At 40.1% G+C, this 121896-nt stretch overlaps 2 protein-coding genes across 3 annotated transcripts in view; both read left to right on the forward strand.

Moving 5' to 3' along the window:
- Window positions 1-5187, forward strand: part of ENKUR (enkurin, TRPC channel interacting protein) — a 16128-nt gene extending 10941 nt beyond the window's left edge. For both annotated transcript variants that reach the window (XM_015243261.3, XM_006208874.4), the window contains exon 5: window positions 4638-5187. In XM_015243261.3, coding sequence (XP_015098747.2) covers window positions 4638-4811 — 174 coding nt within the window. In that variant the 3' untranslated portion in view covers window positions 4812-5187. The remainder of the gene's footprint in view (window positions 1-4637) is intronic.
- Window positions 5188-36545: 31358 nt separating this feature from the next.
- PRTFDC1 (phosphoribosyl transferase domain containing 1) lies at window positions 36546-119313 on the forward strand. Its single transcript, XM_006208873.3, has 9 exons — window positions 36546-36618; window positions 44819-44925; window positions 50279-50462; window positions 100865-100930; window positions 111530-111547; window positions 113184-113266; window positions 113734-113780; window positions 116722-116798; window positions 118001-119313. The coding sequence occupies exons 1-9, from the start codon at window positions 36571-36573 to the stop codon at window positions 118046-118048; spliced, it is 678 nt and encodes a 225-aa protein (XP_006208935.2). The 5' UTR covers window positions 36546-36570; the 3' UTR covers window positions 118049-119313.
- Window positions 119314-121896: the final 2583 nt, after the last annotated feature.

Here is a 121896-nt window from a genome sequence, read left to right on the forward strand (position 1 = left end):
ACTAAAACTCACATCAACCAACTCCCAGGCCAGTGTTTTCCCACCACGTTATACACACGTGCATAGGAGGTGACAGACGGAAGCTCTGTCTGCCGTGGATCCAGCAAGAAGTGGAAGGCAACCTGGGCTGGGATTCCGAAGAGAATTTATGGAGGAACTATTTTCAGAAGTGAAGCTGGGCTAAGGGAACCAACAAGGAACACTGAGGCACCAGGACCAGGGGCGGTGGAAATCACCACCACCCTAGGCTGAAGGGCAGGGGAACAAACAGCATTACCAGAGCCGGGTGAGAGCTGGAGCCTGGAAGAGGGGCCCTGATAGGCATTGTAGTCACAAACGGAAGAGCTGATCATGTCCAGGTCATGTCAAATGAGGGGGAAAGAAAGGCCCCAAGCTCGCTGTCTCCTCTCCCACTGGTGCCTTCCTTGGCTGAACTCAGGGAGAGGCTGGAGGGCAAAAGCGCTGGGGGAGGAGCAGCCCACAGGAATTAACACCCCATCCCACCCCACCCCAGTCACAGGGCAGGACAAGAAGGTGCAGAATGGATGGGGTGGGGTGGAGACAGAAGGAGCCTGAAACTGAAGGCACTTCTTATTTATTTTATGACTGCTTCTCCCTGTGTGGAACTTTTCCAAAATTAGCAGTATTATTTCGGTGCCAAACTAAAAGAGAGAAAAATTAAGAAATAAAAATATGGGAAAATCTCTTTGCTGCAGTGGATAAAACATTTTTTAAGATGAAATAACCAAAAAAAAAAAACCCTCTTAAAAACAGAAAAGAGGCTATTTCAATATAATATGAAATATTAATCGCATTTAGTTCCCATCCCTAGCTGTTGACTTTGATCCAAATATTACTGTACACACTGGAAGATAAAGCAAAGTATTCTTTAAAAAGAAATACTGCAAAATGTGTAGCTGCTGTGACCACAAGTAATAGGGAAATATCACCCAATGAGCTGTGAGAAACCTTTGATATTTCAAAGTATCTAAATACATAGATTTCCTTTCTGCAATAGGCACTCCTATGGAGCGCTGTGGAAACATATAGCCCATTTCATAATGAAAGGCTATGGAAAAATAGAATTCTTTTGAGGATTTCTTTTTGGAATACTTCTCATACAATATCAAGAACTGTGTTAATTCATTCCCCTCTTTTTAAAATTTGAAAGATACTTTCCCTTCTGTCTTTTCTCCTTTCCCAAATCCTAATCTCACTTAGGAAGAGTTCAACATTTGTGACCTTTTCTCTCAACCAGTTTTCCTATAAAATGTGCCCAATTTTGTCATCTTTTTTTACCTGAGCATGGAAATAAATCACTGAAGCTATCTTGTCCCCAAAAAGTTTCTACGAGACTAAATTTGTACTAGGGCTCATTATGAAGATATTATATAGGACACTTCTAATATGCTCATGAATCTAAATCTGTGGCCATGGTTTTCAAGGAACATATTTTCTTTCTTTCTCTTTTTTTTAATCAGTAGTTTTAAATTATTCCATTCCCATGCTCTGGCTAGGACTTCCAATATTATGTTAATGAAAGTGGTGAGAGTGGACATTTTTGGATGTGATCATAGAGGAAAAGCTTTCGTCTTTTCATTGTTGAGTATGATAGTAGCTGTGGGCCTGTCATATATGTTTGGTCTTTTATTATGTTGGGGTATGTTCCCTCTATATGCACTTTGTTGAGAGTTCTGATTATAAATGGAGGTTGAATTTTGTCATGCTATTTCTGCATCAATTGAGGTGATCATATGGTTTTTATCCTTTATTTTATTAATGTGGTGTATCACGTTGACTGATTTGCAGACACTTGAACCAGCCTTGCATTCCTGGAATAAATCCCTCTCGATTTTGGTGCAGATATACCTTGATTTATTGCACTTCATTTTATTGTGCTTCCAGATATTGAGGTTTTTACATATGGAAGATTTGTGGCAATCCTGCACAACCAGATGATGGTTAACATATTTTAGCAATGAATTATTTTTATTAAGGTGTTTATTTTATTAGACATAATGGTATTATTGCACATTTAATAGACTACAGTATAGGGTAAGTATAACTTATGTAGCAGTGGGAAACTAAGAATTCATGTGACTGACTTTATTAGGATATTCAGTTTATTGCAGTGATCTGGAACCAAACCTGAAATATCTCCAAAGTATGCCTGTGTATGGTCCTTTTAATGTACTGTTGAATTCAGTTTGCTAATAATTTGTTGAGGATTTTTGCATCTATGTTCCAGAGATAATTGGCTTGTGATTTTCTTTTCTTGTGGCATCCTTGTCCAGTTTTGATATAGGATAATGCTGTCCTTGTAAAATGAGTATGAAAGAATTCCATTCTTTTCTGTTTTTGTACGAGTTTAAGAAAGATTGGTAATAATTCTTTGGATGTTTGGTAGAATTCACTATCTGGTCCTGGACTTGGGAGGTTTTTGATTACTGCTTCAATCTCTTAACTCATTATTGGACTGCTTAGGTTTTCTCATTTTTCATGATTGTCTTGGTAGGTTGTATGTTTCTAGGAATTTACTCATTTCTTCTAAGTTGTCCAATGTGTTGGCATATAATTGTTCATAGTGGTCTTCATTATTCTTTGTATTTCTGTGGTATCCATTATAATATCTCCTCTTTCATTTCTGATTTTATTTGAGTCCTCTCTTTTTTTCTTGGTGAATCTAGCTAGAGCTTTATTAATTTTGTTTATCCTTTCAAAGAACCAGCTATTATTTTATTCATCTGTTCTACTGTCTTTTTAGTTTCTATTTCATTTATCTATGCTCTATTGTTTGTTATTTCCTTCTTTCTACTAACTTTTGGCTTTGTTTGTTCTTCTTTTTCTGGTCCTAGAGGTTTAAAGTTAGGTTGTTTGAGATTTTTCTTATTTCTTGAGGTAGGCATTTATCCACTGTGAACTTCCATTTTAGAACTGTTTTTGCTGCATTTCATAAATTTTGGTATGTTATATTTCCATGTTGTTATACTTCCATTTTTGTGAGATTCAAGGTATTTTTTAAATTTCTCTTTTTATTTCTTCTTTGACTCATTGCTTGTTTAGTAGCATATTGTTTAATCTTCACATATTTGTGAATCTTCTAATTTTCTTCAAATAGTTGATTTCTAGTTTCACACTATTGTTGTCAGAAAAGATATTTGATATGATTTCAGTCCTCTATAATGTATTAAGGCTTGAATTGTGACCTTATCTATGATCTGTCCTGTAGAATGTTCCATGTATACTTAAGAAGAATGTGTATTTGTTGCTTTTGAATGGAAAGTTTTGTATAAATCTATGAAGTCCATATGATTTAACCTATCACTTAAAATCAGTGTTTCCTTACTGATTTTCTGACAGTACTATTTATCCATTGATATTAAGTGGGGTATTAAAGGCCCCTGCTATTATTGTATTGCTGTCTATTTCTTCTATAAAATCTGTTAATATTTACTTTGTATATTTAGGTGCTTCTATGTTGGTACATAAATATTTACAAATGTTATATCCTCTTGTTTTATTGACTCCTTTATCATTATGTAATGCCTGTTGTCTCTTATTACAGTCTTTGTTTTAAGGTCAACTTTCTCTTATATAAGCATAGCTACTCCAGCTTTCCTTTGGTTTACATTTGTGTGGGAGCTCTTTTCCATCTGTGTGTCAGGGATCATAATTTCAAGACAATGTTTTAAATTCTACGTTCAGTTTTACTTTTAATTTTTGTGTAAATAAAATGATTTGAGGATCTAGAGTGAATAATAGAAAGCATTACTTTATAAAATTTCATTGCATGAGTTCAATTAGTTTAAGACCATTTTGTCAGTGGGGCCTCTAGTGCCATTGTGATAAGAAATGATAACTATGCAGAGATGGAAATAACCTTTATTGCTCCTAAGAGATCCTAAGTTTGAATTTGTTGGTTTCTGAGAACATAAAACATTAATTACATTATTGAATTAGCATATGTGTTAAATGTAATGACATTTCAATCATTTCTAAAATAAACTAATAGGAAGTACAGATTCCTTAACTATATGGAGGAAGAGTTCTTTCTAAGATAGCAAACACGTAAAAGGTCATCTTTTGTTAAATTGAATTTTGGCATTTTGTGCAACTTCATTTAGGCAGATATAAGAAAAGATGGCCATGTAAGTCAGAATCAAGTGTTGTGATGTGATTTCTCTATTGAAGAATGAAGATTTTTTTTGTCTAAATCTTAAAAAAAAAACTAAAAACTTTTATAAGGAATAATTTGCTGCTCATAAATTTTTGTTTTGGCGTGGGGATATCAATTCTAAGTCGTTTTTACCAAATCATTTCCTACGAGCTTAGTTTCATACTCCTCATAACTCTGTATATGCATATTTGATGGTAAAACCAAGTGCAGTAACATTAAAAACAAAGAAAATAAACACCCACAATGGGAATTGAGCACACAGTCAAGGACAGGATTTGGCCTCTGTGCAGTATGTTTTGTTATTGTGGCCAAGAATTTGATAAACACATATCATTTTTTAGTTATCTTTGTCAGTTTTCTTTACCTGTTTACATTTTTCCTCACCAGCACAGTTTTCTTTGCGATTCACTCTACTCCTGCCCTTTACTTTGGGATGTAACACCTCCTTTACCATTTACAGGGGCTGAAAAAGAAATGGGAAGAGGTGCACAAAGAATTCCAGTCCCTCTCGGTCTTCATCGACTCCATATCAAAGAAGATCCGCAAGCAGAAGCTGGAAGAAGAAATGAAGCAACTGGAACATGACATTGGTGTCTTCGAAAAGCACAAAATCATTTATGTTGCTAATAAGTAATAGTGGATTTTTTAAAAACATAGTCATTTCAACGTAGAAAAAACACAGAAAAAAATGAAACCATAAGTTTTCAAAGCGGAAAATGCTATAGGGAGTATGAAAATAGTTTTACTGAAATGGCTTAGGCAAAGTTTAAAGAATAAATGGATTATTTACTAACAGAGAAAAAAATTTTTTTACCAGTGTCCGGGTTTCCATGTCTAACCCAGTTAAAGTTTGATGTTAGGTATTCCAGCTCTATAGCATAATTAATTCATTGTTATTGTGTACTTATTTCAGATAAACATTAATTTCTAGGCCCTGAAAAAGTCAGTACTCAGAAATTCACATTTTTTTGTACACTGAATAATACAATAAACATAACATTCAAAACTAACATTTTGAATTAGAAATAGTGCTGTAAGCTTTTTTACTACTCTGAAGTGTTTTCTGCATATTGTCTTAGCTACAAATCACATATATTCTCTGGTGGCCTGTGTCATTTTCAGCTATTCACACCTATAAATATTTTCAATATCCATAATGTTATATAGGCTGAGAGGTTTACATTTGGAAGAAGAAAAATTAAGAAGCTAACATAAAGTCAAGGCGACAGCTTAGCAAATGCATTCATTGAGGATAAAGAGAAGAGCCTCTTTCCTGACATCCAGCTTTTAAAAACTTAGCTACTCTCGGTGCCTTATTCCATAATTTATTATATGTATTTCACTAAAATAGGATCTTACTTTTCCTTTTTGGTTTTCTCTATTTTGTGAATTCTCATGTTTCTATTTTTAATGTTACATAATTTCTTAAGCAGTAAGTTTATGCAAGTAGAGCTGTCTTCAACCCAAAATGAACAAACCTGTAAGTATCCAAGAAGGAAAAGATTCTCTTGTGAAATTTTTAGAGAAATTTGGTAAAATACATGGAACTATAAAATATCAGAGCAATACTGTATACAAGAAATTCTCACTTATCCGGAACGGTTGGTTGCTACTGAGGGAAGATGAAGAGCTGTAACAAGAAACCCCAAAATGTCTGTTTACTAAAGCACATTAGAAACTCAGTTCTGGCTCCCATAGCAGGACTGTGCTGTGAAGAGACCCACAGGATCCCTGTTCCACTCAGTCACTCAGGGCCCCAGACTCCAGGGTTGGGTAAGCTCCCTTCTCTGCAGAGTTGAGGGGTGGCATGTCCAGGCCTGGACAGGTGCACATCATTTCCACTTGCATTTTCTAAGTAACACTAGTTGCTTTAACAAACTACCTCCAAATTTTAGTTGCCTGATTAAAAGATAAATTTCCCATCTATATCCCATGCACTGTGAATGAGGGTGGGAGAGTACACTCTTCCATACTGTCACTCAGGGACTTCGTCTCCTTCTATCCAGTGGCTCTGCTGGTACAGCCAGCCTCCTCTGCCACAGTTAAGGATAAATGTTTAATTTAGTGTTTTCTTTCTAAGATAATTCCCACACATACTTAGTTTTAAATAATTCAAAATCAGTAGCAATGCAAAAAATATTCTAATTGCTTCAGCCTTACAGTGGTTATGTTTTGGAGTCATGAATGAGAATTGCCTTAAATGTTAAAATGATAACTTTGTGTTTTTAACAGATGGTTTTTCTCTTGCTTTCTGTAAATGTCTACTAAAGAGTATAGACTTTTCTTCATGGCCCACAATGCTGTGGTAGGTAGACTTACTGTCTTTCTCACTCACAGGCTTCCTGGGGAAACTTTCCATCCATTCTTCCTGGGAAGGTTCTCCCTACCCTGGGATCCCAACCTTGAAAACCTCCAGTGCAGCGTACCCCCCATACACACACACACACACACACCCAGGATCATCCTACCAGTAAAAGGAGGCACAGACACTTGACGCAGGTGACTGATCAGATGTTCTGTCTTGACAGGATGAATTAAAAGACACAGAGATTTTTAAGTGTATAGTTCAGTGGTATTAAATACATTTATAATGTTGAATAACCATCACCATCATCCATCTCCATAACTATTTTCATCTTGTAAAACTGAAACTCTATACCCATTTTACAACTCCCCATTTTCCCCTCCACCCAGCCCCTGGGAACCACTATTCTACTTTGTTTCTAAGGTTTTGACTACTATAAATACCACATATAAGTGGAATCATGCAGTATGTATCTTTTTTGACTGGCTTATGTCACTTAGCATCATGTCCTTAAGGTTTATTCATGTTGTAGCACTTCGCAGAATTTCCTTCCTTTTTAAGGCTGAGTAATACTCCATTGTATGTATATACCACATTTTGCTCATCCATTCTTCTGTTCATGGTCACTTGGATTGCTTCCATGTCTTAGCTGCCATGAATAATGCTACTATAAATATAGGTGGTACAAATATCTCTGCAAGACCCTGCTTCTGATTCTTTTGGGTTTTAGGCAAAAGTAGATTTGCTAGGCCATGTGGTAATTCTATTTTTAAGGTGTTGAGGAAATATCATTCTCTCTAACACAGCAGCTATCTCATTTTACATCCCCACCAATGATGTAGAAAAAGCCCAATTTCTCCACACCCTTGTCAACACTTGTTTCTGTTTTTTGATAGTAGCATATAATAATAGGTGTAAGGTGATACCTCGTTTCAGTTTTGATTTGCATTTCCCTACTGAGTAGTGATGTTAAGTATCTTTTCTTGTGCTTATTAGTCATTTGTGTATCTTCTGTGGAGAAATGTCTAGTCAAGTCCTTTGTCAATTTTTTAATTGTGTTGTTTGGTTTTGTTGTTGCGTTTTAGGAGTTTTCTATATATTCTTTATATTAATCCCTTATCAGATATAGGATTTGCAAATATTTTACTCTATGAGTTGCCTTTTTATTTACTGATATTGTCTTTCAATGTACAAAACTTTTCAATTTTCATGAAGTTCAGTGTGTCTAGTTTTCCTTTTGTTATCTGTGCCATTGGTGTCATATCCAAAAGAATCAATGCCAAGTCCAATGTTGTAAAGGTTTTGTCCTATGTTTTTTCCTAAGAGTTTTATTGTTTCATGTCTTACATTTAGGTCTTTGATCCATTTTGATGTTTCTATGTGACGTTAGGTAGGAGTCCAACTTCATTCTTTGTATGCGGATCTCCAGTTTTCCCAGCACCATTTGTTAAAAAGACTGTCCTCTCCCCATTGAGTGGTCTCGGAATTCTTGCCTAAAATAATTTGACCATACATGTGAGGGCTTATTTCTGGGCTGTCTATTCTATTCCATTGGTTGGCATGTCTGTTTGATGCCAGTACCACACTGTTTTTATTACTTTCACTTGGTAGTAAGTTTTAAAATCAGAACGTGTTGAATCCTCCAATTTTGTTCTTCTTTGTCAAGATCATTTTGGCTATTCAGAGTCCCTTGAGATTCCACATGAATTTAGCATGGGTTCTTCTGTTTCTGCAGAAAAGGTCATTGGGATTTTGATAGTGATTGCATTGAATCTGTAGATTGGTTTAAGTGATACTGACATTTTGACTATGTTAAGTCTTCCAATTCATGAATGTGGGCTGTGTTTCCATCTATTTTTGTCTTCTTTCATTTCTTTCAGCAATGTTTTGTAATTTTCACTATACAAGTCTTTAACTTCTTTGGTTAAGTTTATTTTTAAGTATATTTGATGCTATTGTAAAGGGAATTGTTTTTGTAATTTCCTTTTTAGATTGTTCATAGCTTATAGAAATACAACTGATTTTTGTGTGTTGACCTTATATCTCTGTTACTTTGCTGAGTTCATTTATTAATTCTTAACAGATTTTTGTGTATGAAATCTTTAGAGTTTTCTACATGGGATAGCAAATAATCTGCAGATATTTTTACTTTTTCATTTCTGATTTGGATGCCTTTATGTCTTTTTCTTGCCTAATTGCTCTGACTAGAACTTGTAGAACTGTGTTGAATAGAACTGGTAAAAGCAAGCACCCCTGCCTCTTTCCTGATCTTAGGGGAAAAGCTTTTGATCTTTCACCATGATTTTCACTGTAGGTTTTTGGTATATAGCTGTTATTATGTTAAGTTCCTTCTATTCCTAGTTTTGGTTTGTGTGTGTGTGTGTGTTTCTATCATGAAAAGGTGTTGTGAACATTACTTATTAAACTAAGAGATATCTCTCAAATGATCAGTGCATTCTCTCCTAGATATCAAGCTATGTGGGAAGAAAAATGGTAATCAAAAGAATATCTTGGCTAGAAAAGAGCAAAACAAAAATAATTTAGATTATAAAAATCTCTTCAGCAAATATAGCTCATTCATTGTCATTCTGCAAATTCTAACTGTCCACCACATGCCAGAAACTGTTCTGGTTGCTGGGCAGAAGAGAGAACAAAGTAACTATGTTGGAAAACAAATAATCACACAAATGCATTTTTAACTAGAAATTGAAATCAGTGATTTGAAAGAAAAAGGGGGGGTACTATTTTATAGTTAAGAGGATACATTTCTGAGGATCTGACATTTAAAAGTAGACTAAAGAATGAGTGACGGGGAAGAGAAATATTGTGGAGGGAAAAGAATCCAACCAGAGAGAATAAAATGTGTAAAGGATCTGGGGCAGGAAACCCTCAGCCCATAAGAGGAAGGCAGCCTCTGGGGCTGGAGTGTACTTAGAGAAGGGAGGAAGTGCAAGGTGAAGATGTGGAGGGAAGCAGGGGCCACTGATGTGCTTTAAGCAGAGAGGTGGCACAATGCGAAAATGTTTTTAAATGATCACTTCCTACATGGATTGAGGTGGAAGAATGAGACAATGCGGGGAGACCATTTAGGAGACTACCATAGTCGTCCAGGTAAAGATAGTGGCATAGACCAAGACTGTGGTAGTGAAGACAAAGAGGAACTGTTGGCTTCCAGAGATATTTAAGAAGTAAAAATGTAACTTGGTGGTGGGTTGAAAGGGGAATAAGAGAGAGATTTCAAGGACGAAAACACATTTCTGATTTGAGTAGCTGGGCAGTGGAGTTGCCATTTTCTGAGCTGGAAAAATCTGAAGGAGGAGCAGATTGGAGGAGGTTATGATGAAGAGATGAAGAATATAATTTTTAACATGTATATATGATAATCTTGGGACATCTAGTTGGAAATTCAGATAGATATTTTGAGTCAGAAAAGTGATCTGAGGTAGAGTGATGAATCTCGAAATTCAACAGTGTGAATGAGATCACCTTGGGACAAAGTATTGAGTGAAAAGACAATGAATGAGCTCTCAGCAACTTCTGCATTTACAAGTCAGATGGGAGAGTCGGAAACAGCAAGATGAGAGACCGAGTGGTCCAAGAGGTCAGAAGAAAACAAGGAAGCCAAGAAAATTCAAGAAAGGAGCACCTATTCCCTGAGATAGAACTTTCACAATTGAAATGAATTTCTCAACACCCTGGCCAAGCCTTCCTCTCCCCTGCTCTGAGCAGGATACAGGTCAACTCCAACATTAGCTCCCCTGCCCCTGTTTTATATTTGCAGTCCAAAGTCTTCAAGTTGAAATCTTTTCATCTCTCTAGATATGTTAATCTCATTGGTCGAGATCACAAAATTAGCATGTGACTTAATGTGCCCATTAATACAGCCCATGTGAACACAATTTGACATACAAAGTGAAGGAAACTTTTCAACAGCTCAAGGCCATGTTTCAGCAGTTAAGGAAGCCAGTGCTGGTTAATATTATAATTCACTCTTAAGAGGGCAATCTAATTTCACAGAAGGTGATTTATTCATAAACACTGGTTGCTCCAAGTTGGAGGCTAACACATATAAAGGACTAAAAGAGCAAGGTAATTTTTCTGGAGGGCTGGTTTCTTCCTACTAAAATGTGCTGTGGTGAAAAAACCAGCCGGTCTGACTGTGACAGTTATGTGACCTTTGGGAAATCATTTATTGTCCCTCAACTGTAGTTCCATCAGCAAAACAGACTGAACTGGATTCTGTCCCACCCTCCTTCCAGTTTGAATGGTCCCTCACCATGAAACTGTATGACTATTTTCAACTTAGTTTAAGCAAAAGTTTGGTCTCTAGGCTGAGCAGAATGCAGAACGCTGTCAGAGGATCCAGAGCCAATGCTGCATCAGCTCTCATCAGCCCAACCCACCACCTGACATACTGGAAAAAGATTAAGTAAAGCAAAAACCATCACTCATTTTCAGATCTTTTTAGATGAGAAGAGATGTACATGGGGGTGGGGAGGATGATTACAGTAAAGGGTAAAGTAAAGGTAGATACACACTCTGTAGACAGAGTGCAGGTCTTCTTGGAAGGCAAGAGAGAGCGCGACCACGAGGTGCAGTGTTGCTAGTTTTTATATGCTAACGAGTGAGAGGATTATTCCAACTACTTTTGGGATCCCCAGGAATTGGGCCACCACCCTTTCTTTGACCTTTCATGCTTAACTTCAGAACTGTCATGGCATATGTGGGTGTCATTCACCATGCTAGTACTTTACAATGTGTATAATGTAGCTCATGGTCCACTGGAGGTCAGCTCTCCCACCATCTTGGGCCTCAGGGTCTATTGGAAATTGGCTCTTCACCATCTTGGTGCTGATCGCTGTGTCATTTTTTTAATGGCTATGTCCTGCAAACTTTCTTAATAATAGTCATGTGAGGTTTTCAATCACAGGGGGTTCCTCACTCTAAGGATTTTAAGTAGAAGTTCTCTCTAGAAAACTAGGGCTGAAAGGAAGAAGGAAGGACTGGAGAACAGGAGGGAGGGAAAGAGGGATGGCAGGAGGGAGGGGAGGAGAAGAGTGTAGGAAGGAAGTCTATCCTTATAGCTAGAAAGAGTGGTTCCAAGTACAGAAGAATATTCTCTCTGACCATGCCAAAGCCACTATGCTTTCAGACAATACCTGTGACCCCCACAAAAAAAAATTCATAATAAAAAAATACTAAGTGAGGTCATTTTTTCTTCGCACATGATGTACTTGATGATAAAGAACTGAAATTAGCAACAGACTCAGTTAATACTACTTATTCCTGAAGACTTAAAATATTGTTTCACAGGATTGGTGTAAAAGGCCATGCATTTATTAATTTTTTTAAAACTGCACATGTAGGTCTGGCCTTTAGATACAGACTTTTTATTTGAAAAGATGCTGCCTCTTTAGGAAATGCGACTGGATGGGATACACACACACACACACACACACACACACACATATATGCACTTTGTTTTACACCTGCCTTATGCATTCAGATGAATGTTATCTATGAAGCAAGGATATACACTCATCTAAATGATGCTGTTGATGTGGAAAATATTTGCAGAATTCTTTTGGAATAAGAAGTATTCAAACCAGCCCTGAACCTCTACCACCAAGTTCTCCTTTCGTGAGGCATCCAATGTTATCAATTATTATGTACTTTTTCAGAAATATTTTATAAAAGCAAAGGAATATATGCATGTATATACATGTATATATATAAGAATGGAAATATACATATATATGGATATGCATATATATGGATGAGCTATATATATTACACAAAATACACCTAATTGTATATATTACATATACATATATATTTCTCTCTTTTAAAACTCAAAATAAGAGCACACAGTAACACTTGCCTTTTTCCGTTAGTAATATCTAGAGCTTATTTTTTATCAATACGTAATGTTCTTCATTCCTTTTTGTGGAAGTCTGGTATTAAATTTTATAGATGTATATAATATATTTTACTCTGTTGATGGACATTTAAGCTATTTCATGTAAGTCTTTTTCAATATTTGCTATTAAAAGCAATGCTACAGTAACTGACCTTGAACATACATCATTTCACACATTGGTTATATTTGCAGAAACTCATTCCCAGGAGTGAAATAACTAGGTCAGAAGGTATGCGTGCTTGTAAATTTGTTAGAAACTACTTTTAATTTTGCTCTTTGTGTGTGTGTGTGTGTGTGTGTGTGTGTGTGTGTGAATAGGTGATGTATATACATGGTCCAAAATTCAAAATTCATAACTACCCCTAGGTGAGAAAGGAGAAGTCAGTCTCCCTCACACCCGTTTCCTACAGCCACTGAACCCCCTTTCCCAGAAGCAAGCCTTGGACCAGCCTCTAGAGTACCTTCCAAATCATGCTCTATGCATATGTGTATTTATGAGATAAAAGTAATGATCCAGGGGGAGGGTATAGCTCAAGGTGTAGAGCGAATGCTTAGCATGCACAAGGTCCTGGGTTCAGCCCCAGTACTGCCATTAAAAATAAATAAAACTAATTACTTCCCCTAGCCAAGAAAACAAGGTTTTTTAAAGAAATATTTTGTTTTAAAGATACATGTATCTATAGGAGAATTGCTCCAATTTGACAGATACATGTTTTTTTCTGTCAAGTTGATGGGGATCAGAAGACTTTGCCAAGAGAGGGCCGTACAGTCAGTGTGAGCACTCAGGTAAAAACAGCTTTATTGTCCCACTTTCCATTACCAGCCACACACCATCAGTGCTGTGGGTTCCATCAAGAAAGAAGTGCTTTTACTGACTTTTGCTACACCTGCATGTACATTCTAGATGGACAAGGGCCGTGGACATGGGACCTTGCCCCGTCCTCGGCCATCCCGTGTTGAATTCAGGATTCACTGCAGCCATCTGAGATCTGTTTTCATCTTCCTAGTGGTGGGGCCTGCGTTCAGTCTACTGATTCCTTTGTTTTCCTGTGTTTCTTGAGAAACACAGGAAACCTGCACATTGATTCACTTTAGATTGCAGGCCACATTCACAGAACCTCCCATAACACAACCCTAGCCACTCCCATCTTTCTGTGCAAGCTGTTCGCCACGGTCTGAGTTCTTCTCTTTCACAGGACTTTGTTAAAAGCAGCAAGGAGCAGTCAAACCACAACAATAGTCTAAATTTTTACAAACAGTCTGCCTTGAGAGCATGGCCAAGTCGTATGATTTCTCTTCTGTGACAGTACAAGAGAAGTTTTACCAAATATTAGGATCCTGTTCCAGCGATGTGGCTCTTGTATCATCTAAGTGGATATAGTAACCAGAGTTTGCCTTTATGTGCTCAGGGTCTTCTGCTCCCCAGTAGGGTCCAAAGTTTCTTTTTTCAGTAAGAAAAACAACAAAACAGAAGGACCCAGCAGCTGTCTACTTTCTCTCTCCTGGCCCTTCTGAGGCCAACACAGAGGACGAACCTTAATCTTGTGCAATTCCCACACATATGAGCTGGGCTGTCTTGGAGTCACAGGGGTTTCTTTTATCTTTATTGGCTTTGAGGAGACAGATTTTCCTCTGGATAAGCTCCCTGGCTCTCCGCAGCCAGCAGGCGAGGCTTCAGGCCCAGAGCACCCTGGAGGCCACATGTGGTTTCATCTGGACAAACACTTTAAAACAAATTCCCTGGCATTTCTTCAGAATTATTGAGATGACAGGCAGCTGCCACCCACGTAGTAAGATGGTGTCAGCTCTAACACGAAGGCCTTTTAGGGTAGGCTTGGTATGAACAGTGAGCCTGGCGTGTCAGGCTTCAAATTATAACATTATCTTCGAATTTGGACCACCATCTTGCTGTATCACTAAAGTGCTGTAGTTCTTATGTAATGCGTCCAAAATTCCTTCGAAAATCACTTTGACACACCCCTTGGGGATTTAAAATACAGTAGTAAAGCTTAAAAGACTCTGTTTCTTCTAAGAGTGTTTTATAACATAAAAAATAAAAGAATGTGCCACGATGCCAAGTTTTCAAAATTTCTAGTCATTTCAGTATTAGCCAAACAAGTTGATGACAATTGTCCCTTAAAAATTAAATAAACGGAAATTTTTCAGAAAGCAAAAACATAAGCGAAGGGCCTTGCAGAGACTATCCTTTTTGCAAAAAAATGCTTTATTCTAGCATAATTTAGTTGTATGTTTCTAGTGTTATCTCATAAGTTTAAGTATGTTTTAATTATCTGGCATTAGTTTGTCATATGGCTCTTTGGGTATTTTTTAGGACTCATACTTTTCATGTAAGTGGAATTTAATTATAGTGAGTGTTCAGATTAAAATTTTATTATTACAAATCCCTTTTAATATACACATTGAGGCTGGTTGTCTTAAAATAGATTTTTAAAAACTATTTTAGATTGTTAGATTCTTTTAAGTCATATCAGAATTCACATGTTGTAGATAGTTTATTCAAATTCAAGAGAAAGCTAATTCTAAAATTATTATATTTGCTAACCAGTATTTTTCTGGGAGTTTTATTCACCCCCTCTTCCACCTTATATATTGAACTTTTCTATTGCACGTTCTTAAGATCGTATTTTGCTTATTCATTCTTCTCCCATACCTATATCTCATTAAATCTCAGATGTCATCGTAGTGAGATGTATCTCTAAGAAAGAGAAAAACCCCAACGATTAAACTGTCACAATGCTTTCTTATCACTCAGGAGTTTTATTTTCTACTTGCTGAAAGAGCTCTTCTCAACTTAAGATGCAGATTTTTTTTCTGCAATGTATTTGTATGTGACATAAGAAGATTAAGGTTAGGGTAATCCTAAAATGTGTTTACACTCAGAACTGGACTCATCTTTATCTCTTCTATGCGGAATTGTCAGTGTTCATCTTTACCATTTTCTGCGCAGTCAGGAGTGTTGACAACACATTTCATACAAGAGGACTCCAATATTGTCTCTGAGATTTTATTCCTGGCTATGAAGTTCTGATGATATTGATCTTTCCTCTAATGACAACTCCATCCTTCAACTAATATCAATCTTTGCCACTTTGCTCTGTTCCCATGCCTTTCTGTGTACACAAAAGTAGTATCACCATTTGTAAATGTCACTTAAACTCAACATGTGTAGAACCATCAATGGGAAAAATTCAGCTGAAGTGACAATGACCAAATTTGCTCAGATGTGTATAATGAAAGATCACCACTGTCACTTGGTTGATAGTAACCATGAGATACCATGAACTCTAAAGCAGCCTCATTTCAGAGATGCTCAAATGTGAAAAATACATGTCTTAAAACAGATGAAATATATTAGTAGCCCTTCTATTAAAACATCCCACCACTTCCTTGATGTTACCCTTCTTTTAAAACCTGGCTCAAATCCAGCTCACGGTGGAAGCGTCTGTGATCATCACACCACTTAACACATCACATTGCTCACAGAACCCTGCGTATCCACTTACGCAGTGGTGTTTCATATTTGCTCTCTTTTTCGGAATAAATTCTTAGGAACCAGGCTGTAAGAATCCTCTTTGATATTGTTCAGCATGGCTTTCTACTGAGAGCTGGGGTGATGCCCTCCTGGGAAATTACAGCAGAATTTTAAAAAAGCAATGGGTATCAAAGCACCCCCTTTGATGGTCAGTTTAGCAAACTTACAGTTTGATCATCAGATGTGCAGACATTTTCCCTTATATTATAGCTCTTCTCCCCCTGTAACACCTGCCTACTAAATCCACAATCTGTTGGATTTGCCTGCCTCCCAACCAATGCTTGATTTGCGTAGCTTAGATATTTGTGTGGAAATTTACTTCCATGATTATTCTTCCATCTAATGGGGAAAAAGTTTTGTTCCTATGGTAACTGTTGTAGAGCAGGGCATACTTACTATACTTCTAAAATATGCAGCTCATCCTTAGGGGAATACACATCATCTTGAAAGGATTTTTTCCCCCTTCAATAAACATTGATTTCTTTTCCCCGCTTTCACCTGACTTCAGAATAAAAATAAAACTTTGTTTGTAAGAATTGCTAAGGAAGAGCTTGAGGAAATGAGAAGCGTGGATGGGTCTGGCCCCTGCAGCTGTCATGGGAAAACAACACAGCTCTCAGTGGTTTCTGGGAACACATGCTCTATCTCTGTATGGCTGTATTTCTCCCAGACTATTTCTGTTTTCCATGCATCATCATGTTTGCTGTGTTTGGGATGTTGCTATGCAAAATGATATAAAAGAGTCTTTTTTTTTTCCTAAGGCAATCAAGCTTAGAAAATGCAAGTTTAGGATGAGGTAAAAGTTTCTCAAAAAATTTTAGAATTCCTTAGGGAAGGATCCAAGAAAGCTCATGATAAGAAAGGGTAAACGTTGATAATGGCCTAAACTGTCATTCCACATGATGAAATTAATCAGTTCCAGGGTTTTTGTAACTACTACTATCACTTAAGCCACAGTTTTGAAAGAGTTCTTCTTTGTATTTTGCAAACAACAGACTTTCCATCTTTTTCTTCAAATTCTTTAGCTTCTATGATTTTTTCCCTTTAAAAATTATATGCTACAATCTCATTAAAGCAAAGAGACAAATACATCAGAACTATAATTTTTTGTATTCATTAGAAAAGCCTGCATTATGGTCTCCTTTTCATTTTTAGCTTTCTTCTTGTGTGTGTGTGAAGTTTTCTCCAGAGCTTACTTACAGAAAGAGATCTATGGATATGGTAGTCCTGTGATGGGTGAATGTTCATAATACCTTAAACACATAGCCCCCATCCTCAGCAAACGTGACTTATGGACTCTGCCATGATGAAGGTAGCAGTCCCTACGTGCAGGTCAACCCTGAGTAAGACACAAGATTCCTAGGTGATGTTATGGGCTTCCAAACATCCTGCCTGCTCTCGTCACATGTGACAGTGTCTGCAGTTTCACTATCATGTCTTATCGAGCACTTCTAAATTAGATTAGCCAAATGGTAGAAAGACCCCCAACTGAAGGAGTCAGAAGGCACGTGAGGGAGCAGGGCAGCACAGGGAACTGAAAAAGCCGTGGATGTGCAGTTCTACCATTCAAGGTAGGTCCAAGTAAGGCATCTCAGGGGTAACTGGGACAGCAAAGGATATTATGAAGGATATTAGCTGCTTGATGAGCAAGGGGTTGTCAGCATCTACTGTGTAAGGAGGTTGGTGGAGGACGGAGAAGGCTTTGCTGCTTTCTAAGTTTGCCGTGTTGGCTCTGCAAGACATCAGCTTTGCACGGCCTCAGACCTCACGGGCAGGTTCAGCTTAGGCTCTGTTTCCCTTGTTCATCAGCCCTGGATCAGGATGACTGTTGTCAGAGAGAAAGGAAACAGAGTTCTTCCTCCTGGGCCTGGGAGGACCCTGCTCCCTGTATCCAGATTAGAAGCAGAAGGAATGGGAGCCCAAGATCTTAGTAGCATATGGGTTTAAAAAATCTACCAGGTAGCAATATTTTCCACCAATATTTTCCACTCTTTGGGTGTCCCAGTGATGGTGTAGCTGATGGCCAGAAATTACCAGAAGCTTGGTCTCTGGTTAAAGTCTTTTTTAAAAATTATGTGTTACTTGACTGCATTTTCTTATATCTTTAGGCTACAACTGATTTCTTCTAGGCTCTTGAGTGTGAAGCCATTATTTAGTCAGCTGATACATACAGATAGATATAATTATATCATATTTAATTACACATATAACACATGGGTGCATATATAGATATAGCTATTTTGCACACATGTATACAAATAGGTGTCATTACTTTCCAAATAAGGGCATAAAAGAGGGTCAGGATCACAGTGAGACAGCTGAAAAGCGTCTCATAAATTTTTTGTTCAAAAATCTAAATGGCGAATTAAGCAAAGAGTGAGAGAAAATGAGAAATACTTGGGCTTAACTAAAAGAAGGAAAAGACATAGAACTCGTGATCTTTCATGCCCTACCTCCCCAGTGAGTATTCAGCCCATTTGGAAGTTATTCTCATTTGTAAGAGCCAAAGCCTTTCATCATTTCTGGGCACGCCATCCCTCAAAGGCAGACCAGGTGGTACCAGCTGCACATGATGAAAGAAATCACACGGTTTCATTGTGTAGAGTAATGACAGAGGAATGGGCAGTCCAGACCAGCTGGATCCATCTCTACCACTTTCGCAAGTATGTGTGTGTGCACATGCGTATGTGCGCACACACAGCAGAAAAAGAAGACAGAAGCTCCAAGTTTGTGGAGGAAGAGATTGAGCCTGGTACTCACAGAATCTAAAATCTTCTGGGTCTGTTATGGGGAGCAAAGCAGCGAGTCTTGTTCATAGTAGAGAGCACATCTGTTTATTAAATTAGGCCAAAAAAGCTAAATTATTGCATGACTTTTAAAAGCCACACATAGCCAATAGATTGAGAAACAGAGATATTGCCACATTTTCTTCTCCAAAATAGTAATAATGGCAAACATATAGCTGTTACCAGGGTCTCTATCGTTCTAAGTGCTTAACTCAGATAAATCCACTTAATGCTCATAATAACCTTGTGATTGTGGTTAAGTATGATTTTCCTCCTCTTCTAGCCATAGGGAAACTGAGGCACAGAGAGGTTTAGGTAATTGTCCAACATCTCACCGTTACTGATTGGCAGTGGAAGTGTTGATAGAGGAGAGTATGGATGCCCACAAACAGAGGCATGCACTCGGGCACCTGAACAGTAAATGACGTGCAGCTCACAAAGACTTCACTTAATCTCCAAGCATCTTTCTGGTCCCATAGTCCATCCAGGTTAATGCCTATGTAAGGTGGGCTGGCACGTTCTACAGAGGGAAATTACATAATGGAAACGGTACCCAGGAACTAGGCTGGCAGCAGGGGCTGCTCAGTCGATGCCGCAAAGTCTCAGAAGAAGGTGTCCAGAAAAAGTCCCAAGGCACTGGGAGAAAAGGAAGAAGGAAAAAGGGTAGGGGGACAGTTACCCTCTAAGAGAAAGTTGGCACCACCTTCAAAGTTAATGAGAAAGTTGCGCATACCACACGCAGCAGGGTCTCTCCTTTATTAGTCACTTAAGCGTTAAGGATTTTGCACATGTTTCCTTTTTCTTCTCTAATTACCAAGGTGGCATAGGTGCCAATATGCAAATTGCCTAAGAGTCACGTTCAAATTTCTTATGCCATTTTCTGGACGTACAGTGGAGGTTCCAATGGATACTTCCCATGGAGTGTGTTTGACACTTAGTGTTCTGGAGGAAGGCTGTGAATCTGAATGTATTCTGGACAAAGTATTACAGGCATCCTCTGTAAAGTCAGTATCTGAATACCATTGCCAATACCATTCAAAAACAAATGTTACTCACTTTCTCTGACAGTGAGCTCTCTTATTCTGAAGTTTTGATGTCCAGACTCATTGTAAACATTTTATGTGAAGGTTCAGATCCCTGGGAGTTCTGTAGTTTTCCAAGTTGCACAACCCCCACTCAGTACAAGAAGTGAGGCTAGGTTTCAGGTGGTTGTGCACCTGTAGAATTACTTTCATGACTCTGTTTTTCATAAATTCACATATCAAGTCTTTAAATGTAGCAAATCTGTAGACCTGTGACTTGACAACAGCTGTGTAGCTCATTAGTGAATGAGGAAGGAGATGCAACCCCTGTTGTTCCAGAAGAAAACCCAAAAGATACTGGTAAGGCAGAATCAGAGCTTTCCGGTAATTAGAACTTCTCAAAAATGAGATGGGGTGCCTGCAAAGGGCAGAGTAACCATCAGTAAAAGCACGGTGACTAGGAGGTCGAGAGTCCTCACTGGACCAGACGACCTCTAGTATTCCTCCTGCCCCAGTGCTAAGACTTTAGTGATTATTTTTATGGAGAACCTGATTTTTTATACTCATAGACATCTAAGCATTTGGCAATTTTACAAAACAATTTTAAGTAGTAAGAAATTGAAAGTGCTCTTGGTTAATTTTATGAAGCACGCAGTCTCAGTTTTCTAAAAAACCTGGATATATGTTGGCAAGCCCTCTGCACTGCTGGGACTCTGAATTTGGGGCTGAGCAAGTATGTAAGGGCTGTGGCCTCTGAGGGCCTGGGTGTGTGTGAGGAATAGATACAGCAGAGAGGAAGGAAGGGGAGTGAGGGGAAGTAGAATAATGCAAGTAGCATATATCCCAATATGAATATAATCATCACAACAATCACTCCAGAGAATCATGGCCGTTCTCATTTTTCACATGGAGGAAATGAATCTCAAGGTCGTGAGTCCCAAGGTCACGTGGTAAGTGGTAGAGGCAGGGCACAGACTGCAGTGCTGTGACTTCGCATGGGTGGCTCTGTATTAAAGACAGGTCTAAGAAGAGAAGCTCACTTCCGAATCCTGCCATATGCCTCATGAATTTAAAATACCATACGTTGGGCAGTCTTCAGTATGTCACTCAGCCTCCCCTTACACTCACCTTTTTTTTTTAATATGAGTTGGAAATAATATTAATGAAAGCTAGAAGTCTATTAATATTAGAAACTCAAATTCCTATTTTGAAGGACTAAGAGAAAATGAAAAATGATTGAGTCCATAACAAAAAAAAGTGTAGAAACCAAGTTTTGGTTTTGCTTTTTGACCTGAACTTTGATATGTGTTTCTCTGTGTTTGAAACATAAACAATGTTTTCTTTATTTTGGTTACGTTTCTCTATTCTAGAAAGCATGAAAGAAAGAACACTCTCCCATAAACTTTTCTCACATTACTCCACAGAGAGAGAGCTATAGACTAACTGGCTATTGACCTGTTGGCTATCAGCCAAACCTTTTCCTTTATCTCTTCAGAATACAGTAGAAACAGTTGAGGCCAGCATCAGAGCTATTATTCTAGGACAGTAATTCCTAACTGGAAATGATTTTTGTCCCTTCCTCCCCTCCAAGGGGACATTTGACACTTTCTAGAGATGTTTTTATTACCACAGTTGGGAGTGGTACTGGCTTCTAGTAGGTAAAAGTCAAGGATGCTGCTAAACATTCAAAATGTACAGAACAGCCCAAACAACAAAAGACTTATTTGGCCTGAAACGTCAGTACTTCTTAGGTTGAGAAGCCTCAGGCTAAAATCAAGTAGAATGTACAGAATTTGTATACCTGGGCACCTCTACTGGCACAGCCTTCAAAACCTTGGGAGTCTCAGCACAGTGTTGTCTAGAGCTTTAGACAGGTGGAAAGGGAACATCTACCCTGAATTCTCCATTAATTTTCACAAGTTCATAGACTGGGATTAGGTAATTATTTCCACTGTCTTCTTTCTCTATTTTTCTCATTATGCAAAGGGAAACTGGATTTTGAGAATTTTTGCTTGTCTACTATTTTACATCATTTTTCATGGTTTGATTTTTAAGGCCAGAGTTTCCCTTTTTATTTTATTTTTTTATAAGAAGAAAATGTGGAAGATTTGAGGGGGAAAAACTTAAAATTTCTCTCTTTCTAAGAATAAGAAGAATGATTGGAAACTTATGTTTCAGGTTTTCCAAATTAACACAAAATGGTTTCTGAACAGCTACCTAAATGACAACTACAACATCCATTCTCAGTATTTATCATTTTTAAAAGTCTGCTGTTTTAAAAAATTCAATCCTGTTTATTAGACAACTGGACTGAATCTAAGAAGTATGCCAAAAGCAAGAACTCAGAAACACAAACTAGTTTTAAGACTTAAAAAAAGAAATGTAGAGAAAAAATGAAGAAAGGCCACAGGTACCAAAAAATCATAGTATAAAAAGTAATAGGACTTACAAATGTATGTATGTGTACGCATGACTGGGACATTGTGCTGAACATCAGATATTGACACATTGTAATTGACTGTACCTCAATTTAAAAAAAAGTAATAGGACTTGACTATGAAGGTGAAAAGGTAATGACGACAAGGTCCAGGTGTGACACTTATGATTTTTGAGACAATGTGTCTGTAAAACTTAAGCTTTGGCAAAATCCACAGACCCACAGAGACGCCTGAGTCATCTCTCATTCCTTTATTTTCTGTAAAAGGTAACCTGGGTCTATAGTCTGTGACTTATTGTGCTGAACATGCTGAAAAATCTGAGAATAAAAAGCCAATGACATCAATCCTAGAGTGAGAAAAATTATTTCTTGGTTACACATTTGGCCTTACCATCCCAACTAGATTTTTCTGGTCTCCTATTCCTTTAAATGATCTTAAAGATGTGCTGAAAATTTCTCACGTGTGCGACTTTTAGGGTTGTAGGCTATGTGGGTTTAGTATGAACCAAAGAGAATCTAAAGGTTATTTCTCAAGCCAAGAGACAAGTTTCAATAATGACAAAGTTGGCCTGGGCTTCAAGATCAAATGGATCATGATAGCTTTGCTGAGCTAGGAAATAGTGTAGAATATGAGATAAAGTGACTGCTAAAGCAAAGAAACCACAGACTTCAGTAACAAAATATCATCTAAAATGGCCTGTAGAAATAGAACATGGCTTCACCCAAATACTAACGCAGTGCCCACTTCTGCCCTAAGGGACAACTTTTCACTAAAAGACTTTCCCCAGTCGCTCCTTACAGAGACACTTAGAAAAATATTGTGGTTTTTAAAATTTGATCCATTTATACTTGTTCCTCAGGTGTAAGTTATAAATATTGAGATTATAAATGTATTTATGTTTGATGGAATCTTATTTGAAGTGTTTTCATTAATTTTGAAGTTAGCTTTTATTGTTATCCTTCAGATTCCAAACATGGAGAGCATTAAATCAGCCTCATTTTTTTTTCTAACGTACAATAAAAAAATCATAAAGCAATAAGTAAAAACTAGACCTCTTAAGTAATTCAGAATCCATCACTATTTTTACTGATTATACAGAGGCTTTTCTTTTGTTTTACATACATGACATATACATAAAGTTTATATGTATATAAATGTAAAGTTGGTAACACAGCAAATATAATTTGATGGAAAATGTTAGCTTATTTACATGAAGAAACTTTTGGAGATTGTAGGCTTATTTAAAATTTTTCAACTGATCTGTTTATTAATGCAGAAATTCTAATTGACTAGGAATTCCATTTAAAAAATTTTTTTAATAATAGATAAATTGTACTGTGTATTGCTTAAGTGCTTGGTACTCTGAACACATTATTTTATTTAAGTCTCAGGGTAACCCTAAGAAGTAGGAACTAATATATCTTCATTGAACAGATGCAGAAAATAAGGCAGAAATGTTAAAAAAAAAAAACAAAAACTTGCCCAAGGTCAGGTGGTGGGTGGTGGAGTCTGATTTTAAAGCTGAGTCTGCCTGACTTGGAGCCAAGAAGCCTAAGACAGAGTACCATAAACTTTTCATTAGTCTAGGTATTACTTTATGGGCTAAAAACAATAAAAGCACATTGTTTTAAAGGAGTCTATAGTTAAAAATTAATCACAAATTCAAACTGACTTTTCTTATTAGTTCCAGTTACTAAGCTTTTAACATATGTTGGCTAATTCTCTTCACTCAAACCTCAAAGTGTTTATGCAATAAAACTGTGTTCATGTTCAGTTAAAAAGCCCATGAAATTTACCATCATTTTCCATTGAAGAAATATATTAATATTGCAAGCTAAATTTAGAACTATGTTTCAAGAGCCTTAAAATATTTACACCCTATAATTTAGAAATTCCATTTCTAGAGAATTTATCCTCCAGAAATAGTTAAAATGCATATAAATATTTTATTACAAACATAGTTATTTATATATTTTTATAAAATAAAAATTTGGAAGTAATGAAAATATATTGGGGAATGATAAAATAAATGATGGCATTGCCATTTCAAGTGCTATTTATAAAGAGTTTGTTATATCATGGAAAAACACGTGTGTTATATGTTTATTTTACTCAGAGTATGAAGCAGAGAAACATGGCATCGCAGAGTAAGTATTTAGTCACAACCATGTAAGATAAACTTGACAGAATCACAAAACTGGAAGACACCAAACATGTTTAAAATGCCTTTATATTGTATTTCTATTTCTCCATATTTTCCAATATAAAATAACTTATACATACTAAATTTAAAGTGAAAAAAATACATTTAAATTTTAAAATACATTTAAAAAGTTATAGGTCAGCAAGATGGCAGAATGAGAGGAGCTGAAGGATTCCATCACCACGAGACCCACCTTATAAGAAATGTTAGAAGGTGCTCTTCAAGCTGAAACAAATGGGCACTAACTAACAACATGAAAACATACGAAAGTTTAAAAACTCACTGGTAAAGGTAAATATATAGTCAGATTCAAACTACTCTAATACAGTAATGATGGTGTGTAAGTCACTTAATATATATGGATGTTAAAAGACAAAGTATTAAAAATAAGTATAGCTACAACAATGTGCTCGTGGACACACAGTATAAAAGATGAAAAGTGGGAGGGTTTTGCATGCAATTGAAGTTAAATTCTTATCAACTTAAAATAGACTGTTGTAACTTTAAGATAGTCTATGTAAGCCTCATGGTAACCACAAAGGAAAAAACCTCTAATAGATATACAAAAGATAAAGAAAGAGGAATCAGTAGTAACCTATAATGGAAAAGAATATGAAAACAAATATATGTAAGTATATGTTTGACTGAAACATTATGCTGTACACCAGAAATTGACACATGGTAACTGACTATACTCCAATTAAAAAAAGGAAAGAGAAATCAAAGCATACCATAAGTAATCAACAAATCACAAAGGAAGACAGCAAGTGAGGAAGAAAAGAACAAAGGAGCTACAACACAGTGAGAAAACAATTAATAAAATAGAAATTGTAAGTCTTTACCTATCAGTAATTACTTTAAATGTATGTGGATTAAATTTCCAATCAAAAGATGCAAAGTGGCTGAACAGATTTAAAAAGACAAACAAGACTCAACAATATACTGCCTACAAATGACTCACTTTACTTTTAAGGACACATACAGGCTGAAGGTGGAGGAATCAAAAAAGATATTCCATGCAAATGGTAACCAAAGAGAGCAGAGGTGTATATACTTATATTGACAAAATAGACATGCATGAAAATGTGTCACAAGAGACAAAGAAGGTCATTATAGGAAGCTGACACAATGTTGTAAACTGACTATACTTCAATTGAAAAAAGAAGGTCATTATATAATAATAAATGGGTCAATTCATTAAGCAAATTACAGATTCAGTGCAATCCTGATTAAAATTCCAGCGGTATTTTTCAAAGAAATAGAAAAAAAGTTGTAAATATATATGCATCCAACATTGGGGCACTGAAGTATATAAAATGAGTATTAAACAGAACTGAAGGGAGAAATAAACAATACAGTAGTAGGTGACTTCAATTCCCTGCTTTCAATAATGGGTAGATCATTCAGACAGAAAACAAAGAAACAGTGGATTTCAGTAACCCTGTAGATCAAATGAACCTAACAGACATATACAGAACACTTCATCCAACAGAAGCAAAACACACATTCTTAAGCCCACATGGAACATTCTCCGGGGTAGGTCTCATGTTCGGCCACAAAACAAATCTTAACAAATTTTAAAAGATTAAAATTATATCAGATATCTTTTCTGATTATAATGGTATGAAACTAGAAATCAGTAACTGGAGGAATGCTGAAAAATTCACAACTCCATGGAAACTAAACACACTCCTGAACAACCAATAGAAGAAATCAAAAAGTATCTTGAGATAAATGAAAATGGAAACAGAACATACCAAAGCTTATGAGATGCAGCAAAAGCAATTCTAAGAGGGAAATTTTCAGTAATAAATGCCTACAATAAGAAAAAAGAAAGATCTCAAATAAACAGTCTAACTTTACACGTATGGGAACTGGAAAAAATTAACTAAGCCTTAAGTTAGAATAAGGACAGAAATAGCAAGGAAGAGCACAGATAGATAAATAAAATAAAGACCAGAAAAACAATACAACAGAGCTATAAAACTGAGAGTTGGTTTTTTGAAAAGATGAACAAAATTGACAAATCTTTAGCTAAACTAACCAAGACAAAAGAATAAATAAATAAATAAATAATATCAATAAAATAATAAATTTATAGTAATATAATTGTAAATAAAATTATAAGTGAAAAAAGAGACATTATAACTGATATCACAGAAATAGAAAATATCAGAGACTACTATGAATATGACAACAAATTAGATAACATAGAGAAAGTGGATAAATTCCTAGAAATATACACCTATCAAGACTGAATCATGAAGACATAAAAAATCTGAGCAGTCCAAGAATAAGTAAAGAGATTGAAGCAGTAATCCAACATCTCCCAACAAAGAAAAGCCCATGACCAAATGATTTCACTAGTGAATTCTACCAAACTTTTACTGAAGAATTAATACCAGTCCTTTTCAAACTCTTCTAAAAAAGTAAAGAGATGGAAACACTTCCAAACTCTTGTTATGAGGCCAGCATTACCCACCTACCAAAGCTAGGTAAGGACAGTGAATGAAAAGAAAATTACAAACCAATGAACCTAATGATTATAAATGCAAAAATCCTCAACAAAATACTGGCAAACCAAATTCAACAACACATTAAAAGTACCATATACCATGATCAAGTGAGTTTTATGCCTGAGATGCAAGGATGGTTCAACATACACAAATTAATAAACATGATATACCTCATTAACAGGATAAAGGATAAAAATCATATGTTCATCTCAATAGATGGAGAAAAAGCATTTAACAAAATTCGACATCCTTTCTTGATAAAAGCTCTCAACAAATTAAGTACAGAAGGAATGTACTTCACTACAATAAAAGCTGTATCTGACAAGCCCACAGCTAACATCATTCTCAGTAGCGAAGAACTGAAAGCTTTTCCTCCAGGATCAGGAACAAGAAAAAGGTCTCCACTCTCACTTCTATTCAGCATAGTACTGGACATCTTAGCCAGGGTAAGCAAGAAAAAGAAATAACAGGCATCTAACTCAGAAATAAAGAAGTAAAGCTCTCTCTCTTTGCCAATGACATGATCTTATATTTAGGAAACCCTAAAGACTCCACCAAGAGAGCTAATAAAAAAATTCAATACAGTTGCAGGATACAAAATCAACATACAAAAATCAGGTGTGTTTCTATGCACTAGCAACAGACTATCTGAAAAAGAAGTTAAGAAAGCAATCCCATGTACAATAATACCAAAAAGAATAAAATATTTAGGAATAAATTTAACTAAGGAGGGGAAAAAAATATGTGAACACTGAAAACTATAAGATGTTGATGAAAGAAATTGAAAAGGACACAAATAAATGGAAAGATATCCCTTGTCCATGGATCAGAAGAATTAATATGGTTAAAATGTCCATACTACCCAAAGCAAACCACAGATTCAATGCAATCTTTCTCAAAATTCCAATGGTATTTTTCACAGAAATAGAAAAAAAAATTTCTAAAATTCATATGGACCCACAAAAAAACCTCAAATAGTCAAACAATCTTGATGGAAAAGGACAAAACTGGAGGAAGCCCACTTCCTGATTTCAAACTATATTACAAGGCTATTATAATCAAAACAGTATGGTACTGGCATAAAATCAGGCATGTAGACTAATGGAACAGAATATAGGGCCCAGAATAAATCCATGCATATATAACAAATGAATTTATGACAAGGACATTAAGAATATACAATGGAGAAAGGATAATCTCTTTAATAAATAGTTTTGGGAAAACTGGATATATACATGCCAAAGAATGAAATTGGACCCTTATCCTACAACATAAACAAAAATTAACTCAAAATGGATTAAAGACTTAAATGTAAAACCAGAAACCATAAAACTCTTTGAAAAAAACGTAGGAGGAAAACTCCTTGACATTGGTCTTGATTTTTTTTTGGATAAAACATCAAAAGCAGGCAATAAAAGCAAAAATAAACAAGTGGAACTACATCAAATTTAAAAACTTCTGTACAGCAAAGGAAACAATCAATGAAATAAAAGGCAACCTACAGAATTGGAGAAAATATTTGCAAATCATCTATCTGATAAGGGGCCAATCTCTAAAATACATAAGGAACTCATACAACTCATAATAGCCACAAAAAAAAAATTACCCAGTTAAAAAATGGGCAAAGGACTCAAACAAACATTTTTCCAAAGAAGACATACAAATGGTTAACAGGTGTATGAAAAGGTGCTCAACATCACTAATCATCAGGGAAAACAAATCAAAACCACAATGAGATGTCACCTCACACCTCTTAAAGTGGCTATTATCAAACAGATAAGAGATAAATGTTGGCAAGGAGGTGGACAAAAGGGAATCCCCGTAACCTTTGGTGGGAATGTAAATTGTTACAGTCAATTTGTGGAAAACAGTATGGAGTTTCCTCAAAACATTAAAAATAGAATTACCACATAATCCAGCAATCCTGCTTCTGGGTATACATCTGAAGGAAACAAAATTTGTATCTCAAAGAGATATCTGCTCTACCATGTTCACTGCAGCATTATTCATAAAGTCCAAAATACTGAAACAACTGAAGTGTCCATCAGTAGATGAATGGATAAAGAAAATGTGAAATACCTGTATCTATATCTAATGGAATATAATATATAAGGTAATTTTTATATTATCCATTATATTTATATTATGTATTCCATTATATATTCCATACAATGTATTATATCCTTTTTATATATAAATTATATTTTCTTTCATATATATAGTGAAACATTATTCAGCCATAAAAAAGGAAATCCTCCCTTTTTATGACAACATGGATGCAGCCAGAGGACAGTGTGCTAATTGAAACAAGACAGACACAAAAAGACAAAAACTGTATACTCTCACTTACATATAAAGCCTGAAAAAGTAAACTCCCAGAGCAGACAATAAAGTAGTAGTTTCTAAGGATGGGGAGTGTGGGAGTGGAAGTTGGGAGACGTTGATCAAAAAGTACCAACTTTCAGGTATAAAATAAATAAGTTCTGGCCATCTCATGTACCCCATAGTGACTACAGTTAATAATACTGTCTTGTACACTGGACATTTGCTAGAAGAATAGACTTTTAAGTGTTTTCACCACGCACACACACATACACACACAAAGAAATCTATGTGATAACTATGTCAATATGTTAATTAGCATGATTGTGGTAATCATTTCACAATGTATGGGTATATCTCAAGTTACCACATTTTACACCTTAAATACATACAATTTTTTATTTGTCAATTATACCTCAATAAAGCTGGAACAAAAACAAAAAATTAAGAGTTAGGAACAGAATTGCTAAAACTTAGCAAATCTGACCCTCTGTGAGTCACGTTTGACTTCCTCTGAATCCTACTGGTGTAACTGAGATAGTGAGTGTAGTTAGAAAACACAAAGAACTCAGCTCCATCAAGGGCAAACCTCGGACTATTAAACGTGAACATTGCAATGGATTCCCATTGTCCTGCACGTGGCAGAGAAGCAGCCCGGAGCCCCTTCGGCCCATGCCCTTATATGACTTGCTACATCACATCCCAGCTCTGCCTCTTGGTTTACCTGCATATTCTATATGCTGGCAGTGTCTAAAAACAATGGCCTTTGGATGCCACCACACTATCATTGGGAGAGACTAAAGGGAATTGACACGATGAGGTAGCTCTCATGTCTCTTGCTACTCTGAAGGCTGATTATGTTCATAACTAGAGAATGTTGGGGGTCAGTGTGGAAGTTCCTTGTCTTCTAGGACAATACAAAGTTTCATGTCAAGTTAAAGGATGGCACAAACTGAAAAGCCATGTCTTTCAGAGGTTGAGGAAGGACTTCGCCATGTCCATTTATATTCCTAGTGCATATTTTTAAAAAGGAAAAAAAAAGTGCCAATGCATAGTTGGAAAACAATATTATATTTTAAATATTTAGTCATTTCAAATATATGTTAGGCCATATAAGATTTCTTACTTCATGATAACAAGTATAAATTTAAGTATTTTGTAATAAGGCAATTTTTTAAAAACTTTTATAAAACATCCTCTAAAAAGGTTTGCATTGTCAAAAAAAAAAGTTGGGAAACACGGCATTTTGCTTCTGTCTTTTTGAATATTAACAGTGCATGTTGACATATTAAAGGCTCCCAGAAATTCCACAAGTGGAAGTGTTTAACTTTGCTTATCTCATTGTTCCTCAAACCTAAGGAATCACATCATCTTTTTTCAAAGATAAAGAAAAGTGACACAAAACACACTTTGGGAGGTATTACTCTAGGTAGGTCAGTGTCCAAGTCTTTATCTTTCTCAGTGTCTTTTCCCATGTGAGACAACTTCAGGCCTCAGACCACTTCTGCCCAACCTCTTTTCCAAGCTCTCCACACCTCAACTCTGAAACATAACCCAGACCCTGGCATCTGTTCCTGGGATATTGATTGCCAATGGGCGTTGTACATCACCTCTGATCTGAATCCATGTTCAGCCAAAATAATAAACAGCTCTGTTCCCATTCTAGTTGATCCTTATCAGCAAAAGTTTTCATCCTTGGGGTGTGTGTGTGTGTGTTTGAAGAGGACATCTTTCCATTAGAAACTCAGCACTGGCTGAAGCACCAATTAATTTTGCATAAGCTGCCGCAGCACCGTTAGATACTAATTCATTCATTCACAACCACAAGGTATTGTGTTAGGGTCATGTACATGACTTGTGCCTCAAGCCCTGTGGATTTATTTAGTCCTTAGCCTCTAGTTCCTGCAGCTGTGTCCTTTCAATGACTGCTTTATGGTGGCCAAGAGAGTTGAGGTCGGCTGCCAGGACTCTGAGATCTGGAGGAACACATGGACACATTATTCCTTCACTCTGAAGCTCTCCAACTCCTGTTCCGGTCAGATGTGGAGATAGTGGGAGGATATCTCTGAGGCAGCCCAGCACTTTCTGTTGATGCGATTACTCATGCCTGACATTATTTGCAAAAGAACAGACTTAAATTTACCCTCTGTGCGTTCTTCAGTGGAAGGTTAATTGCCAATGAAAGTATAATAAAGCAAAACATAATTATGAATATAGCTCCTGGGTTTCTTTGTAAGAACAGCTATCGAGCCTTTTTTTTTTCTCTCTCTCTCTCTTTTTTTTACCTCTAAGATTACACATTGAATCCCTTCTGCTTCAAACAAGAGGCCAGGAAACAGGGCTCACTATGCTAATTGAATACTAATTAGGCTTTTTGCTTAAGTTGTTCTTGTGTTAGAATTTTTTGCAACTCTATTTTTTTCTGTATTTATGTAGAGGGGATAAAAATACCTCAAAGGTTGCAAGATTCTTACTTAGCCTGAATATCTGGAAGAAAGTATCTTTTTTCTTTTTTTTTTTGTACTTGTAACATTTGTGAAGGGTTTTTGTTCAGCACTAAGAAAAAGCAAAATATCATCATCATTATTACTGGCCTTTGTTCACAATGGATTTCATCCAGACTCCAACCAGTGACTCTGTGACTAACACTCTGAGTCACTAAGTTTCACATGTTTATGTATTTCAACACAATTCTCGGCCTGAGCATTTTTTGTTTATTTTCATGTTTCAGGACTGAGAGAAAATGAAATGCCTTTCCGGATTTCGAATCTGGTGTCACTGAGTGACTGGTTCTGAACAACTGAGTACACAGATTGAATCACTCCTTCAATAACAGATTAATATTGGCAAAAGTTAACGAACTACCAGACTGTCAAATGGTCAGAATATACTTTCAGGACAAAAGTCTTTAACCTGGTGGAGAATTCAGGTAAGCATAAATACCTGGGTTTTCATCATGGTAGTGACACTAGATAATCTTGGAATTTAAAATGCAAGAAACTCCAACTAAAAGGGGATCAAGAGAATGACAGAAAAATGCAAGCATATTTGCTGGTTATTAACTTTGTAAAGATGTGTATCTTTATCCTTACAGCTGCTTCAAAGGGATATCCGAAAATGGACAATCTGAGTTAAAATGTTCTTTTTTAATGGAAAATTCCATTACTTTAATAATTTTCTCTTTTTCCTGTATCCATTCTCATACCAGTCCCATCTTGTCCCTAGATTCTGACTGTCCCTGATTGGTCATCCTACGTCCATCTTAAAGAGGAAACTGCCCGGTCATTTTCCCACCAAATAACTTTACAAACATTTGGTCATACATTTTCACCACATCTCGGTAACACCTTCCAGTTTTATAGCATTTTTCAGAGGATTCTCTTGCATGTTATCTTGTGGTAATCTTGTCTTCATATGCAGTAGAGCAGTAATATATTGCCCCCTCTCACCAATGAGAAAATTGAGGCATACTTGTGGATATAATTGGCTTAGTCTCATTGGCTAAAGTCATATGGAGTATTACCAGAAAAATCAGAATCCTAGTCTAAAGCCATTGAGCTAAACGCATAATAGAAATTTGATATTTAAAAAGAATTTTTGCTTCTAAATCCTCATATGCAAGATTAAGAATAAAGCCTGGGCAGATGAGGTGTTGTTATTCCTGGGTAACAGTTCTTGCAAATACTATCTGTGATATCAGAGATATATATTGTATTACATTAATACTGTCCAAAGTATAGAGGTATAATCAGATCATACAAAATGTTATCAAAATATAGAAAGAAAATGTTTCAATTTTAAAATTTTAAGAAGTTTCGATTTTTAATTAATTAATTTATTTATTTATTTATTACTTTTTTATTGAAGTATGGTCAGTTTACAATCAATTTCTTGTGTACAGCACAATGCTTAGTCATATATGAATATTCATACATTCATTTTCATATTCTTTTTCACCATAAGCTACTACAAGACATCAAATATAGTTCCCTGTGCTATACAGTATAAACTTGTTTATCTATTTTATATATACCAGTCAGAATTTGCAAATCTTGAACTCCCAAATTATCCCTTCCCAACCCCTTCCCCTCTGGTAACTATAAGTTTGTTTTCTATGTCTGTGAGTCTGTTTCTGTTTTATAAATGAGTTCATTTGTCTTTTTTTTTTTTAGATTCCACATATGAATGATATCATATGGCATTTTTCTTTCTCTTCCTGGCTTACTTCACTTAGAATGACATTCTCAAGGGCCATCATATTGCTGCAAATGGCATTATGTTATTATTTTTTATGGCTGAGTAGTATTTCATTGTATAAATATACTACAACTTCTTTATCCATTTATCTGTCCATGGACATTTAGGTTGTTTCCATGTCTTGGCTATTGTAAATAGTGCTGCTCTGAACATTGGGGTGCAGGTATCTTTCTGAATTAATGTTCCCTCTGGATATGTGCCCAGGAGTGGGATTACTGGATCATATAGTAAGTCTTTTGAGGAATCTCCATACTGTTTACCACAATGGCTGCACCAAACTGCATTCTCACCAATAGTGTAGGAGGGTTCCCTTTTCTCCACACCTTCTCTAGCCTTTATCATTTGTGGACTTAATAAGTTTCAGTTTTTAAAAAACTGCATCATTCTGTATTCTTCATAGGATGTCCTATATGAGTTTCTATATGATGTTCTTTTTTTTAAATTGAAGTATAGTTGATTTACAATATTATCTTAGTTTCAAATGTACAGCATATGATTCAGTATTTTTACAGATTGTATTTCATTAAAATTTATTATAAGATAGTGGCTATAATCCCCTAGCTCTACAATATATCCTTGTTGCTGATCTATTTTAAACATAATACTTTGTATCTCTTAATCCAGTAACTCCAGTACCCCTAACTTGCCCCCTCGTTTTTCCTTTCCACACTGGTAACCACTAGTTTGTTTTCTATATCTGTGAATTTGTTTCTGTTTTGCTATATACATTCATTTTGTATTATTTTTTAGAGTCTATATGTAAGTAATATCATGTATTTGTCTTTCTCTAACTTACTTCACTAAGCATAATATTCCCTAGGTCCATCCATGATGATGCAAATAGCAACATTTTATACTTTTTATGGCTGAGTAATATTCCATTGTATATTGGCTATGGTAAATAATGAAGCTATGAACATTGGGGTTCATATATCTTTTAGAATTAGTGCTTTCATTTTTTTTTGGATATATACCCACAAGTGGAATTGCTGGATCACATGGTAATTCTATTTTTAGTTTTTTAAGGAACTTCCATACTGTTTTCCATAATGGCTGTACCAATTTACATTCCTACCAACAATGTACGAGGTTCCCTTTTCTCCACATGATAGAACGTTCTTGAGTATGCATTCATAAGATTCCTATTGCCACTCAAGTAAGTCACATTTTTTTTCCATTGGGAACCTGTTGGGTTTTACATTTACATCAATGGCCTTTCTAAGGAAATAAGATTTATCAACATTTCCCTTACATCTTCCACAGTGCCTGGCTGGGCACATGGTGGTAGCTTTTTGATTTCTACATCTAGATGTAGAGCAGCTACATCTGTAACTTTTTTTGAAGTTACTTGTCCCTAAGACCCATGTACTCACACTGAACCTCTTATGGGTAAATCTGACTTTGCAGCCGTAGACAGTGGTATCCCTTAAGGCATGGTTGGCAAACCATTGTATCACACTCATCTGAGTGTCTTAGCAGTGCAGGTTTCTGAGTCTGAACACAGGGCTTCTCCACCATGACCTGCTGTTGGGGGCGGGGGAGTGGCTGGCTCCCCAAGAGAGTCTTCTGCGCCCTAAAGTTTGATTATCACTTTTCAGTTCCTGAACCTTTTAGTTACACTGGTTGTGAGGATGCTTCTTGGTCTTTGACAATAAAAATAGAAGATGGTCCTTAACCTTTGAGAAAAGAAGTGTGTCAGACTATAAAAATGGCCCCAAACAAGGCCCCAAACAGTTACTGAGAGAAAATGTTTACCCATGTGAGAAACACCATCACTCAGTTTATGGGAGCCAGCCGGCCAGCACAGCGCCAAATCTCAGCCATCCGCGGAACTGCCGGCCTTCCCCTGTGCCGGCCAACGACAAACAGGCCTGAGCACAGCCACGTCTGAATGACTAATGTTTTTCCAACCCAGAGTGACATTAGCCGATTGATAACTATTTTCCCCTCAAACCAAGCAAAATCAGCACTCCTCTCCCTGCCGTGTGCCAGAACCCGAAGATGAAAAAAATAGGCTTTCGGAGAGGCCTGAGTCAGAGAACTGCGCTCAGCTCTGGGCTTCAAACCAGAGCAGGACTGCAAAGGATGAGGCGAAATTGCAGAGACCCGGGCAGGGAATACAGATGAAGGGAGAGCAGGGCCCCTGAAGAATGGACAAAGAACCAGGACCGCCGTTGGGGGAAGGCTGGGATCAGGGGGTGAATTAATAAGAGTCGTAAAAGAAGGCTTTTTAATCAGAGAAGAGCTACTGCTTTAAGATGCAACCTGAAACAGTTAAAATCTGACCATGAGTTCTTAAAAAAGTGGTAAAGTAGATAACCTCTAAACGTTTCTCTGTTTACCCTGAAAGGGGTGAAGGAAAGGCCCTGTTTCCAAGTCCAGATCCTGTAACCGCGGGCACCGTTCAGAGAAGCACCGCACAGCTCTTTCAAACTCTCAGCCGGGCAGTTTGAAGCTTTGAAAAAGCACATCATAGTTTTGTCCACAGCTGTACTTCGAGCACATCCTATACCACTGGCTCTTCCACGGATTTACTGGGGTTAAAGTGCCTAAAAGTCAGCAGGAAGGATTCAACGACCTTGTTAGCCTGAAAGCTGGGACGACAGACTTGAGGAGGCGGGGGACCTGGGCACACTTTCTGTTCCTGTAAAAACCGAGCCGCGGGCCGCCTGGGTCTCCCGAGTCCCCACGGGGCGCGGGGCAGGCGGCGGGGCGCGGGGATCGCAGATGGGCGGTGGCCGCAGGGGACGCGCGCGGGCGCCCGGGGCCGGCGCTCAGGTGGGGCTGGCGCTGCTCGGCAGCTGCGCCCCGCGCCTCCGCTCTGCGCTCGGGGCCCCGCATCCCCACCCCGGCGGCGCGCTCCGGGCCCCGCATCCCCGCCAGAGGACCGGCCGGGGGTGGGGGCGCCGGCCTAGGCGCTGGACCCGTGCCAGGCCTGGGGTCTTCGGCGCGCCGCCGCTTTCCAGTCCGCCGGCCCGGGCAGGGCAGCCCCATCCCCACCCGCTCCCGGCCCGTCACCCTCCCGGATCCTTCCCGTTCCCTTCTTTGCTTCCCGCTTTCCCCGGAGAAACATGGCCGGGAGCAGTGAGGAGGCGCCAGACTACGGGCGAGGCGTCGTGGTAAATGCAGACTCCGATTTCGGGGCCGAGTCGCGCGCTCCCCGCGCTCTTCCCTCCCCTCCCTTCTTGGCAACCCCCTTCTTTTAGATTAAACGGCCGAAGGGCTTTCGGGTGACGGCCGGCCACAGCTTTTGTTCTTCCCTCCCGGCCGGATCGCTTCCACCCTCCCCCTCGCCCCGGCGCCCAACCCGACCCCACACTTAACATCCCTTCACCCCGTGTTCTCTGTGTTCCCTCCGCACCCCTCTCTCCTCCCCCCGGCCCCGCCAGGAATCCTATACTCCAGCGTTAAGCCTGTCCAGTGCCGGGTCCCCACTCCTGCTGGCCACCAGGAGTCACCGTCACCTCTGGGCGCGGGGCGGGCCTGCGAAGACCCCAGCAGGCCTCCTCACTGGAGGATTCTCCAGGACAGCTAGGAAATAAAGTGGCTGTAGCAGACGGAGTTTGGGCTTTGGAACCTGGGCTAGGACTTTCTGTGGGGCCCCTGCACGAGCTCGGGACACCCTGGCGCCGCTCGAGCGGCCGTCAGTTTCTGCAAAAGGGAAACACGGCAGGCTGGGCCCGTTAAGCCAGCTGGAGAAGATGTATATATCTAGTAGTGTGTCCGGATGAGAGGATGTGGGATGATGGGGTCCTAGACCTCAGCCTGTTTATCCCTGGGAATCCTCTCAAAGTCAACCATCATTCAGTGGGTACCCTTCCCTCCGTGTCCTGGAATCAAACCTGGTCTTGCCCTGTGGCCGCTGGCACCTGCTGGGTAGAGAACAGTTTCTGTGGAAGGCGGTGGTTTTAATGTGGCAGGTTTAAAGTGAAACGGGATACGGGTGGTGGGTGGGGCGAACTTGCTACATTAAGATTCTTGGTTCAGAGATCAGCCTGTAAAGCACAGATAATCTGTCTGTGAGGGTGAAGGGACCACGGGAGTAGGAGGGTCCCGTTGGGAAGCACCTCACACTCTAACCCAACTGTCTGTTCAGGTTGAACTGTGTTGCCCAACACTCAGTTCACAGCCAGGCCTTTCCTTTCTAAAGGAGAAGTTCATTTATGTTTTTATTCCAATCATATTGACTGTCCTGCTGGGTTCCAGGTGGTGTTCTAGATTCTGGGGAAACAAGAAAACACCCAGTCTTCATGGAACTCACATTCTAGAGGGGAACAGAGACAAGCAGTGTGAAAGCAAATAAACAAAGAAGATATGTTCCTAGTGATACGCACAATGAAAAGAGAAGAGAGCAAGGAGATAGTGATTGGTGGAGGGCTGGGGATGCTGCTTTAGCTCAGAAGGTCAGGGCGGCCTCTCGGCGGTAACATGTGAGCCAAGAGCTGAAAGCTAAGCAGGAGGTAGCTGTGTGAAGACTCTGGAGGAGGGTACGCCAAGTCAGCACAGAGTCGCTAGACTTTCTGAGAAGAAATCATGACATCCAGCTTCTGCTTTAAAAAAAAAAAAAAAGATCGCTCCAGTTGTCATGGAGATGATGGTCAGTCCTAGGAGTTGGGTGAGTTGAAGGAGAATGAAAATGTAAAATGGGAAATCATTAAGTTCCGTTCTGGACGAGCTGACTCTATCGTGCCTGTGAAGCTTACAGGCTTACAGTCAGGATGCTTGGGAGGCAATTTGAAATTCGTATTTGGAATGCAGGAGGGTGATTATATAGCTTTGGGAATCGTCAGCAAATAGAAAAATATCTGATGCTTGCAGCGGATAGGGATGCACAGTGAACATAGGGGGGCGAAATGTAAAACTGTTGTTAAGGGTAGAAATCTAGGAACTCCCAAATGTAAGAGGCAATGTCTGGGAGAAGCCAGATAAGGAGACCAAGAATGGATACAAAGCAGCAGAGAGCAGACAGAGTGGCAGGTGCCTAGGAAAGAGTTCTGTGGAGGTGAGGGGGCTAGGAGGTCATCAGGAGGGTCAGATGCTGCAGAAAGAGTAAGTAGGATCAAGATGCAAAAGACAATTGCAAAGCCATTAGTAATGAGAATCTTCTGAACAATTATTCCATCAGTGGAATGGTTAAAATATAGTACTATTATTTAATAATGGATTCTCTTAAAAAGGAATGAGGTAAATTGATATGACTAATAGGAACAGTAGATCATTAAAGTCTCAGAAGCAAATGATGGAAAAGTAAATAGCTCAGTCTCTTGGTGTTAAAGGAAGCCCTTTCGAAAGCAAGGTAATCTGATGAAAGATGCAGGGGGGTAGGGAGAAGGTCCACTGATGTTGGAAGTAATCAAGGTATATTGGAGATCGTCCCTGCATTCGTGTCATTTCCTCCAGTAGAACTTGGGATAATTAGATTAACTTCAAGTTGGATATGGGCAGGCAAGGCAAATTCAGGATGAATTCAAGGTGCTGGTGGGAGCCAACAGCATCTAGGGTTGAAAGAGGGATAGGATAGCTCAGGGGGGTGTGTACACTGGGAAAACAGAGAGCCCCCAAGGATGGGTGGGAAAAAGATCAAAGGGAAGTTTTAGTACCGGTGAAAAAAAGGGGCAGGTAATAATAGCAAGCATTTATTGAGCACCTAGTGTCTGGCTTTCCTGTATGATTCATGTAATCCTCACAAATCTGTGAGGTAGGGCTACTACAATCCCCATTCTACAGGGGAGGAAACTGAGGCACTGATAAGTAATCGCCCGGGTCACATGATTAGCAAATGGCGGAAGCAGGAACTGAAGCCAGCTTTCCATCACTGGCTGCTTAGGAAGCTGTGATTCTGGGGAAGAATCTCAGAGGTGGGGCTGCTGTGGTGGACTGGATGTGGCAGAGGTGGAATAGAGATGAAATCCTTTGAGTCAAGGTAGATGAAGTTGCTATAAGTTGGAGATGCTAGAATGATCGTCCAGGTTGGTACTGGAGTGTCTGGAAATGAGGTAGAGAAAACCATTCTGAGTTGGTAGAAACTTAGCAATAAGGATGACAAGGGGCATAGAGCCAGATGACTTAAGCATAAACCAGGAAGTACAGTTTGTGTAAGAGAAACGAATGTTAAGAGACTGGAGGTGGCTCTTGTCTACAGATGGCTTTCAGCTGAATTGGGGAGGTAGGACATTGGTAGATGATTAACAATAAATGCGAACAAATGCCAATTGCCACATCAGAGATGTAGATCCTGAGTTCACAAACTTGACTCAGGGTAGACTGGTCACTGGCGTCCCCCTTACCTCCCACTCGGTTGGTGTCTCTTTGTTACTTCATGGGGAGAGAAAAAAATCTCTACCCATCTGGCCTTTGGGGATCAGAATATTAGATATGTTTTGTTTTTACAGAACCATTATCAAAAGAACCATAGTTGGTACCTACCCATGTGAATTTGGTAGGAATAAAGAGAAAGAGAAAATCTAAAATGGTTCTGTTTCTGTTATGGTTTCTGCCACCACCCCCACCCCCAGTAGAAATGCGGCAGGAATGAGATAGTCCGTCTAAAACACAACTTTACTAGTGTAGTGAGTTTCACCTTCCGGGTGTAGAACCCAGCACGGAAGAGGAAAGCTTGCGGAATACAAGATGTTATTTGTTCTGTTAAGCCTCCTTCATGCCTCTGGCAGCAGAACCCAGGGCCCTTCTTTTAGGAGACCACGTCAGCTCGTTTCTCCATGTGGCTCTGAGGCATCCGTCATGATGCACCTCCTTCCCCGGCTCCGGGGGCTGGACCAGTGACCCCAGCTGGGCCAGTTGATATTCTTGTCTGGGATTCCCAGAAGCAGAGCTGAGGGATAAGACTCCCTTCCTCTCTAACGGTGGACGGGTGGATATGAACCTGAAATTGGTGGCCACCGTGGTCACTGCGTGAAGGGGAGAGTGGGGCCCAGAGGCTGGGGCTTAGCAGCAGACAGGAGCAGAGATTGGCTTTTTGTATGTCTTTCTTAACTATTTTTCTCCCTGAGGGGAGACAACTTGGAAAATAATGTAAGAAATATTCTAAGCAAAACTTGCTTTTAATAACTTAGAAAGAAGGTTTTCCATATATCTTCAAATGAAGGAAAGAGAGTCCGAAGGAGTTCTGGGGCTTGGATGTTGTATAAGACGGCTCGGTTAATGTGTTTGTCACTTCCCCAGCTTGGCCGTGTTTTGCGTCTTTGAACAGAGAACGCATTGTTCTGAATAAACTTAGAGCATATTATCTGTGATACTGAAACTATTTAAAGACTTCTTGTTTTGATTGTTCAAAAAGCAGATGAATAACACAATTATCTGCAGTTCCTAACAGCCCCTGTCCCCTCAGGTTTAGGACGCATTTACAGTGCAATTTGCATGCACTATTAAGGATAAACCAGTGGTTCCCTTATCTCTGGTTGTCTTTCATCTCTACAACGAAAACTCACTATTTCAGACTCTTGGGAAATAGGCAGGTTTGGCTTATAGAATGGTTTTAGAGAAACGCATTTCTTCTACTTTTAAATTCGCAGCTTTAACTCGGGTAATAGGACTTTGGCAAACAGGTTAGAGTCACATCTTTAAATTAATTAAAAATATCATTTGTAAGTAAACTATTGATGTTTTAGTGCATCTGACTCGTTAACATCCATTGCAGAGTACCACCAACCAGGTCCTGATGGGAGAGTTTTATATCCATTATCTATCTTATTTAATCCTTGAAATAAGCATATGAGGTAGTCATTGACTCCATTTTACTGGTGAGAACACTGAGACCCAGAGAGGTTAAAAATGCGCTACGTCCCTTTACAGCTAGTCAGTTCACCCCCAGGTGTGTTAGACTTCTGATCTAAGCTCTGAACCATTACTCCATGCTGCCCCTGAGCAGATTACCAGTACAGTTTTTATCTGTAGGTTTGTTTTATTTGTCTTTTTATCGTTCTTTTCCTTTTTGTTGACACCATTTATTAAGCATTGATTATATGCCTGGAAATGTACTCTAAGTATATTATCTGTTCTATCTTTTTATCCTAAAAATAAGCCTGCCTATCAGTTTTATTGTGTCTCATTTAAAGAGGGGTGGGAATTGCGTCTCAGAAGGAATTTTCCTAACATTGTCCGTAGTAAGGGTCAGAGCTGGGCTCTAGGACATGGACTGGAGTGTAGTCTCTGAGATTCAGCCAGAGCCAGGGGCACTAAAGGATTTCCATGGTGGGAGGAATGACCACTGGTTCATGATGCCACCACGGGAAGGGCTCCAGGAGGTGGTGTGGGCAGTGTGTGTGGTCTGTCGGGGGGGCCAGAAAGTGCTGTGCCCTGCGATGATCTCCCTGGGGCCTGCTGCCCGTCAGGCTTCCAGTCTGGCCTTCATCGTGGCCTGCCAGCAGATCTTCGGGAAGCTCCTCATATTCAGCTGGTAGTTCAGGCTCTGACCAGCCGCTGTGCTGTTGATGGTTACACAGGGCCCCGGGAGTTCCCAGGGTGGAAGCCAGAGTCACTCTGTGCAGATTCAACAGTTGCATGCAGCCAATTTGCTGGGGGAGGCAGAGCAGATGTGATGATCTTCAGATACACGGATGTCATACACCATTTGGCTCTCTGCCTGCCCATGGTAGATAGGAATTTCCAGAGCCTTGAGCAGTGTGCTCTTTAACCCGGAGATAAACTGAAGGTGGGGTAGTCCGTGGATGGAGACTATCATTCATCCACTCATGTCACATTTTGGAGCACCCCTGCTGTGTTCCAGGTCAGTGTTCTGAGCACTGGGGTTTCAACAATGAATAAGGCAAAGTCTCTCCCAGGAGGAACTAACATCCCAGTGGGAAGAGACGAGACCAAACACACGCACAGGCAGGCGTGTCACACCCAGTGGGAATAACATGCTATGAAGGACAGTAAGGCTGGGCAAGAAGGATGTCAGGGTGAGCGGGAAGGAAGGGGTGCTATTTTATAGAGGTGTCGGGGGGGCCTCTTTGTGGAGGCGACCTTTGAACAGAGACATGAAGGAAGTGAAGGGTAAGCCATGTGGGCATCCAGGGGAAGAGAACTGTAGGCAAACAAAATAGCAGGTGCAAAGCTCTTGGGGCAGGAGATGCTTGGCACACTCAGGGATCATCGTGGAGAATGGTGGCTGAAGCAGAGGGAGGGAGGGCAGGAGCAAGGGCCAGGGACAGGGCAGAGAGGGTGACCCTGTGGGCCCTGGTGAGGACTCTGGCACTCCGAGTGAAATGGGAACCCCTTAAAAAAAATTTGAGCAGTAGACTGCCGTGATAGGATGCACATTTTTAAAGCAGAACTCCTGCTGCCGTGTCGGGGGTGGGGAGGGAGACAGCATTGCCAAAGTGGAAGCAGAAGGTGAGGTCGGTAGCTACAGCAGTGGTCCCAGGAGGAAGGGTGGTGGCAGAGACCCGGGGGAGGCAGTAGGCTGCTGAGAGGTGATCCTAATGAAATTTTGAAGGAGTTGACGATAGGACTTGCTAATGGGTTGCGCGGAGGCAGGAGGTGGGTGGTGAAAGAAAGAAGTCAACTACAACTCCAAGGTTTGATCTGAGCAACTGGGCAAGTGAGTTGCCCTTTGCTGAGAGGGGAGGGAGACCTTTGGGGGAAGGTACCACAAGTTTGGTTTGGCTGGCTTTCCAGAACTGGGATGAGAGCGGATCGGGGCTGGACCATCACTTGCCCGTTCAAACCCGGGGCAAAAGAGTACTGGTTTTGAGTCCTGGGTGAGGAGGAAGGTGCAAAACAGGGGGCTATTCCAGCATTAAATGAAGTCAAAATGGATTTTAAAACAACAGAAAACTGATAAGATGAGTGAGCCAGAGGCTGGAAGGGACAGGAGTCTTCTCGAGGAGCAGAGAGCTGTGAGGGGCACCAGGGGCTTGGGCGACAAGATCATAGAGCAGGAGCAGTCAGTGAGACCCCTTGAAGGAAGTGGGGACTGACCTGAGTTTCTGCGGAAGATGCCGAGCTTGGGGGGATGGAGAGGGAGAGGTCGTAGGTGCAAGACAGACAAATGAACAGAACCCAGAGCTGGGAAGGATCATGATTTGACTGGAGACCAGTCTGAGGACAAGAGGGGTTGGTGGAGTGGGTGGAGAATTAGGATAGGCCCGCATTATGAAAGGCCTGGAGAGCTCAAAGCTGCAGAGAGGTGCCTGATGGGAGTGTGCGGGAGGAAGTGGACAACCAGAGCGGCGGCTCAGCTGTGCTTTGGCTCGAGTGCCTAACACCTCTGTGTCACAGCCTTTCTTGATGATCTGAAAGTAAACTTGATCTCCACTGTGCTTCTGCCTCCCACCTCTTTACTATTGAACCACGAAACACAGACATCCAGTCCTAAGTAAGAGGAAGACTTGCTAGCAGTCCCCACTATCTGAATTACACCCATTTTCTGGAGCAACCATTTCATAACAGGACTGACTTAAGTTCCCACCGTAGCACATCCCTCTGAAGTCTTTATGTAATGACCAGGCCACTCACAAGTTTGGGTCTACACTAATCCCAGGAGACATGTACTTGTAGTAGGTACTTTTTCCCAGGCAGATGAGGCATCCACAGTGCACAGATATGTAATAATATATATATTACAATAATGTGGGATGATAACCATCTATATTAATACACAGCCATACCTTGGATATACTGTGAGTTGAGCCCCAGACCATCAAAATTAAGCAAATAACGCGAGTCACAAAATTTTTTTTTGGTTTCTCAGTGCATACAAAAGTTATATTTATGCCGTATTATAGTCTATTAAGTGTGCAACAGCATTGTGTCCAAAATACAATGAATATACCTTAATTAAAAAAAACACTTTATTGGTAAAAAAATGCTAACCATCATCTGACAATGCAGGGTGGCCATAAACCTTCAATTTGTAAAAAAAAAAAAAAAAAAAAAAACTCTCTGGGAAGCCCAATAATATGAGGGTGCCTATAATTACAGAAATAATGTCATTTATGATATATTCATGATAATATTTATAATTGAGATATACATTGTATATTTAAATGTGTGCACTCTTACAAACAGTGCTATCAGGTTACCTGTAAGACATTAAGCTGATATTTTATCTTATGATGCCAAAAGTCAGGAATGGAGTTCTCTGTTCACTTCAGTACTAGGTCCTTTATCAGGTTGCATGAAATAAATGACCTTGTTCCACTGGGTTTCTCATAGGTTGACAGAATAAGCGATATAATTTAATGCTATGTGGATTGTCAGAATTAGTCTCCGTTTTCAAAGGATGATCTTGTTTACTTACGTTTTAAAGTAAATTTCCAATGAAAAGTGTTGTAACCAAAATAACTTGACTTACAGATTACGGACGATTGGCCAGGGTACGACCTGAATTTGTTCACGTACCCACAGCACTATTACGGAGACTTGGACCACGTTCTCATACCTCATGGCATCATTGTGGACAGGTGAGTGCTGCTTCCTGTGTCGGCTTTTGCCTCGCCCTCTCTCGTGTGAATCATGCAGTACACTTGGGGACCCTATTCCTGTGTCTCTTCTGTATGGTGGTAGACAGAACTTTTATAGGACAGAGGATTTGGAATAAAATAAATCTGTGCTTTAACTGAACTGTCTACTGGGTTATTTGTTCAGGGCAAAGAGTAAGAAGGAGAGGCATATGGAAGGTATTAACATCCTAAGTAACAGCCTGTAATTAACAAATGTCCTGTAGAAACTGATTTAAATGGAGGCTGGGAAAGTGTCTCACATTTGCCACAGACTCTTGAGTTAACCAAGGAGGCTTAAGAGGTGACCTCTGCCTTCATAGGCCACACCCCCAAAGCCCCGGGTTTTCCAGCAACTTGCATTTATCTTGGATAAGTCGTGTCTCACAGATCGTGTGCACCATTAGGTTTCCAGTGGTAATGTTTTGGAAATAGGAATATTTGCAACTTAAAAATAACAGCACAGAACTATTTCTCAAATACTATTTCTAGTTCATTCAGACCTGTCTACATAGATATCCTCGGGCTCCTTCCAAGCCAACTGGCTTTCTGAAAGCTAACATTTTTCTCTCCTGTTCTAAATCCCTAAGTCACCTTCATTTGTTTCTTCATTTTCTGAACCTCCTCCAAGTCAACCCACCATAAGCACCAGGATTTATAGGTCCTATTCCTTTAACGAAGCTGCCTTAATGCCCCTGCCATTGCCTTGCCATGGACCTCTAATATCCTGTGCAGAGATCAGATGCTTAAGCCCTCACATCTATATGAAAAGCAAGCTTCGTGGATTTCAGACTCAGACACTGGGGTGGGAGAGGCACTGGGGAGCAGGAGCAGACTGAAACTTGGGGCTCCCCACTCCACCCTTTCCCTTAAACTCTTGTACTTCTGCCTGTATTTTTTTAAAAAGCTGTTATATTCTTCTGAGTTAAAATTTAACTTATGAAATATGTCCTCAGCCAAAGGAAAGTTTGAAAAACACTTGATGGTGGCTATTCCCAGGATATTATCTTTCCATCAATGCCTGTCTGTAAGCAAAAGGAAATGTCATTCTTTCACTCAAGATTTTCTAAGATTTTCCGTTGGATAAGACTTGCACATTGTGTATTCTCTCAAACTATAGTCTGCTATTAAAATAAGATCTGGTTTGGGGTTTCTCACAGCCCTAGGTGGCCTTCCGTGGAACATAAGTTTTGCTCCTCAGAGGGAAAAAAAATTTCTATGATGAAATAAATATGAGAAATTTGGCATCCCCAAAATTGCTAAACCTCCCTGTTGGCAATTCATATTAAAGATACAGATTTCTGCAAAAAAAAAAGGGGGGGGAGGGGTGGGAAGTGAAGAAATCTGCTCAACTTTGACAATTAAACTGACTCTTGTTTTGTAGTGGATGTCTCTGTACTCAGCTCCCCTCCTAATAACTCTCAGAAGTGTCTTGTCTTCACACAAGATTGGGAACCCCCTGGTTTAAACAAATGCCTACTTTGCTCATCTGAAAATTAATTTATGACTTAATGCCACCCTGATCTAGTATGTGACTGAGGTATCATCCTGGCAAAGTAACCAGGTCCCTATACAGGAGACTAACCCAGTGAACTTGCAAAAATGCCTAATCTTAAGCTTTATGTCTGGAAACTCTGAGTCAGTGGTCTGGGGTGGGGCCCCAAGAATGCCCGTCCCTACCTTTAAAATGATTTTATTAAGATATGATTTACATTCCACGAAACTCACCCATTGTAGGTAAATGATTCAGTGATTTTTTAGTACATGTTTATGGCTGGACAACCTTCACCACCATCCTTTTACAATATTTTTATCATCCCCCCAAATTTGCTGTCAATCCCCACCCCGAGGCAATCACTAATCTGATTTCTTTGTATATAGATTTGTCTTTTCTGAGCATTTCATATAAATTAAATAATACAACATCTGATTATTGACTTATCGGTGGATGAAAATTTGGTGGGGGAGGTAATTAGGTTTACTTATTTATTTACTTTAAGAGGGGGTACTGGGGATTGAAGCCAGGACATTGTGTATGCTAAGCATGTGCTCTACTACTTGAGCTATACTCTCCCTCTGGATGAACATTTGTATTTCTAGTTTTTCATAGTTCTAGTACCATGAATAATGCTTCCATGAACATTTGCATATAAATCTTTGTGTGGGCATATCTCTTCACTTCTCTTGAGTGGGTTCCTTGGAGAGGAATTCTGGGTTTTACAGTAAGTTTAAGAAACTGCCAATTATTTTCCAAAGTGGCTGTACCATTTTACCTTCCCACCAGCAATGTCAGAGGGTTCCATTTTCTTCACATACTTACCAACATTGAGTTTTGTCTGTCTTTACATTATAGCCATTCTAGTGGATATATAAAGGCATTTCACTGTGATTTAAATTTTCATTTTCTTAATGATTAGTGTGCTTGTTAACTATACATCTTCTTTGGAGAGATGCCTATTGAGTCATTTGCCAATTTTGCAGTTCGGTTGTCTTCTTATTGAGTTTTGAGGGTTCTTTATATATTCTGGTTGCAAGTCCTTTATCAAATATATGACTTGCAAATATTTCCCCTTAGTTTGTGGCTTGTCTTTTCATTTTCTTATTGACATCTTTTAAGGAGGATATTGGATGAAGTATTCTATAAATGTCAGCCAGGTCCAGTTGGTACATGGTACTATTCCATTCAACTTTATCCTTACTGGTTTTCTGTTTTGTTGGCTCTGTCAAGTACTCAGTGAGGGATGTTGAAGTCTCCAGCTACAATGGTGAATTCCTCTACTTCTTACAGTTCTATCAGGTTTTTGTGTGTGTGTATATATATATATATATATATATTTTTAATTGAATTATAGTCTCTATCAGTTTTTTGACTCTGTTGTTGGGTGCAGACACACTAAGGACTGCTATGTCTTCCTGGAGAATTGGCCTCTTTTTATTACATCAGTGGCCCTCTTTATTCCTGACAATTTCCTTGCTCTGAAATCTGTTTTGTCTGAAATTAACATACCTACTCCAGCTTTCTTTTGATTATGTTAGCACAGTACATCTTTCTCCATCCCTTTACGTTTAATCTATCTGTGTCTTTATATTTAAAATGGATTTCTTCTGGACAACATATATTAGGGTTTTTTAATCCACTCTGATAGTCTCTGCCTTTAACTGGTGTATTTAGACCACTCACATTTAAAGTGATTATTAACATAGTTGGTTTAAGGCTCTACCGTATTTGTAACTATTTCCTATTCATTGTTCTTGTTCTTTGTTTCTTTTTTTGTCTGCCAGTCTGTGAAAACTGCCTCCCCCACAACGTGTAGCCTCTGATAATGTGCAGTTTATTTTTCTTGTCTTTCTTTGTAAGCCTCACTCACCAGGGTTCATGCCTGTGTCTGAATAGCTTAGTCTTCAGCCTAAGATTGGTTAGAGATTGTACTCAAACACGTCAAGTTCGTGAGGCTTTCGCTCCCTACTGATGAATGGCTGTAGGCGCTGGCAAGCACATTCAAGTTTCCAGCCTTTTTCAAGTCTTCTTGGCTTTTACTTTTTTGTAGGTTTTATTTGGCTTTTTGTGTGTGTGCTGAATTTATTTCTAGTCCGTATATATATATTCCTTTTCATACTCTTTTTCATTATAGGCGATTACAGGCTGTTACAGCAGGACCTTGTTGTTTATCTTTGGCTTGTGCTTTCCACTGAGCTTTCTTGTCTCTCTTGCACATGCTCACAGGCTCCACCCCCCGGGGATGCCTGGGTGGCTGGGCTCACGCGCGTCTCTGCTGTGCACGTGCATAGCTTCCGGTCAACTTGGGATATGAGAAGAGTTTATTGTGTGCCCCTCTCCCGTGACTGTCACCTCCCAGAACTCCCTACCAACTCCGTGACTAGTCTGCCAGTTAGTTGCTCAGGCGGGACCTCAACTTCAGGATAACGGCGCCCTGGCCCTCGCTGTTCCTCAGCTGAGCGGGCTCCCGGTCAGGTGGGCAGTGCCCCACCGTGGCTGAGCCGCCTGGTTGCACAGCGGAGCTGACCGGGGTGGTGGCGGAAATGGGAGCATCCTCAGGCAAGAATGCCGCAGACCTCTGCTGTTTCCACGCGGCGTTCCGTGTCTTCATGAATAAATGCTTCTCAGTTTGGTGCGTGCCTTTGGTTGATTTCCAGAGTGCTGAAACGGTTGTTTTTGACAGTTTTGTCCAACTTTCTACTTGCTTTTTGTGAAGAGGAGGTGTCTACCTCCTCACTCCATCATGCTGGAGACAAGTGTCTCTTTTTATAGAACATCTGGCATGCTGGTGTACATGTTTCACTGATCATATTTTGAGAAGCATTGCCTAAAACCATGGGTTCCCATTTTATATGTATATATGTGTATGCATATACAAACACACACATACAAAACATAAATGTATGCTATAAAGTATATATATTCCATATATAGAACATATGTAATATAATATTTTATTTTTCATATCATTCACTTCATCTATTTTAATTTTAAAATTTTTTAATTGAAGTATAGTCGATTCACTTATTAGTTTTATTAGTAGGAACTTGTCGTTTACCAGTTTATCTATTTTAAATCTAATTCAATTTGAGGTACCAGTGGGAGTTTTTTTATAAAGTATGCACCTTAGATCCTGCCTCTGTTCAAGGTTTTAATGTTACATGGGTGTATGGACAATGGACTTAGAGATATGAAATAATTAGAAAAAATACAGTGACAGTTACAAACTAGGTGTTAGGTGCCAGCCCAAGGCTGCACCATTGACTAACCCAAGGAGGCACCATTCACATTGTGATCCATGGGAATGAGGCCCACTGGGGTTGTACCCTGGGGCACCTTTCACACAGGTAACCTCATCAAATGTAGGACAAATGTTATTTTGATAGCTACCATGGACTTGACTTTCCTCCCAGTCTCCTCTAGTGTTGCAAAGTGGGTGAGTCATTCTCCATTTCCTTTTTCTCTTCTACGAAGTGAGTATAATATCACCACATACCTTCATAGCATTGTCAAGGTTAACAACCAGGCTCTGTAGCAGTCAAATTAGAGCATTCAGGACCTTTGACATATTTTACACCTTAACCATTTCTGTGATGCAGAGGAGCAAAAAGGTACAGTTGATGAAGTAGTTATCAGAAATATGTTTCGAACACTCTCTCTCTGTCCAACATTAACAAAGCTTCTTTATCTGTGGGCTTCTGTCTTCTCCACATTCTCCTGCATAATCTAACATGTATAATACATCGTGCATTTTTTGAAAGGAACAAAAATACTCAGAAGTAGTTTTGCTTTAATGTATCTTTTAATCCCTTCTTTCAGAATTGAGCGGCTGGCTAAGGATATTATGAAAGACATAGGATACTGTGACATTATGGTCCTGTGTGTGCTTAAAGGAGGCTACAAGTTCTGTGCAGATCTTGTAGAACACCTTAAGAACATTAGTCGAAATTCTGATAGATTCGTCTCTATGAAGGTTGACTTCATCAGATTAAAAAGTTACAGGGTAAGTTATCATTTACTCTGTTTTCATTATATGATGTTTAGAATGAACAGTGTTACAAAAGTCAAAGAAATAATAATATTATGAAAATTAAGAATGTATTTTGGGGTGGGGAGGGTATAGCTCAGTGGTAGAGAGCGTGCCTAGCATGCATGAGGTCCTGGGTTCAATCCCTAGTACCTCCATTAAAATAAACAAATAAATAAACCCAATCCCCCCACTCCCCCACACACTAAAACAACAACCAAAAAAGTTTAAATACTAGAAAAAAGTTAAAAAGAATGTATTTTTTTTTATTTGCAAGATACTACAACCTGTAATTCAAATAACATTCTTTGGCGGTGGGGAGTCTCCTGTCTATTTCACTTATAGGGAAAGATGCTTCAGGAATGATTCATGCTTTCTCTTAACAGTTATAAAGCTGAGTGGTTATTTCCTGGCTCAGTGCCTCACGAATGACTGTGTTGAGAATGAATGTTAAGAAAGTCCAGTGAACGTGGACATGTTTCTGGTCTGGATGTCACTTTTGGCCCCAAAGACCTGTGGGTGGGTGTCCAGCCCAGAGAGGAGTGTTAGGACTTGGGTGACTGCAGTCGGGCCCCGGAGAAAGAGAAGGAAAACCTGTAGGGACAGTGAGTCAAGACCAGGAAACCTCCCACAAAAGGTTCCCCCTCCCCCATCAGTCTGTGCGGGGTTTTCTTGGCCACAGCTGGATGGGACTGAGAGAGATTATTCTCCAAACATGTCATACCCTTAGCCTTCTCCTCTTCTCTCTATGCTTTGTCTTTTGTGATGCTTTTTGATTCAATATATAGTAAGTCATTAAACATTAAAACTAGCTTACTATTGGGTGAGAACTGTAGGAGTCAAAGCCCTGAAAATATCTCCATGTATTAAACTAGCTTTGAATTGTTTTTCTATTGCTTTGGGACAACATCACCACAAACTTAATGCCTTAATCTGACACACACTTATCATCCTACAGTTTTTCAAGGTCAGAAGTTCTCTGCTCAGAGTCCTTCTAGGCTGAAATCAAGGTGTTAGCTGGGGCTTTGATCTCTTCTGAGATTTGGGGTTGTTGGCAGAATTCAATCCCTGTTTCCCTGCTGACTCTAAGCTGGAGACACCCTCAGCTCCTAGAGGCTGCCCTCAGGTCTTTGCCTCATGGACTCCAACACCGGCAGCTCACAGTAGGGCAGGAGAACCTCTCCCTTCAGTCAGACCCAGCCCCCTTTTTTAAAGGCTTACCTGATTAGGTCAGGTTCACCCAGAACAAGCTCTTTCTGATGAACTCAAAGTCCACTGACTAATCACCTAATCATGGGAGTAAATTCCTATCGTATTTACAAGTCTCACCCACGTGCAAGTGAAAGAGGTTATACACACAGCGGTTGCACAGGGGGCAGGACTGGGAGGGGCATCTTAGAACTCTGTCTACCATTCTCTTTCTGTGACTCAGTTGCTTCTGCTTTAGAGCAGCTGGCAAATTATTTCTAATTTCTTAAGATACTCTCACTTTTCCTGACGACCTCTCAGGCCAGGATAAAACTTTTTTTTTTCTGTTCTGTTTTGGTTTTTTGCACACATCTTAACACGAATGTATTGGTTTCATCTTCTCTTGAAAACCTTTTTCTCTCTTTAGGTGCCTTTCCTTCTGGATTAAGTAGCTGTGCTTCCTTCTTAGATTTTTTTTTCCCCTCATTTACTTGACTCTGATCCTTTTCATATCTTTCCCCAGCAAACAGATTTTTTTAAAAATCTTTAGAAATATTTTAAAAAGTTAGTCAGGTTTATTGAGGCCTAATTTACATGCAATAGAATTTATCTTTTAGTTTGTAGTTCTCTGAGTTTTGACAAATGCATACGGTCGTGTAAATCACCACAATCAAGACATGGAACAGCCCTGACCACAAAAAATGCTCTTGTGTCCCTTTGTAGGCAACCCTTTCTCCAACCTCCAGGCTCTGGCAACCACTGGTATGTTTTCTGTCCCCAGAGTTTTGTTCTTTTCAGAATATCATATAATGTAATCAAATGCCATGTGGCCTTTGTAAATCTGTGAAGCTTGGCATCATTCATTTGAAATTCACCCCTATTGTCATATGTTCCAGTAGTTCAGTTCTTATTGTCAAGTAGGATTTTATCATATTGCTATGCCAGTTTTTAAATCATTCATCAGCTGAAGGACATGTGGTTTGTTTCCTTTTGGGGGTGATTATGAATAAAGCTGCTATAAATATTCACATGCAGGTTTCTGTGTTTACTTATATCTTTGTTTCTCTTGAGTAAATTTGACTTGAGATTGCTAAGTCATATGGGGGGTGTAGATAAGGAATTGCCAAACTGTTTTCCAAAGTAAGAATTGAATAGTTCTGCATCCTCGCCAGCAGGGTGTGAGAGTTCCAGTTGCTCCACATTTTCAGCAACACTTGGTATTGTCAGTTTTTCTTTTCTTTCTTTTTTCTTTATTTTCTTTGTTTTACCCATTCAGATAGCTGACAGTATCTCACTGTGGTTTTGATGTGCATTTCCCTAATGAGTAATGATGTTGAGCATCCTTCCATTTGCTTATTTGTTGTTCATATTGCTTCTTTGATGAAATGTTTGTTCAAATATCTTGCTCATTTTAAAAATTGGGTTGATTTCTTTCTATTGAATTTTGAGAGTTCAATATACAAGTCCTTTATTAATATGTGTTTTGAATATATTTTCCAGCCAGTGAGTTGTTTTTTCATTTTCATTAGAGAGCTATTTTTTTCAAAGAGCATAACTTACAAATTTTTATAAACTCTAATTTATCAGCTTTTCCTTTTGTGGATCAAGCTTTTTGTGTATCTAAGTAATGTTTGCCTAATTCAGGGTCATGAAGACTTTATCCTCTGTTTTCTTTGAGAGGTTTCCTAGTTTTTAGGTTTAAATCTAGGTTTATGATCCATGTTGTGTTATTTATTAATATGGTACAGGTTATGGTTCCTTTTTTTTTTTTTTGCAATTGAATGTCCAATTGTTCCAAGATCATTTGATGAAAAGACTATTTTTTTCCACTGAATTGCCTTTGATCTTTCATTGAAAATCATTCGAATATATATGCATGAGTCTATTTCTGAACACTCTATCCAGTTTTATGCATCTTTGTTTGTCCTTTTGTCAGCACCACACTGCTTTGATTACTGCAGCTGTATAATAAAACAAGTCTGGAAATCAGGTAGCATGCGTCCTCCAACTTTGTTCTTTTTCATAATTATTTCAGAGATTCTAGTTGTTTGCCTTTACATATAAATTTAAAAATCGCGATGTTGATTTCTACAGAATAACATGTTAGAATTTTTATTTTATTGGGAATGCTTTGATCCTGTAGATTAATTTGGGGAGACTTAACATCTTAACACTATTTAGTCTTACAATCCATGAACAGGACCTATTTCCCAACTTATTTATGTCGTATTTAATATCACTCTTTTCTAGTTTTCCAGAGTCAGATCTTAGATATATTTGGTTAGATTTATACCTAAATATTTAATGGTTTTTAATTCTATTGTTACCAAATCAGGTTCATTTGCCCAACGTGCAGTAAGCCAAACACTGACATGCCAAGGTTTGCACAGACTAAGGGTTTATTCCCAAGGCAGCCAAGCAGGGAAGTGACAGAACAAGTCTCAGATCTGCCTCCTGGAAGGCTAGAAGCTGGATATTTATGGGACAAGGAAGCGAGGTGGTCTGAGATGTGAGGAAAGATAATTGGAGTCAAGAAAAAGGTGAAGTAATCTGTGTTCTGCACAGGTGTATCTGAGTTACATGCTTCTTCTTGGGATGCATGTTCAGAAAATCATGGTGTTAGCATGATCTGGAGTGGAGTTTGGGGCCCTGTGACGTCAAAAAGTCACCCATCAGACACTTGCGCAGGCCAAGCTTAATGGTGGGTGGTCTCAACTGGCTTGACCTGAGCAAGACTAACTCTACATTCTTGAAATACAACTTAACGGTACTATAGCAACCCAACATCAGAGGTGTTATCTGTAGGGGGCGGGTGGAGGAGTCTTGTGATCCATTGTCTAAGATACGTGAAGCTTGGAGAGTATGCGACTTGCAAGGACAATTAAAACATTAAAGCGAGCTTAGTCAGTGAGGGCAAGTTACAGGATGTTATTTATTAAACAAGTTATAGTTTAAGGGATCTAACTGATGACTACCCTCGGTTTCACTGTTATATATGGTAAGTTTTTCTTTGAATTTTGATTTCCAGTTGTCTATTGCCAAAATACAGAAATACTGTTAAATATTTAGTAATTAATCGTAACTTTTCAAAACACTTATTAGTTCCAGTAGCTTTTTTTGTAGATGCTTTTGGATTTTTCTATGAAGACAGTAATTTCTTCTGTGAATAGAGATGATTTTCCTTCTTTCTTTCTAATTTGTATACTTTTTATTTCTTGTTATTGCGTTGTTATTGCACTGGCTGGGACTTCCGGTACTATTATGAATAGAAATAATGAAGGAAACATTCTTGCCTTGTTCGCAGTCAGTATGATATTAACTATTGCATCCCTGATTTTTTGATGTATTGGCTTCATTTTCATTCAACTCAAACTTTTCAGATTTCCTTTTTCACTCATGGATTATTTCTTGTGTTCAATTGCCAAATATTTGGGGATTTTCCAGAGATAGTTCTGTTTGATTTCTAGTTTAATTCTGTCACAGAAACTATACTTTATGTGATTTCAATTCTTTTAAATTTGTTGAGTCTTGTTTTATGACCCAGAATGTGGTCAATCTTGCTGAAACTAATAGCATCATAAACCATGTCAGATTAAATAATGCTGCTGCCTCTCACTGTACCATTTCTCTAAATATCCTCTCTCTACTTTATCAGGGTTTTAACCTAGAGGAACAGATTCTGACACTCACTATCTCACGTTTATGTGATGCTAGTTCAGAACAAGCATTTGCATGTGTGCAGCTGCAGTGCTGGTGACGATCATTTTTGCTGCATGTAGACAGATGCTTTCAGATCAACGTTTTTCCTGGGGTTAGGAATGTGAAGGCTCCTGCCCAGCGTTCTGATGGGCAAGAAAAGCAAGAGTAGTCTTTAAATCTTTACCACCTTCATCCAGTCTCACACACAGTGCATTTTAGCATTTGTCCCACCCTAAATCCTGTAGGACCCAAGGATAATTGTGATGTCTCATCTCTTCCCTTCTTACAAAATATTCTTCCTCTTGTGCATCACCAAGGTGACACAGATCATCTCCTGAGAGATTGCCTGACGTAAAAGCCTACCTGCTCGCTCAGGGCAAGCTTCTCCCCTAATTAAATGTCCTCAGAAATGGACGGAAAAACCATATTCATAGACTGGGCTGTGACGTGAACAGCCCATCTCTGCTCAGAGCACGTAGGCAGTCCTCATCCAGAGAGGAATTAATTGCTGTCAGGTTCGTCTTGAGCTGACCACCCCTTTACATACTTGAGCTCTTTCAACATTCCTGAGGACAGAGACCTATTTAAAAGCCCACACTAGTAAATACCACCAAACCAGGGGGGACAGGACTAGCTTGTTTTCCTCTGAGGGTGTCTGGGGCTCCCGCATACCTCCAAACCTCTTCATTAGGAACCGACATCTCGAAAACATCTCAGCAGGAAGAATGGCCACTAACGTAGTCTTTTTATTCTTTTAGAAATTTCTGGAGGGTGATCAGGACTCTGTGGGCTGTCGTGGGTGCTGGGCAAAAGCATTGTATAGTTTCAGTCCCTCCCATCCTTCTGCTCTGTGATTCCTTTTTTTTTAAAAATGTTCTTTCTTTTCTTTTTTTAAATGGAGGTACTAGGAATTGAACCCAGGACCTCGTGCATGCTAAGCACATACTCTAGCACTGGCTATACCCTCCCACCCCATTCTTTTTATTTATTTTTTATTTTTTATTTTTAAGGAAAAAAGTTGCAAGTTCATTTTACTGAGAGGCAGTGTTTCTGCTTGTCACAGTATTCATCTGTCACTTTGGGGACTCTTTTCCCAGAAGGGGTCCCAATCTGACACCTTCCACTGTTCCCTAAGGGGCCTTCCTGAAGGATGGATGATCCAAACATCTCAAAGCTCTAGACAGTTCGACTTGTCTTTGTTATTATATCAAACTTCCCATAAGACATGAAATGAATTTGCATAAATGATAACAATCTAAACAGTGATTACTCAGAAATTAGCATTAGGCTAATTCATTGGAGAACATGGCCAACATACTCCTGTTCTTTAAATGAAATGAGACGCACTGGCAGCCAGAATCCCTTAACATTTCAAGTTTTCCATCCTCTTTCCCTCCCTTCTTTTTAACTTCTGTCCTTCTTTCTGTCTTTTCATTAGTATTCATTTAGTACTTGCTAGATGAATTCACTATCTTGTTTAGTTCTTTTTTTTTTTTTTGGCAGGTAATTAGGTTTATTTATTGTAATTTTCCTAAATGGAGGTACCAGGGATTGAACCCAGGACTTCCTGCATGCACTCTACCACTGAGCTCTATCCTCCCCACTCTTATTTAATCCTGTCAGGTATCTCTCATCTTCTTACTGATGAAGAAAAATAGGCTCAGAGAGGTTAATTAACTCACCTAAGGTCACACAGCCAATAAATAGTAGAGATAGCACCAGAGCCCAGACTCATCTGTCTCTCAAGCCTGTGCCCTTTGCAACATATCAACATATCTCATGTATTTTCTAAGATTTTCCAGAAAACTTTATTCTTTCATGAGATATTAATGTTTGCTAACATTTATAAAGGAATAAGTGATACTTTTTCCTAAAATATTTGTAAGACAAATATCAAGTACATGTAAACAATTATTATTATCATTATGCAGTAGTTTGCCTTTAAGAAATGGTGACCCTACTTGAGAAACTCTGGATGTTGCAAGAAAGGGAGAACTTATTACATATGTGACATCTCATATGCCTGCAAGTAGCTATACTTTGTATCTTGTCTTATAAGAGCAACAAAACTTGTGAAAATATTCAGTGTTTATTTTATTTAACAAAAAATCAAATAGCAATTATTTCTCCTAAGACTTAATTCATCTACGGGGCCTGATTTTTCAGCTGATCTAATAGTCCAAGGACATGGCATTACCTATTGCTGTTATACCACTACGTTCCACACTTAAAAAATAGTTTCTTTTTCTCAAAGTAATACATTCAAGGAGGTTAACAATCCAAATGAAGAATTTGACTGTGGCAGTTTTATGGAATAGAGAACTTGATAATTCTCTTGCTAGAAAACATATAAAAACGCTAAGTGAATGTAATAATTATTTTTTAAAAGCCTTTTAAATGCTTACTGTAGCTCACAAGAAGGTAGGAGATATCCAAGGGGCAGAAATGAGGATCTGAGACTCAGAGCTTAAGTGTGAACTGGGGCCTCCCAGGAACCAGGGTTGGGAGTTGTTGTCTCAATAATCTGACTTTAACCTTTATACAGAGACAGATGGTAAAGCCTTGGACCCATTTCAACTGGGAAGTTAGACGAGACCCTCTTACAAAGCCAGTGCCTTCAAAGACACATGCTTCGGGTTTTAAAGAAAAAAACCCATCCTCTAGTGATGACAGACCCTAACACACTGGTTTGTCCTTGCTAGTTTGACCTGAGCGGGTGTGGGAAAGTAAAGTACCCTGTGGGGATTTTTTAACACGAGTCTGTACCACATGTGAGTTTGAGGGTTTCATTTACTTAACCTGCATCGTCTGGGAAACTATAACCAGAGAATTTAATATTAAATTTGGTCTCAGACCACAGTACCCCCAAGATAGCTGGTGGAATCAAGTGGAAAACGTCTCTGGAGGGAGTACCTCAACCTAGATAGGGTTCCTACAGACAAGTCTCACTTAACATGGGCTCACAAACCCAAAGAACAAAAGATGCATGGAAATAGCCTACCCCAGGCAAGATCAGCCCGCAGAGTAAACAGAAACAGATAAACAAGCTAAAGTGACTGTAAAATATGTATACTTAGTGTGACTAAAGACAAAAATACAAGGACTTAAAGAAAAGATCGGACAACATGAGAAGAACAAAATAAATGAGAATATTTGGAAGTGAAATAATAGAATGTCTAGCAGTTAAAAAAAAGACACCAATTGAATGGATAAGAGAGTAACTTGAATGGTGGGATAAACAGCAGATTGAATGTCGTTTTGAAGTTTGAACTGGAAGCTAGATGTGAAAAAGGGACCCAGAAGCGTGGATAGAAACGGAATATAAGAGAGGGTAGGAGACATGAAAGATTGAGTGAGAAGATCCAAGATACATCACATAGGAGTTCCATAAGGAAAGGCTAGAGAGAATAGAGGAGACGCAATTTTTTCATAAGATAATGTCTAATCATATTCTAGAATTGATGGAAGACATGAATATTCAGATTCAGAAAGCACAGTGAGATCACATCCAGACACATCCTGGTGAAACTGAAAGACAAAATACCAGAGTCAAAGAACAGACTGTAAAAGTACCTGGGGAGAAAAGAAACGTTGCCTTTCAAGGAATTACCACTATCCTGTCAACAGACTTCTCAAAGGCAACAACAGAAATCAGAAGACATTGAGGAGTATCAACATTCTGAGAGAAAATAACTGTTAAGTTAAATTTTCATTCCCAGCTAATCTTGAACTCAGCTAACGACATCAGTAGTCACATTCTGAAAGAGTTTCCTGATAACAAATGCTGGCTGGAGAAACACCCCCTAATTTATCTTGGTATATTTAGGGTTTATTTTTAATTAAAAGGAAGTTGAACCCAAACAAATAAATGTGATGCAAAGAAACTGACAAGCAGATAGGTAAATCAACAAAGTTCAAATCATAATTGAGGAAATAATAATACTGACTATGACCCATTTTGGTGGTAAAGCAAACAAGATGGAACTGAAATACCAGCCCACACTCAGTTGTAAAAGACCAGAGCAAAAGCATTCTAAGGTTGTGTATGGTTGAGGAGAAGAATAGAGACATTGATGATTTACAGAATTTCAGTTAGATATGCCTGCTAAAAATGTAAGGGTAACTACTGAAAGAATAAGAATATTATGTACATTATGTATAACTTCCCACAAATAAAAAGGATGAGAAGGAATAAAGAAAACTTGAAAGTTGATTGATTCAATAGTAGACAGAAAGTGGGAAACAATTAGGTAACATTATTATACCCATTTTACAGGTGAGGAAACTGAGACCTGGACTAAGTAACATGTCCAAGATCAAACAGCTTGTAAGCAAAGAATTAATAGTCAAACCCCAGTTAACTCCAGAGTCCAAGACTGTGACAACTAAGACATATTATGAATCTAGAGATGTGTTGATGTGTCAAGACTTATCAGGCTAAAGGGAGGGAAATCTCACCAAAGGAATCAGCGTAACTTTTTCCTGACGTTTATTTTAATATTTGTGTAACTAGGTGAAGCCAAGACCTGTAATTGCTGGAAGAATGGCCATATCTATATATAGACAATTGACTGCTTATTTTACTGAAATGTGTTATATTTTATATTAGTAAACTTGAAGTAACCTCCAAGATACTGAATCATAAATATTCACACCTTGTTTTCTTGTCAATTATGAGAAACTACAGTTTTCTTTGCATCTTTGCCCCCTTCACCATGGAGATTTTCTAAAAGATAACATTCACTCTACCTGCTTCCTCTCTGGATTCACTTAAAGCTACTGCTTGCAGGAAGCCAGACCTTCCAGAATTTCAGAAGAACTTTGACCACCAAGCTCCAGCTCCAGAAGGTATACAGACTTGAATCAAAGAGAAACAGGCAAATTCAGCTGCCAGTTGAGGCTACTCAGCTTAGTTCATCCTGACAAAGCTCTGTCAGGGAAGGGGTGGGAAACTTTTTTTTAATTGAAGTATATAGTTGATTTATAATGTTGTGTTGATTTCTGGTATACAGCAAAGTGATTCAGTTATACATATATATATTCTTTTTCATAATAGGTTATCATAAGCTATTGAATACAGTTCCCTGAGCTATACAGTAGGACCTTATTGTTTATTTTATATATAGTAGTTACTATCTGCTAATCCCTAACTTCTAATTTATCCATCCGCCACCCCCTTTCCCCTTTGGTAACCATAAGTTTGTTTTCTTTGTCTGTGAATCTGTTTCTGTTTTGCAAATAAATTTATCTGTGTCAATTTTTAGATTCCACATATAAGTGATACCATGTATATTTGTCTTTCTCTGTCTATTTCACTTAGTATGATAATCTCTCGGTCCATCCATGTTGCTGCAAATGGCATTATTTCATTCTTTTTTATGCTGAGTAGTAGTCCATTGTGTATATATACCACATCTTTATCCAATCATCCGTCAATGGGCATTTAGGTTTCTTGCACGTCTTGGCTATTGTAAATAGTGCTGCTTTGAACATTGGGGTGCATATGTCTTTTCTCTGCATATGAGCCCAGGAGTGGGATGGCTAGATCATATAGTTAATCTCTTTTTAGTTTTTTAAAAATCTCTTTTTAGTTTAGTTTTTAGTTTTTCACAGTGGCTGCACCAAATCACATTCAGGGGTGAGAAGCCTTTTGAAATATATATTCTAAGGGGCTTGGGAGTAGAGAAAAGGGAGGATTTGAGAGAGGTTGAATGGAATATTAGTAGGTGCCAACAAGTGACTTCTCAGCCAACTTTTTTGTATGTGGTTGTATTATTTGCCAAGCGCTTTCCCTTTATTCCTCCTATTTCCTGTATTTATTTCCTAAATGTTGCCTTGATTTAAAGGTTCGTTAACTTGTGTCAAATTCAACGTAAGGATAAAGTGCAATTTAGGGAGCTATACTCTGATTCCTTTGTTTTCCACCAATTTGGTTAGCTAACCTGTGAGCAAAGTAAAACCTTCACCAAACTTCAAGGCTTTAAAAACCAGAACTTAATTTGAAGTGGGTGGTAGTTGGCCTGGATCGCCTCCCCCTCCCCCCTGCGCGCTGCTTGTATTAATTAATGATTCCTGTGCGTTGGTGACAACACAAAAAAGCTTTTTGGAGATAAAATGGAATCCAGAGTGTGTCTGCCGTGAGACTGAGACATTTGCCATGCAAGGCATGTGGGCCCCTGGGGAAGCTGGCATCTTTATTAGAGCAAAGGTTTGGCCACAAACCTGTTCCCATGAGGGAATAGAAAAGCTAAAATACTTTTCTGCTCTCTCATTCCCCGAGTTCAGAACAAAGGGTTTAAGTCAATCTTTTATCACCCTTGCTAGTGAGGAACGGGGACAGGAAAAAGGAAACCAAATCCAGCATCCTTAGTGTTAGTGAGTAGTTCCCACTTCACCCTGCAACTGCTTCTTACTGAATGTTTTCCACATAGTAAGGGGGGCTTGAGTTGAATGCCCCTTTTTAAATTTTTGTCAATTTGTTTAAACAAAAACAAGAGCTATTCACCCATTTCTTCCACCGCCCACCTCCATCTATGAGCTTATTTTTTTTTATTCCACACATAAGCGATCACATAGTATTTGTATTTGTCTGACTTACTTCACTTAGCATAATGCCCTCAACATCCATCCACATTGTTGCAAATGACAAGATTGCATTCTTTTTTATGGCTGAATAACATTCCACTGTGTGTGTGTGTGTGCGCGCACGCACGTGTGTGTGCACCATATCTTCTTTATCCATTTATTTATGAAGGGATAGTTAGATTGTTTCCATATTGGCTTATTGTGAATAATGCTGCAGAAATCTTTTCAAATTAGTGTTCTCATTTTCTTCAGATAAATACTCATAAGTGGTATTGCTGGGTTATATGATAGCTCTATTTTTAATTTTTTAAGGAATCTCCATACTGTTTTCCATAGTGGCTGCATCAATTTACATTCCCACCAATAGTGCACAAGGGTTCTCTTTTCTCTACATCCTCAGCAGCATTTGTAATAGAAAATCTGAACTAACCAATTATTATCAGTAGGGAGATTGAATTAGTAGTCAAAACTCTCCCAACAAACAAAAGTCCAGCACTAGGTGGCTTCACTGGTGAATTGCCCCTTTCTTTTTGAGACAGGAAGTTCACCTTTAGCAGAATCCCATCTTTGGCTTGGAGTGAGAAAAAGAACCCCAGTCCAATTCTTTAGAGATGGACTGGTGGAGAAGAGAGGTCCTCAGTTCTCGGGGGTGCTGGATGGGTCCAAGTCAGACAGCTGTATGTGTGTGTATATATATGTAATTTGTATATATGTATGTACATATGTATGTACATTATATGTGTGTGTGTATATATATGTACACAGCTTTTAAAGTGACAGAGGAAAACTAAAGGAGCAGGAAAATAGAAGAAAATAAAGGAATAAAAGAGAGAAGATAGGAGAAAAGGAATTCCAAAATCTACCACATTTCATTAGATCTAAGACAACACACATTATGAAGAATACTGTTATTTCATGTACTACTAAGAAAGGAAAAAAGTGCTATAAATTAAGTCATGACATAACGTGGTTTGTTGGATGCATCCTGATTTGGGGTATATTAAAATGTGGGGGAAAAAAGTACAACCTGAGAATTAATGAATTGGTAGTTGCCCTGTTTTTGGAAATACCATTTGCAAGTATTTGAATAACTGAAATGTGACAGAAAATATTGTCTTTACCCTTCGGTTATTCTTAAATCTCAGATCTGGTAATATTATTCCAATACTCTTTTGCAAATGGTAGGATATTCCTCTGAGGCTACAGATTTTTTCCACCTTAGTATCTAAAATATTTTTTATATCCTCAAAACATTTTTTGTAGACATCAAAGGGAGAGTTATTTACTAAAGAATAAATCAGGGAGAGGGCTGGGTGGTTTGAATCAATCCACTTAAATCCTTAAATGTAATCAAAGGCACTTATGAAAACCAGGATGTAATTTCTCTGTGACCTCTGGATAAAGATGCTGAAACATCTGCCATGATTCTGTGTTTACTGAAATGAAGAGTGTTGACATTACCTGTTTTTGTCTTTGACCTTTGGTTCTTAAGATTTATTTACTACTGGCTTTCAGGGTGCATGGATGAACAAACTCGGCATGAAGTAAATATCTAGTTTGATCTTAAAAGACATCATCTACCATTGCTCCAGGGAAGTTTACTTTGAGATTTATAATTCTATCAAGTGAAAGATATTTTTTTAAAAAAAGTGAAACCAAAGCCCATTTGTGTAATAAGGTTTAATGGTAGAGATTCTAGCAACATTTTTCAGTTATCATTCGTAGTCTTTATTTTGTAAATATCTATGCATGTTATTAGTGTACATTCTTTGTATTCAGATTTAATTTTCTAAAGAGATGCTTACTAGGATTTCTTTTTCCTTATGAAAAGCAAATGCTGAGAGGGCAATAAGAGAAGAATGCAGAAGCAATGATTAAATTGTAGAGGCAACCAAGTTTTCAGAGAGCACTCTGGGGACAGAGCTGTGCTTAACTCAGTGTCTGCCGGAGGCTGGGGTTGGATCCAGGGTAGGAACAAGACCCAGCCTGGAGGGGGCAAACTGGGGACCAGACTCTGCTGCCAGTGTGAATTGAAGTCCAGTGCAGAAGGTGTAATAGGTGGTTGAAAGATGAGATGTAGGACCACAGCTTAGAGCTCCAGGCACTAGACTGGTAACCACCAGCTCATGTCCTAATGTTTGTTGGTCTACTATTAATAAAGCCTGGTATTCCCTGAGTCCTTATATGTTATGACCAAGTATTGTTCTAAGTGCTTTATATGTAGCACCTCTAAACCCTCACAAGACCCCTATAAAGTGGGTGCTACTCATACCCCGTTTGATCAAGGAAGGCCACTGAGGCCAGAGGGATGAGTTGGACCCCCAGGGACACATGGCTAGGAAGTGGAGGTCTGTCAGGCTCCCAGACTAGAGCTTTTAACCAGAACATCGTGGCGGCGTCTTGGAGCTGTGGAGGAGGGAAAGGACCCCAGCGTTTGGGAGGTAGACAGGCAGAAGAAAGGAGCACCCCAGTTCTTTAAGAGTGCTGGGCAAGTTTCTAGGAGGCGACTTGGGCACAGGAAACAGGACAAGGCACAGCTCCAGAGTTCCGTGGGCACTGGATCTTGAGAACCAGGCAGAATGCCAGAGCCAGCAGGAGAAATGTACCACTGAGTCATGGGGCGTCAGGCCCTGGCTGCCTGCCCAAAAGTTCCAAAGAGTTCTGATCTCGTGTGAGGTTGGGTTTGTTCCTAGAGATGTGATGAGGTTGAGCCAGTAAGTGTGGTGGGGGCCGGGGATTGGCGGGGTGGCAGAGGTCAATTGATTCAGCTATTAGAAGAGAAAGCTGCAGTGCCTGGGAACGAGGCGGAGCCTACCCACCAGAAAGTGTGTGCACTGGGAGTACCTTTGGCAGCAGATGCGCAGGGTTCCAGCCATATTTCATGTCCCCGTGTCTTTCACATGCATGCTGGAACCCTGACACTTGAGCAGTACTGCAGATAGACAGCAAGTATGCTGAAAATCATTTTAATCCATTCCTACCTGACCTTATCACAGAAGGACACAATGTGATGTTTTATTAATTACATCCAGACAAGTTCTAATCTTTGGCACAAAAATAATTGCTGGCAGCAAAAATCCTTGCCCTTATTTTTAAGTTGTTATTTTAATCAACATTTTGTAACTGATGTAGAATATAAAACCTAGCATCAAGATCGTAAAGCCTTTATGAAATTGCACATTCCATGCGTATTTTATTAAACACATGGAGTTTATATGCTAGGAGAGTTACCAAGAAATAATTTGGATTTGGATGGGGAAAAAAAATAGTTGGATATAATAAAATGACTTGGGGAAAATATTTTTTAGGAAATTAGTCTCTTGAAAAATCCTTTATGATGGTCATTGTGCTCCAACATAGTTTGAATTTAATGTTTTTAATTCCCACTTTAGATTGTAATACGGGTTACTTTATGGCATGAGTTTGCTGTTGTTAAGCTCAATATTACCGTTAACCACTTAGTTAATTTCAACATATATTAACATAATTTCAACATATATGAAAATGCTTGAAATTCATAGCTTTCAAGGACATGAATTACTTCATTTTCTTCACATTAATTCGGCATTCATTTAGAGGGTAGTTTTGAAAATATTTCTCCTTTTGTTTGCCTAGCATAATTTTTTTCTTCGAGAACAGAAATGGAATCCAAACAGACACTGACAAATGAGAGTCTTCCATGAAAACAGGATGACTCTCGGGGCGGGAGAGGGCACAACAATACGTCAGGGGCCCCGAAACTCACGCCAGAGACAGAAATGACTGGGCAGACACGCCTCAGGAAGAGACTCAGCGGTCACTCTGGACCAGCAGTCGTGATGAGTCAGCAATGCTCTTGCTGCAAATGCTGGTCTGGACAGGAGGGGGACGTCCTGGTAGGCATGTGACAGGGAGAAGCCAGGAATTACTCCTTCCTCTCTCAGGAGCCCCTGCAGGGGTGCTGGCGTGGGCTCAGTGCCCTGCTCACCTCCGTGTGTTGTTTTGGTGGCAGAGCCTCGTCTAATTAGGAAAGGCAGCTGGAAGACACGGCTTCCAGAAGCTGCCGCAACTAGTGTTCTGGTAAGGGTGCACATCGGAAATCCATCTTGGATCAAGTTTAAAAGATCTGAGAAGTGAAAAGATAGTGTTAGCCCTCCTCTTCCTATAAAGATAAATTCTTTAAAAAAATTTTTTAATTGAAGTATAGTTACTGTACAACATTATATAAGTTACAGGTATACAATATAGTGATTCACAATTTTTAAAGGTGATACTCTATTTATAGTTACTATAAAATATTGGCTATATTCCCCATGTTGTACAATGTATCCTTATAGTTTATTTTATACCTAATAGTTTCTACCTCTTAATCCGCTACACCTCTGTTGCCCCCTTCCCCCCGAAGATGATTTCTTAAAGCTGAAAATAGGATTTTCCCTTATTCTACTGCTTTCTGAGTCTCACTCACTCAGGAAGATATTAATTATGCCTCTATTCTTCAGTTCTTTAAATCACTTCTAACTGTTGTTGAATCATAGGCAGGGAAATACTTAACTACAAAAAAAATAGCCTGACTTTATTTCTTTATTTAAAGTGAAATCCACTCACTTTTAATGCAAATCAATTTGGATCAGCAAAACAGGATAATTTTTTTTTCTGGTTTTTTTAAGATAATGTTCTTGTAAGAATTAGAATTGTTAGGACCTTTAGATTATTAATGAGTATATTTTAATTTGAAAACCATGATATAACTCAATTTTTTTCTTTCATAGGATAAATTTAGACATTTCAAAAGGATGGATTAATGCAGACATTTTCAGGGATAATGGCTTTCCTGTTAGCAGTATTGTTAGGCTAATCTCTCCGTACAAAACACATATACTAGAAGAAATTATCCCCTAATATTATTTGTACAAATTCTTAAATTAAGATCTCTCTCTGCTATAATATTACCATGCTTGTTTTTTGTAAGTTGAGTTAGATTTATCCAAACTAATAATAGTAATATTGAATAATTGACTACTGTGTGAAAGTACGATTTTAAGTGCTTTACAAATATTAATTCATTCATGCCAACCACAGCCTGATGAATTAGGTAATTATTGCTATCCACATTTTACATTTGATGAAAACGAGGCACAGGGAGTTTAAGAAACTGTCCCAAGATCACAGAGCTAGTTGAGAACGGGGCTGAGATGCCTCCCCAGGGTGAAAGCCTGACTGTGCCTCCATGCTGCCTCCCAGAAGGACCCCATCACTACTGTTCACTTCAGCCAGGACCTCATTTCCCTGAGCTTTCCTGTCTTCTTTGGGAAAATGACACGGTCAGCTTTCAAGAGCTGTAGGGTCCCTGACAGATGTAAATTTATAGAATCTTTAAAATGTGGGGATGTCTGCATAAAAATGACAGATTGACCACACATGTTTGACTTACATTCTCCACTAAAATGGTATTGATGTATTTTATATACACTACATATAAAACCTCGCATGACACACTGAATGGGAGATGACAGTGCCAGAGATGATGGGCCTGATAGCACGGGGGAGAGTGAGACCCAAATGCCCACAGAGAATGACACCGAGAACGCATCAGCAGGGCCTTGAGAGACTCAGGGCTCCAGAGATGCCATAGAGCGGGCAGTGGACTGATGTCTGTACAGAGCCCTAGGACTTCTGGTTCCCCTCCTCCACCTCCACTGTTTGAAGTCAGGTGACTGGTCTTCCCTTCCAACCCACCCTCATCTGCCTCTTCCACGATTGCAGAAAATTGAAGATTAATTTTTCAGGAAAAATGAGCCAAAGGTGCCCAAAGTGTGGACGTCAAGTAAAGCAGAGTCCTGGGGAGTTCAGCTAAAATTTCCATATGAGCTTCTGGGGCCATCACCCTCTTCCTGGGCAGCCAGACGTATTCCCACCTCCCTACCCTGTCAGCGAGACACTGAGGTTTGAGAGTGAATGTTCTTCTTTGGACAAACTGAACGATTCTAAAGAGGAGACCTCCCCCTATGGCATTTGGGAGTCCCCCACTGTAAAGGACAGGGACACCCTCTAGTAAATCCATGTGTCATCACTCTCTGCCCCTGATGGACACATAACTCTTTCCAATCAGCTTTTTTTTTTTTTTTGGTGTCTTTGCTTTTAAATAGGAAAAGACAAGCAGAAGAGTCTCTAACGTGAAAAAGAAAGACCATACAACACAAAACAAAATAAAAACAAAATATATAATAAAGGTAACTCTAAGAAAATAGATACAAAGCAGATATCATGTTTAATGATATTAAACATGAGACAAAATAAGATATTGTATCTTATTAAGACTCTGTTGCACAAAGAGAGAAAACAAATAGGAAGGGAAGAAAAAGTTCTTGGAAGTCAAAACTATTTGCATGGTAGCAGACACTCTTGCTTGCCAGTCCTACTCAGACCATAACTGCTCTGCCTCCCGTTACAGATGCTGCTGGTACCAGCAACTCGCTCTTGCAACCTCCCTTGCACTTCAGAAATGGCCATTTGACACAGTAAAGGGAAGCCCACTGTGAGTCTTCCCACAGGGAACAGTTTGTTTCCCTAACAAACCATGGGAGGAAATTTTAGCAAGATGTAATTTTGTCATAAAGCAACTCCTGGAACCATAGCCATCTTCTCAGGACCCCAAGAAGACAAGTGTAAGGACTCAGCTAATTACCAAGGATGGCGGGGAGGAAAGAGAGATAGGGCCTGGGTTCTCAATGGCACCACTGAGCCAAGGAGCTAGCGCTGATCTGTAAGGCAATGGGAAGGCAGGAAGGTACGGCAGCTGGGCCATAAGACGAAGTGTAAAGTTTAGGTGGAGGAGACAGCCTGGTCAGGAAGTAGGCGATGATGCTACCGGAGGTTCTGTGAGCACCAAATCGCCACAGGCTGGTCTTTATGTTATACTCTGGGCCAAGCCCCGCCCTAGTACTAGGGCGACAGGCGGGAACAAAACAAATCCCTTGCCATTTCTGTAGCTTACATTCTAGGTACAACGGGCAGGAAATTGAAAATTAAACAAAAGCAAGAAAGTATGAAATGAGTCAAATAGTGAAAAATACTGCAGAGAAAAATCAAGGTGGGTCAGAGGGACAGGGAGAGCTGAAGAGGGTCGTGGGAGGATGGCCGGGGAAGATGGTCTCTAATTGGGGGTCATTTGAGGCAGAGACGGGAAGGAAACAAGAGAACACACCAGATGGGTAGGGGAAGTAGGTTCCAGGCAGAAGAACAGCAAGTGTAATAGCTCTTAGGCGAGAGGGTGCTTGGCGTATTTGAAGAAAAGCAGAGGAGGCCGGAGAAGAGTAAGTGAGGGGAGGTTACTAGGAGGTTAAGTAGCCGTTGTATGGACTTGCCTTTTGGTCTGAACAAGTGGGAGAACTTTGTTGGGTTTCGAGCAGAGTGACACAGTCTTTCTTATATTTTAAAGAATAAGTCTGTCTGTTGTGTTGAGAATAGAATGAACGGGGTAAAGTTAGCTGCAGGGAGACTTTTGGAAGGCCATTGCAGTAATTTGAGAACTAATAACAGCTTGAGCCAGGGATGGTTATGGAAAACATGGTGAGAAGTGTTTGGATTCTGTATATATTTTAAAGTAAAGCCAAAACCATCAGCCAAATTTGCTAATGGCTTTTAATTGCATTTCAAGAGTGACTCCTAAGGTTTGGGGCCTGAGCAACAGTAAGAACTGAATTGCCATTTACTAAAATGAGGAAGAGGGTGAAAAGAGGAGGTTTGGAAAGGAAACCTGGAGTTTTGTTTTGAACTGTTTTTCCTCTTGAACATCCAAGATAAGCAGCAGTTGGATGGGCCAGTCTGGAGTTCAGAAAGGAAGAGGCTGAGGATGAAGATGGTAGTTTGAAAGAGGTCAATGTGTAGAAGGAATTTAAAGCCATGATAAAGGATGAGGTCAACGAGGGACTAGGCGGAGAAGAGACTTAAGGACTGAGCCCCGGGCATCCCAATATTTAGAAACTAGGAGGACAAGAAGAAACTAGCATAGAAATCTGAGGAGAAGCAGCCAAGGGATCATGTCCTGGAAGCTCCGTGAAGGTGGAGCCGATCAAAAATGCAGCTGATCAATCAAGTAAGAAGATTGAAAGTTGACCACCAGATTTAGCAAGATGGAACTTGCTAGTGGCCTTGACAAGGACCCAAGTGTCTTCAGGAACAAAGAGAGAAGGACAGGCTCAGCAAATGATGATGTCAGTAACAGCTGATCTCGACAACCAGTCATAGGAAGTGGGGTACCACACTGAAAATGACTCCCTGTCTAGGAGGCATGTGTGATTTTAACGCTGCCTTCCGGGAAATAGAAGCCAAGTGTTGGAAAGCATCATTAAAAGGAAATTAAGAAATTCTGGCTTTGCCATTTAAGTTGAGTAGTAATTCTCTTTGAACCACTTGTTTATTTGGAAGCTTGATTAAGGAAGCTAGAAGACCCATTTCCCCAGCCAGATGTCAGAGGTCTTTGAAAAAGGCAAGGTTAATAAAAAAGAATATGGAAGCCATAAGAACAAACTTGAGATTAAAGATGCATCTGTTGCAAATTCCAATATCACATACTAATTTTTTAAATTGAAGTAGAGTTGATTTACAATGTTAGTTATTGGTGTATAGCATACTGATTCAGTTTAACATGTGTATATTCTTTTCCATATTCTTTATCATTATAGATTATCACATACTAATTTTTGATACGAAGTTACTAAACCTTTCTGAATCTTAATGTTGTCATCTATGAAATAAGGCAGTTCGAGCCTATCTCATGAGAGGATTTTATGAGCAACAAATTGGATGGCCTATGGAAGACCCCCTAGTACAGATTCATGCAAATTGGTGGTCAATAAATAACAACTATGATTTGTTATTATTATTATTATTATATTCTAGTTAGGTCTGAGGCAGAAGCCACTTGCTTTGATCTGGAAAAGATAAAGCATTTGTTGACATGAAGCTAGTTGGAGAAGGAGTTGGCTGTGCCTGCAGTTTTAATGAAATTCCTTGAAAGGCGTTTCTAATGGCCCAGACCTTGTGAGAAGCAGGGCTCAAGGCCATATTTTCTCGATATATTCCAAAACAAATTTCACTGACTTCTCTTAAACTCCGCTCTTCAAACCAAATCATAGCATGTGTTGAGGTTAAGATAATATCACACCCCTGGGATGCTGAGGGCAGAATCCTTGAGCAAGAGAGGACACCTTGCTGCTGAAGGATGTTGCCAGACCAAGAAGTGTATCTTTGTGCGGCATTCCGTGGCCATGAGCCCACTTTTACCCTGTCTTGTCTTTCTTACCCTTAATGTATTTTTCGCTTTAGAACACTGTGTACACATGGGTGTTGGTATTATTCTCAGCAAAATAGAAAGCAGATAGCAAATGCCTGAGAAACAATTTTGTGAAAGTACATTGTGATTTTGTTCTTATTTTCACAGTAATGCAGATCCAAGTGGAATCTTTCTAGTAGAAAGTGTCACATTCCTCACACTTGAATAAAATATTTAGAAATTGAGCAAATGGGTTCTGTGTCCTAAAACAATGTTTACTTGTAGCTATTATTGACTTCATTTTCTTATTTAAATGTGTAATTTTGAGTCTTGGCTCTACGATTTGTTTTTTCTAACTGACTTGACTCTGAAACTTTATGGCGTTGAAGCCCTTGAGCCCAGAGATTCATAGGGCAGTGTTGGTTTTGGATTTTGTTTTTGTATTACAGTTCATGGTCCTTTAATTTCTCAACATTAAAAAAAATAATTCAAACGAATGGATATTCCCAGAAGTCAAGTAATTTCCCCAGAGGGAAAATAAAGTGCCATTAGTTCGCAAAGTTTAAAATCTCCTAACTCTTTTTAATAATAACCACGGAAATCTGATTTCTTCACATGTGACTCAGAGAAAGATCTGCTGATGCATCTTAAACGCACAGTTGTTCTGTATGTTTCCAGACCTTCACTTGTATGAGTTCTAGTCTTTATACTGGAGGTAAATAGATTCTAAAAATTGCTTTAAAATCATTGCCCAAATGACCTTAATCCTTATTAGCATCTGACTATAATCTGAATGAAACTACATTCTAATAGGGGCGCTGAAAATCATTGAGGCTAACTTGAAAGTAGTTTCTGCCAGAAATGACCCAGAAGTTTATTACAATTAAAAATTCCATTAAGCATCTCATAAACCTAACATACACATGAAGTTACTTAATGGGTCGAGCTAAAAGGAACAGTAAGATTGCTCAACTTTATTCTCTGACATGACGCTCCCCTGTATAGTTGAATTTTAATTGCCTCAAGTTCAGTTTTTATTTAATGAAATCTAATAGTGATTCATTTGGTAAAGTCTCCTTTTGGAGTGAAATAAGTGGGCTTGAATTATTTTGCTGACTTGTATTTTTGAATACTAGATTTTAGTAAAGTTGGATAGATCTATAATCAGACATTCCCGAGGGGAGAAAAAGGCAACCCCAAATTCTGGGTTCTTAGCTGAGTCACACTCAGCTAACATCGATTACAGTAGTGACTATGAGCATATACCATGTTTTCACACACATTATCTTAATCTTCCACTGCCTTTGAAACTTGTATCATTATCCCCATCGCATTCATAATGAGATAAAAATCTATGAGTTGTTAGATGCCTTACTCGTGGTCACCCATGTTGTAACTGGTAAAACTCGAATTGAATCTTAGGTTTTCTGGCTTTTTGCTCTTTCCTCAAACAAAGCAGCATTCTTCTCCTAATCCTTAAAATATATATAAGTTGCCAAGGTAATAATGTTCCTTTAACTTGCTGAATCCTCAGCTTCTACTATTGTTCATCTCATTGGACAGATTTTTTTTTAACTTTACTGGACTGAATCTGTGTGGGAACCCAGTAATGTCAATAAATGTAAATAATATGTAAATAAATGTAAATAAATGTAAAATAAATGTAAATAGTGTCTGGCCATGGCATTGAGAAAGTTCCTTGCACTACTGAATTCCCCCCCCCCGACCCCCCACTTAATTTCATTGAGGTGCTAAGGGCTTCATGGACTTTCAGCAGGAGGCGAGATGAAACAAAGTGTCATTTTTTTCAATATAGAGGGTAAAATCTGGAAACTTTTTGAAATCTAAATTTAGTGCCAGGAATAGCAGATTAGTCTTCCACCATTAGAAGAAAGGGATATTTCCCCTCGGATACTAAGCTATAAAAATTACAAAGAAATATATGTTATGTTTTAAAATTCATCCATTCAACTAACATTTACTGAAAATCTGTGCCTCGGTGATTCTGCTGGATCCTGTGAATTTCCAAGAGCATAAGCCCTGCGTGATCCCTGTCCTCAAAGGGACCCACACCTAGTGAGGGAAACAGTGCCCACACATGCCTGCTGAGCAGTGAGATCACGGGTAAAGGATATTTTCATAATAAAACGCGTGTGTCCCAGTGGTTTATTAAAAGTCCTGCAATCTCTCTCTCTAATCTCTGAGCTAGATATTCTTATCTCCACCTAACATATGAGGCGACCGAGACTCAGGAAGGTTAAGATGCCCTGTTTAGGGTTGATCGTCCACGGTGGGAGGTGATGTTTAAAACAGCTGCTCTAGGGGGAGGGTAGAGTGCATGCTTAGCACGCATAAGGTCCTGGGTTCAATCCCTAGTACCTCCATTAAAACTTAAATAGATAAACTTAAATATCTCCCCCCCAAAAAAATTATTTTTAAAATAAATGAAATAAAATAAATAAATGAAACCGCTGCCCTTTTTCCTGCATACTCACTCCAGATGGAAATCTATTTTCCTCGAAGTAGCTGGAATTGAAGGGGCTACTGGAAGAGGGGTTAACTCCAGATGCTCAGCTCCTGCCTCCACATCCCGCCTCGGTCACCAGGGCCAGAGTGGAAATAGGTCTCAGATCCAGTGAAGGGCACAACAGCACATGGAAAGTTCTAGCACTCAGCTCTTCCCAGCCTCTTCGAGCCCTGGTTCTGCCAGCAGTTTTTAGGGGAAAAAAACTGGACTCTTTGTCACTTGGTATATTTCTTCCTGCCTGAGATTGTGAAAATTACTAGAATACGTAAAGCAACACTGTCCAGGCATTAAAAACATTGCCTTGAAATACAATGCAGTAGAATTCTAGCCCTTTAGTCAATAAATGATTAGAGGCATGTTCAATGAAATGCAATTCATCACAAATGTATTGGGGGTCTTCTGTACCATGGGGTGGGCATCCAAGCATGTGATGTAGCTCTGGGCCTCGGGGGACTTTGTTGTAGATCGAGCAACAGTGAAACTTTATTCTAAAAGGCCCTATTCAACATTCATGTGAAATGTCCTGGACCATATCCTAGAAAGCAATGTTGCCCTCAAGTAAAATTTTCCCACATTTAATGTTCAAAACACTTGGTTGCTAGAAAACTCTATAAAGAAATTTCACTGAAAATCAAACTCTGAGGGCAAAGGTCATGACATTTTGTTGCCTGGCTCCCGAATGAAATAGCCTTTTATTCTGTGTTCTCTATTTATCCTGGGTTAGAATGCTTCACTTTGAAATGCATTTGGATGTGGTTTTTAAAACAAAAAAGGACAGAAAGAAAAAGGAAGAAAACAAACACCAAATATTTTGTTTCTATTGTTAGACATTACATTTGAAAGAGTGTAACTTCTTCAGTGTAACTTCACAGTGGTGCTGGGGAAGCTTTTACAGATTTTTGAAATGTAACAACTCAGAAGTGATTCTGTGCTATTTTCATAGAGATGATTTTTTTTTTCTGAAGAATTTGCCTTGAAGTGATTCAAGTCAGATACTTTTATCCCATGGGAATTTCAGCTCATACATTCACTATCTCTCTGTCTCCATTTCCTGGATCTTTTTCCATTTTTATACTTGTCTACGCTATCCAGTTTTTCTGTTAATATGTCCATGTGACTTTTATATCCAATAAAGTAAGATGTAAACTCCTTTATATCCTGAATGGATATAACTATATACCTATATTCCAAAGAAATCCATTTAAGGAAAAGATAAACCAGCAGCAAAACCAGGAAGAGTCCCAGGATCACCTAACATCTTATCCTTCTCTCTGTTCCTTTGACCCCACGCCTTTCGGAACCAGGGCCTGCGATGCCCAAATGGGAGCAAGCAGCCAGTAGCCCTCCAGACAGTGCTCAGGAGCAGCGGACGAAAACCCTTTACATGCATGGCTCCCATGAAATGAGGTCTTGTAGCAATCTCACTTTAATATCCTCAATAAATAAAAATGTTCCAGTTCACTGGCCTCTTAGCAGAAACACCAAGGACATCAAAGAATTAAAGACAGCCCTTTTGTGTTCCTTCTGTGTGGTCTATATTCCAGCCATTTACAGAGGGAGATATGATTCTGTTTGTCCCACATGGTAAGACACATCCATTCATTCATTCATACGAGTCATTAGTTCCAGGTATCAGCGTGGCCCATCTGTGTCTAGGAGTGTCTGTGTGTGCGCACGCCCGCTCGTTGTTACATAAGCATTCAAATTACATCACATTTTTGTAATCTTAATGTCTCCTCATATTCAGTATGTCAGGATCCTTGTGTGATGGATGGCCCACAACTCTTGAATTCAGAGAGGACCTGGCAGCCACAGGGTAATCAGAAGTGCAGTGAGGCGTATACACAGAGCAGGGGAACAGAGAGGAGGTTGGGGAGGCTTCCTCAGCTGAGTCATGAACTCAGAGTAGGGCTCTCCCTAGAAACAAGAGGAAGTAGGAGTTGGGCTGAGAACACAGCATCTGCATCTTCACAGGGGCAGGAGGAAGCCTGCTCAGGGGCGTGTGGAGGACCACACCCACAGGGTGTGATAGGAAGCAGGTCTGCAAGGATGGGCCTCATCTGCCTCTGAGGGTCTGGCCCTCACCCTCTGGGTCTGGAGGATGAGTCTTAAGCTTAGTGAAATAAGTCAGACAGAGAAAGACAAATACTGTGTGATATCACTTATATGTGGAATCTAAAAAATAAAACAAATTAGTGAATATAACAAAAAAGAAACAGACTCACAGATATAGAAGACAAACTAGTGGTTCCCAGTAGGAAGAGGGAGGAGGGAGGGGCAAGATAGGCGTAAGGGATTAAGAGGTACAAACAACTATGTATAAAATAAATAAGCTACAAGGATATATTGTACAGCACAGGGAATATAGCCAAGATTTTGCAATAACTATAAACAGAGTATAACCTATAAAAGTTTTGAGTCACTATGTTGTACATCTGAAACTTATATAATATTGTAAATCAACTGTACCTCAATTAAAAATTGGAAAAAGTAAAATAAAAATGTTTTATTGATGTGTGACTACATACAGAAAAGTGCTCAACTTGGAAGTGCACAGCTCAATGAATTTTTCACCGAGTGTGAATACACGTGTGTCATCATTACCAGTTAACTACAAACAGAACATGACTGATGGCTTCTTTATTAGTTTTCAACTTTTAGGGGCTGCTCAGTAGGTAACAATTTACTTAGTCCATGAAGATGATCCAATCATCTTTTCTCACAAGAGTCTCTAATACCGTGTTGTTCCATTCATACTGGGGAATTTGTGCGAACAATCTACTCAGTCTTTGTGGCCTTAGGAAAATCAATAGATAGTCCTTGAAAGAATAAACGAATGACTACCTAAGCCAACAAATGGTGGAGCATCAGGACAGTGAGGAAGAAGGGAATCTAACTATAATCTTGCTGGACTACATTAAAAAAATATTTCCAATGTATGTTGTTAATCAGGAAATAGAGCAAGTGTCTGAAGCTACAAGCCAATTTCAATAAAGCAATTACAACGGAACATTGCACATAGTAGGTATTTAATAAACATTTGTCAATTGATTACATTGCAATGATTTATTTTATTGAAGTATAGTTGGCTTACAATATTGCATTAATTTCTGGTGTACAGCATAGTGATTCACTTATGCATATATATATGCATATTCTTTTTCATTAGAGGTGAAATGAAATTTTCATTTCATTTCATATTCTTTTTCATTATAGGCATTAGAAGATGTTGAATATAGTTCCCTGTGCTATATTCAAGGACCTTGTTGTTTATTTTCTATGCAGTAGTTTGTATCCACAAATCTCAGACTTCCAATTTATTGCTCCATCCCCTCTTCCTTCCTGGCAACCTTAAGTTTCTTTTCTGTGTCTGTGAGTCTGTTTCTGTTTTGTAAATAAGTTCATTTGTGTCATTTTTTGACATTCTACATACAAGTGATATCATATGGTATTTTTCTTTCTCTTTCTGGCTTACATCACTTAGTATGACAATGTCCAGGTCCATCCATGTTACTGCAAGTGGCATTATTTTATTCTTTTTTATGGCTGAGTAGTATTCCATTGTATAAATATATCACTGATTATTTATCCAGTCATCTGTTGATGGACATTTAGGTTGCTTTCATGTCTTGGCTATTGTAAATAGTGCTGCTATGAACATTGGGGTCTATGTATCCTTTTGAATTAGAGTTTTCTCTGGATATATGCCCAGGAGTGGGATTGCTGGATCTTATGGTAATGGACTACATTTTGATTACTTTTGCTCATAGCGCCTATTTCCTAAGATCATGTCACTGTGTGATGAGAGAAGAAAGCTCTCTGAGCTTCAGTGTCACTCTCTTTGGTCCCAAGTATGAAGAACAGTGTAAACTGTCACCTTCCCCTGGGGCTGCTAAGAAGAGCCTCCTTTCCTAACAGGCAGTTTGCACTAGATTCGATTTTATGAGGACCATATTCTAGACTTGGTCCTGATGTGACCTGTTGTATCACAAGGCCTCAGACGGAAGTCGAGTGGGTCTCTTATCTGTGAAAGAACAGGATGGGTGGTTGCTAGAATTTATTCCTGCTCTAAGCTTCCAACAACACCCACTTTTCCACAATGACTGGCCGTGCATGGTTCAGGGTGCAGCCTGTGGCCACAGAGCAGATAAAAATGACGTGGGGCCCCACAGTCATGAGCCGTTGGCACACGTCCACTAACCCAGCAGAGATTAATGCCTAACTAGAATGTGAGTTGTCACTTTGCAAAAGAGCAATTTAAAGATTAAGAGGGAAAAAAAAATCCTGGTCAATCACCACCCTCTACCACCCAGCTAAACGGACAGCTTTGATGAGTAATCCAGTGATGGCTCTCAGCCACCAGCTTTCTTCTTTCAGCCTGATTGGCTGCAGCAGAATTTTCACTGCCAAAAGCGAGTCCAATGGTGCAGGCTCACCACAGATTAACGGTGCAGGATTTGGGGTGATACTCATGGGGGAGATTCTGGGGCTTTGGGCCTTGTGGATGGATACCTGTGACAAGTCATCTTGCCTTTCAGACCATCTTATCTGGGGGAGTTGGGTATTCATAGATGTCCAGGAAGAGAAATTCACTGCAAATGCAGAGTGATTTAATGCAACAGTAAGACGTTCTAGGTGGGACTAATACCATGATGTGGGAAAGACTAGAAATGTTCCATTTCAGCCTTTTTTAAAGCACACTGTAGTTTGTGTTAGTGAGGTTAGGCTATGATCAGCATCCCTCTTTAAAAGCAACTTTCCTTCTGTAACTTCTGTTTTTGCCATGCCCTCACCCATGCCTGCTTCTTTCTGCCTCTAATTGCTGGCATTATGCCAGAAAAGAGACACCCACTTGGTTTCTTTCTCACACAGTTGAGTTCCTTTTTTCTTACTGACTTCATGTTACCCTGCTCGGCCATTCAAGGAACAAGAGCCTGACAATCGAGAGATTTTATTGGTGGTCTCTGACCCCCTACACATTCATAAAGGAACCAAGACATGATTTCCTATGAAAATGTGTGATGATGTCTGAAGCGTATGCTCCTGAAGGATTTTAGAAGACTAGACACATTTCCGATGCTAAAATACGAGTTCCTGGTTGTTACTGCTTTGTACTGTAATAGCTTGAGGTTTAACTTTCAGACTAGAAATTTCAAATCCCAATTTTAAATGCCAGGTAGCGACAGGTGGCCATGAAATAATTTCCTTTCTTAAGGACGTGCGCAGGAAGCAAGGTTCTTCCTTTTTAAATATAGCCTTTATGCATAGATTTTATTTATATAAAATGTGTATTTCAAGTCCTTGTAAACAGCACTCTGCCTAGTTTTTTTTTTTCCAATTCTGAAAATAAACCTGTACAAAACTTAGCAACCGAAATCCAGACTCACTGGGCTTGCAAGATGGTATGTAGATTTGTTGAGTTGGTTTGTAGGAGAAATGATTGATTTTTTTCAGTTCAATGAATGGATTTAAGGAGAATATTTAAAATAAAGAGCTCTGTAACCCAAAGAGCATTTTGGGGTTCCCAGATCAGCACATTCTTCGTTCTTTATCTCCACTCAGGATTCTAGAAGTGTCTGAGTTACTGCCTGTCATTTATCCAGAATAAGAGGGCAAGTTCTCAGGGGCTGACGGGGAAAGTTCAGTTACAAAAGGACTACGTTACCTAAGGTTATGTAAAAAGTCAGCTGCAGAGGTGTGGCTTCAGGGTTTCTGGGATTTTGGTCTCCAGTCCTGTTTGATCCCGGGCATGAAATGGTGTGGAACCTACACATCCAGGGCTTGATGAGACCCCACTGCCATGGTCTGTTTCTCCTCAATATTGGTTTAGGTTTTCACCGGAATTCGTTTTTGAAAAGAAACTCTGAAGAGGCAAATATTTAAGTTCTCGCAACTTAGCAGTATAAGAAAGGATAAAATAAATGACATGGTTTTCAGAAGGGAGAATTAGATTGCCCCAGTAAATTAGGTGAGCTGTGGAATTCTGCCTATTGATGGGCAATAAGCAATGACTATGGGGTTTTTTTTTTTTATTGATTTTCAAACCTTCACCAACCCCAATCCCTACAGATCTATTCTCTTCATAAATAGAATCTATGGGTTCATTTCTAATTATACTTCCACCTACTTCTTAAAGCCCCCAATTTCAGTAGACGAACATCCACACAGATATCCGTGTCTGTATAATAAAGAAACTTTATAACAGAAGCAGCAATACTGCTGAATTTGGAATACTTCCCACAACATGGTTGGTTTTTCTGTAATGGAATTTAGAGTGTTCCACTGTTGTGGTAACATGTAAAAATTGGCCATCATTTGCCATGTCATCTGTCTCTATTGTCTTGAAATCTTGGGTTTTTAAAGACCCCTGTTGGATTTCTGTCTTTTTCTCTCTAAACTACGTGGTTGAAACATGACATCTCTAATGACAGCATGATGGAGTCTACTTTCTTATTAGTTAGAAATCAGTATGTTTTAGAAATGTTAGATTTCAGTGTAATAGATAAGTGGCTGTTTCCCACAGCCAGCTCATACCCACTGTGTTTTGGGAGGATTTGAAGCCTTTCATCAGTGGTGGCAGCCCCTCTGTCCGGTCCCACTCAAAGTGGCTGGAGACAGTCATGGACAGTGAAACTCCTCCAAGAGCGTAACCCCTGTGCGGTTTCCTTTATCCCAGAGCCCTTCCCAACCACGTGGTCACAAAGGAATTCCCTTTACAAGAAATAAAGTAAGACAGAGTTACTCTTTAACCTCACAAAAAGACTAGATCTGGCTACCGTGGAAAGAAATCATTGACAAATTATATCATCAACGGAAGTCATGGGAGACACGCATTGGAGGAACTCTCCAGGTCCCAGCAGCTGCCAGGCGGCCCTGGCTGTGCTGTTCCATCCACTCCAGCCTCTCACGGGGGATCCAAATAGCCCCCTCGATCACAGCGGCTGCTCTAAGGGTAGATCACAGACACAAGGCAGGCTAACCCTTCCAGCTCATGCACACAGTGATTGCAGTAGACAGAGATCCCAGCCAGATCCACCAAGTGTCCCTGGGACTTTCTCATACTGAAGTTTACAGGGGGAAATTGTTTTCTCCTGGGTGATGAGGTTGCTAGGATGTGAGCCCAGACATGGAGTGGAAGCAGACACATGAGAAGGAGAGGGTCCTGAGGCTGTCTGAGTCCCTGGTGCAAGATGCCCAGCATCCATCCTGCCTTCCCAAGCTTAGGGGTTCAACTCTTCCTCTTTCATCAACCACTTTCTGTTTAAATTAGTTCAAATGAGGTTCCGGTCACTTGCACCTGAGAAAATCCTGAGATGCACACACACCAAAATGAGGAATTTCAAACTCGTGGAAAAAGAGATCAGATTTGTGGTTACCAGAAACAGGAGTTGAGAGGAGAGTGAACTGGATGAAGGTGGTCAAAAGACACAAACTTCCAGTTACAAGATAAATAAGTCCTAGTAATGTACAACATGGTGCATATAATTGACACCACTGTATATTCTATATGAAAGCTGTTAAGAGCGTAAACCCTAAGAGTTCTCATCACAAGAAAAAAATAATTTTTCCTCCTTCTTTTATTTTGCCCCTATATGAGATGACATGAGAGGTTGACTACACTTATTGTGGTAATCACTTCACGATGTATGTAAGTCAAATCATTATGCTGTACACTTTAATCTTGTACAGTGCTGTGTGTCAATTACATCTCAAAAAAACTGAAAGAAAAAATAAAAATGGTAAAATATTTTTTAAAAGAGTTATTTATACCACTTTTAATGGCTGGTAAGCATCCCATCATATGGATATATTTACAGATTTTTCATAAATATATGAACCATATTATTGGATATTCAGTTTACTTAAAGTGTTCCAGCATCATACATGAGGCTGTGATACACATCCTTAGTCACAAGATGTTGTACACATCTCTGATCCTCTTATTACAACTGCTCCTAAAACTGGGTGCACTTTGAAAGCCTTTGATACATTATCGCCAGATTTCCCTGCCAAACGGTTGCATTTAATGTGTATGTCCAACAGCGGGTTTGTGAAAGTGTCTCTTTTTATCACGTTGTCACCAGCTAGGGGATAGTGTCATTCTATTTCTTTAATACACTTCTCAATTTCACAGGCAAAAAGTGCCAACTCATTGTTTTTTCCAATTTGTGCTTCTTGGGAAAAACAGGTCATTCTTATAAGGAAGCCCTGGATTTCCCTCCAGCCTCAGAGCATCGTGCCAGCGGCTCCCTTATCACTCCGTTGGGCGGCCTGGCTGCCTGACTCACTCTATCAAAATGCTAACAGAGCTTCCTGCCATCAGAGGGATTTGTCAAAGCACCACATTGCCCTAATTTTGATCCAAAAATACCAACAACCTTCTTCATTCCGAGAGGAGGGGAAGAGAATGCATCCAGTAAACATCCTAAGAGGTGACAGCAGGTAGCAGGAGCATTTCTGCTGTAATTTGCCTGGATTTGTGAAGTCGAGACATAGCAGCTCAAGGGGGGATGGGAAAGCCCTTTCCCTGGCAGGGAAACTGACTCTAAGGAGATTTTCTTTTGACTCAGATGGCCATCATCTTTGACTCAGATGGCCATCAATTTTTTTGACATGCTCACAATGGTTTGTCCTTCTGGTATGGAGCTGGGGTGACCTTGGACTTCACAGAGGCACGGTGCTCCTCACTGCAGACTGAATGGCACATGGTCTGTCTCTCCTCTGCTGTGGTTCCAATAGGATGCGTTTACTCACATCTTTTTCTCCCCTTCCGTTAGGAAGGGACTAGCATTACATTGTCTGAGGTTGAACTCAGTGAACTCGAGGATTCTCAGGAAGAGGCTGCAAGTGAAGAAACACCAGGTCTCATAATTAAAGGCTTCGGGGAGGCGTCCTTTAAGGCACATGCCCTTGACTTCTGCAGCCGGTTGTCCAACCAAATGCCCCTTCTGTGCGTTTTACTGTGTGAGTATGATGTGGCCAAAGAGACAGCTGATGTTTGAGATTTTTCGCTGTGACAATGCAGAATAAGAAAGAAGAGGGAGGAACAATTTTCATTTTATTTTTAGATTAACTGTGTGTTGACCTACCTTCCATTGGTCTGAGAACCACTATAGGAAAAAATTGTAATGAAGTCTGTACTATTATATCATTATTATTGATGTAATGGGTTAAAAAGATTGCATTAAGGCATGTTGATTTTCATTTTTAATCAGTCTATTATATATAATATCTATACATACATATTAAGTATTAAACATATGTTTCTATATTTAAATACACACATATGTTTTTTGGCCAGCCTCAACTCTTCCCCTCTTAGGCTTTAAGGCTTTCTTTCACTTGTATTCCACTACCATACATTCTCTCTAAGTTCACATCAGGCCCCCTCATGTATAGAAAACCACTTAATTTATTTGGTTAAGAAAGTTAAGAACTTCCCGGAAGAAAGGAAAAACCCTACATGGATGTAGAAACAGAATCATTTATAGAACGTATGCTTCTAATTTGCCCTTGGGATAAGTCACAACTTCCATAGACCTCAGCTTTCACATTTATAACAGGAGCATTTTATCACTAGAAGAGATAACACAGCTAAATGCCTCTCTTTACTTCAGACCTGTCTGGGGAGCCAGGCCCCAAGTTTTTCTCTCACAAACCACTATTTCCCGTTCTCCTCCTGAATTTTAACCGGATTCCTTCATCTCCTCAGAGAGCCAGGCGGTCGTGTTAATAACAAGCACGGATTCCTATTCTGGGGCCAGGATAGGTTTGAGGTCCAGAGTGTCGGTTAACTTGCTCAGTGATGCACATAGTCCAGGAGTGGTTAAGCCTGGACTTGAACCCATGTTATCAAGCTCCAAAGCCATAATCTTAACCACTGAACTATGTCGTCTCCCAGCAGCCTGGTGGTTTTCAAACGTTTTTTCAGCACTGAAACATTTTAAATGATATCTTCCATAAAACCTCAAAAGTGGAGCTGCTCTGGGTTAGCGGGAACCCGGGTCTCGGCCACTTTTCTCATCTGCAAGCCCAGGTTGGCCCCACGGTGCTTTCACAGAACCCTGAGCTACAGGAAGCACGAAGAGAAACCATTAGGTTCCTGTGACTACACATGACCACAATGGAGCAAAACTCACCTTGCCTCCTCTCCAGAGTCTCTGAGTGAAGACCAAGCAGTCGGTGTCCACAGAGGCAGGGGCCCAAGAGCATGACTCACACAGCTTAAGCAGCAGTTCCAAAAGCAAAGGGCCAGCAGGGCTGCCCTATTTTAATACTTCCTCTGAGGGCGCAGAAACGTTATCAAGAGACAGGCAGTGTCTGCCTTTCCTCCGCCTTGACCCCATCACATCTCCAACAGGCATGACAAGGTAGGCGCCCGCAGGCATGCATTTTGGAGCCGTGCTGCCACTAGCTGCCGTGAGCATTAACCTGTATCATTTTCCTGAAGTTCACCATGACGGACAAGTTTAAGAACTCCGCTACTGGCAGGCCCTGTGAGTGGGCTTGGACCAGCTATTTAATTAAGATGCCATTTTCTCATCTAGAAAATGAGATAAAGCAGGTAAAACCCAGCACATCCTCCATCACAGTAAAGGCTGGTTATTACTATTGTAAGTTAATGAAACTTAAATTCTTCTAAACATAAGAAAATGAGGAGAATCAGTGTTTTCAAAAACTTTATTAAATGTATGGCTATCTAGTTATTAAGAGATGAACCCATGAAACTTTTTTTTTCAACTTGGGATACTTTCCTTATGAATTACATTGAATTTTTTTAAATGATCACCACAGTAAGTCTAGTTAACATCCATCACCACACACAGTTACACACTGTTTTCTTCTTGTCATGAGACCTTTAGAGATCTACTCTCTTAGCATTGTGTAAGGACAGCGTGTTGACTATAGTTAATAATACTACTGTATTGCATATTTGGAAGTTGTGTTTGAATTTTAAGTGAGTTTTCTTTCTCAAAAATATAACATTTTGTAATATAGGATGTGCTACTTCCATTTTCCTATTGGTCAGAAGTGCCATTACAAAGACAGATGTCATATGAACAGAGTTTGAGTGGATTTTTATTATCTGTTGATAAGCTAAATTCCAGGGTTTTAAGGGACTCTGGGAACACCCTCTTCCTGACTTTCTCTGCCAAGTAAAAACCAGAGTTATAAAAAAAAATGGAGCATCATGTGTGTGGCAGGTTTAAGAATCATCAACGCATCTTAATACGTAGCCATGTCTGCCAGTGGTAACAAAATCTGCTTTTAGGTCTTTAATGCTCCAGAATAAGTAACATTTTGATAGAATCTGAAATGTCAGTTTTCTAGTGAAGAAGAGTATTGCTTTCATTGTCATTTGCCCCCTGAAATACCTCAGTCCCTTTCCACCGTGGACCAGTGTATTTATAGCACCCACAATTTGTTATTAAATTTCAGTTTGAGTTGTGCCGGAAGGGCAGGGCTTGCGAGCACAGAACCACAGCTGCATCACCTAATTGGCCCCTACGGCATTTATCATCAGATAAATGGAAGGGAAAGAGAATTTATTTTGATTGTGGGGGTGAAAATCACACTGCATCGCCAATCTGAGCAGATGAGAATCGGGGGTGAACATGGAGAAGAAATAGATGGCACTGAGTGAAGAGAAAAAAGCCAGTAGTTTTACGTAAGAAGTGTGACTTAGTCAGAACCCTGGAGACTTCAAATGGGATTTAAAAGCACATGTCAAAGCAGTTTGCCTTGTGGTCGCTATGATGGAAACGGGGATAGAGCACTCGGAGCAAGTTCCTAGAACTTTCGGCTACAGTAGACTGTAAATTATGTAACATTAGTCAAATGCGTTTGTTATTTTTTAAAACTGAGTTATTTGGGGGGTTTCCAGGGGATTTTTGTTTGTTTGTTTTTACATTTTCAAATACTTCAACCAGATGTGACGTCCTCTTTGAAACTGGCCAACCGACAAGCATTGTTCCAGGCGCACGTGGCACAGCACACTTAGTGCAGGATGCTGTGTGCACGTCCATTCGTCCGCTTGGCACTTCCCTTTTGCAGCACCTCCTCTGAGCCCGCTTGCCTGGCACCTGATGACGGACACTGAGGCAGTTTTCAGTGTGGGGGCTCTTACAGATACAGCTGCTGTGAACATCCCTAGCAGGTCTTCGTATGGACAGGAGCTTTCTTTTCTCTTGGGTAAATACCTAGGGATGAATGCCTGAACTTTAGAGTAGATACATATTTACCTTTCTGAAAAGCTGCTCAACTGTTTTCCCAAGTGGCTGTAACATTTTATATCCCCTTCTGCAGTGTGTGAGGGTTCCAGTTCCTCTCCATCCTCACCAACAGTCAGTATGGTTTTTAATATTAGCCATTGAAAGGAATAGAGGTCGTGTATTTTCATTTTTATTTCTTTAATGAATTCTAATGTTTCATGTTTCTCTTTCCTTTTATTTTTAACCGATTTGTTTCTTAATACATAAAGTTGGTATGTGTAGGCAGCATATATCCACTTATCTTTGTATTAACTCTGCAACTTTTCTGCGAGTCTGAAATGATCCCAAAATTGAAAGTGTATTCTTTTAAAAACACTTGAATAGTAAAAGAAAAAAAATTTATATTTACTCATGTAGTTACCATTTCCGGTGCTGTTCATTTCTTTGTGCACATCTACATTTCCTTCTCATATCATCTTCCTCCTGCCTGAAGTTCTTCCTTTAACTTCTTTTGCAATGCTGCTCTGCTGGTGATGAAGTATTTCAGCTTTTCTTTGTCTGAAACCATCTTTATTTCACTCTCAGTTTCTGAATGATAATATTGCGGGGCGTAGAATTGTAAGTTGACAGTCTTTCTTCAGTACTTTGACAATGGTGTTCCATTTTTTTCCTCGCTTGATTTGTTTCTAAACAGAAATATCTCATCATTATCATTTTTATGCTTTGGTATGGTATGCTTCCTGTTGCTTGTGCTTGGATTTCATTGAGCTTCTCAGATTTGTGGATTTATACTTTTCACCAAACATGGAAGTTTTTCAGCCATTATTCTCATTTGTCCTTCCCCACTCCTCATTTTCAGGGACTCGTTACATGTCTATTGGGCCATGTCTTAAAACTGTCCGACAACTCACGGATGATCTTTTTAATTTTTTAAAATTCTTTTTTCTCTGCTTTTTCAATTTTGGATAATCTCTGCTGCTGTCACCAAGTTTACTAATCATTTCTTCTGCAGTGTCCCATCTGCCACTAATCCTGTTCAATTGTATGATTTCTCTGTTGCTGCATGACAAACTCCTACCAATTTAACAGCTTCAAACAACACACAGGCACACGTCATCTAGTTGTGTTCCCCTTTACTTAGTCCGCAGATACCGTGTTTTTTACAAATCAAAATTTGTGGCAACTTTGTGTCAAGCAAGTCTATCAATGTCATTTTCCCTTTAACATTTGCCCACGTTGTGTCTCTGTGTCACATTCTGGTAATTCTCACAATATTTCAAACTTTTTCCACATTATTGTGCCCATTACAGGTGATCTGTGATGAGCGCCCTTCGATGTTACTGTTGTAATTGTTTGGAGGCGCCATGAATTGTGCCCATATAAGATGACAAACTTAATCAATAGTTGAAATGACAACAGAGGATTTAGAATATTCCATAAAGTTAGCGGATAAGGCAGCAGCAGAGTTTGAGAGGATTGTCTCCAATTTTGAAAGAAGTTCTACCCTGGGTAAAGTGCTATCAAACAGCACCACATGCTCCAGAGAAATTGTTTTCAAAAGGAAGAGTCAGTTGATGGGGTAAACTTCACTGTTGTCTTACTTTAAGAAGTTGCCACAGCCACCCCGGCATTCAGCAGCCACCACCCTGATCAGTCAGCTGCCATCAACGCTGAAGCAAGACCAGCTAGAAGGTTACAACTCAGTGAAGGCTCAGATGATGGTTAACATGTTTTAGCAATAAATTAATTTTAAATTAAGGCACGTACATCGTTTTTTTAGACGTGATGCTGTTGCACACTTAATAGACTACAGTGTCGGGTAAACATAACTTTGATATTCATTGGGAAACCAAGAAACTCGTGTGACTTGAAAGAGGGTAAATCTGGTTTTTGTTATTCCATCTTGGCAAAAGAAAAAAAAAAAAAACCAGAAGCCACAGAGACCGCTCCAAAGTATAATGAAATTTTTAAACTACACCAATAATAAAAATCACCCCCTTAAAATTTTTTTACATTAAAAAGCAAGGTGCCATGTTAGGAAAATTTCACAAACTCCATTACGTTAAAGACATCATGAGTTTTACAGCAAATGAATTTAACATAGCCAGAGGAAGATTATATAAATGCCAAATAAATACCTAAAATTTCTAAAACCCAAGTGTCATTTTCTATGTAGCCTTGACCTTTGGCATTACCAGTCAATAAAGACAGAAGTGGCTCCATTTATGAGTATGCCCAAAGTGCAGTGAATTGGGGTTGCCCAATCAAGAATGTACTCTTCAGTTATTTCTGAGGGTCCCCAAATGGGTCCTCACATGTGTCCACAAATCAGTCTATCAGCTGCAGTCACCACAGAGCATCTCCACCTCCTCGGCCAGCCCCCGCCCAGTCTCTACCCGAGAAGCCTCTTCTCGCATCATTAGTGAAGGCTTGGCTAATGTTGTGAGAGTACCAGTCCTCCGGGTACCAGGATCGGGCCAGGTTTCTCACAGCGGCAGGGGCCCCAGACTGTTCTGGACACACTGTGTTTCAGACCTCTCACCCCTGCAAGAATCTTAGTCTGTAATGAAACCTGTCCAGTCCTCCAACATCAGGGCTCAAATGCGGTCCCAGGATCCAGATGGGGAACAGAGACCACATCACCCTCCAGCTTCCTCTTCTCTCTTCCCTACCATCTTTAACTCAGTCAGTCGTCTTCCCTGCCGTCCCTTACAAAACAAAGGCCCTCGTGCTCATCAGCCAATGACAGCAAATATTCAACGGAGCAAAGGGAAAGAAGAGGGGATTTCATGCATTAGCAGTATCTGGAGGCAAAGACCAGACAGCCCAAGTGCCCTGTTTCACAGTTGCTGGAGCTCATTAGCACATGTCACGCGGACACAGTGACATTCAGGGCACAGAAGCGGTCGGGTCTGGAGCTCCAGCTGAATGTCTCACAGAGGAGTTGTTCTTGGATCATCCAGCAAAAGCCAAGCGCTAAAGCCACCCTCCCAGAGTAACGTGGCATTCTTGTTGGCAGTCTAGAATAAGGTACCTTCCACTAACTTCTTACACTGAAGCCTACATTCCCCATATTTAGAAGAAGGCACAACATCTCTTAAGTCGGGCACAGCTGTGGTATTCTTCTGTCTCCCATTTCTCTTCCAGGTTTCTGCCAACAAACTGGTACAGCAGAATCTCATTTCCTCTGTGTCCAGGACCTTCCTTTCCACTGTGATTATAAAAACATTTATTAGAGAATAATTAATTCCTCAGGCCCATTAATGGAGTCCAGGTCCTGTTTTGTTTTATACGGACAGGCAGATGTGCAGCGTCTTGTGCTACTTTTAAAGGAGCAGTGCTGTTTACACAGAATTTCCCCGAGACCACCCAATTCAGTTCACATGTAGCCTTCAGCTACTTCCAAGCCCTGGCTTCCAGAGGAAAAGAAAAAAAATTAATAACTCAGCACCCCACCCAGTTCTGAAGACATGACTTAATACTGAAGGAATTTGCAAGCCCACACTGCCAATCAACATGCCTACATCAAATAAACCATCTTTTCTTATTCTGAAAAAGAGAAGGTGGCTCTCCAAGCAGCCTGCTCTCTGACCTTCTCACATGTGACTCAGGTCTCATTTAAAAACCTGGCGCAGTCAGAGCAAAGACCTTAAACCTAAAAAATAATAATCGTAGATGAAGTGTTTGATAGGTGGCTCCCCCGAAGTCTTCCACTTTCTGTATATTTCACATAAATTGCCTTCCCCACCCCACCCTCCAGCTCTGGATTATGCCTAAAAGATATTGCTAATGATTTTTTTGCACATAAAAAGTTTGCTATATTTTTCATAGCGTTTGCATAGATTGGTGGTTCGTTTGCTTGTTACATGAACTCTGAGAAGCAAGGAAGGCGGTTAGTAGTATCTGCATTTTCCAGATGAAGTAAATGAGAAATCAAGTGAGTTTGCCAAGGTGTCCCAGTGAGTAATTGGTGAAGACAATCATTCTGTCTGATCATAATCATTTCTTTTCTCTCCTACGATCACACTGAATCTGGAAACCAATACCTGTTTTAAAATTTGGTGGTTTTGAGTGACATAAGACACACAACTACATTATAGATGTATACTAAATATATTGTTATGTTACTTTATCATTTACCAAGGTGTAAGGTTACATCGAGGCCTTTGGCCAGCCCTATCTGAATTTTAGCCGGTGATTTGTATGGAGAATGTGAACTGGGAAACAATATTCTAGGTTTCTTCTGTAAATGCTGATACATTTTAGTCACATGCATGACTGGGAGTTACTTACACAACCAAAATAAAGTGAAGTAGAGCTTGATCGAGTGGATAAATGACTTCAGTAAAGGTTAGGATACCTGGTAGTAGGCCCAGTTCTGTCATTCAATCCTTCCACGCCCACCTCTTTTCCTTATTCAGAAAATAAAAAAGGAAAATCCAATTCCATAAATACTGGTCAGGGGCGTACCATGGGCGAGGCATTTTACATGTGACATTTAATTTAAACCTCACAACAATCCAGACGCGTGGGTGTTATTGTCCCCATTTTATAAAAGAGGGGACCAGTGTCAGGGAGGTCGAGGAAGGGGCAAGCAGGCCATGTTCCCTTCTGCATGCACAGCCCCGCTCGGTGTTAAGGAGCTGATAAAGATGAAAGATAGAGAGTCCCTCTCATCACGTTGCTTTCAAAAGAGCAGAAGTGAACAGATGCACAGCCCACGAGCAGGGAGGACCCAGTACAACAGGGAAGGCTCCGGGGCTGCATGAATTGATCTGAAGGCGAGGGAAACACCTCGGAGGGAGAAATCAGTTCCGGCTGACTACAGGAGTGGCCGAGGATCGGGAGATGATTTATTATGGAAGTAGACTTTACTTGCTATATCCAAGGGAGATTAGGATTTTGACAAGCAGAGATACGGCAGAAAGACATTCTGGGTGGAGGGAACATCCGTGACACACGGTGATGATAAAACGCAGAGTGTGCTTTGGACTCAGCCAGCAGGCTGGCGTGGGTGGAACACAGATGGTGGAGACTCAGCGTGTCGCCTGTGGACCTGCCCCATCCCCGTCACCAGGGAGCTCCTTAGAAATGCAGGCTGTCAGGCCCCACCCCAGACAGGCAGGATCACAATCTGCACAGGTGATTCATGTGCACATGGGGCAGAAGAAGTACAGGGACAAGTCACAAGGAAAGGCAGATTGTGAGCAGACCCCAGAGAGAAGCTATAGGACATGTTGGGTGGATGGAAGCCTTGGAGCAAGACAGAGGGTGAATCTCTGCCCTGCCTTCAAATCCAAGCTCTTTTTTAAACATTTTTTAAAGTGACAGCTTCTTTTTATTTATTTATTGGGGGGGGGGTAATTAGGCTTATTTATGTATTTATTTTTTTAATGGAGGTCCTGGGGATTGAACCCAAGACCTCGTGCATGCTAAACATCCATTCTACCAGTGAGTTATGCCCTCCCCTTGCCCTGCCTTCATCTCCACCACTTTCTAGCTGTGGGACCTTGGCCAAAGGTACTTGGCAAAGTTACCTAAACTTTATTTAAGTTACTGTTGCCTCATAAGATTTTTTTTAATGGACTTTATTTTTTAGAGCAATTTCAGGTTCACAGTAAAATCCAGGAAAAGGTTCCTGTGTACCTCCTGCCCCCACATCCCCACAGCCTACCCCTCTTCTTTCCCCACCAGAGTGCTACATGTGTTACAACCGATGAACCTACGTTGATTCATCATAATCGCCCCATGTCCATAGTTCTTACTAGGGTTCATGCTTGGTGTTGTGCATTCTATGGGTTTGGACAAATGTGTAATAGTATGTACCCATCACTATGGTATCACAGAATTTTCACGACCCTAAAAATCATCGTAAAATGTTCTCTGCCTGTTCATCTCTCCCTCCCCTGATGTTCTGGCAACTAATTATCTTTTTACTGTCTCCATAGTTTTGCCTTTTTTAGAAAGTCATGTAGTTGGAAACATACAATATGGACCCTTGTCAGGTTAGCTCCTTTCACTTAGTCATATGCATTTAAGCTTCTTTTCATGGCTTGACACCTCATTCCTTTTTAGTGCTGAATAATATTCCATTGTTGTATGTATAACAGTCTGTTTATCTATTCACTCACTGAAGGGTATCTCGGTTGCTTCCAAGTTTTGTCAGTTACAAATAAAACTGCTATAAACATCCAGGTGCAAGTTTTTGGGGGACATTAGTGTTCAGCAACATGAGTAAATAAATACCAAGAGCACAACTGCTGGACCTCCTAGGACTTCGGTTGGATTCACATAGGTCATGGGTTTCACAGAGTCCCTGGCACTTAGTAAATACTCCATAAATGGTGCTCAAGGTCAGATTCCCTTTCATATTTATAGGGCCCAGGGTAAGAGAACAAATGGAGAGTCACGTATCACACGCCTAAATATTTAAAGTTTTGAAACTTTATAGCTTTGTCTGTGGCCAGCCTCATGTTTCTAGCCAGATACCTGAGCTGGAGGCTACAGGAGCCATGCTCATCCCTGCAGCCTACAAGCCTGAGCAGAGCTGTGTGCCTGCTGGGCAGGGCAGGGCACCAGCTGGGCCCAGGACCAGCTCCTGGGTGATGACTGAGCCTGCCCGAACCCCACGTGGGGCTGGCCAGGTTAAGCTCTACAGGGAGTTGGAATAGCCAGATTCTTCATGCCTGTCTTTTCCAACTCAGATGCCTCCTAGACTTTACCTCCTAGGCAGAGAGGCAGGAGAGAACCTGGTTATCTGGGGAGTCCAGTGTCTGAAGCACCTCCTTTGGGTGATTTAGGGGGGGTCTACCTGAATTATTTATACCAGCCTCTCTTGGTCTAGTTTCCCAAAGGAGGCCACCACCACCTTCTGCACCACAAACTTGGCCCTGCAAGTTGGGTGATGGGAGGAGTGGGGCAAGCCCAGTTCAGCACACATGTCTCTGTTGCATAATTCCCATTAGCTCAAACTGTTACAGAATTTTCCCCAAAAACTTCCTTTTAAGACCAAAAAGGAAAAAGCAAATGTCTGTGTGTTTGGTATTTGTGATTTGCAAGACCTCTCTTGCCTGGCTCTAAGGATGGCCCTGCCCATGGCGATGACAAAATCAGACTTTATTTTGCAGGCATGGGCAGCTTCAGAAATATTTGGAGCTGGGAAGTCACACAAGGAAGCAGAACTTTTTGGACCCAGAGTACAGTTGGGTGGGAACAAAGGCAGATCCAGTCTGATGCCAAAAAGCGATGTGTGTGTTTTAGAGGTTTCCCTGGTGTGGGACCTGCCAGCAATTCTCTCTCTTGGCCCTTCTGTTCACTGTCCCATCCTCTGGCAATCTTAAAATGGGCTCCAGAGAGCTGGGTCAAGATTTCCTTACTGTTGAACCACAATTTCCATTTGGTTATTCTCTTTTAAGTTATCATTATAAATCTTCCCTGGGTTATTTAGGGGGAAAAAAATGTGTGGAGAGAATGGTCTTTCAGGAAATAGTCGCCACTGGTTTATGGTCATCCACATTGTAAAACACAGATTTTACTGAAGTCCTTTAGGGTCATTGTCAAGGGCTCAGCTTGTTTTTCCTTCTGATCCATAACTTAAAAACATAATTTAAATCAAAACAACAAGTCCATACCTGGGTTCAAAACAGAAGGATGTCTTGCTTCGTGGTTTCAGAGTCCATGTAAAGCAAAGTCACAGAATCTGTTTTTAAACTGAGTTTCCTCCAGACTTATAGACATAGAATACAAACTTGTGGTTGCCAAGGGGGCAGGGGGTGGGAAGGGATAGACTGGGATTTCAAAATATAGAATAGATAAACAAGATTATACTGTATAGCACAGGGAAATATATACAAGATCTTATGGTAGCTCACAGAGAAAAAAATGTGACAATGAATATATGTATGTTCATGTATTACTGAGAAATTGTGCTCTACACTGGAATTTGACACAACATTGTAAAATGATTATAACTCAATAAAAAAAGTTAATAAATAAATAAGTAAACCAAAAAAAAAAAAATACTGAGTTTCCTCTTTCCTGGGTCTTTCTTTTATAACTAAGTTGAAGTAAAGGTCCATTTTCTTCTTTCTCTTCCCTTTTTCCTTGATCTTAAGGACCCTCCATTATTCCTACCAGCCTATAGCTTCTTCTCATCATTGTGGTCCCTTCTTCTGACCCAAGATCGCCATATTTTTCATAAAGGAAAGAGCTTTTCTCTGTTGGGTAGGGATTACTCTTAACTAACTAGTACCCTGCTGGAGACTGAGTTGGGTAGAATACCAAACATGGTAGATTCTGTCTTTGAATAATATCCCATCACGCTTGCGATGTTACACATCAGATTCAGGAAATGCAAAACATATGTGTGCTTTCAAATGAGCTGAATCATACATGCTAACGTATACATATTTTTTTTCCTGGTTAAAATGCTAGTTTGGCTTTAAAATGTATACTTTACTCATCATGGCATGAATGACTGATATTAAGATATGTTCATAATTCATATTTTCATATTTTTCATGTTCAGAATTCACATGAATTTTTGCATTTAGGTTTTAAAAAGTATTGTGAAGGGTCTTTGGGAACTGAGATAATGAAATAATAGTAAAAAAGAATAAAATATAGTTTGGGTAGAAATCACTTAGACATCACAGAGGAAGATCTGTATTTTTTTCAGTTTTCCCATCTTCCAAGTTATTCAAGTCAGCTTCCTTTGTGCCCCTTTCAACTGAGCTATCTGGGTATTTTCTCATATGTGTTTGTTTGTAGTTTTTAATTTTCCACTGTCTCCATTGGGCAATAAGCTCCTTCCAGCTTCTGGACAGCCGGAGAAGAAACTTAAAGCAAGAGAAACCAGGTGCCGCCTGAGAACACTTGGTGTCTAAAGTGGGTAGTGGGAAAGGTATTAAAAATACAGTGAACACATGTACTCAGATGCTTCAGTCAGGCTCAACACTGGAATCCATAGTGCATCAGCTACTGGGGGTGCCATTAGGATGAAAATAAGGCTGCTTATGCTGAAGTTTTCATGCCATTGGCAATTGCTGCCTCCACAGAAAATGCCAGTTGAATGTGGTCTACTGACATGCAGCTATGCATAGAGTGTTGTCAGACACAGATCAAGTCCAGGGAACTCCAGGGGACTCCAGGAAAGCTTCCTAGATGAGATGATGCCTGAACTGGATCTTGAAGAAAGAATAAGAATTACTCCAGTGAAGAGGTGTGACCGGAACACGCTAAGACGTGGAGGATGAAGCAGTGTGATGCCTGCCAGGAAATCCTAGGCTCTCATGCAGCACAGTGATGTTAATTGTCAGTGATGAGATGTGTCACAAGTCATTTGTCACTAATAATATTTGTCAAAATTTGCAAATATTGACTTTTCCTGTAAATTAGCATGAACTCTTAGTCAAGGTTCTTTTGTTGACAAGGTGTATAAATCTATTTTAAATTACCTTAAGCTAAGATGGTGCATTAAAGGGAGGGATTGGGGTATCTTATTATCCCCAAAGCGAAAACGCAGCCAGTCCTGGATAAATTACCGGAAACCCACACGTCCATTCTCATGTTGTACTACAGATCTTCTGCCGCCATCTTGTAACCCAATTGCAAGGTTAACTCTTTGTTCTACTGACTGTAAACGGCTCCAACAAACGACCGACAAAAGCTGGTAAGGACAAAAGTGGGTCCAAACACGATCTCCAGGTGGCTTCTGTCTATTGAGGAGAAAGATGAAAACAGCAAAGTGGAATGCTGCTAATTACACCCGTGAAATTGTCTGCTTTAAAGACTCAGACCCCACAGTGTGGGAGACCCCAAAGGAGCACACAACTGAGCTTGTTTTTAACTTTCACGTAGCCATGGAAGGATATGAGTCTTCCTTAACCACGTGTTCATGGGTAGCTGTCAGCCTCAAAAACCCTAACCTCAGAGAACGGGGTGGGGGGGGCACTCACCAATCAGTCATGTCCTCAGTGAACTGAATGAAGAATCATCACAAAGTCAGTGTTAGGAAATTCAGGTAGACGGGCAAGTCTCTTTGACTAAAAGTAGACAATAAGAAGACAAGGCTTACTTTATGAACTGCTTCCGATTAGATGCCGGGCATGTTTCTAAGTACCAAATTTATATGAATTCATTGAGTCCTCCCAATGATCCCAGGAGGTAGGAACTATTCACATAGTCTTTTTATAGGCAGGGAAACTGGAGCACTGAGAGGTTAAGTAGGTACCTCAAGGTCATACAATTAATAGAAGGCGGAGCTGGGACTGGAAGCCAGGCAGGCTGGTCCCAGAGGGGGCCCGGGGACACCACTCCCTGCTCACCATTCTCTGTAGTCTCTTTGCTCACAACTCACCCACATGGGTTGTAAGAATAAGTTTCTAAACAAAAATGATCTCAGGAACAAATGGATATTTAAATGAACAGAAACCAAAAAGAAGGCAAGTCCATTTCAAAGGAAGAAAATATTGACCTGATAGTTTTCAAACTTTTTTGCTACCTACCACCTTACTTTGAACCCAGTGACTGTAACAGAAATTAGTGGAGCTGCTCTGGTTGAACCCAGGGGCGGGCACAAAAGCCACCAGCTTGCGCTGCCCCGTGACCTCTGCTTTTACCCCAGGCAGCCTCAAGGACTCGGGGACCCAGTTAAGAGTCAGGTCCTGCATCAGCTGCTGGTTGAAAAGAAAACTGGGGACGCTGGAACTGAGTCGCCTGTCCTCGTTAGCTGACTTGGTATCAAATGTTTCAGAGGGTTTTTAAAAAAATTTTTCAACAGTTTACAACATTTGAATTAGCAGCTCTCTGGTTTGATTATTCAAACATCTGATAATGAACTGTTTTGGTTTGAGGTTTGCCTCTCTCTCCATTTGATATAGTATCAGTGACCCCACTGAGCACAGAAGAATAGCTGAAAGGAAGAGTTAGGCTGAAAAGGGGAGGGAAAAGTCATGTGTGAGGCTGAGAATGTGGAGGAAGTTTTTGCATAGATAGATTTTGAAGCAAGTGGCTCTGACTTTGGAAATGAATGGCTTAGAGAGTGGTTCTCTTGTTTATTTGCTTTCTTTACTTTTCCCCTTTCAGTTCCTCCAAAGGACAGGAATTCAGGCTGTGTATTCTTCCTCAGTTCTGTTTTTTTTGTAAACATTATCTAAACAGTCCAAATACTCTTGTGTGAGCAGTCACCACACCTCCTGGGCTGTTTGGGTGTGATCTTTTTTGTACCTGGAGATCAGATCACCTAAACTAGTAATTTCCAAAATATTTCTTTCCCAGGATGCCTGGACCACATGTCAGAGATTTCCTTTGCTACTTAAGTGAATCCACACAACCGCTACCAACATTTCTACCAAGATGTGGACATCTCCTAGCCATTTCAGCGTATGTATTTTATTTCGTTAGTACAACCAGGATCCAATTCTTCTCCATGTTACTCTCAAAGACATACTATTACTTCTACCTTCTAGGAATATGGTGAGGGAGGGAGGCAGTTAACATAAGAATAACGTCAAGCCAAGCAATTCTAGAATTGAACTGGATTCTTTCACTTACTTAGAGCCTCTTTGGGCAAGTAAGTTATTCAAACTCTTACTGCCTCTGGTTCCTCATTTGTAAATTGGGGATTAAATAATATCTATTTTGAGCTCTATTGAACCTTAGCAAAACAGATAAATTCATTCATATACAGACTTCTCCAACATAGAAAAAAAGACAAAGAACCACCCTACTCATTATGTGAGGCTTGTATAACTTGCTTTAAAAATTCCCAAAGGTAGCCAAAGAATGGGAAACTATAGGTCAGTCTTACTTGTGAAGATCAGATGAACAATTCCAAATAAAATGTCATCAAATCAAACCCAATGACGTTAAAAAAAAAAGTCACAACAACCTAGAAATGTAAAGATGTTTTTGAACCACTAGAAAAATGTCATGGTTAAACACAGCGAATTGAATGCATTCAGTTAACTCCGTTCTTTCCTGAAACCCCAGTGAAAGACAGTAAAGAAACAAACAAGGCGTGTGTATATATACCCACAAGGACAAGAGGAGAAGGAGAAAACCTCAGTCGGCAAGAGATGTCAGTGTTTTTTCAGCAGGTAAAACTGATTAAGGAAGGTCATTGACTCAGGAAAGGAGAGCAAGTGAAAATCTAAATGTCTGTGCAAGGAAATTTCAGTGAGAAGAAGAATTGTCTGCCACGGGATTTCCAAAAGGCCCACAAGTTAGTCACCAGGTTCTCAGAACGTAGGGTGAGGGAGGGACAGGCTCGATGCAGCACGGTGATGGGAAGCACATGAATGGAGAAGCTGGACCTCTAGGTTCCCTTCTCCATCCCAGCAAAAGACAAAAGATGTGTTTTCTGGAGTCATTAAAGCAGGCGAGTGCCTGACTCCAGTGTACCAGGGAGGACTGAGCCGTGATCATTTCCCAGGAGGGAGGGAAGGAAAGAGGGAGGGAGGGATGGAAGGAAGAGTGGGAAGAAAGGGGAGAAATTAATCATGGCCAGCATCTACTGAGTACATACCATGTGTCAGCCTCTGTTCTAAATGTTCTATTTGTATCAGTTCATTTGATCTTCAGAACCACCCACCAGATAGGAGAATAAGAGTCCAAAAGTAGCCAAGACAATTTTTTAGAAGAACAAAACAGCGAGACTTTTTCTACCACATATTAAAACATACTAAAAAGCTACAATAATTTAACAGTATGGCTTGGATGCTAAAATAGACATTTTAGGTTAGTGAAACAGAAGTATGTAGAAATTGACCTTCATGTATGAGAATGAAGGATATGATAAAAAAAAATGAAATTTCAAACCAGTAAGGGAAAAAGTAAACAACTCTATTGATGGTATTAAGACAATTGACTATATACACACTTGGAAGATACAAGATCCAGATGAATTAAGGACAAATCTAATATTTAAAATATGTTATAAGCTTGGACTAAGTAAGATCTTCTGAAATTAGACTTGCCTGAAAATACACTATATGTGTGACTTAGAGAATAGAATTCAGCACTCTGATATATTGTGTTTTGTTTTTAATCAATAGAATGGAGAAGATAATCATAGAATTACTGTGAAATTTACTCCAATCTGGCAGAGTATAAATCTCATTTGTTACATTTAACTTTGTGGTTTAGGAGTTGCATCCAATCCTGCATTCCCCCGTCCTCTGGAGGCACTGAAATTTTATTTTTCCTGCTGCCGTTACCGTATCTGAGTCTAATATGCAGAAATTCTCCCTGTATTAACTCCTCTATCTCAGCACCTCTAGAAGTGATGAGAAAATTTTCTCCTTGGGCATTTTTGACAAGTTCTGAACCTACTGACATGCCTGCTTGTGAACCTATGATTATATCTGCCTGTACAAAACCAGCAAACGATCAGTGAATTCCGGATAGTCTTTGATTTTCTCCTTTTGAGATCAGTTCCCATAAGTAGGAAATTATTGGTCTTATTTAACTTATGGGCCACTTTCAAGCATTGTCCCCACTCCTTTTGCAACAGGGAATGAATGCTTTCAGAGTGGAAGTAAAAACATTTTAAGGTCATTTTTTGTTGTTGTTGTCCTCTTGAGCATTAAGGAAGAAACATTGATTCAAACTGTTATATTGGTTGTGTGGCAGTTTTTTTCTCCCCTTCCCAGATGAGTGATGCTATGACAAAGTAACTCTAGGTCTGGATGAAGACTCCCGGTGGTGACAGAATCCTGTACAAACCAGCCCCAAGAAAATTCCTTTAAGGGAATGAATTGGCTTAAGGAGCTGGAAAGTTCGAGGCTGGATATAGCTTCATTCAGGGAAGGCCCGGCCCCACCTGATCCATACGGAACGAACTCCTCCCAGAAAGCGGCAGGGCCTTCCTGCCAGAATTAGCATTGGACTGGCCAAAGCCGCAGCTGTCCGCAGCGGTAAGCGAAGATGTTTCCTGGTTCAGCACATTGTGCATCTGGTCCCTCTGCTGGGGTCTTCTCCCTTAGGTTACTCTTTGGTGGAAGGGGCTGCAACATCACAGCAGTCTTGCTTGGTCATGAAGCCAACTGCTTGTAGGATACCTGCTTCCATTCCTTTAATGCATCTCTGCAGTGAGGCCAGAAAACAAGTTGCCTGCTCTTTTTTCCGTTCTGCCCCCATGTTATTCATTGTGATAATGTGGAACAATCCGTATTTTGTTCATTTTGTGTGTGTGTGTGTGTGTGTGTGAGGTTTAGTTGGGACAGGATGATGTCCCTTACATAAACATTGTCAAAAGGAACACACATGACCTCTAGTAGGATTTGAATGAAAAGTCTTCGAATCGTGGTTCTAGGTCTCATGGTCCTGGAACTACTGAAACTCCATCCAAGTCTGAAGGGCTAAGTGTAATAGTGCTTGAGCCATGTGTGTGTGGCCTGGTTAGAAATGCCCTTGACGCCGGATGAGAGATTGGACCAGCGCTGATAGGGAGTTGAGGAGAACTCTAACCTCTCTGGAAACCAGTCTAATTGGTCCCCACTGCAGGGCTGGAACTGGGGCTCGTTGGCACCACTGACCAATGCTCGGCCCACCGTGGGGCACCCGTGGCCCCCTCCACCCCAGGGAAGTCCAGGAGCATGGCTGTTTTCTCCAGTTCCATCTGCCTCAAAAGAGGTTTGGGCACCTTCCATGGTTTTTTTGTTCCAATATTAGCTTTGCTCACCCTCTCTCCACTCCTCCCACCCCCTCTCCACGCAGGCTGTCCTGCCAGCCATGAGGATGCTTTGTCTCAAGCACAGGGGCAGGGGAGTGGTTCTTGGTAACCATAGGCAACCATGAATCTGTACCAGCTATTTGCGCTGTATTTGTAAGGCACAGTCCAGCCGCTGGCTGGGTAGACGGGGAAACATGCTTTTTCTTGTACAGTAAAATATTGTCTCTTATTTTTTAGAACGACCAGTCCATGGGTGAGATGCGGATAATTGGAGGCGATGCTCTTTCAACACTGGCTGGAAAGGTTTGTTAATGTAACTGCGCCATCCAGGCTCAGGCATCGACCCTGCGGGGAAATCAGTGACCTTCATTTCAGGTCGGCACTGCAGTCCGTCTCGGACACTCTCCCGGGTTTGCTAATTCATGCAAATGGATGTGTGAATCCTTTTAACGATTTCTGTTTTTATAAAACACTCCTTCTGTCATGTTTCCAAGACATGATGTGAACCAAATCTTTCCTCTCCAAGCTTTCTTCCAATCTTGTTTCAGACAACCTGGTATTACAAAACCCCTTAGCTTTCCTCTCCTCTCTCTCTTTTTTCTACTCACCCTTTCACGTACCTCCTGAAAGGGAAGCTTTATCCCTAATTTGCCTACTTTTCCCTCTCATCAGTGCCTCGGCGCCTAAGCACATCAATCAGTCATTTAAACAGGTTTGGTGAAATGTTTACAACTTAGGCCAGGAATAAAAAAGGATTGCTGGAGATTTTTTTCATTTTCAGCACTCTGCCTTCTTTCCCCCTCTTTAAAAAGAATGGAGCCCATGAAATTATGAGGCCGACACCTCCCAGGTTAACTTGGAGTTCCAAGCCTGCCAGTGCTGAATAATGAAGTGGAAAACTGTTTGGATCCCGACATAAATCCATGCCTTGGAAGGAAGAGCTGTTTCATCAAGCAGATGGTCTTTGTGGAAATGTGACCTGAAATGCAAGTTTTGCTGTGAATGAAAGCAGCACGGAATTTGTTTTTGTTCAGCCCTGCTGACGTATCATGTATTTATTATCCACGAACAACTCCAGCTTTCTAAGTAAAACGGCTCAATCTATTACCCAAGCTTAATCTCTCATATTTGCTGTTGTTATTGTTATGCAATTCCCCCACCAGGACAACGAAGAGGAGCCACGTGTAATAAAAATATGTGTAATAACATCGGGAACCCCGCAGAGCCACAAGGACTGACTACAAAACCGCACACTTCCCTGTCCTCTCCTCCAAAAATAGCACAGTAGCATCCAAGCGTTAAACTGCTATCTAGTAAGAAACTACGTCCCACAGAAATTGGAATTAACTTGTCAATGTTAATGTATGTATTACATCCATGCAGAAAGTAACATCCTAGAAAGATAAAATGTTCAGAGCAATTTCCAGAAATTCCTAACTTTTTAACAACCCTGGAGTGGTCTTTAAATGATGAGTCATTTTAGTACTTTGTTGTACAACGTTGCCTCGTAAGTTGATTCCACAAGAGAAATATCATCCCTTGTGCATTTGCCACGGAATCTGTCAAAGTGGCACCTCTTAAGGAATCCCAAAGGAATGCCAAGAAAAAAATTTGCACAGAAAAAGTGTGATCTTTCTCCCGTGCCTTCTAAAATCGTCTTCTCTTTTGTTTTAAAGTGGTGTTCCCTCTTAAGCAAGCACTGGAAACTCCATTCCCTTGAGAAAGAGGGGAGGTTGAGCAAAGGGTGGTTTCTTACGGGGATGGGTGAGCAGAAGGGGTGACAAGGATGTGCTTCAGTCTCCCCTCCTACAACTGCTGCAAGGACCACATCCCCCCCCGCCACCATGAGAAAGTAGAAGTCAGGAGAGACGGAAAGCCAGCCAGCAGTTAGTCCCAGCCGGAGTCAGCTTCAGTTTCTTGCTAGCACGACAAAATGATTCTTCCAGCTTGGCAGGTGCTATCACGTGGTACCTTTCCACTCCCCATGGGTGCACAGGTGCGTTTCTATATACATCCAAACATGTGCCAAGTAGAACCCCTTGGGCCTCTTGGGTAAATATTTCTTAAGATGAATCAGTGTTGATTAGCCAGGTTCTCAACTGTCACGACAGCTTAAGATTCTGCAGCTCAGGGCGCCTGGGCTCCCATCAGAAGGGGGTGCTTAATGCCCCAGTCTGGAATCTGCCCGCGTCTCTCCGTCTCTATGGTGACCATCCAAGTCCATCTCTCCATCTCTATGGTGACCATCCAAGTCCAGAGCTTGCTACTCAAAGTGTGGTCTAGGGCAGGTGTCAGATAAACCTTCCAGGGAAGGGCCAGACAGGAAATATTTTTAGGTTTTGTGGCCCATACACAGATACTTAACTCTGCCATCATAGGATGAAAGCAGCCAGCTGCCATAGATGAAATGGAAACACATGGACATGACTGTGTTTCAATAAAACTTTATTTACAAAAACAGGCAGCGGGCCCAATTTGGCCAGTGGGCTGCAGTTCACTGACCTTTGGTCTGGGAATCAGCGAAGTCAGCACCACCTGGAGGCTTATTAGAAATGAAGTATCTCGGGTCCCACCCCAGACCTGCTGAATTAAGTCTTCACTTTAACAAGGTCCCTGGATGATTCGCACACACATTAAAGTTTAAAAAGACTGGTCTTCTAGGGTGAGACCACCACTCTCCGTCTTCTGGGTGCTGCGATAGCCTAACTCCTTTGCCTGAACTCCCACCTTCACTCAACTCCTGCCACCCTCCAAACCACTCTCCAAGAAGCCGTCAAAGGGATCTGCTTAAAATACAAACTGGATCACGTCACTTGCCTGCTGAAACCTTTCAGCGGCTTGTCACTTAAGGTTGTCAGACTTAGTAAAAAAGACAAAACGGAAAACAGGAGGCCAAGTTAAATTTGAATTTCAAAGGAACAATGAATACATTTTTTTTTAGTATAAGCAAGTCCCATGCAATATTTGGAGCACACTTAAGCTGTAAAGTTGTTCTTTATCTGAAATTCAAATGCATCTGGATGTCTGTATTTTACCTGGCAAGCCAACACTCTGAGACTCCAGTCCAGCCTCCTCGGGACAGCCCGAAAGACGCGAGAGACCCAGCCCTGCCTCCCTCCCAACTTCACTGCACACCATTCGTTCCCCCCACCTCCCAGTGCTGTCACCACCCCAGCTAAGCTCCTTCCTGCCAAGACCTTGGGCAGGCTGTGGCCTCTACCTGGAATCCACTTTCTTCCCATCCTTCAGATTTCAGCCTAGTCTCGCATGTCAGGGAGGCCTTCCTGACTCTGTCTGCAAGGAGCACATCTCCCCTGCACACGACCCCCACCCCATTCTCCATTCATCTGCCACCATCCTGTTTCCACTGAAGCCCTTTCCACAATTTCCTGGGTTTACTCTGTGGACTGTTTTTTATTCACCTGTTTCCCCTACAAGCATGTCCATGTGATGTGTGCACGGTGCCTCATCTATGACAGGTCAGAATAGGTATTTGGTGGCTGAGTGAGTACAGGCTCTTCTTTCTCTTAGATGGAGATCAGAAAGATATATTCATTAATTTTGGGAATGGGAGGACATGTCAGAGAAGGATGAACAGAAGCCCACCAGGTCACGTTGAAGGACAGTCAACCCACTGGTTTGGGTGGGGATCGGATGAGTGGTGTAGAGTAGGGGACGTTCTCTTTGTAGAAGCAGAAGGGCTTCGGTGTCACAAGAGATTCAAGGAGAGACTGACTCGGTGGATGCCACACACCTGAGAGTGGAGAAGCGGAAAAAACTTCACTTATCTTCTGGAATTTTCTTTCCCCTAAACAAATAAACGCATTCATATGCCCTGCTGTGCTCACCTCTTCTTCAGCCTTTCAGAAAGAAAATCTATCCATTAAGAATTCAAGAGATCTTTCAAAGCAAATTTCAGAGGCCCTCTGGGGTCTTCCCATCATGTAGAATGTACACCAGCTGGGAAAAAACTTAAAAGGAAAAGGCACCCCACAATTAGGGGGCCCTTTTTTTAGTGGTGGTAGGAGGCAGTCTGAAACTTCCATAAATACCTGCATTGGATGGAGCATGCACTGGGTAAATACCTACATTGGAAGGGTTGTTACGGGTCATCGAACTTCTCCCTTCTCATAGAGGAATCACACGATTTCTCAATCAACCAATGTCCATTGAAGTTGCCTTTATCATTAAATTCTTAACTCGGCCGTGAACTTGTATATTCCTGCTCAGCACCCTGAGAACTTTAGGGATCTTTCCACTTAAGACTTTTTCCTTGAGCTTAAGGAAATCCAAAGAAGGAGGGTTGCCTTGGGACTGTAATTGCCTTAGAGAAGAGAGGGTGAGGTTTTACTTGGGACCAGTAGGTCTGGGAACAGCACAGAAGAGGGAGCAAGAACAGTGGAATTGGGGACACAGCAGAGCAGGGGACAGGAGTGCCCAGTGTCCCAAATTCGGCAACAGAAAAACACAGATGTGCAAGCTAAGTGCAAGATTTCTTTCTTCCTTTCTTTCTTTCTTCCTTTCTTCCTTTTTTCTTTTCTCTTCTTTTCTTTCCTTCCTCCCTCCCTCCCCTTTTTTTTTTAAAGCAAAAAGAAGAAAGCTCACAAGAAAGGCTGGCTGAGTCATGGTTCTAAATAGGTCACGACTGTTGAATAAAAGGAGCGCTCAGTGCTTCAGTGCAATGGCCCCCTCAGCTCACAGTGTAAAACGCGGTCGGTGTGTTTAAGCTGTCTGCACAGGGCGCTCTCTGGCTGATTTTTTTCAAAGTTGATTTAATCCTGGCACTTCATAAAATGTGTGTAGCCATTAAGGCAAGACGATTTTATTCATGTTCAAGAGAAAATCTCTGAAAGGGAGGACTAAAACCAAATGCATGGAAACAGGCCCAAATCCGGCAGCAGAAAAACACAGATGTGCAGGTTAAGAGCAAGATTTCAGGAGCCATGCCACCCACCCCCTACCCCGCACCCCAAATAAGTTTCTAATCACGTGCCAGAGTGGAGCACCGGAACCTGCCAAAATCTCCTCCTTGGCTGCCTGAACTGTTTAAATCATTCCTTTTTATTGCATCTGACTAGCTGAGAACAATCATGGAAATGCCCACCGACTGATGATTCTGGCGGTTCTGTGAATTGTCACATAAAGTGAGATGCTGGACCGCATGCCTTTCTCTGGAGGGTTTACATCCTCACTCCCACTCATGCTCAGCATCCATGATCAGCTCATCATCACCCCTGCCATCTCTCTGCTCAGCGTGACCACAGCCACAAAAATACATCACCAAAGATTAGACTGTGGTGTGCCACTGTTTTGCATGTTTAAAGACTGAAAGGAGGAATAACCTATTTAAGAAAATCATTTAGATTTGCATCGCTCTTTCCTCCTTTCTTTTCTTCTCTTTCTTCCTTCTCTTTTTCTTAAGGAAACTCGATGGGATGAGGGTCCATCAGGCCACAGAAAAGAAGGAACACACTCTGGAGATTCCCCACAGGAATTTTGCCTGCGGCCCCCAGGCTGCAGATTTTACTGGCTCTCTGGGAGGAAGTGAGCTGGGTGTGATGAGGTGACTAAGACAGTAACTGGCGAACATCTCCGATTCGGTGATGGGAGTGATCAGATGGGAAGTGTTTAAGGAGGCACAGTGTGTTCCGAAAAAATTCCCCAAGGTTGCCCACTCAAAAAGATGGGAATTTTAGAAGATTTCTTAATGCAAAATTAAAAGCAGTAGACATTAATTATAGCTCAGTGAAGGAGGAATTGTACATCATTAAGGAGAAAAGTGGAGCACATGTGTCAAACTATGATGAACTAGAGAAAGAAAGGAGGTCAGAATTGATTTGTTCCACAAGCACTGTTTTTTTGAACACCTACAGCATACCAGTCTCCATGCTATATACTGATCATATAAAGATGAGTCAGTCTTTGTCTCTTGGCTTGTGGAGCCGATCTTGGCCCATTCAAGTATAAAGAGCATGGTTCTCGTAGACGGTAGGTACTGAAAATGCTTCCAAAGTTGGGGTAGTCAATTTCTCTCTAGTCTCAGGCTACTTCTTGTTTTGCGTGGCCGAGCCAGTCTTCCGAAGGTACTGAAGACATTGCTTTTGTTGGAGGTGAGCTTTTCACACAATAGATGGGCCACTAAAAATCCAGACAGTAAATCCATATATTACTAGTGAAAGAGTTTGAAAACATAGTTGATGTTCTATGAAGGAAAATAAATATTCATGTAATGACTGTTCTATATAATGCACTAAAGAACTCCAGGTTTCTGCATCATTCCCTTTCAGTACAGACAGTTTTTCTATATCAGGATTCCCTTGCCCGTCATTTATAAGCCTGCTAAATAATTTTACTTTTTTAGTGTTATAAGAAACTCAGAAAGTTCTGTGTTTTTACAGATGTTAGCAACCCATTTATCTTTCTTAATCCTCCAAAATCCTTTGAGACATGTAATTAAACCATAACTAACCAATAAAAACTTATAATTCTATTAATAATAAATTATTAATAAAATAATAAGCATTATTTTTCTCATAATACTGCTTTTAAGGAAGAAGAGCTTGCTGGGGAAAAAAAGAAAAAGAAAAAGCAGAAAAAAGAAGGGTTATGGCTGTATAAGACACTGGAAGATGGTAGGAAAAACAATTAGGAATTCCATGAAAGTAAACGGGCTCTAAAAGGAAATATATTATAGTATACTACTTGACTCTGTAGTGGGAAAAAAAAATGTAACCTGTACAAGAAGATACGGTCATAACAAGGTAGCACTGGGGGATGGGGAAAAGAAGGGAGGTAGTGTGAAAGAATTAAAGTCTCATCTATTATGTAATATAGTAAACAGACAGTGTATAAAATTGTTAACTTGAGAAACAGAAGTACAGAAAAAGAGACTATTCTAAATGAAAAGAGAATTAAAGATCCAACGCATGGTCTTAGATTGGACAAACCAGCTACAGCAAAGGCCATTTGAAGGACAACTGGGGAAATTTAAATATGTACTAGGTTTCTATGATATCAAGAAATTACTGTCAAATAAGGAACTGTGGTATACACATACAATGGGCTTGATTAAGCCATAAAAAAAAAAGAAATCTGCCATTTCAACAACATGGATGTACCTTGAAGGCATTATGTTAAGTGAAATAAGTCAGACAGAGAAGAACAGATACTGTGTGATCTTACCTATATGTGGAATCTAAAACAAAATAAAACAAAAATCAGCCTCATAGAAAAAGAATTCAGATTGGTGGTTACCAAAGGCCGGGAGTGACGGGCCAGGGAACTGGAAGAAGCTGGTCAAAAAGCACAAAATTCCAGTGACCAGACAAATATGTTCCAGGGATATAATGTACCACATGGTAACTAAAGTTAACACTACTGAGTGATATATATGAAAACTATTTAAAAAGTAAATCCTAAGAGTTCTCATCACAAGGAAAAAAAGTTTTTTCTTCTTTTTCTTTTTCTTTTCCTTTTTCTTTTTCCTACATGAGATGATGAATGCTAACTAAACTCATTGCAGTAATCATTTCACAACATGGATCTAAGTCAAACCAGCATGCTGTATGCCTTAAATGGACTTAGTGGTGTATGTCAGTTATATCTTGATAAAACTGGGGAAAAATGAAAAAAATAAAATGAAATAAATTATTGTCACTTTTGTTAGATGTGCTAATATTTTGGTTATGCATATAAAATGTCATGATAACTTTAATGTAAAGTATATAAGCATTTTTATTTTTTATTTTTTTGTATAAATATTCCATGATTTATTTATCCATTTACCATTGATGACCATCTGAATTGCTTTCAACTTGGGGCTATTACAAATAGTTTCTGTAGACACTATTATTATACATGTCTTTTGGTATGGAATATACTCTGGAGTACAATCACCAAATAATAATTTTTTTATTTGTTGTTTCTTGTCTTTTTTTTAGTTTTTTTAACTTTTTTTTATTGAGTTATAGTCATTTTACAATGTTGTGTCAAATTCCAGTGTAGAGCACAATTTTTCAGGTATACGCAAACAATGAATACAATATATTCATTGTCACATTTTTTTCGCTGTGAGCTACCACAAGATCTTGTATATATTTCCCTGTACTATACGGTATAATCTTGTTTACCTATTCTACATTTTGAAATCCCAGTCTGTCCCTTGGCATCCACAAGTTTGTATTCTATGTCTATGAGTCTGTTTCTGTTTTGTACTTATGTTTTGTTTTGTTTTATTTTTTTTAGATTCCACATATGAGCGGTCTCATATGGTATTTTTCTTTCTCTTTCTGGCTTACTTCACTTAGAATGACATTCTCTAGGAGCATCCATGTTGCTGCAAATGGCATTATGTTGTTGGTCTTTATGGCTGAATAGTATTCCATTGTATAAATATACCACCTCTTCTTTATCCAGTCATCTGTTGATGGACATTTAGGCTGTTTCCATGTCTTGGCTATTGTAAATAGTGCTGCTATGAACATTGGGTGCAGGTGTCATTTTGAATTGGGGTTCCTTCTGGATATATGCCCAGGAGCAAGATTTTTGGGTCATATGGTAAGTCTATTCCTAGTCTTTTAATCTCCATACTGTTTTCCATAGTGGCTGCACCAAAGTACACTCCCACCAGCAGTGTAGGAGGGTTCCTTTTTCTCCACAGCCTCTCCAGCATTTGTCATTTGTGGACTTTTGAATGATGGCCATTCTGACTGGTGTGAGGTGATACCTCACTGTAGTTTTGATTTGCATTTCTCTGATAATTAGTGATATTGAGCATTTTTTCATGTGCCTATTGATCATTTGTATTTCTTCCTTGGAGAATTGCTTCTTTAGGTCTTTGCCCATTTTTGGATTGGATTGTTTGTTTTTTTCTTATTAAGTTGTATGAGCTGCTTGTAAGGTATATATGCATTTAAAAATATTTTTAACAGTTAGAAACACCTCAACATCTAGAAAATCTTTAGATTTTTGCTATTTGGTTTTAAACATGTGTATGCATTACCTTGATTTTAAAAACAGGTTTAGTTAATTTTGACCTTATAGTTCTGGATTAGTACACATCCACATCCAATTCCGCCTCCCCAGCCACCACTATGTCTTCTAGTTGAAGCTAATCTTTTCAAGGATGACTCTTGTTTTGCAAGGTTCTGTTCAAAACAGATTTAATTATGTTCAGTGCACTTTATTTAATTAGGCAAGAATTCAGACTAATAGTATAAGAAGGTTTTTCATTATAATGCTGAAACAAAAAGAGATCGTGAACTAGCACATTAAATTAACCAAGTGTTCTCCCACTATTCTGCTTGGTTAATAGGCATGGTTGGGAAGCCTCATTCAGACTAAAAATGCACATCCTAACTAGCTGTGATGGCTTGATGGTTAAGAACATAGTAAATGTGTTCAGAATACCAAGGGGACTTCTCTGTCAGTGTGATCCACGGGGGATACTGTGGGCATGGCCTATTTTAAAAATGGACAAAATATTATATTTTAATCATAAAATTAAGTTTCTTTAATGGACTTAATGAATAAAAATACTATACCTGTCAGAACAATACTTCCAGAAAGGTATTTCCGTCTAAGAATGCGTTTGACACATAAAGAAGCATGGTGCAAATTTAACAGAGTCTTTGGTTGGTTGGTTAACATTTTCATTACTTAAATCTCTTTTGCATTAGACATAAAAAAGATACCCAAGGTGTAAGACTTGACAGACTTTTTAAATCATGATATGAATCATAGAGATAAATGAAAAGTTACCTAAAGAAAGTCGCCATTACATTAAGAAGAAGATCCAAACCATTTTTTCCCATGGGAACGGCTTAGTAACACGGTGATATTTTAATTTGGCAATATTGACATGTGACTACTAATCCATTTAATTGGTTGATTTTAAGTCATTCATACATGTAATTAGTTATTATTCCTTCATTCAAGAAATGATCACTGAGCATCTATATGCAGGTATTTATGCTAGGGACTGGGAATACATAATAAGCAAAAAAAGCATGATTCCACCTTCATAGAGTTTACAGTCTAGTGGGGAAGACAGGTATCATTCAAGAAGTTAATAGCTCAGTTGGTAGAGTTCCTGGGTTCTATCCCCAGTACCTCCATTAAGTAAATAAATAAATGAATAAATAAACCTAATTACCTGCCCCCTCAAAAAAATAATAAAATAAAATAAAATGTTAAGATGAAGCATAATCAGTGGTTCTAGAGGAGAAGTGGAGGGATGCCTGGAAAGCACAGAGGAAGGAGCATAACCAGGCCACTAAAACTATAAACCAGGCTCCTCCCCTTCCTCAGAGTTGAAAGTCCAAGAGTAAATACAGTGGGGTGGGCATGGCTCAGTGGTAGAGTTCATGCTTAGCATGCATAAGGTCCTGGGTTCAATCCCTGGTACCTTCAGTTAAAAAAAAAAAAAAGTAAGAGTAAATATAGAATCCCTGGGGACTGGTAGCTACACTGGCAGAGGGCTGTCCCAGCCGAATACAGGGTCCTTCTACAGAACTCTGTCTCCATTAGTGATGCTGTCTATGTTGGTCTGTTTATCTCGTAAACTCTTAGTAAGCTTTGTGTCCCAAAGAACGCTGGGTGGGGACACTTGCCAGAATGATGGAGGTGGGACGTCTTTATGGATAGCTCTTTAGACAGATAAAGAGTCTAAAATAAGCCTCCCCCTAACCTGAATGTAGATACCAATGTAGCAGCTCTAAGTAATTCCAGAAAGACTGTTAAAATGAATCTGGAAGTCCTAGATTACCTCCAAGCATTCGGGTTAGATGGATGGCGGAGGAACAGCTAAGCTAATTGTGAAATTCTAACTGTAAGTAAAATGTGTGTTTATCTTATGAGCCGGATTTGCATCAGATTCCAAATAATTGTTGTTTTTAATTTCAGAATGTCCTCATTGTTGAGGTAAGCTGACTTAATCCATAGTTGGAAGTTGAAAGAATCTAATGGTGAGTTTCAAAATACAGAACTTGTTATCAAATTGGCCAAGGACTTACTGAATTCCCACTGTGTACAGGGCTCTCCAAATTTATAGAAAAGGAGTCAACTAGAATTACTAGCTTGAAATAACTTAGAAGAATAGCTTTGCAGAAATTGTTGCATGGTGCTCTATCCTGTTTTATATCTAATGCCATACATGTCTAGATTAATTCTTACACCTATTTCTGAATCAGACGTTTTTACAGAAGAGGAAGCCAAAATTTTTTTCATAGTAAAACCAAGGTTAGAACTGTCTTTACCCTTAATTCAGGGTCCTTGCTAATGACCTCTAATGACTTGGAGCAATTCTCCCTTCAACATCCAAATCAAGAATACAGTCAATTTTAAAATGCCTTGGGGGAGGGCATAGCTCAAGTGGTAGAGCGCGTGCTTAATATACGCCGGGTCCTGGGTTCAGTCCCCAGTCCTTCCTCCAAAAATAAACAGACAAGTAAACCTATCGCCCCTCCCTCGCAAAAAAAAATAAATAAGTAAGTAAAATGGCTATCCAGAGGAAAGCTAGAATTTAATTTAATTTGTTTTCTGTTTAAAAAAAAAAGGAGGGAGGGTATAACTCAGTGGCAGAGTGCATGCCTAGCATGCACGCGGTCCTGGGTTCAATCCCCAGCACCTCCATTTAAAAAATAAATTAATAAACCTAATTACCGACACCCCCCCCCGGAAAAAGTCGCAAGAAATTAATTAAAAGTTTTAAAAAGAGAGAGAGAGAAAGAAAGAACGGACCGTATCGCACAGCACGCCTGGGTTATCAGCTGGCGAAAATGCAGGGAAGCTGTTTTCAAGCTTTTGTTACGGTCGCCTGTGTACCGCATGGATCTGCAGCTCTTCTGGCGCAGACGTAACCCATGCAGGAGACCCCCTAGCCAAACGAATTGCCCAACCCTGGCTAAATTCAGACCTGTTGTTTTGATAATCAGCTCCTGACAGCTGATTTCTGTCCCAGGGACAATACACGTCTGCCGCCCATTCTGCTCTCATTGTGCGGCAGCTCGTCAGCGGGGACGAGCCTCAGCTCGCGGCAGCCTCGCACCCTCTGAACCCACAGGCTGTCACCAGCTGCTGTCCAGACACATCTCACTTCCCAGCCACAGAATCCTCTATTAAGTGCGGAGAGTGAGGGGGAGGCGTTTATCCATTCAGAGTATTCAGATGTACATCCCATGTCCATGAAAATTCATGCGCGCTGTATTGTGTTACATAACCTCGGGGCCAAATTTAGTCCTTGAATGTGCGTGCACGAGTCCAAATGCACTCAATGAAGAGCCCCACATGCTCTCCAAAGGCTGAATTTAGCCTTTCAACACAGCTCAAAGATTCCAGGAGGAAACAGGCACCAATATATCCCCTCAAACCCAGCTTCCAGAAAGAAGCACCTGTCTAAAAAATATAACCAGCTCTGCCTCGTGCTTTGACTCCAATTTGACAGCAATTCTAGTTACGATGCATTATTAATAAGGAATAGAATCATCTGTCTGGATGAAAAAGCCTTTTAATGCAGCCCGAATGCATTTGACTGAATTTGTCTGTCCTCTTTGCAAAGGATGTTGTCGGATCGGGGAGGACCATGAAAGCTTTGCTCAGCAGCATAGAGAAATACAAGCCCAACATGATTAAGGTAGCCAGGTGAGTAAGGCATTCACGTCATCCTTGTTTCTGTCTTTCCAAACCAGCCCAAGAGGGATGCTGACACAGGATGCTGTCTCCAAAGAATGCAGACCCTTTGCCCTGGGGTGTTACAGTTTGGCCACACTGAACAAACAGCCCATTGGACTGCTAGCCTGAGAGAGAGGAAAGGGAAGAGGACGTGCTTCGCTGTGTGTCTGAGCCCCTCTTTCCTCTGCCTCCATTAGCTGTTTCCAGGAGCAGCTGGCTGAGCCCCAGGGCCCGTGCCCCTCTCCCTTCCTTTCATCCAGAATCTCCCTGATGTGGTGCCGCAGGAGCAGAAATTAGAGGGCGGTGCTGATGCCCCAGGTGCTCCAGGGGAGAATAATAGCATGTTTCAAATACATATTTTAATGATGCTCAATTCTATTTGCCATTCACAGACATTTTATCTGGATCACTAAAGCTTTTTTTTTTTTTAATGATAGTTTGTTGGTGAAGAGAACATCTAGAAGTGATGGCTTTAGACCTGACTGTAAGTGTGTTTGGCTTCTTGTCCGTTGGTTATTGGCTGGTGGTGCTGTTTTGTGTTTAGGAATCTTTGGTTTCCTATTTGTCGGCATTCCATGTGAAACGGAAGCTGTAAAGATTTGATGGTCCCATAAACACGCCGTCGTCTCCCCGGCGATAGAACCCTCTACCATCAGGGTTCATTTTCTAATTGGCGTCTCTCCCAGGAACTCTGTTGCGTACATTGGATGTTTTTATTTTTAGGTTTCCCATAGCGCCTTCACTCCAAAGAACTCAGCTAAATAGGTTTCAGGGGGTCGAAGGAGACTTGACCCCCTCCCCCAGTCTGACTCAGATGCTCAGGATTCCTCCCTTGGCCTCTTTCTCCATCAGTTGGACACAGAGAGGGTTGAGAGGGGTCCTACAATCGCAGGAACTGTGAGCAGATGATGTGTAATGCTGCCCTTCAGGAAGCCTGAATTTCAGCACACAGACGGGGTAATCCAAGACCCCTACCCCCCACCTCCAAGCAGAAGTTCAAGAACACAGAGAATTAGCAGAGGCAGTACCTCCAGATACCATCCTCACCCTTGAGTTCAGACGTGTGTTCTCAAGGAGTTCCCTCATCTAAGGCTCTTTCCTATCTGCTCCCCATGATACGAATATTTCTCATGCCAGAAGGGATAAACAAGCTGCTTGATTATTTATTATTCTAAGACCAGAAGCGATTTTTTTTTCACTTGCATAGGCAGACTTCAGCTTGGTTTTTATAACTTACATTTGCACTAAAGCCTCTGGGATAATTTGGCTACAGTTCTCATCAGCAAGCTGAACAAACATTAGTACAAGGAGCGCGCTATGGATGGGTAACGAGCCAGTGACATTGAACTCGTGGTTCTTTATTCTAAAAGCAGGTTTCATTCCTAGGCTGGATGTATTAAATCTAGATAATGTCAGTTCTGAACAGAGAGACCCAATAGCATGTTCCTGTCCAGTTACTGGCTTGGGGAAGATAATCTGGATGTAGTCAAGACTGGACAAGGTTAATACACCGAAGCCTTCTAGGGAAATCATGTAAGACACTGTATAGACAAGATTTCAACTGAAGGAGAAAGACATGCTCTTCAGACACATCCAGCTAGTTTCAAATTTCTTGTGTCACTTACAGCAACAACATTAATAAAATAACAGCCGCTAACACTAGCAGGAGGTTATGCCGTGCCTGACTCCGTTCTAAGAGCTACAGAGAGCTAAACACGTTTAACCCTCACAACCTTCCCCTAAACTAGGTGCTATGGTTGTGCCCATTTTACAGATGATGAAATTGAACACAAGCAGGTTAAAGAGCTTGCCAAGATCCCCTAGCTGTAAGTGCAGAGTCCGTGTTGAGCCCAGGAAGTCTGGTTGCAATCATGCCTCTCCTTCTTGCACTTTACCTGCCAGTAGCATCTGCAATTGCAAATATAAATGTAGGAACTACACCCATTTACCAGCTAGAGACCCATCAGTCTGATTCCTGGCTGTTCTCCTGTCCCACTGATCCGGCATTGTTTTGTTTCATGACAGCTCTGAAGGTTTAACCTTTGGAACTGAGTTTCCCAGTCTGAGTTGCCAGTGCCTGCTGTAGGGACTGTCTTACTCTCTGGAAAGTCATTATTATCCTTGCCACCCAGTTTTCCTAGGATTTGCTAATATTCTTTAGCTAACTCAGGATTTCTATTCTGTCTTTCTTCTGAGGCTTTGTACTTGTTGGTCCTTTCTCGTAATTGACTTTTTCCTTTAGGCTCAAGGTCACCTTGTATATGCTCTGACACCTTTTCTTCTGCTCTGGTTTCTTAGCTTTGATTATTTTTCTCAGAAACCTACAGTTTGGAGCGATCAAATGGGCTTCCTAAGAGTGACACATAATGCAATCCTTAGAAAATAAGTCCTTCGTCTCTAGCACTGTCCGGGAGCAGGAACCAGTTGGCTTCTCCATGTGAAAGCATCCTTGGTCAGAAGGATCAAAGTGGTGCTGAGCAGTCACCATGGAGAGAACTTTCTCTGTGCTGTAAGTTCACTGGCTACGCCGAAGTACAGTTTCAGAGAAATAAGCAAGTACATCTCTCATCTGTAATACTGTAACAAACAAACATGAGATTCCCCCAAACTGGAAAAGAATTTGAAAACTCATTGGGCAATAGCACATTTATTCCATCTCATGACCTGAAGGAGAAGAGCTATTGTATGTTCCTTAAGTGTCCTTTCCAGTGAAAATCATCTTTCTTTCAATATATTCATCCTTTGCTTAACCTAAGTACCTAGTCCTGCATTTAAAGCCACTTACTCTCATTCTGCCTCCACAGGAGACAAAGCGCTAATTAATATCATGTGCATCGTGGACTCAAAGACTAGCGTTAGGATAACCCTTAGCATTGTCTTCCTCGAGCTGAACCATCCCATTTCCTTTCATCTTGTCTCCCAGGTTTTCTTTATAGCCCTTTATCCAGCTGAGGACACTGAGTACAGTGGGAGGATGGCTTCCTATTGTAACAGCCTGTGCCCCTGTTCACATATTACAGGGTTGGAATACGCCGTTTGAACTGCCCTTCAAGCTTCGCAAAGTGTTTCCTTTGGCATGGTGTCGTTGGATACTGCTTGCTTTGGAACAACAGGGCCACATGTCTGATTCGTGCATACTTCTTGTTATCCACTGGGCTGCCCGAGCCCGCTCTCAGCTCTGTGTACGAGGAGTGCAGTCATTTTTCGCTGTCTGTCTGCCTGTTTGTCTTGTCTCCCTGAGTAGTCACTCTGGTCCAGGTCCCGTTGGGCTCGTCCCATGCATTGCTTATCACTTTTCTCTCGTACTTCTGCCTAACGGAAGGTCCCCACTGGTTAAGTGCCAACAATAGCATATGGTGGCTTTAGACTTATGTTATTTAAATTATGTTTCTTTTTTTTTTCTCCCTCTCTCTCTCTCTGCTCAGATGCTGGCTTTGAGATTCCAAACTTATTTGTGGTGGGTTATGCCTTAGATTACAATGAATACTTCAGAGATCTGAATGTAAGCCTCGCATGCAAATCCCTAGCCCCCTTTTCACAAGAACTTAACAGTGGCATCAATTTAACACATTTTTGAAATAATGATGGCTACCATTTATGGAGTGTCATCTGTGTTGGGAATATTTCGGGCACTTGGCATTCATAATCCCAGTGTATTCCCACCACTACCCTGCAAGGTGGACATTAGGATGATGGAAACAATTATGATTATCTCTATTTTGTGCTAAGAAAATAATGAAGTTAAAAGCTGCACTCTAGCTTATTACTGATTTTTCTCCATCATCATCAACTGTGTCTCCACTTAACCATACTGACAGTCAATATTCTATAAACTGTTTTGTGCCAGGGCTTCAAATCTAGCAGGACCAAGTATAGCAGCATGTAGCTCATAACTATTCTCGTTTGGGAGAAATGGTTTTAACACGTAGACATGGCGCATGGCCCTGCCCACTGGTGAATGATCCAGGGGTAGACATCTTACCCAAAGTGGAAGCAATCAATCTCTCGCCTGGGAATTAGAAACTTAAGCCAAAAGCCACAGAGACCAAGGGACTTGGGGCTTAAGCCATGGGCTAGGGGCAGGAGCCACCCCTGTTCCTGCCTTCCACTTGCCTCATTACCCTGCTCTTCGTCTGCCTCTGTGAGCTTCCCCAGCAGCCTGCCTGCCGATCACACTCCCTCTTTCGCTTACATTAACGTGACACCATTCCTGTTGCTTGCCATCCAAATGTTTCTGACACATTTCTTGCTATCCAAAAAGGGTCAAAGGAGAGGCAGTATTGTGCTTACCACGGCAATTTCTCCATTCACCCTAGAAGTCATGCTTGTAGCAGTAGGAGACTTCTGTCTCCACCAGTGCTTACTGGACTCCACCACCTTCAGCATCTCTGGGTGTTACAGACCCACAGAACCCGATCTGGGAACGAGCTCAAAACTAAACCAATGAAGAAACTTTTGTCAAGCATTTGAGTGGGTCTCTTTAGATTTTACATACATACGTATATATAAATGTGCGTGTATACATATATGTGTGTATACGTGCATGTATACATATAGGTGTATACATTACATGTAAGTACGTGCATATGTATTTAAACGAACAATAAGCGAATACGAGATAACATTCTGTTCTTACTGTATCCCATTTTCTGCACCTCATGTTTTGTTAAGAAGCTGATGCATGTAAATCCTTTATTGTTTCAGCACATATGTGGGATCAATGAACACGGCAAAGAAAAGTATCGAGTCTAAAGAAGTAAATTTTCACCATCGAATCTCCGGAAAACATCCTACTTACGATGACGCTCAGAAAGCCAGCACGTAAAGCCTGTCTCCCAGGCCTCTTCACTCAGCAGGATTTAAAAGGGAAAAAGCAAAAAATTTAATGAGAGAGCTTTCTTTTCTGAGATTACAACATAACATAAAGAGTCCCAGAGGTTCTTAAGGGAAAAAAAGCAATGCTTCCATCTGACTTGCTCCAAATTAAACACTCCGCCTTGTGACTCACGAGCTCAGTCTACCTTCACACCCCTGAGATACACCTTCTTGTGTTTTCATAAACTCATTATGCTCGATGTCTGTACCCCACCTAGTTACTCAAATATTTTTCACTGAGCTTTTTTTTTTTTTAATATTCTACTTTGGTAACATTTTGCAATCTGAAAACCTAGAAGCCTTTTAGGTGAAACTCTGAGCCCGTATACTGGAAATGCAACTCAATTCCCAGACTAATAAAGGAGGAAAAGGACAATTTAATATAAATTTCTGTTTGCGCACTTCTGACAGGCCATTATTATTTGCTTTGACAAAGCCTCTCTGAACAGCAGCGTACAGTGAATCTTAATGATGTTATGAAATGGACCTTTGCCCAGTGCTCTCGATTGGGGCTTCCGGGTTTGTGATAACGGTATGTCATGTATGCATGGATGTACTCAACTGTGTTTAATACTTTGAATTTTAATTAGAAAAAACACAATGGCAGCAAGGCCCTGGTTTCTAAGCGCCATCCTTTTATTCACGTGGGACATGAGCAAATAGCAAAATTGTGGGGGGAGCGGGGCAGTGTTTTCAATGCTCGAAACTAAACAAGTATAAATTTTTCCTCTATCTCCATCAGAGGGAAAGACACAATTATGGATTATCCTAAACATGAACACAGAGGTTGAATTATTTTTTAAAGTGGCCTTGGGAGACCGATCACACAATCCAAGGCATTCTAGGAAGCTAGGGGACTTAAAAGTTTTTTTCTGAATGCCATTTTTTTGCATTTCCAATGTTTTATGAGATGTTTTCTAATTTAATGGGGATTTTAATTGAAAATAAACTGGCGTGCCAATAGAGCTGTTGTTTTTTGTTTTGTTTTGTTTTGTTTCTTCCCTCGCTTCCTAAAAGGAGCAAATGCAAAGTAAATAACGAAGCAGCCTTTGTTTGGTTCTGAACCGTGCGTGGTGTATTGTTATCAGGTCCCAGCTTCCTTTAAACTAATAAAGAGTAAGAAAACTTGTTATGTTTCATAACTGCTTACTGTTTTTCTTCTGCCTTTACATTTTTTATATACTTTCAGCCATTAAAATCTGTGTGAGCCAGTAGCTTAAATATACTACTGCAGACATCTTCCCTGTGGCTTTATTTTTGTTAACCTGGAAAAAATCCAATATATGCACCAGTAAAAGCAAATGATTAAGCCAGGCTTGATCTGTTGCTTTTGTTTTTTTCTCCTCCTTAAGCTTGTTTGTAAGAACAAGGAATTTTAGTTGTAAAAGAAGATTTTCCTGCATATTTTTGTTCCAGCCAGAGAAGAAAATAAACCACACCCAGATATCCCAAGGGGCAAGCCAGCAAAGGGAATTCCTCCTAGCTTTGTTCCTCCAAAGAATCAGTATCCAAGGCAGAGGTTGATAATTCTGTCTTACTGGCCAGTTTCTTGAACTCTCAAAATTAACATTTTAAATATAATTTTCCACTATGGCACATTTGTATCAGAGGACCTAGAAAAATCCAAGTACATTTGATTTTCAAATATAATACTGGGCACAAAGTATGTATTTTTTTTAATTGAAGTACAGTCAGTTACAATGTGTCAATCTCTGGTGTACAGCACAATGTCCCAGTCCTGCATATACATACATATATTTGTTTTCCTATTCTTTTTCATCAAAGGTTATTACAAGATATTGAACATAGTTCCCTGTGCTATACAGAAGAAACTTTTAAAATCTATTTTTATATATAGTGGCTAACATTTGTAAATCTCAAACTCCCAAATTTTTATCCCTTCCCGCCCCTTTTCCCCATCAAAGTATGTATTATTAAAATATTTTCTTTAAAATATTGAGTTTTACAAAACATCCCTATCACTTTTGAGAACCATAGGATTTTTCAAATTAGAAAGGAAATTGATCTATGTCAGAGGATTTTGAGAATGATTTGTGCTAGTTAATGCTTAAAAAGAAGAACTCATTAAACACACAAGAAGTTTAATCATTTTCCTACCATGTTTTCCTATCAGGTAATGTTTTGACAGTGATATCCAAGAATATCACTGTTTGGGAAAAACAGTATTTCTTTTTCTCTTGAAAACTCTAGCCTATGTCATACCACTGAGTTTATTTAGCCTGGACCAAAAATGGAAAAGCTTATCACCTGATGAATGGTTCACCAATGCATTTATTAATTTAGTGTTCCAAAGCTGATTAATAAGGGGGAACAGTGTGTGGCATGTTTCCCTGGAAAAATTTGGATTCAGTTACAATCAACATAATCAGTAATACTTGGGGATCCTTCAAACAAAGTAGAAGCCCTCATCCTAAACTGGCTCTTTCTCACTGGACTGAAATGTATCACATATAGAACGATATACCCCCAAGGTGAGCTGCGAGAAGGTCAGATCGTGATGTGTCTTCTTTAACCTTTGGATGTCTGTGGCTATATCACTTGTCTTGCCATGTCCCAGTCCTCCGGAGACTGAAAACAGCCTTGCAGAGCACAAGCCACCACTTCCTCAGCCTCCTGTGCAGTGAACTTGGATTTTCCCCAAGGAGATAGAAGGTAACCTACCCCACTTCTAAAGACCTGCTGTCATGGAACTGTTTCCCCACTTTTGTTTTATTGAAGTATAGTCAGTTCCAGTGTGTCAATTTCTGGTGAACAGCATAATGTTTCAGTCATACATGTACATACATATATTCATTTTCATGTTCTTTTTCATTATCAGTTACTACAAGATACTGGATAGAGTTCCCTGTGCTATACAGAAGAGACTTGTTGTTTATTTTACATATAGTAGTTAATATCTGCAAATCCTGATTTTTTTATTTTGTTTTTTATTGACCCATGTTTGTAATAACGTTAGTATGTTCTAGGAAATTGAAACCCCAAACCACACTCTCCACCCAGATGTCTGGCTAATTTTGGCAAAAAATAGCATTTGGAGGTTTTACTTACTTTGCCATCGTCAAGTTCATTTGGATCTCCTGATGACATTTGAGGGCCAGTGGGCCAGCTTATCTCATGAAGGGAAAAGAAGATCATGGAAGGGAGATGTGGGAGTTGATGCTGGGGGAGGGGTGCAGAGTAAGGAGAGAGGAGATACGTGGAGGGGGCTGCGTGGTTCCGTGGCCCCAGTCACCCTCCATGACTGGAGGGAAGTAGACTAAGAGGCCAGCGGAAAGAGCTGTTTTCCTGGTCACTTTCACGCCACCAAGTAGGGCAGCCAGGCCGATCTCCGCATTTCACTGAGGATTCTGGCACAGCCCTGGCGCAGGGAGAGGTACTGGAAAAGCAGCTCCGTTTGATGATCCCAGGGGTTCTGCAGTTTGGTGAGCTCCTGGGCTGGGAAGGGTATCCACATCCAGGGGGCTTCACCAGATGCCGCCTTCTGAGGCTTTCTGGGCCACAGGCATCCACAGAGGACCAGAGCAGCCCACGAGAGGAATGCAGATGGACACTTGGGAGAAAACTCTGCATATCCCGGAAACACAGGTACTGTGTGGGTTGTCCCACTGCCGGAGCTGCAGGTGCCCTGAGCGAGGATGCCTGGCCGAGGGGAGGCGAGGGGCTGAAATCCAGCCTACACTCCACTTACCAAGCCATGGACCCCA

The sequence above is a fragment of the Vicugna pacos genome, chromosome 35, assembly GCF_048564905.1.
Source record: "Vicugna pacos chromosome 35, VicPac4, whole genome shotgun sequence".
Lineage (NCBI taxonomy): Eukaryota > Metazoa > Chordata > Mammalia > Artiodactyla > Camelidae > Vicugna > Vicugna pacos.

What these genes read in the sequence shown, in the direction of transcription:
- PRTFDC1 (XM_006208873.3), top strand. Translation starts at nt 36,571, where the DNA reads ATGGCCGGGAGCAGTGAGGAGGCGCCAGACTACGGGCGAGGCGTCGTG. An exon ending in AACATGATTAAGGTAGCCAG is followed by an intron (nt 113,267 to 113,733) that starts GTGAGTAAGGCA and finishes TTTTAATGATAG; the next exon opens with TTTGTTGGTGAAGAGAACAT. An exon ending in TGATGGCTTTAGACCTGACT is followed by an intron (nt 113,781 to 116,721) that starts GTAAGTGTGTTT and finishes CTCTCTGCTCAG; the next exon opens with ATGCTGGCTTTGAGATTCCA.